Source organism: Pseudophryne corroboree, chromosome 10, assembly GCF_028390025.1.
Source record: "Pseudophryne corroboree isolate aPseCor3 chromosome 10, aPseCor3.hap2, whole genome shotgun sequence".
Lineage (NCBI taxonomy): Eukaryota > Metazoa > Chordata > Amphibia > Anura > Myobatrachidae > Pseudophryne > Pseudophryne corroboree.
Window position 1 is genome coordinate 30,584,510 of NC_086453.1, and position 144,179 is coordinate 30,728,688.

The window sequence follows — 144,179 nt, forward strand, 5'->3', positions numbered from 1 at the left end:
CATGCTATGTGCGGTACAAAGGACCTAATTCAGCATGGATAGCAAAAGCAAAGTCTTTCTCTAATGGGCAAAACCATGTGCAGTGCAGGTGGGGCAGATGTAACTTGTGCAGAGAGAGTTAGATTTGTGTGGGGTGTGTTCAAACTGAAATCTAAATTGCAGTGTACAAATGAAGCAGCCAGTATTTACCCTGCACAGAAACAATATAACCCACACAAATCTATTTCCAGCAACAAGGCTTATCTAAGCCATTGCTGTCTGTAAACCTTGGCTATGTGGCTGCCTCTAGGGGGCAGCACTGCATGGCACAGGTCCTGAATTCAGCCACCTGGTCTGTGGAGACAGACTACTGGAAGCTCATTGTATATTTAATGTCACTGATTGCCACACATGGTTTATTGTGTAAACTATGGGTGATTCGGCAATGTGCATCGTAACATCTACATAACTTCTTGGACTCTGAGTATCCTTCTTGTACTGGATCTTATTTATTGGGCCTCCCCACAGTCTACTCTTGTTGCTTTCCTGACCCCCCATATGTCTGCCATCGTATGTCACGGCTCTCTACTATCTCTTTTCTGTCTTGATCCTTATTCTGCGGTTGACTTATTACTCTTTGTTCTGATCACTATTCTGTTCTTTAACACACGTATTAAATATTTATTAATTCCATTTACCAGAGTATGATTTGCTGGTAGGGAAGCCTTTAGTGTACTGTGCTCAGTCATCGGATTCCTGTAACCTGTGGACATGCATTCTGCCCAACCAACTGTAGAGCTAGGACATCTAATTACGCAGCCGAGGCTCATGCCTAGTACCCAGTGGGGTACTATTATTTATTACCAGTTATTTATATAGGGGGTAATTCCAAGTTGATCGCAGCAGGAATTTAATTAGCAATTGGGCAAAACCAGGGGGGTCATTCCGAGTTGTTCGCTCGCAAGCTGTTTTTAGCAGCTTTACACACGCTAAGCCACCGCCTACTGGGAGTGAATCTTAGCATCTTAAAATTGCGAACGAAAGATTCTCAAAATTGCGATTACACACCTCTTAGCAGTTTCTGAGTAGCTCCAGACTTACTCGGCATCTGCGATCAGTTCAGTGCTTGTCGTTCCTGGTTTGACGTCACAAACACACCCAGCGTTCGCCCAGACACTCCTCCGTTACTCCGGCCACTCCTGCGTTTTTCCCAGAAACGGTAGCGTTTTTTCACACATTCCCATAAAACGGTCAGTTTCCGCCCAGAAACACCCACTTCCTGTCAATCACATTACGATCACCAGAACGATGAAAAAGCCGTGAGTAAAATTCCTAACTGCATAGCAAATTTACTTGGCGCAGTCGCAGTGCGAACATTGCGCATGCGCACTAAGCGGAAAAACGCTGCGATGCGAAGAATTTTACCGAGCGAACAACTCGGAATGACCCCCCATGTGCACTGCAGGGGAGGCAGATATAACATGTGCAGAGAGAGTTAGATTTGGGTGGGTTATATTGTTTCTGTGCAGGGTAAATACTGGCTGCTTTATTTTTACACTGCAAATTAGATTGCAGATTGAACTCACCACACCCAAATCTAACTCTCTCTGCACATGTTACACCTGCCCCACCTGCAGTGCACATGGTTTTGCCCAATTGCTAACTAAATTCCTGCTGCGATCATCTTGGAATTACCCCCATAGTACACACATATTCCGCAGCGCTTTACAGAGGATATTTGGCCATTCACATCAGTCCCTGCCCCAGTGGAGCTTACACTCTATGGGCCTAATTCAGACCTGATCACTAGGCTGCATTTTCGTACAGCCTGCGATCAGGTCTGAAATGCGCATGCACCGCAATGCTCAGGCGCGTCGGTCCTCAGCGTTGGGAACCGGCGGGCAGCGACGGGATGGTGCGAGAAAAGCGATCGCACGGGCGATCGCAAAGTGACCGACAGGAAGAGGCCGTTTGTGGGTGGCAACTGACCGTTTTTAAGGAATGTCCAGAGAAACGCAGGAGGGACCAGGCGTTTGGAGGGAGGGTTTCTGACGTCAGCTCCGGCCCCGATCATCGCACTGGAAGAGTAAGTCCTGAGCTGTGCAGAGACTGCACAAACTTCTGTTTCTGCAGCTCTCCTGCACATGCGATCGCACCCCTGTACAGCGATTTCCCCCTCCCCCTGTAGGCGGCGACTAACTGATCGCAGGGATGCAAAAAAAAGTACCCTAGTGATCAGGTCTGAAATAGGCCCTATATTCCCTACCACATGGGTCTTCAACCTGTGGCCCTCCAGCTGCCGTGAAACTACACATCCCAGCATGCCCTGCCACAGTTTTGCTATTAAGGTATGCTAAAACTGAGCCAGTGCATGCTGGTATGTGTAGTTCCACAGCAGCTGGAGGGCCGCAGGTTGAAGACCCATGCCCTACCATATGTACAGACATTCACGCTAGGGTTAATTTTGTTGGGAGCCAGTTACCCTATCAGTATATTTTTGGATTGTGGGAGGAAACCGGAGCACCCGGAGGAAACCCACGCAAGCACGGGGAGAATATACAAACTCCACACAGTTAGGGCCATGGTGGGAATCGAACCCATGACCTCAGTGCTGTGAGGCAGTAATGCTAACCATTACACCATCCGTACTGCCCAAGGAGCCTGGATCACGTTAACTCATCTTCATGTGGTTTTTTGGTTTGCAATATAGGGTTCAATTACGGTTAATTGCTTAGTTCACCATGGGGTCTTGAGCAGGACTGAATCATCGATTACAGGAGTTGGTGGGGGAATTGGGGGAGGGGATGTACCCCGAATGGCAGGTTTGACATTTTCAGGAATAGGTCCTATAGAAAATTATGTCTCCGGAGGCCTTTAGGGGATCTGCAGCAAATCGTGTCGTGAACATTGAAATTGCGCTAAATATCTTTATCATGGACAATTATTATGGCTAAACCTATTTATTTATGTGCAGAGCAGATGAAAAGGTGAGAAAAGTTTATTTGATGGTAAAAACTCTGATACAGGACAATTTCCAGGTGATTTTCTCAGAAAAAAAGGGTTAAATGATGTGGGACATGTATGTAGAACATGTATGTAGTGAAGTACATTATGTGGAACATGTATGTATTGGTGTATATGATGTGGGACATGTAAATAGAGGTTTATATGATGTGGTACATGTACTAAGAGGTGTACTTGATGTTGAACATGTATGTAGAGGTGTACATGATGTGGCACATGTATGTAGACATGTACATGATGTGGAACATGTATACAGAGGTATATATGATGTGGAACATGTATGTAGGGGTGTACATGATGTGGCACGTGTATATAGATGTGTAGATGATGTGGAACATGCATGTAGATGTGTACATGGATGATGCAGGCCATGTATTATTTAGAGGTGTATATGATGTGTAACATGTATGTAGATGTGTAAATGATGCAGGCAATGTGTTTAGAGGTGTATAATATGTGGAACATGTATGTAGATGTGTATATGATGTGGCACATGTATGAAAATGTGTAAATGATGTGGGACGTGTATGTAGAGGTGAACATGATGTGGAACATGTGTGTAGAGGTGTACATGATGTGGCACATGTATATAGATGCGTTCATGATGTGGAACATGTATGTAGATGTGTACATGATGCAGGCCATGTATGTAGAGGTGAACATGACGTGGAACATGTATTTAGAGGTGTACATGATGTGGCACATGTATGTAGAGGTGTACATGATGTGGTACATGTATGTAGAGATGAACATGATGTGGAACATGTGTGTAGAGGTGTACATGATGTGGCACATGTATATAGATGCGTTCATGATGTGGAACATGTATGTAGATGTGTACATGATGCAGGCCATGTATGTAGAGGTGAACATGACGTGGAACATGTATTTAGAGGTGTACATGATGTGGAACATGCATGTAGAGGTGTACATGGTGTGGCACATGCATGTAGAGGTGTACATGATGTGGAACATGTGTGTAGAGGTGTACATGATGTGGCACATGTATGTAGATGTGTAAATGATGCAGGCCATGTATTTAGAGGTGTGTATGATGTGGAACTTGTATTTAAATACAAAGCACCATTACATACATTTTTATATTTCCAAAATTACTGTAATGACTTTATTTTGCTGAAAAACACCTGCTAGCCACCATTATAGAAACAAAACCAAGTGACACCTTGTAAGACCGGATATGCTTTCCCTGTTACCACTAGCAGCCTCTTGTACGGGTCCTGCGATTGTATTTGTCATGTTGGGGGTAACATAGTAACATAGTATCTAAGGTTGAAAAAAGACAATTTGTCCATCGAGTTCAACCTATATGTGGTCTCCTATGCAGGATTATTTGGTATAAAATTTTGACTGATGCTGATGTCCCTCTTTTTTATCATAACTATAGTGCGTGACTACGCACCATAACCCTGGATATCCTTATCCATTAGGAATTTATCTAACCCATTCTTAAAGGTGTTGACTGAGTCCGCCATTACAACTCCCTCGGGCAGGGAATTCCAAACACGTATCGTCCTTACCGTGAAAAAGCCTTTACGTCGTATTGTGCGGAATCTCCTCTCCTCTAACCTGAGCGAGTGTCCACGAGTCCTCTGTGTTGATCTAACCAAAAACAGGTCCCGCGCAAGCTCTGTGTATTGTCCCCTTATATATTTGTAGATGTTGATCATGTCCCCTCTTAGTCTCCTCTTTTCCAATGTAAACATGCCTAGTCTTGCAAGCCTTTCCTCGTATTCCAGCGTCTCCATGCCCTTAATTAGTTTGGTCGTCCGCCTCTGAATCTTTTCTAGCTCCAGGATATCCTTTTTGTAGTATGGTGCCCAGAATTGTACACAGTATTCAAGGTGTGGCCTCACTAGTGATTTATACAACGGGAGTATAACACTCTCGTCCCTAGCATCAATTCCCCATTTTATGCATGCTAATATCTTATTAGCCTTTTTTGTTGCAATCCTACTTTGGGTACTACTGCTTAGTTTGCTATCTATGAGGACACCTAAGTCCTTTTCCAGTACAGAATCCCCTAATTTTACCCCATTTAGTATGTAGGTGTTATTTTTGTTCTTGCTACCACAGTGCATTACCTTACACATGGCTGTATTGAAGCGCATTCTCCATTTCGCTGCCCATGCTTCTAATTTAACTAAGTCGTTCTGAAGCGACTCAGCATCCCCCTCCGTATTTATAACTTTACACAATTTGGTATCATCTGCAAAAATTTACACCATGCTCTCTAGACCTTCTGTTAGGTCGTTAATGAAAATATTGAACAATAGCGGTCCTAATACTGAGCCTTGTGGCACACCACTTAACACTTGATTCCAATTTGAAAAGGATCCATTAACCACAACGCGCTGCTGCCTAATATCTAACCAATTTTTAATCGAAGCGCATATTGTGCTTCCTAGCCCTGTTTCTTGTAGCTTGTAGATAAGTCTCATGTGTTGAACAGCGTTGAAAGCTTTCGCAAAGTCTAAAAAGATTACATCCACCTCTTTACCCTGATCTAAGTTTGCACTTACTGTTTCATAAAAGCCAAGTAAGTTGGTCTGACATAATCTGTCCTTCACAAATCCATGTTGATTCCTTTTAATGACCTTATTGACTTCAAAGAACTTCTGAATACTATCTCTTAGAATACCTTCCAATACTTTCCCCACTACAGATGTAAGACTAACTGGTCTATAATTACCTGGTTCAGCTTTACTTCCCTTTTTGAATATAGGCACTACTTCCACTATAGTCTTTGGGAACCATACCTGATATTACGGAATCCATAGCGGTTTTGTAGGTTCAGAGTGAAGCTCCATTAGAACCCTTGGGTGAATTCCATCAGGACCCGGTGACTTATTAATCTTTAAATGTTTTAATCGGTCACAGACTACCTCCTCGCTTAAATAAGTACCTATCAGTGGGATATTCTCATTATTGGGATTATGTGTTAGTCCCTGAATTGGGTCCTCTCTAGTAAATACTGTTGAAAAAAACTAATTTAGTGTGTCTGCTATGTCATTATCAGTTTTGCTTAAGACTCCCAACTTGTCTTTTACAGGGCCTATACTCTCCTTCTTTAATCTCTTGCTATTAATGTATTTAAAGATTTTTTTGGGATTCGCTTTGCTTTCCTTTGCTACTAGTTTTTCAGTTTCTACTTTAGCCGCTCTTATTTCCTCTTTGCATATTTTGTAACATTCCTTATAGTGCTGAAATGACTCCGCTTCCCCATCAGATTTGTATTTTTTAAATGCTCGCCTTTTCTTGCCCATAAGTTTCTTTATCTTTTTGTTAAGCCACATCAGTTTATGATTTTTATTCCTTTTTTTGCTGCTCGTAGGAATACATTTGAGATATGGGGTATGGCTGGTGGTGCAGCAGCGGATCTAAAGGTCTGGTAAAATGGGACATTTAGAGATTGACTGAGTATCTGCAAAGCCAGGACATGGGTTGGAGGATGGCGGGAAACTAAATCTCAGAACCGCATGGTGCACCAATCCAATAACTGCTCCATAAACCAGGTGCCATTCGCCATGCCTACATCTGCTAATCAGGGAAGACCTGTGCTGCTGCATCAGTGACAGGAACGTATCATTGCACTTTGTTGAAATGAGTTTATAAGAGCAAGTGGCTGGCTGCTGCATGCGGCTGCCTCTTATTACGTGGAGTCACATTTCTGCCTAATCCCCAGCATTACCTAAAATGATGTCTAACGTGAAGATTGAGGCATCAAAACATGAGCTGCAGAAACGCTCTCTCATCTCCGACACAGCTCACTGGTCACCCCTAATCCGCCATGTGTGTGCTCAACGGATTTACAAAGGTTACATCAATTAGCTGTGTGTGTGTGCGCAACTGATACGTCTGCTCCATTAATGGATCACACACTGCAGCTCTTCACGCTTGTGCCACAGAGAAAGCAGCGGTCATAGATCTGTTTGCGCAGTCACTGACCGAGCGTACTCTACAAACCAAAAGGATTCAAAGGGATTTAGTGTATGACTTCAAAGGGGCAGAAAGTGAAAAATAAATAAAAATAATATTTAGTTACATTCACTTTTGCTACAGTTGTATTTTGTTTTCAGTAACATGTTGGGGTTTTCTTATGTTGCAGAAGGTTTTTAGTTATTTGAGTAAGTACATGGATTTTGGGCTGGGAATAAAGCATAAAAATAGGAGAAATTTTGCACCTGGACTAACCATGTTGCAATGCAAGGGGTTCACATACATTACACAGACGTGGACACTTTTGGTACCCTTACAGTTCATTGAAACAAAGCTTCATTCCTCCTGAAAAGTGATGAAATCAAAAGCTATTGTCGCATTCCTTTCCTACTTCATACAATAAACAAAGAAACTGTGAAAATAATATAAGCTATTGCTTATTCTCCAAACATATTCTAAATTGGCCTGCACAGATTTGTTGGTTGTTCTTATAAAAGATGCATATATAATTTGATTCTAGTGATAGTTAGAACTAATTGCTTTCTTGAAAAAAACATCACACATCTTCAATCGTCTAATCAGTCATTTATCTTATTTAAATGGAGAAATATAGTAATGCTATTTGGTATCATCGTGTGCACCACACTGAACATGGACCAGAGAAAGCAAAGGAGAGACTTGTCTGAGGAGATCAGAATGAAAATTATAGACAAGCACATTAAATGTAAAGGCTATAAGACCATGTCAAAGCAGCTTGACGTTTCTGTTGCAAATAATATTAAGAGGATTAAAGTGAATGGGACTGTAGTAGATGCAGCAGCAAGAGGAAAATCTACCCCAGATTAAACAGAAGGATAATGAAAATGGAAAAAAAAAGGAAAACTTCTAAAGAGATACAAGCTGAACTCTAAGGTCAAGATACGCCAGTGTCTGATAGCCCCAGCCAACACTTTTTGAGCTACAGTGAGCTCCATGGAAGAAGACTTTGAAGGTCTCCACTTTTGAAAAAACAACATAAAAAGACCAGACTGAGAATTTCTTAAATGCATACTGGCACAATTCTTGTGGGAGAATGTCCTTTAGACCAGTGGTCAGGGAACAGGGGTAAATTACCCCAAATGGGCTAAAAATTAAATTCCTGGGGGTAATGGACATCACACCGCGCTTCCTCCTGCCCGCCCTGCGCTGTGCTTCTGGCCATCCTGTGACGTGCTGACTTCACACCGCTCTCCCTCACGCCCACCAGTCCTGCACTGTCCTGTCCTCTCGCCCGCGGCCCGCCAACCCACACACAGAACTTGAAGTGTTCTGTGGCTGACCACTGACGGAGTTCCGCAGGATCAGACAGTGGCCACATAACAGTGGAAAATTCCCCCTGACATTACTGAGGTGAGGATGTGACCATCTGTCTCCTAAAAGTCGTGCCCCCCCTTCCCCCCTCATCCATCTTTCTTACATTAATTCTGGTGTTTTGGGGAGAAAGTGTTAATTAACCCATTCATTGCCAAAAAATTATTGGCAAAAATAATAATAATAATAAAAAAATAATAATAATAATTTTATATATCTATATCTATATATACACACAGTATCTCAGAAATGCCATGTAAACAGTGATAACCAGTATATATGCACAATAATATATGACTTCCTTCCTTTCTAATCAAGGGGGTAACGTCGGTGTATCTAAATATATTTTGGGGTAGAAGGTAAAAAAAGTTCCCTGACCCCTGCTTTTGACAGATGAGTCAAAACTGGAGCTTTTTGGAAAGCCACATTAGCTCTATGTACACAGAAGAGATCCCCATACTGTACCTACTGTCTCCTACTGACACATGAAGGAGGTTCAGCTATGTTCTGGTGCTGCTTTGCTACGTCTGGCACAGGGTGCCTTGAATCTGTGCAGGACACAATGAAATACTGTACCAGGGCTATCAAGGCATTGTTGAGTGATACATACTGCCCAGTGTCCAAAAACTCTGTCTCAGTCGCAGGTCATGGGTCCTACAGGATAATGCCCCAAACACACAGCGAACAGAACATAGAAATGGCCTTCTATGAGCCCTGATCTGAATCCTATTAAATATCTATGGAAAGAGCAGTCGGGAGAAGGCACCTATCAGACCTGAGACAGCCGGAGCCGTTTGCTCAGGAAGTTAATCGTTTAAAATATTCTGTTGAATTAAAAATCGGATGCAAATGATTTCTATTAAATATGGAATAAACAATAAACAGGGGTTCTTCTTTTTTCGTGGAAGGGTACCAGCAAAGTTGTTCACGTCCGTATATTTGTATTTTTTTACATGCAGGGTACATACTTACCTGCTTTTGCATGTAGTTCAGAAATGCCGGACTGCTTTATTTTTACACTGAAATTTTGAGTTCCGCCCCTTCCATCTCTAAAGACCTCTGCACATTTTAAAAATGTCCCACCTGCAGCACAACATGGTTTTACCAAGGCGCAAATGTTTTCCTCCAGACTCTGAATCAGCCTTTTATCTGGTCTTTGTTTTTACATTTATAGGGGTTGCTCACTCCCTCCGTTCGCCTGTACACGCCTGCGTTTTTCAAACCACTCCCCGAAAACGGCTGGAAACGGTGAGTATCCGCCCCGGAACGCGTCCGACTGCAGGGCTCCATCTGTACTTCCTTCCATGGGGATTGACACATACTAAATCGCTCACCTGTTGTTCACTATGGGGGTTATTCAGGTTGGATTGCAGATTCTGCTTTCCCTTTTTTTCGCATGCTGGGGGCTGCCCATCGCAGGGCAAGGCCACCCGGTATGCTAAACGACCCGCCCAGTGTCTGCGACTGCAATTTAATTGTGGTCGCAGCAACTGCAGTTAGGCTGCACATGCAGGCAGTCCGCCACCATTTTCTTGATCGGAGCGGCTGCGCGTGACGTCACGCATCCGCCCCAAAACCGCTGCCGACTCACCCCGGATTTCGACGCGACGCCCCGCGAACGCCTCTGCCTGTCAATCAGGCTGAGGCGTTTGTAGCCAATGCAATCAGATCTCATTGGCTGCTAGCGCACACGCAGGACGGGACCTAAGCACGCGCACTGCCAGGCTTATTGCGGTCGCACAGATTAGCCATGCGGCCTGAATAACCCCCTATGTACTCGCACACACAACAGGCAGCAACACTGAAAGTGTGTACAGTAATGGGTCCTAACCCTAACAGCGGCTCCATTGTCGGAGTTCGGTATTCCAGCGTGGGTCACATGACCTCCAGCATCTCAGCAGCCGGGATGCTAACCACATCCCGCACTGCCTGTAGCAACAGATTAGCCTAACCTGGAAGACCAAAAGCAGATGTTTGATGCTTTCCTTTCGTTCCCTACCCATACAGATGGAGCCAAACTCATCTTGGCTTCTCTGCTGCACCTAGGTGCACCAAGGCTTATTAGCATAAACTTTTCATCTATTGTTCTCAGATGCAATACAATACAGAGAGAACAATACATCACTGGATTAAGTCATTACAGCAGGGGATTAAGTCCGACAGCACTGGCTCAGTTAAAGGCAAAGATAAAGATGGCTCCATCTGTATATGTTGGTATAAGACTCGCTCATGCTCATCATTCTCTGATATATGATGCACAGCAGAATTGTGGACCAATTAACGGGGTACTTTGAGATAGACCTTTTTCTTTGTACCTAAAATAAGATTTTACTCACCGGTAAATCTATTTCTCGTAGTCCGTAGTGGATGCTGGGATTCCGTAAGGACCATGGGGAATAGCGGCTCCGCAGGAGACTGGGCACAACTAAAGAAAGCTTTAGGACTACCTGGTGTACACTGGCTCCTCCCACTATGACCCTCCTCCAGACCTCAGTTAGGATACTGTGCCCGGAAGAGCTGACACAATAGGAAAAGGATTTTGAATCCCGGGTAAGACTCATACCAGCCACACCAATCACACCGTATAACTCGTGATATTATACCCAGTTAACAGTATGAAATATAACTGAGCCTCACTACAGATGGCTCATAACAATAACCCTTTAGTTAGGCAATAACTATATACAAGTATTGCAGACAATCCGCACTTGGGATGGGCGCCCAGCATCCACTACGGACTACGAGAAATAGATTTACCGGTGAGTAAAATCTTATTTTCTCTGACGTCCTAAGTGGATGCTGGGACTCCGTAAGGACCATGGGGATTATACCAAAGCTCCCAAACGGGCGGGAGAGTGCGGATGACTCTGCAGCACCGAATGGGCAAACTCTAGGTCCTCCTCAGCCAGGGTGTCAAACTTGTAGAATTTAGCAAATGTGTTTGACCCCGACCAAGTAGCTGCTCGGCAAAGTTGTAAAGCCGAGACCCCTCGGGCAACCGCCCAAGAAGAGCCCCCTTCCTCGTGGAATGGGCTTTCACTGATTTAGGATGCGGCAGTCCAGCCGCAGAATGTGCAAGTTGAATCGTACTACAGATCCAGCGAGCAATAGTCTGCTTTGAAGCAGGAGCACCCAGCTTGTTGGGTGCATACAGGATAAATAGCGAGTCAGTTTTCCTGACTCCAGCCGTCCTGGAAACATATAGTTTCAGGGCCCTGACTACGTCCAGTAACTTGGAGTCCTCCAAGTCCCACGTAGCCGCAGGCACCACAATAGGTTGGTTCACATGAAAAGCTGATACCACCTTAGGAAGGAATTGGGAACGAGTCCTCAATTCCGCCCCATCCATATGAAAATCAGATAAGGGCTTTTGCATGACAAAGCCGCCAATTCTGATACACGCCTGGCCGACGCCAAGGCCAACAGCATGACCACTTTCCACGTGAGGGATTTTAGCTCTACGGATTTAAGTGGCTCAACCCAATGCGACTTCAGGAAATCCAACACCACGTTGAGATCCCACGGTGCCACTAGAGGCACAAACGGGGGCTGAATATGCAGCACTCCCTTAACAAAAGTCTGAACTTCAGGCAGTGAAGCCAGTTCTTTTTTGGAAGAAAATGTACAGAGCCGAAATCTGGACCTTAATGGAACCCAATTTTAGGCCCGTAGTCACTCCTGACTGTAGGAAGTGCAGAAATCGACCCAGTGGAAATTCCTCCGTTGGGGCCTTCCTGGCCTCACACTAAGCAACATATTTTCGCCAAATGCGGTGATAATGGTTTGCGGTTACTTCTTTCCTGGCTTTTATCAGCGTAGGAATGACTTCCTCCGGAATGCCCTTTTCCTTTAGGATCCGGAATTCAACCGCCATGCCGTCAAACGCAGCCGCGGTAAGTCTTGGAACAGAAAGGGCCCCTGCTGTAGCAGATCCTGTCTGAGCGGTAGAAGCCATGGGTCCTCTGAGATCATTTCTTGAAGTTCTGGGTACCAAGCTCTTCTTGGCCAATCCGGAACCACGAGTATAGTTCTTACTCCTCTCCTTCTTAGTATTCTCAGTACCTTGGGTATGAGAGGCAAAGGAAGGAACACATACACCGACTGGTACACCCACGGTGTTACCAGAGCGTCCACAGCTATCGCCTGAGGGTCCCTTGACCTGGCGCAATATCTTTTTAGCTTTTTGTTGAGGCGGGACGCCGTCATGTCCACCTGTGGCCTTTCCCAATGGTGTACAATCATTTTGAAGACTTCTGGATGAAGTCCCCACTCTCCCAGGTGGAGGTCGTGCTTGCTGAGAAAGTCTGCTTCCCAGTTGTCCACTCCGGGAATGAACACTGCTGACAGTGCTAACACATGATTTTCCGCCCATCGGAAAATCCTTGTGGCTTCTGCCATCACCATCCTGCTTCTTGTGCCGCCCTGCTGGTTTACATGGGCGACCGCCGTGATGTTGTCTGACTGGATCAGCACCGGCTGGTGTTGAAGCTAGGGTCTAGCCTGACTTAGGGCATTGTGAATGGCCCTTAGTCCTAGAATATCTATGTGTAGGGAAGTCTCGTGACTTGACCACAGTCCCTGGAAGTTTCTTCCCTGTGTGACTGCCCCCCAGCCTCGAAGGCTGGAATCCGTGGTCACCAGGACCCAGTCCTGTATGCCGAATCTGCGGCCCTCTAGAAGATGAGCACTCTGCAGCCACCACAACAGCGACACCCTTGCCCTTGGAGACAGGGTTATCAGCCAATGCATCTGAAGATGCGACCCGGACCACTTGTCCAACAGATCCCACTGTAAGATCCCTGCATGGAACCTGCCGAATGGAATTTCTTCGTAAGAAGCTACCATCTCTCCCAGGACTCGCGTGCATTGATGCACCGACACCTGTATTTGTATTAGGAGGTCTCTGACTAGAGATGACAACTCCTTGGCCTTCTCCTCCGGGAGAAACCCTTTTTCCTGTTCTGTGTCCAGAACCATACCCAGGAACAGTAGACGCGTCGTAGGAACCAGCTGCGACTTTGGACTATTCAGAATCCAGCCGTGCTGTTGTAGCACTTCCCGAGATAGTGCTACTCCGACGAACAACTGCTCCCTGGACCTCGCCTTTATAAGGAGATCGTCCAAGTACGGGATAATTATAACTCCCTTTTTTCGAAGGAGTATCATCATTTCGGCCATTACCTTGGTAAATACCCTCGGTGCCGGGGACAGACCAACGGCAACGTCTGGAATTGGTAATGACAGTCCTGTACCATAATTTTGAGGTACTCCTGGTGAGGAGGGTAAATGGGGACATGCAGGTAAGCATCCTTGATGTCCAGTGATACCATGTAATCCCCTTCGTCCAGGCTTGCAGTAACCGCCCTGAGCGATTCCATTTTGAACTTGAACCTTCGTATATAAGTGTTCAAGGATTTCAATTTTAGAATGGGTCTCACCGACCCGTCTGGTTTCGGTACCACAAACATTGTGGAATAGTAACCCCGGCCTTGTAGAAGGAGGGGTACCTTGATTTTCACCTGCTGGAAGTACAGCTTGTGAATAGCCGCCAGTACTACCTCTCCTCGAGGGTAGCAGGCAAGGCTGATTTGAGGTAACGGCGAGGGGGAGTAGCCTCGAACTCCAACTTGTATCCCTGTGATACTACTTGCAGAACCCAGGGATCCACCTGTGAGCGAGCCAACTGGTCGCTGAAGTTCCCGAGACGCGCCCCTACCGCATCTGGCTCCACCTGTGGAGCCCCCGCGTCCTGCGGTGGACTCAGAGGAAGCGGGGGAAGATTTTTGATCCTGGGAACTGGCTGTCTGGTGCAGCTTTTTCCCTCTTCCCTTGTCTCTGTGTAGAAAGGAAGCGCCTTTGACCCGCTTGCTTTTCTGAAGCCGAAAGGACTGTACCTTATAATACGGTGCTTTCTTAGGCTGTGAGGAAACTTGAGGTAAATTTTTTCCTTCCCAGCAGTTGCTGTGGATACAAGGTCCCAGAGACCATCCCCAAACAATTCCTCACCCTTATAAGGCAGAATCTTCATGTGCCTTCTAAAGTCAGCATCGCCTGTTCACTGCCGGGTCCCTAATACCCTCCTGGCAGAATGGACATTGCATTAATTCTGGATGCCAGCCGGCACATATCCCTCTGTGCATCCCTCATATATAAGACGACGTCTTTAATATGCACTATGGTTAGCAAATAGTATCCCTGTCCTGACAGGGTAATAGACCACGCTGCAGCAGCACTATTCATGCTGAGGCAATTTCAGGTCTCAGTATAGTACCTGAGTGTGTATATATAGACTTCAGGATAGCCTCCTGCTTTTTATCAGCAGGCTCCGTCAAAGTGGCCGTATCCTAAGACGGCAGTGCCACCTTTTTTGACAAACGTGTGAGCGCCTTATCCACCCTAAGGGATATTCTCCCAACGTGACCTATCCTCTGGCGGGAAAGGGTACGCCATAAGTAACTTTTTAGAAATTACCAGTTTCTTATCGGGAGAACCCACGCTTCTTCACACACTTCAAAACACTGTCTGCTTTTTCTCCCCAAACATAAAACCCCTTTTTTGTGGTATCTGGGTTAATGTCAGAAATGTGTAACACATTTTTCATTGCCGAGATCATGCAACGGATGTTCCTAGTGGATTGTGTATATGTCTCAACCTCGTCGACACTGGAGTCATACTCCGTGTCGACATCTGTGTCTGCCATCTGAGGTAGCGGGCGTTTTTGAGCCCCTGATGGCCTTTGAGACGCCTGGGCAGGCGCGGGCTGAGAAGCCGGCTGTCCCATAGCTGTTACGTCATCCAGCCTTTTATGTAAGGAGTTGACACTGTCGGTTAATACCTTCCACCTATCCATCCACTCTGGTGTCGGCCCCCCAGGGGGCGACATCACATTTATCGGCATCTGCTCCGCCTCCACATAACCTTCCTCCTCAAACATGTCGACACAGCCGTACCGACACACCGCACACACACAGGGAATGCTCTGACTGAGGACAGGACCCCACAAAGTCCTTTGGGGAGACAGAGAGAGAGTATGCCAGCACACACCAGAGCTATATATAATGCAGGGATTAACACTATAACTGAGTGATTTTTTCCCCAATAGCTGCTTGTATACACAATATTGCGCCTAAATTTAGTGCCCCCCCTCTCTTTTTAACCCTTTGAGCCTGAAAACTACAGGGGAGAGCCTGGGGAGCTGTCTTCCAGCTGCACTGTGAAGAAAAAATGGCGCCAGTGTGCTGAGGGAGATAGCCCCGCCCCTTTTTCGGCTGACTTTCTCCCGCTTTTTATGGATCTCTGGCAGGGGTATTTTACACATATATAGCTTATATGACTATATATTGTGTAGATTTGCCAGCCAAGGTGTTTAATATTGCTGCTCAGGGCGCCCCCCCCCAGCGCCCTGCACCAATCAGTGACCGGAGTGTGAGGTGTGCATGAGGAGCAATGGCGCACAGCTGCAGTGCTGTGCGCTACCTTGTTGAAGACCGAAGTCTTCTGCCGCCGATTTTCAGGACCATCTTCATGCTTCTGGCTCTGTAAGAGGGACGTCGGCGCGGCTCCGGGACCGAACGATCGAGGTCGGGCCCTGTGTTCGATCCCTCTGGAGCTAATGGTGTCCAGTAGCCTAAGAAGCCCAAACTATCTCCAGTCAGGTAGGTTCGCTTCTTCTCCCCTTAGTCCCTCGTAGCAGTGAGTCTGTTGCCAGCAGATCTCACTGAAAATAAAAAACCTAAAATATACTTTCTTTTCTAGGAGCTCAGGAGAGCCCCTAGTGTGCATCCAGCTCAGCCGGGCACAATTCTAACTGAGGTCTGGAGGAGGGTCATAGTGGGAGGAGCCAGTGCACACCAGGTAGTCCTAAAGCTTTCTTTAGTTGTGCCCAGTCTCCTGCGGAGCCGCTATTCCCCATGGTCCTTACGGAGTCCCAGCATCCACTTAGGACGTCAGAGAAATATAATTACCAAATTTGAAACTTTGCATTTGAATTTGTAACATTTTCAATACATTACAGTTGCTCGCTGCACCTTTCCTAATACTTGTACCCGTTATGAGATGTATGTGATTACAGTGCTGTTTACACGGTCATGGATTCCTTTCCTCAAACCATTTTTTTTTCTAATCTGCTGATTATTTATAATTGTCATCTAATTATGTTCATTCATTTATGACAACTGTCCACCATTACGAACATTTTACCAATCCAAATAATTTCCCTTTCCTCTTTTCTGTATAGATTTAAATCTCTGGGGAGCACCTCCACCTCTAGGATGCAGTCTCTGTAATGGCAGATTGTGACAGTGTCCAGTGCCTCCAAAGAGCTCCTTTGACAAAGCTTCCTGGAGCAGCGAAACGCGTCAAATTTTCCACTGAGACTGCAGCAGACCTGTGAAACCTTTGTTCCATCTGGAAGGAGCTCTTTGGAGCCACTGGACACTGTCACAATCGGCCATTACAGAGGCTATACCCTTCACCAATTGCGGATTGGGGACATCACCTATAGTGCATGGAGTCCTGTTGCATTTCCGTGGCGATGGCTCCTCAGTGGCAATGTTGAGGTTATACTTAAAACGCCAGCCGCGTATTTGGGACCCTACCGGTAGTGCATGGAATCCTATTGCTATCAAGGAGCCACTGCCACAGGACCCGACGCTTGGGACTATACAACTGGTAATAGCCTCCGTTACTGAATGCTTTTGGAATAAGCCGAACCATTATTGTGAATTGTCCATTACAAGTAAATGGGACATGGTAACAACAAATCTCCATTATTATTTACCCAGTCTCAAATTTCAACACCCCCATGAATTGTTGGTTTTATTGAAATTGTATGTTTAATTATTTTTTTTATAAAATTGTATATTATGTACCATTAGCGCTGTTTTTTCATTTACGTGCAGTGAAAATGCATTCATTTATTTTATTCTGGCAACTTGAATGTTCATATCAGTCTGGCCTGTCTTACGCCAAAAGGCATGCAAGTTGTACAGAACTGCATTCATTGATTTTTATTCTGCTTTAATAATTTTCCTGTATGTCCAGGGTTTATGCAACCCACACTTTTGCTAGATTGGGGGAATGAAGCGGACACCAAAACGACACTGAGATTGGAACTCTCCTCTCATCTAAATTAGTACTGAAGTTGTAAGAAACTAATATTCAGAATTATCTAATGCAGAAAATTTGCATAGCTTTATATTTTTCTTTAAATCGCACAATATAGTAATGACCTTTTAAGCACACACCTGAAAGTCCTTTTTTCTCAACTGTCCTCCTAAAAATCATTATCTCCTTTTCCAAATCTCTCTGGAGCACTAACAAATATGGCTGCCAGTAACACTCATGTAGTGAAATGACCGATCCCATGGCGCTGTAGTACAGAGTACATATAGAAAACAGCTAAATAAACTAGAGCATTAAAGACACATCCTGATAACTACCAATGACTTACAGTTAATTATAGCAATCACTAGCGAAAAGGATTTATATGGGAAAATGTTGGGAGTTAATTTTATTTATTTTTTTCAGCCAGGGGCAGATTCAATAAGTGGTGGGGCAACAGCAAACACCCAGCAATACTCAGCTGTGCATGTATCAGCAAATTACGGTATTTTCAACATAGGGGGTGCAAGAAAAAAGTACCAACATTGCTGGTCCAGAGTTTCCAATCCGGAACGGCGCTTGGTGCCCAGCAATGTTGCTACTTATTCACTCGCTTTTTAAATTCAGACATGTCCAGCACTGCTGCCCATGAGGTGCACCTCTGGGTCAGCACATGGGAGAGGCAGCTCTCCGATTCAGGTGACTGATAAATATAGGGTCTCTGAGGAACACTGCCCCATCTAGCTCCCCGGTTACCTGCTCCACTTGGGGCTTGGTTTGCACCTGGAACATTAAAGGTTTGCAATGTGCAGAGAAAGGAGTCATTCAAAAGGTAAAGTTCAGAGAAAACAGTTCAGATCCTGGGCGGGGCAGGAGCATCTCTCAGTCCTCTGGCTGCCCTGACCTCCTGTATTTGACAAGCACAGAGCATATCAGATGCCTGTAATATGCTTTATGAAGCATGGAGAGGACTGTCCCAGTGCCAGACGCTGCATCCTCCACAATACAAAAATAGGCGCAGCCTCAGCTAGGAATGACTCTACAGCTAAAGAAACATCCTTAAAAGCATTTCCTGCAACACAAACACGTGCGGCTTATGTGGTGTCTGGGGCAGTAACTACAGCTCTTCCCTGAACCCCGGTTGTGATGTCAGCCCCTCAGTGGAGACATTTATAGGGTGATTCGGAGTTAGGAGAGATGCAGAAAAAGAGCAACTAACTCTGCACCTGGCAAACCATGTTACAACACAAGTGGTGCATATGCACTTAGGGAACCAGTCTGAAGATCAACACTGTCTAGGTCGACAGTCACTAGGTCGACAGGGTTGGAAGGTCGACAGGGTTTCTAGGGCAAAAGGTTGACATGAGTTTCACATTTTTTTCTTTTTTTGAACTTTTTCATACTTAACGATCCACGTGGACTACGATTGGAACGTGTCCCTTCGCCTGGCGAGCAAAGAGAGCCATGTGAGGGGACACGGTGCATTAATTGGGCTTCCCAGTCACTGTACGTAGAAAACAACACCAACAAAAAAATGCATGTCGACCTGTCGACCTAGCACATGTCGACCTAGAAACCTTCCAACCCTGTCGACCTAGTGACTGTCGACCTATAGTGGTCGACCTAGACCCTGTTGATTTGATGATCCACACCCATGCACTTATACTTTTTGCATGCAGGGTAGATACCGGCTGCTTCTGCATGTAGCCCACAAATGCTGGACAGTTTTATTTTTTTAACACTGCAAATTAGATTTGAGTTTGGACACATCCTGCCTAAATCTACAAGTTACATCTGCCCCACCTGCAGGGCAACACGGGTTTGACCAGGTGCAAAAATTACTCTTTTCGCTTTATATCCAACTAAGAAGCAGCCCCTTAAAAGTACCAGGACCCCTCACCCCACCCCAATCCAGACTACACAGAATTTACAATTCCAATACAGATGTGCAAGACAAAACACTTAGCTTTAGTCTCTTTCCATACTTGTGAAGAGAGTCCTAAGGCTCTATAAATAAACCAAGACAACGTAATACAGCAAAACAGACATAAGGACGCAGACATTTTTTTTATTCGCAAGAACAAACATTGTGTAGACCAGTGTTTTCCAAACTTTTTTGAATCACGGCGCCCTAGAATATCAGAATTTTTTTCACGGCACCCTTCTTATTGAGAAATTTAGAAAGAAATATTACATTAAGTAGATCGCGTTTATATGTCATCCTTAGGGTCAGTTGTGTGGTGAGGGACAAGATTTGCTTCTGTTTGGCCACATATTTTATGACTGGCAGCCACCAGCACTGGTTTTGCCTATTATATTGACCATGAATAAGTTGAATTGGTCCTGGACCACCAACCTAGGGCACCCCTGCAAGCGTCCCGAGGCACCCCAGGGAGCCACAGCACACAGTTTGGGAACCTCTGGTGTAGACTATTTAAACTGTACCAGTCAGCTACACAATTGTGGCATTCAGTTTGTGAGCCGAACCAAGATGCAGCCCATCAATTTGCTAGGCAGCCCTGACATCACGGAGGTCCCGCATGACTAGACCCCACAATCGTTCCTGCGGGATGTGCAAGATTTATTTATTACCAGTTATTTAAATAGCGCACACGTATACCACAGCGATGTACAGAGAATATTTGCCCATTCACATCAGTCTCTGCCCCAGTGGAGCTTACAATCTATATTCCCTACCACATGCACACACACATTCACGTTAGGGTTAAATTTTGTTGGAAGCCAATTAACTTAGTATATTTTTGGATTGTGGGCGATAACCAGAGTACCCGGAGAAAACCCACACAAGTACGGGGAGAATATACAAACTCCACACAGTTGGGGCCATGCTGGGAATCGAACCCATAACCTCAGTGCTGGGAGGTAGTAATGCTAACCATTACACCATCCGTACTGCACGGCTATGCTTTAATGAAAATGATTAGCTGAGCACACGCAAGACGGCTGCATCTTTTGTGAGTAGGTGGAGTATTCAGTGTAATAACAGGTCGTAAGCCATACAAACCAGGTACTTTATTGCATTTCAGCACTCAGCGCATATCCAATTGGCTGCTTAGAGATATGGAACGTTAATCAACAGACAGTTGTGTTCTTTTATACATCAGCTATCCCTTTGTTTCCCTAACAATGCACGCTTTAAATGAAATGGATTAGGTGCTGCAGCCTCGTCAGACACTGTTCATCCAATGGAGTGAAACCGCCAACATGGCCTACATCAAATACCTTTTAGATTCAGGTGGATCATGTATTTTTTTTTTAAAAATAAAAAAATTGGAGATAGTTTACCTACTGTATATGTTAAAAAAAAATAAAAAAAATAACAATTGTTTCCTGTAACTCATTTTCATAAAGAAAATTGAAGAAACAGTTTTATGCAAACGTCCCGTCTTAATGTCACTGACATTTAAAGAAAATAATGCAACTTAAAAAGAAAAATATACATATCTGCTTTTCAAAATCAGGCAAGTTCTCCGCCATTTAGTATATTAAATATTTTTATTCTTAATATTAAGAAGAAAGAAAAAAAAAAAAAGTATATACATAAAATATTGCTTAAGTGGGAGGGGGGGGGGATCAATTTCTCCCCACACCTGTATCCCTATAGTTCACTGACCCTGACAATCAAAGAACAGATGTTGATTCTGATTTTCCTGGACTTAAAGATCTACCATGAAAAAATAAAAAAAAATGAAATTAAAATTTACAAAGATATTTTTGAAAATGACATATTTGCAGTAAAGTTACTAGCTTCATTTCATTTCCCCCCTGACAGATCTTGTGTAATAAGGCACAATAACAGCCAGAACATATCAAGCTGGATATTACAGGCAGGAAACAAAAGGAGAAAAAATTAAATTAAAATTGAAAATACAAGCAGTAAATATGAAAACAAATCTTGCTTTGGCGAATTGCCCTCTAATGTGTACGTGTGTCCGCAACACACGGGAAGGCCGTTATTTTATGCGCTGAGCCAATATGAGAATGCAGCCTATCAGTACATTAGGAGCCAGTGACCTCATTGAGGTACGAGACACTTAGCAACCCATGTCTCAGTGATGTCACTAGTTCCTAGCGGATATGGACTTAGCCCACAAATCCACTCATTCCAGCCACTGAAGGTGACCGTACAGTCACTATGAAGCCCTAAAGTATAAGCCGATGTGTGCAACACGGGGTGGTTCTTCTCTTTGGTCATCAGAAATCCACAGCCTTCAGCTTACGCGTTTCCGCGTCACTCAGCGGTTCCTGTGCCAGGAGCTTATGGTGAAGTTTATGGTGCTTGCCGATGCCCAGTTTGGGCAGGCCACGGTTCAGTCCCTCCAGGAGGACGCAAGCCTTGCAAAGCCCCTGGCTGGAAATGTACCCACAGCGGGTGCAGGTCCCCTGGACGGGCATCCGTACGTCCTCCTTCACCGACAGGTTCTCCCCCGAGTGGATGATGTCCATGATGGCGCTAGGCCGTAAAGCCTCTAGATCTTTTAGGAAAGCACGGGCGTGCCCTCGGTAAGCATTGGGTGAATATATGCACTCGGTGGAAAAATAGTCCAGCTTCTTGAAGTAAGCGTAAAGTACAATCTCCTTCTCGTAGGCGTATTTCAGGGGTTTGCATCTGGGGATGGCACCTTCGCTGCCGGTAGTGATGGCCGTGCAGCGCCGTAACCGCGCAATGTCCCCTCGGAGAAAATTCATCAGCACAGTCTCCGCTATGTCGTCCGCGTTATGGCCTGTGATGGCAGAAGAGGTGGAACGGTTACACACAGAGGAAGATTATGTATAGGTTTACCATACTATCCCTTTAAACCGGGACACTCATGGATTACACAGGTTCTGTGGCTGATGAAACCAGGTGAAAGGCAGGGTTGAAGTCAGCCAGCCACAGAACATGTATAATTCATTAGAGTCCTGGTTTAAAGGGGTAGTATGGTACGCCTAATTATGCAACACAACATATCACCCACTTTGGGCCACTGACAAAATTATGTAGTCTGATAACTTAAAGTGACTTTACAAACATGTAATCTTATCCACATATGTATAGAAAACAGTCTGTTCCTGGATGGTAATTTTGTATGGGTCAAAAGAATTGGGACTTAGCAAGATGTTATGGGAAGCCACCCTATTCGGGTATGCAAACACCCAGCTATAAATGTTGTATTGAAATGTTGCTCAGTCAGGTTACTTAACACATTGGAGAAAAACATTTTTTGATAGCACCTTTGCATTGGTGATGTATGGGACATAGGGGGTCATTCAGAGTTGATCGCTAGATGAATTTGTTCGCAGCGCAGCGATCAGGCTAAAAAACGGCAGTTCTGCACAAGCGTATGCAGCACAATGCGCACGCGCAACGTACGGGCACAACGAACGATGCAGTTTCGCACAGGGTCTAGCGATGCATTTCAGTCGCACTGGTTGCCGCAGAGTGATTGACATGAAGTGGGCGTTCCTGGGTGGCAACTGACCGTTTTCATGAAGTGTGCGGAAAAACGCAGGCGTGGCTGGGCAGGTTTGTGACGTCAAATCCGGAACTGAATAATCTGAAGTGATCGCAAGCGCTGAGTAGGTATTGAGCTACTCTGAAACTACACAAAAAATTTTTGCAGGCGCTCTGCGATACAACCGTTCACACTTCTGCTAAGCCAAAATACACTCCCAGTGGGCGGCGGCATAGCGTTTGCACGGCTGCTAAAACTAGCTAGCGAGCAACTCGGAATGACCCCCATAGACGCTGTAAGCAAGGTCTGTATATAGAGGGACACAGTGGAACCATACTTCCTGCAGCTAATAAGTGTGAAATGTAAACTATGGGACTGTGGACCTTGGCGATAGCCCAGGTACTGCCATTAGATTGTCACCAAATACATGTACAGATGTGTCCTCATACGCCATTAAGCTGCCCCAAACCGCCCTTCTCGGCATACTGATGCCAAGTCTTTATTCTGTTTGAATGTACGCCTTAGTCATAATGGAATGCATCAAAACCGCTTCAAGAGAATGCACTGATTAATGTGCGACTTTTGTACATCAGTGCGCACACGAGTCTGAACCCGTATACAAAGTGCTACGATGCAGCCGCCGTGACTTTTTTTTTCATGCCATCTTCCACTGTGCTTCATCTGCGAGTTTGTACATATTTAAAGCGAATTCCTGTGCTGTTAAAGTTGCAGCCCGGCGTCTCCAGTACAGATGGAGTGGTGTTTTGCTGCGTCTGCGGTGAAATTTAGATAAAAATGTAAAGAAAAAGTCGCTGCATTACACCGCTCGGGGCAAGGTGTCTCCCACATGGGTGTATTGAGGCTAGGGGTAAGAGGACACATCTGTAGGTCTACAGAAATATCCAAATACAAGAATCAGGGCACAAGGATTGATCCTGACCTCCGATTGCATATAGACATCCTGAAACCCAAACTGGGCTTCCTTTATGAGAACAAATCCTAAATTCCTTGGGCATCTCAGAACTAAAACCTACAATATTACAGCCTGTGTGTACGAAGTTTATGATAAACAGCTTTCCAAATCCACACCTGGTAAGCTAAAGCTTCTTGTGCCATGTTGCCAGATCTAGACAAGAAGTCTGTGGAGCACAAATAGTGAATGTACTTTGTCGCTTAGCCTTCAAAAGCTATTGAGATAAATTACCCAAACATCTGAACAGGCATCTTAACCCAACAGGGAGTCTGGCCACCTTATCTTCTCCCACAGAGCCCCAATTTCTGAGACAACCTACTCAAGTCACCTAAAAGTTCCACCTAGAATTTTTCAAAAAGTCTACAGAAAAAACCTAAAGGAAAGGCTGTATAAATATTCTAAGGATTGGACAGCTGTATGAGTTGTTCAACTTGAGAATCACGTACTATTAAGCCAGCACCTTATCTCCTCTACCAAGAAGTCTTTCATGGTGGGTTCTTCTCTAAAACGCTCACTACAACATGCAACTAGCCCAGTGATGGAAGTCATGTACCAGCCAAGAGCATGGCTGGACGGTATCCGGTCTTTAGGTCGACATGGTCTATAGGTCGACATGAGTTTTTTTACATTTATTTTTATTTTTTTTAGCTTTTTTTATACTTTACGATCCACGTGGACTACAATTGGGAACGGTAACCTGTCGCTCGCCATGTGAGGGGACACGTTGCACTAATTGGGGTTCCCGGTCACTTTAAGAAAAAAACTACACCAAAAAATAAGATTTTACTCACCGGTAAATCTATTTCTCGTAGTCCGTAGTGGATGCTGGGGACTCCGTAAGGACCATGGGGAATAGACGGGCCCCGCAGAAGACTGGGCACTCTAAGAAAGATTTAGTACTACTGGTGTGCACTGGCTCCTCCCTCTATGCCCCTCCTCCAGACCTCAGTTAAGGAAACTGTGCCTGGAAAAGCTGACATTACAAGGAAAGGATTTTGGAATCCAGGGTAAGACTCATACCAGCCACACCAATCACACCGTATAACTTGTGATAACATACCCAGTTAACAGTATGAACAACAACAGAGCATCAACCACGGATGCCAACATAACATAACCCTTTATTAGGCAATAACTATACTGTATACACGTATTGCAGAAAGTCCGCACTTGGGACGGGCGCCCAGCATCCACTACGGTAGTCTGCTTTGAAGCAGGAGCATCCAGCTTGTTGGATGCATACAGGATAAACAGCGAGTCAGTTTTCCTGACTCCAGCCGTTCTGGCTACATAAATCTTCAAAGCCCTGACTACCTCAAGCAACTTGGAATCCTCCAAGTCACGAGTAGCCGCAGGCACCACAATAGGTTGGTTCAAATGAAAAGATGACACCACCTTCGGCAGAAATTGCGGACGAGTCCGCAATTCTGCCCTGTCCATATGGAAAACCAGATAGGGGCTTTTACATGACAAAGCCGCCAATTCTGACACACGCCTAGCCGAAGCGAAGGCCAATAGCATGACAACTTTCCACGTGAGATACTTTAGCTCTACGGTCTTAAGTGGCTCAAACCAGTGAGATTTCAGGAAACTCAACACCACGTTAAGATCCCAAGGTGCCACTGGTGGCACAAAAGGGGGCTGAATATGCAGCACTCCCTTTACAAACGTCTGAACCTCAGGAAGTGAAGCCAGTTCCTTTTGAAAGAAAATGGATAGGGCCGAGATCTGGACCTTTATGGACCCTAATTTTAAGCCCATAGTCATTCCTGACTGTAGGAAGTGCAGGAACCGGCCCAGCTGGAATTCCTCTGTAGAGGCCTTCCTGGCCTCACACCAAGCAACATATTTCCGCCATATACAGTGATAATGTTTTGCCGTCACGTCCTTCGTAGCCTTAATCAGCGTAGGAATAACTTCATCCGGAATGCCTTTTTCCGCTAGGATCCGGCGTTCAACCGCCATGCCGTCAAACGCAGCCGCGGTAAGTCTTGGAACAGACAGGGCCCCTGTTGCAACAGGTCCTGTCTGAGAGGCAGAGGCCATGGGTCCTCTGTGAGCATTTCTTGCAGGTCCGGGTACCAAGTCCTTCTTGGCCAATCCAGAACAATGAGTATTGTTCTCGCTCCTCTTTTTCTTATGATTCTCAGCACCTTGGGTATGAGAGGAAGAGGAGGAAATACATAGACCGACTGGAACACCCACGGTGTCACTACTGCGTCCACAGCTCTTGCCTGAGGGTCCCTTGACCTGGCGCAATACCTTTTTAGCTTTTTGTTGAGGTGGGATGCCATCATGTCCACCTGTGGCAGTTCCCATCGATTTGTAATCTGCGTGAAGACTTCTTGATGAAGTCCCCACTCTCCCGGGTGGAGGTCGTGCCTGCTGAGGAAGTCTGCTTCCCAGTTGTCCACTCCCGGAATGAACACTGCCGACAGTGCTTGCACGTGATTCTCCGCCCAACGAAGAATCCTGGTGGCTTCCGCCATCGCCACCCTGCTTCTTGTGCCGCCCTGGCGGTTTACATGAGCCACCGCGGTGATGTTGTCTGACTGAATCAGCACCGGTTGGTTGCGAAGCAGAGGCTCCGCTTGACTCAGGGCGTTGTATATGGCCCTTAGTTCCAGGATATTTATGTGGAGACAAGCCTCCTGACTTAACCACAACCCTTGGAAGTTTCTTCCCTGAGTGACTGCCCCCCATCCTCGGAGGCTCGCATCCGTAGTCACCAGGACCCAGTCCTGTATGCCGAACCTGCGGCCCTCGAGAAGGTGAGCACTCTGCAGCCACCACAGAAGAGACACCCTGGCCCTGGGGGATAGGGTGATCAGTCGATGCATCTGAAGATGCGATCCGGACCACTTGTCCAACAGATCCCACTGAAAGATCCTCGCATGGAACCTGCCGAAGGGAATGGCTTCGTATGATGCCACCATCTTTCCCAGGACTCGCGTGCAGTGATGCACCGACACCTGTTTTGGTTTTAAGAGGTCTCTGACTAGAGTCACAAGCTCCTGAGCCTTCTCCGCCGGGAGAAACACCTTCTTCTGGTCTGTGTCCAGAATCATGCCCAGAAAGGGCAGACGCGTCGTAGGAATCAGCTGCGACTTTGGGATATTCAGAATCCAGCCGTGCTGTTGCAACACTTCCTGAGAGTGTGCTACGCTGATTAGCAACTGCTCTCTGGACCTCGCCTTTATGAGGAGATCGTCCAAGTATGGGATAATTGTGACTCCTTGCTTTCGAAGGAGCACCATCATTTCCGCCATTACCTTGGTAAATATTCTCGGTGCCGTGGACAGCCCAAACGGCAACGTCTGGAATTGGTAATGACAGTCCTGTTCCACAAATCTGAGGTACTCCTGATGAGGTGGATAAATGGGGACATGCAAGTAAGCATCCTTGATGTCCAGCGACACCATAAAATCCCCCTCTTCCAGGCTTGCAATGACCGCTCTGAGCGATTCCATTTTGAACTTGAATCTTTTCAGATAAATGTTCAGGGACTTTAAATTCAATATGAGTCGGACCGAACCGTCCGGTTTCGGTACCACAAACTTTGTGGAATAGTAACCACTTCCCTGTTGAAGGAGGGGAACCTTTACCACCACCTGCTGGAGATATAACTTGTGAATTGCTGCTAATACTACCTCCCTTTCCATGGGGGAAGCTGGCAGGGCCGATTTGAGGTAACGGTGAGGGGGCATCTCTTCAAAATCCAGCTTGTATCCCTGAGACACAATCTGTATAGCCCAGGGATCCACCTGTGAGCGAACCCACTGGTGGCTGAAATTTCGGAGACGCGCCCCCACCGCTCCTGGCTCCACCTGTGGAGCCCCAGCGTCATGCGGTGGATTTAGTGGAAGCCGGGGAGGACTTCTGTTCCTGGGAACTAGCTGTATGGTGCAGCTTTTTTCTTCTACCCCTGCCTCTGGCAAGAAAGGATGCACCTCTGACTTTCTTGCTTTTTTGTGATCGAAAGGACTGCATTTGGTAATACGGTGCTTTCTTAGGCTGTGAGGGAATATATGGCAAAAAATTTGACTTCCCAGCCGTAGCTGTGGAAACTAGGTCCGAGAGACCGTCCCCAAACAATTCCTCACCCTTGTAAGGTAAAACCTCCATGTACTTTTTAGAGTCGGCATCACCTGTCCATTGCCGAGTCCACAGGACCCTTCTGGCAGAAATTGACATTGCATTTATTCTACAGCCCAGTAGGCAAATGTCCCTCTGGGCATCCCTCATATATAGGACAGCGTCTTTAATATGCCCCAGGGTCAGTAAAATAGTATCCTTGTCCAAGGTATCCAGTTCCTCAGACAGATTATCTGTCCATGCTGCTACAGCACTACACATCCAGGCCGACGCAATTGCCGGCCTCAGTAGAGTACCTGAATGTGTATAAACAGACTTCAGTATATGTTCCTGCTTCCTATCCGCAGGATCCTTTAGGGAGGCCGTATCCTGTGACGGCAGGGCCACCTTCTTAGATAAGCGTGTCAGATCTTTGTCTACCCTAGGGGAGGATTCCCAGCGCATCCTGTCCGTTGGCGGGAAAGGGTACGCCATAAGTAACCTTTTGGAAATCAGCACTTTCCTATCAGGAGAATCCCACGCTTTTTCACATAACTCATTCAACTCATGTGAAGGGGGAAAGTCACCTCTTGCTTTTTCTCCCCAAACATATAAACCCTCTTGTCAGGGACAGGGTTTACCTCTGATATGTGCAATACATCCTTCATTGCTATAATCATGTAGCGGATGGCTTTAGCCATTTTAGGCTGCAATTTTGCATCATCGCCATCGACACAGGAGTCAGAATCCGTGTCGATATCTGTGTCAACAATTTGGGATAGTGGGCGCTTCTGAGACCCTGACGGCCTCTGCGCTGTAGGATCAGGCATGGGCTGAGACCCCGACTGTCCCAAGGTTTCAGCTTTATCCAACCTTTTATGTAAGGAGTTTACATTATCATTTAACACCTTCCACATATCCATCCAATCAGGTGTCGGCGCCGTCGGCGGAGACACGTCCTTTATCTGCACCTGCGCTGCCTCCACATAGCCCTCCTCGTCAAACATGTCGACACAAGCGTACCGACACACCACACATACACAGGGGATGCTCTATATGAGGACAGGACCCCCACAAGGCCTTTTGGAGAGACAGAGAGAGAGTATGCCAGCACACACCCCAGCGCTATATAACCCAGGAATTACACAGTAACTTAGTGTTTACCCAGTAGCTGCTGTATATATGATAAATGCACTAAATTTATTTGGCCCCCCCCCCTCTCTCTTTTTACCCTCTTTCTACCGTGAGTCTGCAGGGGAGAGCCTGGGGAGCTTCCTCTCAGCGGAGCTGTGGAGAGAAAATGGCGCTGGTGAGTGCTGAGGAATAAGCACCGCCCCCTCAGCGGTGGGCTTCTGTCCCGCGATTTTGTGTAAAAATAATGGCGGGGGCTCATGCATATTACAGTGCTCAGCTGTATATATGCTGCTTTTGCCAGGAGGTACTCAATTGCTGCCCAGGGCGCCCCCCCCCCCCCCTGCGCCCTGCACCCTACAGTGACCGGAGTGTGTGGGTTAGTGTGGGAGCAATGGCGCACAGCTGCAGTGCTGTGCGCTACCTCATATGAAGACAGGAGTCTTCTGCCGCCAATTTTGACGTCTTCTTGCTTCACCTGCCGGCTTCGGTCTTCTGGCTCTGCGAGGGGGACGGCGGCGCAGCTACGGGAACGGACGACCAAGGTTAAGTTCCTGTGTTCGATCCCTCTGGAGCTAATGGTGTCCAGTAGCCTAAGAAGCGCAACCTAGCCGCAGTTAGTAGGTTTGCTTCTCTCCCCTCAGTCCCACGTAGCAGAGAGTCTGTTGCCAGCAGAAGCTCTCTGAAAATAAAAAACCTAACAAATACTTTCTTAATAGCAAGCTCAGGAGAGCTCACTAAAATGCACCCAGCTCCTTCCGGGCACAGATTCTAACTGAGGTCTGGAGGAGGGGCATAGAGGGAGGAGCCAGTGCACACCAGTAGTACTATATCTTTCTTAGAGTGCCCAGTCTCCTGCGGAGCCCGTCTAATTCCCCATGGTCCTTACGGAGTCCCCAGCATCCACTAGAACGTTAGAGAAAAAGGTAAAAAACACATGTCGACCTTGTCCATGTCAACCTATTTCAGGTGTCAACCTAGTCACTGTCGACCAATAGTGGTCGACCTAGTTACGGTCTATGCAAAGATCCACACCTGGCTGGACTGGAAGCTGAAAGCAGTTCACAGTGGAGATCCAGCTAAGATTACAACCCCCATAAATTCATGGGGAAGGGGTTTAACAGTTTTTCGGGAGCCCATAGGTAGTAGGTAACCCGATGTGAGCTATTCAATACTTCCTGAAGTGGCAAGCAGAAATCTGTGAAAATTCAGGCTTTTGGGGGCCCGAACTGCTGTTTCGGTAATGCACCCAATAATTTGCATGGGATTAGCCATATTAAGTGTCTAAACCCTGTGGTGGGGAACGTCAGACCCGTGGGCCATATAAGGCCCGCATAGCCACTTCACCCGGGCCGGTGGCTCACCTAACCCAGGGAGATGCCAGTCGCCCGCTGATATTTTGTTACCAGCGAGTGCCCGGCTTCTGCCCCTCAGTGCCAGCTGGAGGCAGAAGCTCACTCCTGAGCTCCGGCTTCCGGCTCAGGCAGTGTGCGGCGCTATGGGAGAGACGTCATGACGTTTCTCCCATAGTTCCGAGGAGCGAGCGGCCAGGCGGAGGGCAGTTGTCCAGAAGCAGGAGTGGGGATGGTGAGTATTGTGGAGTTGGTTTTTTGTGTGTGTGTAAAGCGGCGCTAATAGGGGGCATTATCTACAGGGGGTATAACTACTGTGGGCATATCTACAGAGGGGAAAACCTACTGAGGGCATATCTCCAGGGGGCATATCTACAGAGGGGAAAACCTACTGGGAGGCATAATTACTGGGGGCACGGTAATTATTAAGTTGACCATTTTTGTATGGCCCCCGAAGGATTTTATAAATATCAAAATGGCCCTTGGTAGAAAAAAAAGGTTCCCCACCCCTGGTCTAAACCCTGGTGCATTTGAGCTTGACAAACGTGATAAGTAATGAAAATCCAAGGCACTCGCAGAATAACTCAATGTCGCCCATCAGGTGCCCATTACTTAAGATGCGCCAAAAAATAAATAAAATTCCTCCCATAAAAGTAAGGATAACCCTGTGGAGACCATGGACCTCGAAGAAGAAAGTAGAATAAAATTAAATGTTATAAACCTGTGCAGATTTTGTCGACTCCTAGCATCATAGCGCCCCGGTCCAGAGCTTGCCTTCTGAATACCCCGCAAAACGTGCAATTGTTCTTCAGTCCCACTTGCTTGACAATCTGGTCCATGGTCCACCCATACAGCTCTTGATAAGACACAATTTTCAGGGGCAGCTCGTACTGCTGCTGGTTCCTTTTTACCGTCTCCAAGGAATCATCTCGGTATCCCGAAATCCCTTCATCTACAGACACCAGGATGAGCTCCAGACCGTAGGAGTAGCGCTCATTCAGCACTTTTAAGACGTGAGCGAGCACGGTGGAGTCCTTTCCGCCCGAGGCTCCGATGCCCACCTTCTCGCCCGGCTGGAAGAGCTTGGCAGACACAATGGTATGGTGGACTTCCTCTTCAAAAGCTTGGAAGAAGCAAGCCTTGCATACGGAGTGACCGGTTTTGGGTCTCCGCAGGACTGCGCGCTGGGCATCACAGCTGGTGCAATTTACAGGCATGGCGGCAGATCTGTAATACAGAGGGAAGCACGTCAACAAGCTACCAATTAGAACGCCCAATGACACCAGTAGACATGGATATTATAAGCAGGGTTGAGGGGGGGGGAAGTAAAAACAAAATTTAACACCTTTTTTTCATTAATGTTTTAATGAGGAAAAAAATAAGATTTTACTCACCGGTAAATCTGTTTCTCATAGTCCGTAGTGTATGCTGGGAACTCCGTAAGGACCATGGGGAATAGCGGGCTCCGCAGGAGACTGGGCACTCTAAAGAAAGCTTTAGTACTATCTGGTGTGCACTGGCTCCTCCCTCTATGCCCCTCCTCCAGACCTCAGTTAAGGAAACTGTGCCCGGAAGAGCAGACATTATAAGGAAAGGATTTTGGAATCCTGGGTAAGACTCATACCAGCCACACCAATCACACCGTATAACTTGTGATACACTTATCCTGTCAACAGTATGAACAACAACAGGGCATCAACAATGGATGCCAACATAACATAACCCATTATTAAGCAATAACTATGTGCACGTATTGCAAAAAGTCTGCACTAGGGACGGGCGCCCAGCATCCACTACGGACTATGAGAAATAGATTTATCGGTGAGTAAAATCTTATTTTCTCTAACGTCCTAGTGGATGCTGGGAACTCCGTAAGGACCATGGGGATTATACCAAAGCTCCCAAACGGGCGGGAGAGTGCGGATGACTCTGCAACACCGAATGGGCAAACTCAAGGTCCTCCTCAGCCAGGGTATCAAACTTGTAGAATTTTGCAAATGTGTTTGAACCCGACCAAGTAGCAGCTCGGCAAAGCTGTAAAGCCGAGACCCCTCGGGCAGCCGCCCAAGAAGAGCCCACCTTCCTTGTGGAATGGGCTTTCACTGATTTTGGATGCGGCAATCCAGCCGCAGAATGAGCCTGCTGAATCATGTTACAGATCCAGCGGGCAACGGTTTGCTTTGAAGCAGGAGCCCCCAACTTGTTGGGGGCATATAGGATAAACAGCGAGTCAGTTTTCCTGACTCCAGCCGTTCTGGCTACATAAATCTTCAAAGCCCTGACTACATCTAGTAACCTGGAATCCTCCAAGTCACGAGTAGCCGCAGGCACCACAATAGGTTGGTTCAAATGAAAAGAGGACACCACCTTTGGCAGAAATTGGGGACGAGTCCGCAATTCTGCCCTGTCCATATGAAAAACCAGATAGGGGCTTTTACATGACAAAGCCGCCAATTCTGACACACGCCTAGCCGAAGCTAAGGCCAATAGCATGACCACCTTCCACGTGAAATACTTTAGCTCCACGGTCTTAAGTGGTTCAAACCAGTGGGATTTTAGGAAACCCAACACCACGTTGAGATCCCAAGGTGCCACTGGTGGCACAAAAGGGGGCTGAATATGCAGCACTCCCTTAACAAACGTCTGAACTTCAGGAAGAGACGCCAGTTCCTTTTGAAAGAAAATGGATAGGGCCGAAATCTGGACCTTTATGGATCCCAACTTCAAGCCCATAGTCACTCCAGACTGTAGAAAGTGCAGAAATCTGCCCAGTTGGAATTCCTCTGTAGGGGCCTTCCTGGCCTCCCACCAAGCAACATATTTTCGCCATATGCGGTGATAATGCTTTGCTGTCACGTCCTTCCTAGCCTTTATCAGCGTAGGAATAACTTTCTCCGGAATGCCTTTTTCCGCTAGGATCCGGCGTTCAACCGCCATGCCGTCAAACGCAGCCGCGGTAAGTCTTGGAACAGGCAGGGCCCCTGTTGCAACAGGTCCTGTCTGAGAGGCAGAGTCCATGGGTCCTCTGTGAGCATTTCTTGCAGTTCCGGGTACCAAGGCCTTCTTGGCCAATCCGGAACAATGAGTATTGTTCTCACTCCTCTTCTTCTTACGATTCTCAGCACCTTGGGTATGAGAGGAAGAGGAGGAAACACATAGACCGACTGGAACACCCACGGTGTTACCAGGACGTCCACAGCTATCGCCTGAGGGTCTCTTGACCTGGCGCAATACCGTTGTAGCTTTTTGTTGAGACGGGACGCCATCATGTCTACCTGTGGCAGTTCCCATCGATTTGTAATCTGAATGAAGACTTCGTGATGAAGTCCCCACTCTCCCGGGTGAAGGTCGTGCCTGCTGAGGAAGTCTGCTTCCCAGTTGTCCACCACCGGAATGAACACTGCTGACAGTGCTTGCACGTGATACTCCGCCCACCGAAGAATCCTGGTGGCTTCCGCCATCGTGACTCTGCTTCTTGTGCCGCCCTGGCAGTTTACATGAGCGACCGCGGTGATGTTGTCTGACTGAATCAGCACCGGTCGGTTGCGAAGCAGGGGCTCCGCTTGACTCAGGGCGTTGAATATGGCCCTTAGTTCCAGGATATTTATGTGCAGACAAGCCTCCTGACTTAACCACAACCCTTGGAAGTTTCTTCCCTGAGTGACTGCCCCCCATCCTCGGAGGCTCGCATCCGTAGTCACCAGGACCCAGTCCTGTATGCCGAACCTGCGGCCCTCGAGAAGGTGAGCACTCTGCAGCCACCACAGAAGAGACACCCTGGCCCTCGGGGACAGGGTGATCAGCCGATGCATCTGAAGATGCGATCCGGACCATTTGTCCAACAGATCCCATTGAAAGATCCTCGCATGGAACCTGCCGAAGGGAATGGCTTCGTACGATGCCACCATCTTTCCCAGGACTCGCGTGCAGTGATGCACCGACACCTGTTTCGGTTTTAAGAGGTCTCTGACTAGAGTCACAAGCTCTTGAGCCTTCTCCGTCGGGAGAAACACCTTCTTCTGGTCTGTGTCCAGAATCATGCCCAGAAAGGGCAGACGCGTCGTAGGAATCAGCTGCGACTTTGGGATATTCAGAATCCAGCCATGCTGTTGCAACACTTCCTGAGAGTGTGCTACGCTGATCTGCAACTGCTCCCTTGACCTCGCCTTTATGAGGAGATAGTCCAAGTATGGGATAACTGTGACTCCTTGTTTTCTCAGGATCACCATCATTTCTGCTATTACCTTGGTAAATATTCTCGGTGCCGTGGAGAGCCCAAACGGCAACGTCTGGAATTGGTAATGACAGTCCTGACCACAAATCTGAGGTACTCCCGATGAGGCGGATAAATGGGGACATGCAAGTAAGCATCCTTGATGTCCAGAGACACCATAAAATCCCCCTCTTCCAGGCTTGCAATGACCGCTCTGAGCGATTCCATTTTGAACTTGAATCTTTTCAGATAAATGTTCAGGGACTTTAAATTTAATATAGGTCTGACCGAACCGTCCGGTTTCGGTACCACAAACATTGTGGAATAGTATCCCTTTCCCTGTTGAAGAAGGGGAACCTTTACCACCACCTGCTGGAGAAATAGCTTGTGAATTGCCGCTACCACTACTTCCCTTTCTATGGGGGAAGCTGGCAGGGCCGATTTTTGGTAACGTTGAGGGGGCATCACCTCGAATTCCAGCTTGTATCCCTGAGACACAATCTGTATAGCCCAGGGATCCACCTGTGAGCGAACCCACTGGTGGCTGAAATGTCGGAGACGCGCCCCCACCGCTCCTGGCTCCTCCCGTGGAGCCCCAGCGTCATGCGGTGGATTTAGTGGAAGCCGGGGAGGACTTCTGTTCCTGGGAACTAGCTGTAAGGTGCAGCTTTTTTCCTCTACCCCTGCCTCTAGCAAGAAAGGAAGCACCTCTGACCTTCTTGCTTCTTTGTGCGCGAAAGGACTGCATTTGGTAATACGGTGCTTTCTTAGGTTGTGAGGAAATATATGGCAAAAAGTTTGACTTCCCAGCAGTAGCTGTGGAAACCAGGTCCGAGAGACCGTCCCCAAACAATTCCTCACCCTTGTAAGGTAACACCTCCATGTGTTTTTTGGAGTCGGCATCACCTGTCCACTGCCGAGTCCACAGAACCCTCCTGGCAGAAATTGACATTGCATTAATTCTAGAGCCCAGTAGGCAAATGTCCCTCTGGGCATCCCTCATATATAGGACAGTGTCTTTTATATGCCCCAGGGTCAGCATAATGGTATCCCTGTCCAAGGTATCCATTTCCTCAGACAGATTATCTGTCCACGCTGCTACAGCACTACACATCCACGCCGACGCAATTGCCGGCCTCAGTAGAGTCCCTAAATGTGTATAAACAGATTTCAGGATACTTTCCTGCTTTCTATCTGCAGGATCCTTTAGGGTGGCCGTATCCTGCGACGGCAGGGCCACCTTCTTAGATAAGCGTGTGAGAGCTTTATCTACCCTAGGGGAGGATTCCCAGCGTACACTGTCCTCTGGCGGGAAAGGGTACGCCATAAGTAACCTTTTGGAAATCAGGACTTTCTTATCGGGGGAATCCCACGCTCTTTCACATAACTCATGTGAAGGGGGAAAAGTCACCTCTTGCTTTTTCTCCCCATACATATAAACCCTCTTGTCAGGGACAGGGTTTACCTCTGATATGTGTAAAACATCCTTCATCGCTATAATCATGTAGCGTGTAGCTTTTGTCATTTTCGGTTGCAATTTTGCATCATTGTCGTCGACACTGGAGTCAGAATCCGTGTCGACATCTGTGTCAACCATTTTGGATAGTGGACGCTTTTGAGACCCTGAGGGCCTCTGCGCTGTAGGATCAGGCATGGGTTGAGACCCTGACTGGCCCGAGGTATCAGCTTTATCCAACCTTTTATGTAAGGAGTTTACATTATCATTTAACACCTTCCACATATCCATCCAATCAGGTGTCGGCACCGTCGGCGGCGACACGTCAGTCAACTGCACTTGCTCTGCCTCCACATAGCCCTCTTCGTCAAACATGTCGACACACGCGTACCGACACACCACACACACAGGGGAAGCTCTAAATGAGGACAGGACCCCCACAAGGCCTTTTGGAGAGACAGAGAGAGAGTATGCCAGCACACACCCCAGCGCTATATAACCCAGGGATTACACAGTACTTTAGTGTTTACCCAGTAGCTGCTGTATTATGATTAATGCGCCTAAATTTATGTGCCCCCCCTCTCTTTTTCACCCTTCTACCGTCATTCTGCAGGGGAGAGCCTGGGGAGCTTCCTCTCAGCAAAGCTGTGGCAGGAAAATGGCGCTGGTGAGTGCTGAGGACGAAGGCCCCGCCCCCTCAGCGGCGGGCTTCTGTCCCGCGATTTTCTCTAAAATAAATGGCGGGGGCTCATACATATAACAGTGTTCCACTGTCTATATGCAGTTTTCGCCAGGAGGTATCAATTGCTGCCCAGGGCGCCCCCCCCTGCGCCCTGCAGTGACCGGAGTGTGTGGGTTAGTGTGGGCGCAATGGCGCACAGCTGCAGTGCTGTGCGCTACCTCATGTGAAGACAGGAGTCTTCTGCCGCCGATTTCGATGTCTTCTCCGCTTCTGCCGGCTTCTGTCTTCTGGCTCTGCGAGGGGGACGGCGGCGCGGTTCCGGGAACGGACGACAAGGTCAGGTCCTGTGTTCGATCCCTCTGGAGCTAATGGTGTCCAGTAGCCTAAGAAGCGCAACCTAGCCGCAGTTAGTAGGTTTGCTTCTCTCCCCTCAGTCCCACGTAGCAGAGAGTCTGTTGCCAGCAGAAGCTCTCTGAAAATAAAAAAACCTAACTAAAATACTTTCTTATTAGCAAGCTCAGGAGAGCTCCCTAAAAGCACCCAGCTCTGTCCGGGCACAGATTCTAACTGAGGTCTGGAGGAGGGGCATAGAGGGAGGAGCCAGTGCACACCAGATAGTACTAAATCTTTCTTTAGAGTGCCCAGTCTCCTGCGGAGCCCGCTATTCCCCATGGTCCTTACGGAGTTCCCAGCATCCACTAGGACGTCAGAGAAAAATGAATCCTGCTTATTATATGAATATTGTGAAACATTGTTATATATTAGAGACCTTCATTAACCATGTTTTAAAGATTTCTTACATTAACAATCCAACGTTATCAGGCTTTGATATGATTTATTTTAAATCTTTCAATAGAACCATTTATCTGAATATATGTAGATAGACTAAACATATTAAAAACATACAAAGTACACTCATGACATCTCAATAGAACTGAAGGTTTTGGATTGAAATAAACATGAAGGATATTAAACCATGAGGTTTTCCTTTGTGGATCGACTATTTAATATGTTGGAGTTGTTTACCCTTTAAGATTGAGAATGTTAGCTGTGGTTTTCTCCTGTCCTATAGGATTGTTAGGGGAAGAGTTTGTAGAGTCTTAGCTGATGTTAGGCATATTTCATACATCTCTTTAGTACTTATCCACCCTCCCTATTTCTCTGTTGTGTGTGGTGTAAACCAGCCAACATTGATTATAAGTTGTATTACCAGTCCTATTCACCCCAATACAACTCATCCGGATACGAGCTGTGATGTTATGGACACACATTTCTGGAGCTATAGTTCAACTTTCAGAACTTTGATTTACATTATTTGTTGGTTTGATTTTTGTCCCTGAATCTAAAATACAAGATTCAAAATTCAGAAGTTTACAAGTGAAACAACAAATGGGAAGATGTTTGCCATGGTAAGAATTATCATTAACAGACTGAGTGTAAGTTATTGTCCTCTTTCCCCATTTTAGGCTCTGAATGGACTACAGACAGAAACACAAAAAAATCTGGTGTGCATGGAGAAAATCTCCCCCCATCACAGATGCATCTGGAGTATTCAGTTCTATGCACCACTGAAACGTCAGCATATGCTACTGGTAGCGGGGAAACATTACAACCTCAAGATTAAATTCTGTGCACTTGGGATGGAATTCTATTTACTGAGCTCACAAATACTGTGGGCGGACTGACGTAGGCTTCAGATGGCCAAGTGTAAGGTATCTTTAAGAAATAACTGGACCTGCTCCAAATCTCTTTGTGTAATGTGTTATCTGGAGTCAGGCCAGAAAGAGTTTATCTTACTTTTACCTGTCACCCAAGATGGCTCCCAATTTACAGCGTACTGCGCATTCTTCCCAATCAGTAACAGCCGCATCATTTTACTCTCAAATAGATATGGACAGACCCTAGTCACCAGCATGATCTTAAGAGAATTGTAATAATTTCTATATAGACATAGGGCACTACAGCTCCAACATGACCTGACCGTAATAAATCTATTACACCCCCAACATGACCCGACTGCTGGACATGACCATAATACATCTATTATACCCTATAAAGACACAGGACACTACAACCCCAACATGACCTGACCACTAACCATGACCATAATACATCTATTACACCCTATACAGACATAGGACACTACACCCCAACATGACCTGACCACGGGCCATGACCTTAATACATCTATTACACCCTATACAGACATAGGATACAACACCCCAACATGACCTGACCACTGGACATGACCATAATACATCTATTACACTCTATACAGACATTGGACACTACACCCCAACATGACCTGACCATAATAAATCTATTACACCCTATACATACATAAGATACAACACCCCAACATGACCTGACCACTGACCATGACTATAATACATCTATTACACCCTATGCAGACATAGGACACTACACCCCCAACATGACCTGACCACTGACCATGACCATAATACATCTATTACACCCTATACAGACATAGGACACTACACCCCCAACATGACCTGACCACTGGCCGTGACCATAATACATCTATTACACACTACACAGACATACTGGAGGACACTACACCCCCAACATGACCTGACCACTGGACATGACCATAATACATCTATTACACACTATACAGACATAGGACACTACACCCCCAACATGACCTGACCACTGACCATGACCATAATACATCTATTACACCCTATACAGACATAGGACACTACACCCCAACATGACCTGACCACTTTACATGACCATAAAACACAATTGATTCACATTATTATGACCACCAGTTAATAGCTAGTAACAGCTTCGGAGCCCCATGCGCAGCAGTCGCTTTAGACACACGTCTGGAAGCCTCCAGGCTCATTGTGATGGGGAGCAGCTCCACTGTAGCGCGTCGGTCAGCCCTCACGCACCTTCGTAGCAGACATTCACCTCTCACATCAATGGCATGTGATGCTCTCCAATTACCATGTTGGTTATCGGCAACGGTACCATTTGTCCAGTCACGATACACCTTCACCGCAGCAGCATGCGGACAGGTCACAAACTGCGCTGTGTCAGAAATACCGCCACCCTTGGTCCCAAAGCCGATAATCAGCTCTTTTTGCAACTCTGATAAAATCGCTTCCTTTAACCATGACTGCAACGAGTGATATGTGCGCAGACGGCCTATCACACACCTTATATACCCACGAAGCCAGCGGAACGTTCTTCATGGCCTATGTGCTGCAGATATCAGGTGGTCATAATAATGTGACTCGACCGTGTACATCTATTACACTCTGGGGGTAATTCAGAGTTTATCGCAGCAGCAAATTTGAAAGCAGTTGGGCAAAACCATGTGCAGTGCAGGGAAGGGGGGGGGGGGAGATGTAACATGTGCACTGAGAGTTAGATTTGGGTGGGTTATAGTGTTTTTGTGCAGGGTAAATACTGGCTGCTTTATTTTTACACTGCAATTTCGATTTCAGTTTGAACACACCCCACCCAAATCTAACTCTCTCTGCGCATGTTATATCTGCCCCACCTGCAGTGCACATGGTTTTGCCCAACTGCTAACAAATTTGCTGCTGCGATCAGGTCTGAATTACCCCCATTATACAGACATACAGTAGGATACCCAAACATGACCTGACCACTGACCATGACTATAATACATCTATTACACCCTATACAGACATAGGACACTACACCCCCAACATGACCTGACCACTGGCCATGACCATACTACATCTATTACACCCTATACAGACATAGGACACTACACCCCCAACATGACATGACCACTGGCCATGACCATACTACATTTATTACACCCTATACAGACATAGGACACTACACCCACAACATGACATGACTGCTGGACATGACCATAATACATCTATTACACCAGGGCAGGCCAAACCGGTCCTCGAGATCTACCAACAGTTCATGTTTTCCAGGCCTCCTGGAAATCTGTAGAATTATCAGTTAGGAATGAATGTAGCACATCTTAATTAGTAATGACTACACCTGTGCACTAGCTAGGTGGTCTGGAAAATGTGAACTGTTGGTAGGTCTCGAGGACTGGTTTGGACAGCTCTGTATTACACCCTATACAGACATAGGACACTACACCCCCAACATGACCTGACCACTGGCCCTGAACATAATACATCTATTACACCCTATACAGACATAGAACATTACACCCCAACATGACCTGACCACTGGGCATGACCATAATACATCTATTACACTCTATACAGACATAGGACACTACACCCTCAACATGACCTGACCACTGGACATGACCATAATACATCTATTACACCCTATACAGACATAGGGCATTACACCCCCAACATGACCTGACCACTGACCATGACCATAATTCCTCTTTTACATCCTATACAGACATAGGACACTACACCCCAACATGACCTGACCATTGGGCATGACCATAATACATCTATTACACTCTATACAGACATAGGACACTACACCCCAACATGACCTGACCACTGGCCATGACCTTAATACATCTATTACACTCTATACAGACATAGGACACTACACCCCCAACATGACCTGACCACTGGCCCTGACCATAATACATCTGTTACACCCTATACAGACATAGGACACTACACCCCCAACATGACCTGACCACTGGCCATGACCATAATACATCTATTACACTCTATACAGACATAGGACACTACACCCTCAACATGACCTGACCACTGGACATGACCATAATACATCTATTACACCCTATACAGACATAGGGCATTACACCCCCAACATGACCTGACCACTGACCATGACCATAATTCCTCTTTTACATCCTATACAGACATAGGACACTACACCCCAACATGACCTGACCATTGGGCATGACCATAATACATCTATTACACTCTATACAGACATAGGACACTACACCCCAACATGACCTGACCACTGGCCATGACCTTAATACATCTATTACACTCTATACAGACATAGGACACTACACCCCCAACATGACCTGACCACTGACCATGACCATAATACATCTATTACACCCTATACAGACATAGGACACTACACCCCCAACATGACCTGACCACTGGCCCTGACCATAATACATCTGTTACACCCTATACAGACATAGGACACTACACCCCCAACATGACCTGACCACTGGACATGACCATAATACATCTATTACACTCTATACAGACATAGGACACTACACCCCAACATGACCTGACCATAATAAATCTATTACACCCTATACATACATAAGATACAACACCCCAACATGACCTGACCACTGGCCATGACCATAATACATCTATTATACCCTATACAGACATAGGACACTACACCCCAACATGACCTGACCATAATAAATCTATTACACCCTATACATACATAAGATACAACACCCCAACATGACCTGACCACGGGCCATGACCTTAATACATCTATTACACTCTATACATACATAGGACACTACACCCCAACATGACCTGACCACTTTACATGACCATAATACATCTATTACACCCTATACAGACATAGGACACTACACCCACAACATGACATGACTGCTGGACATGACCATAATACATCTATTACACCAGGGCAGGCCAAACCGGTCCTCGAGATCTACCAACAGTTCATGTTTTCCAGGCCTCCTGGAAATCTGTAGAATTATCAGTTAGGAATGAATGTAGCACATCTTAATTAGTAATGACTACACCTGTGCACTAGCTAGGTGGTCTGGAAAATGTGAACTGTTGGTAGGTCTCGAGGACTGGTTTGGACAGCTCTGTATTACACCCTATACAGACATAGGACACTACACCCCCAACATGACCTGACCACTGGCCCTGAACATAATACATCTATTACACCCTATACAGACATAGAACATTACACCCCAACATGACCTGACCACTGGGCATGACCATAATACATCTATTACACTCTATACAGACATAGGACACTACACCCTCAACATGACCTGACCACTGGACATGACCATAATACATCTATTACACCCTATACAGACATAGGGCATTACACCCCCAACATGACCTGACCACTGACCATGACCATAATTCCTCTTTTACATCCTATACAGACATAGGACACTACACCCCAACATGACCTGACCATTGGGCATGACCATAATACATCTATTACACTCTATACAGACATAGGACACTACACCCTCAACATGACCTGACCACTGACCATGACCATAATACATCTATTACACCCTATACAGACATAGGGCACTACACCCCCAACATGACCTGACCACTGGACATGACCATAATACATCTATTACACCCTATACAGACATAGGGCACTACACCCCCAACATGACCTGACCGCTGGCCATGACTATAATACATCTATTACACTCTATACAGACATAGCACACTACACCCTCAACATGACCTGACCACTGGACATGACCATAATTCCTCTATTACATCCTATACATACATAGGAAACTACACCCCCAACATGACCTGACCGCTGGCCATGACCATAATACATCTTTCTCTAACGTCCTAGTGGATGCTGGGGACTCCGTAAGGACCATGGGGAATAGACGGGCTCCGCAGGAGACAGGGCACTTTAAGAAAGAAATTGGATACTGGTGTGCACTGGCTCCTCCCTCTATGTCCCTCCTCCAGACCTTAGTTTGAATCTGTGCCCGGACGAGCTGGGTGCTACTTAGTGAGCTCTCCTGAGCTTGCTAAAAAGAAAGTATTTTGTCAGGTTTTTTTATTTTCAGAGAGATCTGCTGGCAACAGACTCTCTGCTACGTGGGACTGAGGGTAGAGAAGCAGCCCTACTCACTGAAGATAGGTCCTGCTTCTTAGGCTACTGGACACCATTAGCTCCAGAGGGATCGTAAACAGGAACGCACCTTGGTCGTCCGATCCCGGAGCCGCGCCGCCGTCCCCCTCGCAGAGCCAGAAGACAGAAGCCGGCGTGAGAAGCAAGAAGACTTCAAAATCGGCAGCAGAAGACTCCAGTCTTCATATGAGGTAGCGCACAGCACTGCAGCTGTGCGCCATTGCTCCCACACTAAACCCACACACTCCGGTCACTGTAGGGTGCAGGGTGCAGGGGGGGGGGGGGGGGGGCCCTGGGCAGCATATATACAGTTGGGCACTGTATATATGCTGAGCCCCCGCCATTATTTTACACACAAAACGCGGGACAGAAGCCCGCCGCTGAGGGGGCGGGGCTTCTTCCTCAGCACTCACCAGCGCCATTTTCTCTCCACAGCTCCGCTGAGAGGAAGCTCCCCAGGCTCTCCCCTGCAGAATCACGGTAGAAAGAGGGTAAAAAGAGAGGGGGGGGGGGAACATAAATTTGGCGCAAAAACAATATATACAGCAGCTACTGGGTTAACACTAAGTTACTGTGTGATTCCTGGGTCATATAGCGCTGGGGTGTGTGCTGGCATACTCTCTGTCTCTCCAAAAGGCCTTGTGGGGGAACGGTCTTCAAATAGAGCATCCCCTGTGTGTGTCGGTACGCTTGTGTCGGCATGTTTGACGAGGAAGGCTATGTGGAAACAGAGCGGGTACAAATGAATGTGGGGTCGCCGCAGACACCCGATTGGATGGATATGTGGAAGGTTTTAAATGATAATGTTACTTCCTTGCATAAAAGGATGGATAAAGCTGAAGCCTTGGGACAGTCAGGGTCTCAACCCATGCCTGATCCTACATCGCAGAGGCCGTCAGGGTCTCAGAAGCGCCCACTATCCCAAATTGTTGACACAGATATCGACACAGATTCTGACTCCAGTGTCGATGGCGATGATGCAAAGTTGCAGCCTAAAATGGCTAAAGACATCCGTTACATGATTATAGCAATGAAAGATGTGTTGCACATCACAGAGGAAACCCCAGTCCCTGACAAGAGGGTTTATATGTATGGGGAGAAAAGGCAAGAGGTGACCTTTCCCCCTTCACAGAGTTAAATGAGTTATGTGAAAAAGCTTGGGAATCTCCAGATAGAAAACTGCAGATTTCCAAACGGATGCTTATGGCGTATCCTTTCCCGCCAACGGACAGGTTGCGCTGGGAATCCTCCCCGAGGGTAGATAAAGCTTTAACACGCTTATCCAAAAGGGTAGCCCTGCCGTCACAGGATACGGCCACCCTTAAAAATGCTGCGGATAGAAAGCAGAAGGGTATCCTGAAGTCCATTTATACACATTCAGGTACCTTACTACGGCCGGCGATTGCGTCGGCCTGGATGTGTAGTGCTGCAGCAGCGTGGACAGATACCTTATCTGAGGAACTTGATACCTTGGACAAGGATACTATATTACTAACCCTGGGGCATATAAAAGAAGCTGTCCTATATATGAGAGATGCTCAAAGAGACATTAGCCTACTGGGCTCTAGAATAAATGCAATGTCGATTTCTGCCAGAAGGGTCCTGTGGACTCGGCAATGGACAGGCGATGCCGACTCGAAAAGGCACATGGAGGTTTTACCTTACAAGGGTGAGGAATTGTTTGGGGACGGTCTCTCAGACCTGGTCTCCACAGCTACGGCTGGAAAGTCAAATTTTTTGCCATATGTTCCCGTTCCCTCACAACCTAAGAAAGCACCGTATTACCAAATGCAGTCCTTTCGATCACAAAAAGGCAAGAAAGTCCGAGGTGCGTCCTTTCTTGCCAGAGGCAGGGGTAGAGGGAAGAAGCTGCACAATACAGCTAGTTCCCAGGAACAGAAGTCCTCCCCGGCCTCCACTAAATCCACCGCATGACGCTGGGGCTCCACAGGCGGAGCCAGGCCTGGTGGGGGCGCGTCTCCGAAATTTCAGCCACAAGTGGGTTCACTCACAGGTGGATCCCTGGGCTATAGAGATTGTGTCTCAGGGATACAAGCTGGTGTCTCTGGACATAAAGGATGCGTACCTTCATGTCCCCATTTATCCACCTCATCAGGAGTACCTCAGATTTGTGGTACAGGATTGTCATTACCAATTCCAGACGTTGCCGTTTGGTCTCTCCACGGCACCGAGAATATTTACCAAGGTTATGGCGGAAATGATGGTGCTCCTGCGAAAGCAAGGAGTCACAATTATCCCATACTTGGACGATCTCCTCATAAAGGCGAGGTCCAGAGAGCAGTTGCTGATCAGCGTAACACGCTCTCGGGAAGTGTTACAACAGCACGGCTGGATTCTGAATATTCCAAAGTCGCAGCTGATTCCTACGACGCGTCTGCCCTACCTGGGCATGATTCTGGACACAGACCAGAAGAAGGTTTTTCTCCCGACGGAGAAGGCTCAGGAACTCATGACTCTGGTCAGAGACCTCTTAAAACAAAAACAGGTGTCGGTGCATCACTGCACTCGAGTCCTGGGAAAGATGGTGGCGTCATACGAGGCCATTCCCTTCGGCAGGTTCCATGCGAGGACCTTTCAATGGGATCTGTTGGACAAGTGGTCCGGATCGCATCTACAGATGCATCGGCTGATCACCCTATCCCCCAGGGCCAGGGTGTCTCTTCTGTGGTGGCTGCAGAGTGCTCACCTTCTCGAGGGCCGCAGATTCGGCATTCAGGACTGGGTCCTGGTGACCACGGATGCAAGCCTCCGAGGGTGGGGGGCAGTCACACAGGGAAGAAATTTCCAGGGTCTGTGGTCAAGTCAGGAGACTTGCCTTCACATCAATATCCTGGAACGAAGGGCCATATACAACGCCCTAAGTCAAGCGGAGACCCTGCTTCGCAACCAATCGGTGCTGATTCAATCAGACAACATCACCGCAGTGGCTCATGTAAACCGCCAAGGCGGCACAAGGAGCAGGGTGGCGATGGCGGAAGCCACCAGAATTCTTCGATGGGCGGAGAATCATGTACGAGCACTGTCAGCAGTGTTCATTCCGGGAGTGGACAACTGGGAAGCAGACTTCCTCAGCAGGCACGACCTCCACCCGGGAGAGTGGGGACTTCATCAAGAAGTCTTCGCGCAGATTGCAGGTCGGTGGGAACTGCCACAGGTGGACATGATGGCATCCCGCCTCAACAAAAAGCTACAGAGGTATTGCGCCAGGTCAAGAGACCCTCAGGCGATAGCTGTAGACGCACTAGTGACACAGTGGGTGTTCCAGTCGGTTTATGTGTTTCCTCCTCTTCCTCTCATACCCAAGGTGCTGAGAATCATAAGAAAAAGAGGAGTGAGAACAATACTCTTTGTTCCGGATTGGCCAAGAAGGACTTGGTATCCAGAGCTGCAAGAAATGCTCACAGAGGACCCATGGCCTCTGCCTCTAAGACAGGATCTGTTGCAACTGTCTGTTCCAAGACTTACCGCGGCTGCGTTTGACGGCATGGCGGTTGAACGCCGGATCCTAGCAGAAAAAGGCATTCCGGATGAGGTTATTCCTACGCTGATAAAGGCTAGGAAGGACGTGACGGCTAAACATTATCACCGTATATGGAGAAAAATAAGAATTTACTTACCGATAATTCTATTTCTCGTAGTCCGTAGTGGATGCTGGGACTCCGTCAGGACCATGGGGAATAGCGGCTCCGCAGGAGACAGGGCACAAAAGTAAAAGCTTTAGGATCAGGTGGTGTGCACTGGCTCCTCCCCCTATGACCCTCCTCCAAGCCTCAGTTAGGATACTGTGCCCGGACGAGCGTACACCATAAGGAAGGATTTTGAATCCCGGGTAAGACTCATACCAGCCACACCAATCACACTGTACAACCTGTGATCTGAACCCAGTTAACAGCATGATAACAGCGGAGCCTCTGAAAAGATGGCTCACAACAATAATAACCCGATTTTTGTAACAATAACTATGTACAAGTATTGCAGACAATCCGCACTTGGGATGGGCGCCCAGCATCCACTACGGACTACGAGAAATAGAATTATCGGTAAGTAAATTCTTATTTTCTCTGACGTCCTAGTGGATGCTGGGACTCCGTCAGGACCATGGGGATTATACCAAAGCTCCCAAACGGGCGGGAGAGTGCGGATGACTCTGCAGCACCGAATGAGAGAACTCCAGGTCCTCCTCAGCCAGGGTATCAAATTTGTAGAATTTTGCAAACGTGTTTGCTCCTGACCAAGTAGCAGCTCGGCAAAGTTGTAAAGCCGAGACCCCTCGGGCAGCCGCCCAAGATGAGCCCACCTTCCTTGTGAAATGGGCATTTACATATTTTGGCTGTGGCAGGCCTGCCACAGAATGTGCAAGCTGAATTGTACTACACATCCAACTAGCAATCGTCTGCTTAGAAGCAAGAGCACCCAGTTTGTTGGGTGCATACAGGATAACAGCAAGTCAGTTTTCCTGACTCCAGCCGTCCTGGAAACCTATATTTTCAGGGCCCTGACAACATCTATCAACTTGGAGTCCTCCAAGTCACTAATAACCGCAGGTACCACAATAAACTGGTTCAGGTGAAACGCTGACACCACCTTAGGGAGAAACTGGGGACGAGTCCGCAGCTCTGCCCTGTCCAAATGGACAATCAGATATGGGCTTTTGTGAGACAAAGCCACCAATTCTGACACTCGCCTGGCCGAGGCCAGGGCCAACCGCATGGTCACTTTTCATGTGAGATATTTCAAATCCACAGATTTGAGCGGTTTAAAATGTGATTTGAGGAATCCCAGAACTACGTTGAGATCCCACAGTGCCACTGGAGGCACAAAAGGGGGTTGTATATGCAGTACTCCCTTGACAAACTTCTGGACTTCAGGAAGTGAAGCCAATTCTTTCTGGAAGAAAATTGACAGGGCCGAAATTTGAACCTTAATGGACCCCAATTTGAGGCCCATAGACACTCCTGTTTGCAGGAAATGCAGGAATCGACCGAGTTGAAATTTCTTCGTGGGGCCTTCCTGGCCTCACACCACGCAACATATTTTCGCCACATGTGGTGATAATGTTGTGCGGTCACCTCCTTCCTGGCTTTGACCAGGGTAGGAATGACCTCTTCCGGAATGCCTTTTTCCCTTAGGATCCGGCGTTCCACCGCCATGCCGTCAAACGCAGCCGCGGTAAGTCTTGGAACAGACATGGTACTTGCTGAAGCAAGTCCCTTCTTAGCGGCAGAGGCCATGAGTCCTCTGTGAGCATTTCTTGAAGTTCCGGGTACCAAGTCCTTCTTGGCCAATCCGGAGCCACGAGTATAGTTCTTACTCCTCTACGTCTTATAATTCTCAGTACCTTGGGTATGAGAAGCAGAGGAGGGAACACATACACCGACTGGTACACCCACTGTGTTACCAGAACGTCCACAGCTATTGCCTGAGGGTCTCTTGACCTGGCGCAATACCTGTCCAGTTTTTTGTTCAGGCGGGACGCCATCATGTCCACCTTTGGTCTTTCCCAACGGTTCACAATCATGTGGAAGACTTCCCGATGAAGTCCCCACTCTCCCGGGTGGAGGTCTTGCCTGCTGAGGAAGTCTGCTTCCCAGTTGTCCACTCCCGGAATGAACACTGCTGACAGTGCTATCCCATGATTTTCCGCCCAGCGAAGAATCTTTGCAGTTTCTGCCATTTCCCTCCTGCTTCTTGTGCCGCCCTGTCTGTTTACGTGGGCGACTGCCGTGATGTTGTCCCACTGGATCAATACCGGCTGACCTTGAAGCAGAGGTCTTGCTAAGCTTAGAGCATTGTTTTATGTGGAGAGAAGTCTCCAGACTTGATCACACTCCCTGGAAATTTTTTCCCTGTGTGACTGCTCCCCAGCCTCTCCGGCTGGCATCCGTGGTCACCAGGACCCAGTCCTGAATGCCGAATCTGCGGCCCTTTAGTAGATGAGCACTCTGCAGCCACCGCAGAAGAAACACCCTTGTCCTTGGAGACAGGGTTATCCGCTGATGCATCTGAAGATGCGATCCGGACCATTTTTCCAGCAGATCCCACTGAAAAGTTCTTGCGTGAAATCTGCCGAATGGAATCGCTTCGTAAGAAGCCACCATTTTTCCCAGGACCCTTGTGCAATGATGCACTGACACTTTTCCTGGTTTTAGGAGGTTCCTGACTAGCTCGGATAACTCCCTTGCTTTCTTCTCCGGGAGAAACACCCTTTTCTGGACTGTGTCCAGAATCATCCCTAGGAACAGCAAATTGTCGTCGGAAACAGCTGCGGTTTTGGAATATTTAGAATCCACCCATGCTGTTGTAGAACTACTTGAGATAGTGCTACTCCGACCTCCAACTGTTCTCTGGACCTTGCCCTTATCAGGATATCGTCCATTTTCTTTGAAGAAGAATCATCATTTCGGCCATTACCTTGGTAAAGACCCGGGATGCCGTGGACAATCCAACCGGCATCGTCTGAAACTGATAGTGACAGTTCTGTACCACGAACCTGAGGTACCCTTGGTGAGAAGGGCAAATTGGGACATGGAGGAAGCATCCCTGATGTCCCGGGACACCATATAGTCCCCTTCTTCCTGGTTCGCTATCACTGCTCTGAGTGACTCCATCTTGATTTGAACCTTTGTATGTAAGTGTTCAAATATTTCAGATTTAGAATAGGTCTCACCGAGCCGTCTGGCTTCAGTACCACAATATAGTGTGGAATAATACCCCTTTCCTTGTTGTAGGAGGAGTACTTTGATTATCACCTGCTGGGAATACAGCTTGTGAATTGTTTCCAATACTGCCTCCCTGTCGGAGGGAGACGTTGGTAAAGCAGACTTCAGGAACCTGCGAGGGGGAGACGTCTCGAATTTCCAATCTGTACCCCTGGGATACTACTTGTAGGATCCAGGAGTCCTGTACGGCCCCAGCGTCATGCTGAGGACTTGGCAGAAGCGGTGGAGGGCTTCTGTTCCTGGGAATGGGCTGCCTGCTGCAGTCTTCTTCCCTTTCCTCTATCCCTGGGCAGATATGACTGGCCTTTTGCCCGCTTGCCCTTATGGGGACGAAAGGACTGAGGCTGAAAAGACGGTGTCTTTTTCTGCTGAGATGTGACTTAGGGTAAAAAAGGTGGATTTTCCAGCTGTTGCCGTAGCCACCAGGTCCGATGGACCGACCCCAAATAACTCCTCCCCTTTATACGGCAATACTTCCATGTGCCGTTTGGAATCTGCATCACCTGACCACTGTCGTGTCCATAAACATCTTCTGGCAGATATGGACATCGCACTTACTCTTGATGCCAGAGTGCAAATATCTCTCTGTGCTCTATAGTCAATAAAATACTGTCCCTGTCAAGGGTATCAATATTTTCAGTCAGGGAATCCGACCAAGCCACCCCAGCGCTGCACATCCAGGCTGAGGCGATAGCTGGTCGCAGTATAACACCAGTATGTGTGTATATACTTTTTAGGATATTTTCCAGCCTCCTATCAGCTGGCTCCTCGAGGGCGGCCGTATCTGGAGACGGTAACACCACTTGTTTTGATAAGCGTGTGAGCGCCTTATCCACCCTAAGGGGTGTTTCCCAACGCGCCCTAACTTCTGGCGGGAAAGGGTATACCACCAATAATTTTCTATCGGGGGAAACCCACGCATCATCACACACTTCATTTAATTTATCTGATTCAGGAAAAACTACATGTAGTTTTTTCACACCCACATAATACCCTTTTTTTTGTGGTACTTGTAGTATCAGAAATATGTAACACCTCCTTCATTGCCCTTAACATGTAACGTGTGGCCCTAAAGGAAAATACGTTTGTTTCTTCACCGTCGACACTGGAGTCAGTGTCCGTGTCTGTGTCTATGTCGACCGACTGAGGTAAATGGGCGTTTTAAAGCCCCTGACGGTGTTTGAGACGCCTGGACAGGTACTAATTTGTTTGCCGGCCGTCTCATGTCGTCAACCGACCTTGAAGCGTGTTGACATTATCACGTAATTCCTTAAATAAGCCATGCATTCCGGTGTCGACTCCCTAGAGAGTGACATCACCATTACAGGCAATTGCTCCGCCTCCTCACCAACATCGTCCTCATACATGTCGACACACACGTACCGACACACAGCACACACACAGGGAATGCTCTGATAGAGGACAGGACCCCACTAGCCCTTTGGGGAGACAGAGGGAGAGTTTGCCAGCACACACCAAAACGCTATAATTATACAGGGACAACCTTTATATAAGTGTTTTCCCTTATAGCATCTTAATATATAATCATATCGCCAAATAAGTGCCCCCCCTCTCTGTTTTAACCCTGTTTCTGTAGTGCAGTGCAGGGGAGAGCCTGGGAGCCTTCCCACCAGCAGTTCTGTGAGGGAAAATGGCGCTGTGTGCTGAGGAGATAGGCCCCGCCCCCTTTCCGGCGGGCTCTTCTCCCGGTTTTTCTGAGACCTGGCAGGGGTGAAATACATCCATATAGCCTCAGGGACTATATGTGATGTATTCTTTTTAGCCAGAAAAGGTATTAACATTGCTGCCCAGGGCGCCCCCCCCAGCGCCCTGCACCCTCAGTGACCGTTGGTGTGAAGTGTGCTGAGAGCAATGGCGCACAGCTGCAGTGCTGTGCGCTACCTCATGAAGACTGAAAAGCCTTCAGCCGCCGGTTTCTGGACCTCTTCTTACTTCGGCATCTGCAAGGGGGTCGGCGGCGCGGCTCCGGTGACCCATCCAGGCTGTACCTGTGATCGTCCCTCTGGAGCTAGTGTCCAGTAGCCTAAGAAGCAAATCCATCCTGCACGCAGGTGAGTTCACTTCTTCTCCCCTAAGTCCCTCGTTGCAGTGAGCCTGTTGCCAGCAGGACTCACTGAAAATAAGAAAACTATCAAAACTTTTACTCTAAGCAGCTCTTTATGAGAGCCACCTAGATTGCACCCTTCTCGGCCGGGCACAAAAACCTAACTGAGGCTTGGAGGAGGGTCATAGGGGGAGGAGCCAGTGCACACCACCTGATCCTAAAGCTTTTACTTTTGTGCCCTGTCTCCTGCGGAGCCGCTATTCCCCATGGTCCTGACGGAGTCCCAGCATCCACTAGGACGTCAGAGAAATATGTAGCTTGGTGTGAGGCCAGGAATGCCCCTACAGAGGAATTCCAGCTGGGCCGTTTCCTTCACTTCCTACAGTCGGGAGTGACTTTGGGCCTAAAATTAGGTTCCATTAAGGTCCAGATTTCGGCCCTATCCATTTTCTTTCAAAAAGAACTGGCTTCTCTTCCTGAAGTTCAGACGTTTGTAAAGGGAGTGCTGCATATTCAGCCCCCGTTTGTGCCTCCAGTGGCATCTTGGGATCTTAACGTGGTGTTGAGTTTCCTGAAATCACACTGGTTTGAGCCACTTAAAACCGTGGAGTTAAAATTTCTCACGTGGAAGGTGGTCATGCTATTAGCCTTGGCTTCGGCTAGGCGGGTGTCAGAGTTGGCGGCTTTGTCACATAAAAGTCCCTATCTGGTTTTCCATATGGACAGAGCGGAATTGCGGACCCGTCCGCAATTTCTGCCAAAAGTGGTGTCATCTTTTCATATGAACCAACCTATTGTGGTGCCTGTGGCTACTCGTGACTTGGAGGATTCCGAGTTACTAGATGTGGTCAGGGCTTTGAAGGTTTATGTAGCCAGAACGGCGAGAGTCAGGAAAACAGAGTCACTGTTTATCCTGTATGCATCCAACAAGCTGGGTGCTCCTGCTTCAAAGCAAACTATTGCTCGCTGGATCTGTAACTCAATTCAGCAGGCTCATTCTGCGGCTGGATTGCCGCTACCAAAATCAGTAAAAGCCCATTCCACAAGGAAGGTGGGCTCTTCTTGGGCGGCTGCCCGGGGGGTCTCGGCATTACAGGTTTGCCGAGCGGCTACTTGGTCGGGTTCAAACACTTTTGCAAAGTTCTACAAGTTTGATACCCTGGCTGAGGAGGACCTTGTGTTTGCTCATTCGGTGCTGCAGAGTCATCCGCACTCTCCCACCCGTTTGGGAGCTTTGGTATAATCCCCATGGTCCTTACGGAGTCCCCAGCATCCACTAGGACGTTAGAGAAAATAAGATTTTACTTACCGGTAAATCTATTTCTCGTAGTCCGTAGTGGATGCTGGGCGCCCGTCCCAAGTGCGGACTTCTTCTGCAATACTTGTATATAGTTATTGCTTGAATAAGGGTTATGTTATGGTTGCATCAGGGTTTATCTGATGCTCTGTTTTTGTTCATACTGTTAACTGGGTAAGTTTATCACGAGTTATACGGTGTGATTGGTGTGGCTGGTATGAGTCTTACCCTGGATTCCAAAATCCTTTCCTTGTACTGTAATCTCTTCCGGGCACAGTTTCTTTAACTGAGGTCTGGATGAGGGACATAGAGGGAGGAGCCAGAGCACACCAGTATCCAATTTCTTTCTTAAAGTGCCCTGTCTCCTGCGGAGCCCGTCTATTCCCCATGGTCCTTACGGAGTCCCCAGCATCCACTACGGACTACGAGAAATAGATTTACCGGTAAGTAAAATCTTATTATTACACCCTATACAGACATAGGACACTACACTCCCAACATGACCTGACCGCTGGCGAATGACCATAATACAATTATATTACACTCTATACAGACATAGCACACCACCCCATCCAGCACGTTACATCTGCCCCACCTGCAGTGCAGCATGGTTTGCCCAGGTACAAAGTTACTTGCTTTTTGTTTTGCTTTGCACAAAACTCTGATTCAGACCATTTGTCTCTACATTAAAAGACTACTATAAACTGCTCTAGTGTTCTTGTATCTGAGAGGACCAGGTCTTCATTTCAATACTGTTCTCACTTTTTAGGATAATTATCTGTTGATCGCTGATAATACATAATATAAATATAATAACACCTTCAGTTTTATGTGCTAGTAAAAGCCACCACAGCTGCCCATGGCAAAATTCCATATAGAGTAAACCAGGGCTCGACAAATCCCAGGGGCCATGGCCCCTAAATCCCGTGGCCCCTAAATTTTGCTGCCTGGCTACCAGATTATGCAGGGAGGGAGGAAGGAGATCTCCGTGAGCCCCAGCGGAAACTCATGGGTGTGCCTTATTGCAGCAGCCATTCCACACACAGAAGTGCATCCCGGACTGCGCTGAATGTTGTGCCTGTCCGTCCCTGCCTGCCGTCTCCAAACTCTGGCTAAAAATGAGCTCTCCGATAAGAGGGTCTCTGCATGGCCGAGGACTGCAGCTTCTGAGGGGGTAGTGATGCGGCCACAGGGTGGAGGGGATTGTGTGCCCGGGGGATACGCGGGAGGGCTGGTCTGCCTGGGAGTTCTCCCTTAGTTGTGTGGTCGTGGGGGTTGGTTTACTTGGGAGGTGGGGGGAAGGGGAGATGCAGCTCAGTAATGTAGCTGCGCTGGTGAAGGGAGGGGGGGGGGGGTAAGGGAGGTGGTCTGGCTCTTACACTATCATTCCAGCTCCTGGATTTTAGAAAAATTTGTCAAGCTCTGGAGTAAACTTGAATACAACTCCAAGGAAAAAAGTTTAAAATCTGCTCAGAATTCCATACAAATATACCTGTTCAACCAAGAGCGATAGGACACGACCGTGATATTACTAGACCCAAAGTCATCTTCATCTAGGACGAATTCTGGACAGGGCAATCTTGATTTCCTTTGGCAGCAACCCAAAAAATTGTGCCCTTTCCTCAAACCATAGAACAAGCTAATGACAGCTTAAGAAAATTGCAGTTCCTCTTCTGCTCATAAGTTGTGTCACCTGAAACTTCCACTGTGTTAATGTGGTCCAATGGCGGAGTACAGAGTATACATGACTTGCAGTAAACTGGTTATATGTTGCCGACTACACTACCAATGACCAACCTAGAACCAGATGTCTCAGTAGCTCTACAGTCCAGCCCTCATGGGCCTAAGGGAGGATAGACAAATATTCCACATGCAGACTTCTCAGTAATGCAGTAATCATCTACTCATAGGAATGGAGCAGGAATTTTGCGATTAATATATAGACAATCTCTAAGTTTGAAGTAGAAATCTGCCTTTCAGACACTAGAGGGAGCCATAGGACAAAATACAATCACATTGTTCACATATTGTATAACAAAACAATAAATAAATAAATAAATAGATATACATGGGAGGGGATTCAATTGGAGGGTCTCCAATTCAATTAAGAGGACTGAAAATTTAACTTTTTTCTCCATGTCTGATTTTTCCTAAAAATCGTTATTTTAGGAAAAATCACTGAGACTTGATCTGGAACGCTCCCAACTGTAAATAAAATAATTATAAACGTAATAAAACAAACACGGCATCTCCTAGAGCAACCACATATATATATATATAGCTTATCTGATATTCTTTACTGAGAATCCAAGCTAAAATGTAGTCAAATCCCGGAAATACTTAGCATCGGGTCTAGAACCTATTGCAAAGCCAGCCAAATAATAGTGGGCAATTCAATTAGCATCACAGGGATGTGCTTTCTCTGTGTGTGTTTTTTTTTTTTTACAGGTTTAGTACAGATGCTGTGCGATGCTTTTGCACTTGTGCGGGGGGGCAGGGACTGACATGCGGGGTGGACTAGCCCTGTGCTGGGCGTCCCCCCGCATGTCAGGGAAGATGATCGTAGCTGTGCTAAATTTAGAATCAACTCGGAATGATCCCCAAAGTGTAGACAGATACAGACTGATAAAGTACCAGCCAATCAGCTCCTGTCATGTTACAGGCTGTGTTTGAAAAATGACAGGAGCTGATTGGCTGGTACTTTATCTCTCTTTTAGCCATCTCCACTATCTCTTGTTAAGGCTTAATACATTTGGTCCTTGAAGTGGCTTTGATGTAGTAACGATAACTACGCATTATTTCAGGTCATTAGGAGATTTGCAGTTGATGGGCGAGCTACAAAAAAATAAGAATTTACTCACCGGTAATTCTATTTCTCGTAGTCCGTAGTGGATGCTGGGAACTCCGTAAGGACCATGGGGAATAGCGGGCTCCGAAGGAGGCTGGGCACTCTAGAAAGATCTTAGACTACCTGGTGTGCACTGGCTCCTCCCACTATGACCCTCCTCCAAGCCTCAGTTAGGTACTGTGCCCGGACGAGCGTACACAATAAGGAAGGATTTTGAATCCCGGGTAAGACTCATACCAGCCACACCAATCACACCGTACAACTCGTGATATGAAACACAGTTAACAGTATGAAACAATAGAGCCTCTCAACAGATGGCTCAACAATAACCCGATTTAGTTAACAATAACTATGTACAAGTATTGCAGATAAACCGCACTTGGGATGGGCGCCCAGCATCCACTACGGACTACGAGAAATAGAATTACCGGTGAGTAAATTCTTATTTTCTCTAACGTCCTAGTGGATGCTGGGAACTCCGTAAGGACCATGGGGATTATACCAAAGCTCCCAAACGGGCGGGAGAGTGCGGATGACTCTGCAGCACTGAATGAGAGAACTCCAGGTCCTCCTCAGCCAGGGTATCAAATTTGTAGAATTTTGCAAACGTGTTTGCCCCTGACCAAGTAGCTGCTCGGCAAAGTTGTAAAGCCGAGACCCCTCGGGCAGCCGCCCAAGATGAGCCCACCTTCCTTGTGGAATGGGCATTGACAGATTTTGGCTGTGGCAGGCCTGCCACAGTATGTGCAAGCTGAATTGTACTACAAATCCAACGAGCAATAGTCTGCTTAGAAGCAGGAGCACCCAGCTTGTTAGGTGCATATAGGATAAACAGCGAGTCAGATTTTCTGACTCTAGCCGTTCTGGAAACATATATTTTCAGTGCCCTGACAACGTCTAGCAACTTGGAGTCCTCCAAGTCCCTAGTAGCCTAGGCACCACAATAGGCTGGTTCAGGTGAAACGCTGACACCACCTTTGGGAGAAACTGGGGACGAGTCCTCAATTTTGCCCTATCCATATGGAAAATCAAATAAGGGCTTTTACAAGACAAAGCCGCCAACTTTGATACTCGCCTGGCAGAAGCCAAGGCCAATAACATAACCACCTTCCACGTGAGATATTTCAGATCCACGGTTTTTAGTGGTTCAAACCAATGTGATTTTAAGAAACTCAACACCACGTTGAGATCCCAAGGTGCCACAGGAGGCACAAACGGGGGCTGACTCTGCAGCACTCCTTTTATAAATGTCTGAACTTCAGGTACTGAAGCTAGTTCTTTTTGAAAGAAAATCGACAGAGCCGAGATCTGTACCTTAATGGAACCCAATTTAAGGCCCATAGTCACTCCTGCTTGCAGGAAATGCAGAAATCGACCTAGTTGAAATTCCTCTGTTGGGGCCCTTTCGGCCTCACACCATGCAACATATTTTCGCCATATGCGGTGATAATGAGTTGCTGTAACCTCTTTCCTGGCTTTAGTAAGCGTAGGAATGACTTCCTCCGGAATGCCCTTTTCCTTCAGGATCCGGCGTTCAACCGCCATGCCGACAAACGCAGCCGCGGTAAGTCCTGGAACAGACAGGGCCCCTGCTGCCGCAGGTCCTGTCTGAGTGGCAGAGGCCATGGGTCCTCTGATATAAATTCTTGAAGTTCTGGGTACCAAGCTCTTCTTGGCCATCCACGAGTATCGTTCTTACTCCTCGCCTTCTTATTATTCTCAGTACCTTTGGTATGAGAGGCAGAGGGGAGAACACATAAACCGACTGGTACACCCACGGTGTTACCAGAGCGTCCATAGCTATCGCCTGAGGGTCCCTTGACCCGGTGCAATATCTTTTATAGCTTTTTGTTGAGGCGGGACGCCATCATGTCCACCTGTGGCCTTTCCCAATGGTGTACAATCCTATTGGAAGACTTCTGGAGGAAGTCCCCATTCTCCCGGGTGGAGGTCGTGTCTGTTGAGAAGATCTGCTTCCCAGTTGTCCACTCCGGGAATGAACACTGCTGACAGTGCTAACACATGATTTTCCGCCTATCGGAGAATCCTTGTGGCTTCTGCCATCGCCATCCTGCTTCTTGTGCCGCCCTGTTGGTTTACATGGGCGACTGCCGTGATGTTGTCTGATTGGATCAGTACCGGCTGGTTTTGAAGCAGAGGCCTTGCCGGCCTCAGGGCATTGTAAATGGCCCTCAGGTCCAGAATATTTATGTGTAGGGAAATAACCTGACTTGACCAAAGTCCCTGGAAATTTCTTCCCTGTGTGACTGCCTCCCAGCCTCAAAGGCTGGAATCCATGGTCACTAGGACCTAGTCCTGTATGCCGAACCTGCGGCCCTCTTGAAGATGGGCACTCTGCAGCCACCACAGTAGAGATACCCTGGTCCTTGGAGACAGGGTTATCAGCCTATGCATCGGAAGATGCGATCCGGACCACTTGTCCAACAGGTCCCTCTGAAAAGTTCTTGTATGGAACCTGCCTAATGGGATTGCTTCGTAGGAAGCTACCATTTTTCCCAGGACTTGCGTGCAATGATGCACCGCTACCTATTTTGGCTTCAGGAGGTCTCTGACTAGAGATGACAACTCCTTGGCTTTCTCCTCCGGGAGAAACACTATTTCTGGTTTATGTCCAGAACCATCCCCAGGAACAGTAGACGTGTCATAGGAACCAGCTGTGACTTTGGACTGTTTAGAATCCAACCATGCTGTTGTAGCACTTTCCAAAATAGTGCTACCCCGACTACCAACTGCTCCTTGGACCTCGCCCTTATAACGAGATTGTCCAAGTACGGGATAATTACAACTCCCTTTTTTTGAAGGAGTATCAACATTTCGGCCATTACCTTGATAAAACACCCTCGGTGCCATGTACAGTCCAAACGGCAGTGTCTGGACTTGGTAATGGTAATCCTGTACCACAAATCTGAGGTACTCCTGGCGAGGATGGTAAATGGGGACATGCAGGTAAGCATCCTTGATGTCCCAGGATACCATGTAATCCCCCTCGTCCAGGCTTGGAATAACCGCCCTGAGCGATTCCATCTTGAACTTGAATTTTTGTGTTCAAGGATTTTAAATATAAAATGGGTCACACCGAACCATGCGGTTTCGGTACCCCAACCCGTGTGGAATAGTAACCCCGTCCTTGTTGAAGTAGGGGCACCTTGAGTATTACCTGCTGTGAATACCGCTTATTAATTGCCTCTAGCACAGCCTCCCTGCCTGAGGGAGTTGTCAGCAAGGCATATTTTAGGAAACGGCTGGGGGGAGACATCTCGAATTCCAGCTTGTACCCCTGAAATACTACTTGAAAGAAACAGGGATCCACCTGTGAGCGAGCCCACTAATTGCTGAAATTTTTGAGACGGCCCCCCACCGTACCTGGCTACACCTGTGGAGCACCCGCGTCATGGTGTGGCCTCACAGGAGGCGGGGGAAGAATCTTGATTCTGGGAACAGGCTGACTGGTGCAGCTTTTTTCCCTCTACCCTTGTCTCTGTACAGAAAGGAAGCGCCATTTGTTTCTGAAGCCGAAAGGACTGTACCTTTGTCTGTGAGGAAACCTGAGGTAAAATTATTTCTTCCCAGCAGTTGCTGTGGATACGAGGTCCCAGAGACCATCCCCAAATAATTCCTCACCCTTATAAGGCTCTCTATGCGCTTTTTAAGTCAGCATCACCTGTCCAGTGACAGGTCTCTAATACCCTCCTGACAGAATGGACATTACATTTATTTTGGATTCCAGCCGGCAAAATATCCCTCTGTGCATCCCCCATATATAAGACGACGTCTTTAATATGTTTTTATGTTTGCCAACTAGTATCCCTGTTTGACAGGGTCACCGACCACGCTGCAGCAGCACTATCTGCAGCTCTCAGTCTAGTACCTGAGTGTGTAAATACAGACTTCAGGATAGCCTCCTGTTTTTTATCAACAGGTACCTATTAAAGTGGCCGTATCCTAAGACGGCAGTGCCCCCTTTTTTGACAAACGTGTGAGCGCCTTATCCACCCTAGGGGATATCTCCCAGCGTAACTTATCCACCTGGCGGGAAAGGGTACGCCATCAGTAACTTTTTATAAATTACCAGTTTCTTAACGGGGGAACCCACGCTTTCACACACTTCATTTATTCATCTGATGGGGGAACAAAACACTGCCTGTTTTTTCTCCCCAAACCTAAAACCCATTTTTAGAGGTGCTTGGGTTAAAGTCAGAAATGTATAACACATTTTTTATTGCCGGGATCACGTCACGGATGTTCCTAGTGGATTGTGTATATGTCTCCACCTTGTCGACACTGGAGTCAGACTCCGTGTCGACATCTGTGTCTGCCATCTGAGAGAGCGGGCGTTTTTGAGCCCCTGATGGCCTTTGAGACGCCTGGGCAGGCGCGGGCTGCGAAGCCGGCTGTCCCACAGCTGTTACATCATCCACCCTTTTATGTAAGGAGTTGACACTGTCGGTTAATACCTTTCACCTATCCATCCACTCTGGTGTCGGCCCCACAGGGGGCGACATCACATATATCGGCCTCTGTTCTGTCACCATATAAGCCTCCTCATTCAACATGTCGACACAGCCGTACCGACACACCGCAGACACACAGGGAATGCTCTAAACGAGGACAGGACCCACAAAAGCCCTTTGGGGGGACAGAGTAAGAGTATGCCAGCACACACCAGAGCGCTATATATATACAGGGACTAACTGAGTTATGTCCCTAATAGCTGCTTTTTATATAATATACTGTATACAGTGCCAATTTTAATGCCCCCCCTCTCTTTTCCCTCTTACTGTACTGTAGAATTGCAGGGAAGAGCCAGGGAGCTTCCTTCCAGCCGAGCTGTGAGGGAAAAATGGCGCCAGTGTGCTGAGGAGATAGGCTCCGCCCCTTTTTCGCGGCCTATTCTCCCGTTTTTTATGGAATTCTGGCAGGGGTATTTACCTCATATATAGCCCCTGGGGCCATATATTGAGGTATTTTAGCCAGCCAAGGTGTTTTTATTGCTGCCTCAGGGCGCCCCCCCCAGCGCCCTGCACCCTCAGTGACCGGAGTGTGAAGTGTGTGAGAGGAGCAATGGCGCACAGCTGCAGTGCTGTGCGCTACCTTGGTGAAGACAGAGTCTTCATGCCGCCGATTTTCCGGACCATCTTCTTGCTTCTGGCTCTGTAAGGGGGACGGCGGCGCGGCTCCGGGACCGAACATCAAGGCTGGGCCTGCGGTCGATCCCTCTGGAGCTAATGGTGTCCAGTAGCCTAAGAAGCCCAATCCGGCTGCAAGCAGGCGAGTTCGCTTCTTCTCCTCTTAGTCCCTCGCTGCAGTGAGCCTGTTGCCAGCAGGTCTCACTGAAAATAACAAATTCTAAGACTATAACTTTCTAAGAGCTCAGGAGAGCCCCTAGTGTGCATCCAACCTCGGCCGGGCACGAAATCTAACTGAGGCTTGGAGGAGGGTCATAGTGGGAGGAGCCAGTGCACACCAGGTAGTCTAAGATCTTTCTAGAGTGCCCAGCCTCCTTCGGAGCCCGCTATTCCCCATGGTCCTTACGGAGTTCCCAGCATCCACTAGGACGTTAGAGAAAAAAGCCGCTGACCAGTTGAGTCACCATGGACAGGAGTCAGAGGGCATTATTAATGTAGCTTATTACGGGCACTTATAGAAGGAAGGGCGGGGATATCAGAGTAGAACCACACTATGTGGCCACTGTGAGATTAGTGTTTGTGTAGGTGACCATAGTGGTGCCAAATCTAAATGTTTATTAATGCCAGGAAGAAATTGACTATGAATTTTTTAAATCAGGCAAGATCTGGCCTTACTTCTCCTGACCTGCCCCATTTGAGGAAACCTAACGTTTGCCAACATCCAGTGAAGCTCCCACTCAATAGCTTGGTGATGCTGCAGGAGCAGGTGTGGGCAGAGGTGACCAAACCATGCCATTGTATTTACACATCCCAACTCTGGTGGACGAGCCATCGGGCAAGCCTGCAACCTTGCATTAAGTGGGAGAATAGTTTAGGGTACGCGCAAATGACCTCTCATACCAGTAGCAGTTATAGCCATTGGTAGGAAGAGGATAATGGCACCCGGAAATCTAACCACAGGGTAGGGAAAGGTGACGGTCACGGCTGCAGCGATTAGTACCTAATACCCATCCTGGGACAAGAAAACAATTTACATTTTGACAAGCAGGACTGAAGAAACCCACCACCACTAGCTACTCCAATAGCCACCACAGTAGACATCCTGAAATCTTGTGTGAAGCTCCCTAAGACTGTAAGCTTGAGAGCAGGGCCTTCCTCCCTCTATATCTGTCAGTTATTACCCAGTTTTGTTCCATTACTGTTGTTCCAATGTAAAGCGCAACGGAATATGGGAATATGCTGCGCTATGTAAGAAGCTGTTAATAAATAATAATTGTGCATGAAGCCTAAGCATCTCCCAAGAGAGCATGCTAACCTAGAACCAGTCCACAACACAATACAATACAGACTCTCTTGTGTCTGCTTGGCGACTTCCTGTTGGCATACGTCCCAGAGTAGCGCGGCCAGGTGTTCTCCAACAGGGCTAGAAGGAAGAATAATTACTGGACTCCCACATAGGGGTCTATTCAATTGAAGTCGGAACTGCCGTCTAGTCGGAAACAGGATTCGACCTATTCAATGCAGCTGACGTTTTTCCGACTTGTCGGAAAAAACACGTGGATCGGCGGATTAGCCCGTTTTCGACAATGCTGATCCAACTTCAAAAAAAGTCAGATCAGCATTGTCGGAAACTGGCAAAACCTTTCGGAATTGCCCGCTAATTGAATACTGCACTGTCAGATCCTCTCCGTCGGAGAGGATCCGACATGCATTGAATAACCCCGATAATATTGTTCTGCTCATAGAACGACTCAAAATCAGCTTTCCGGGGATGCTCAAATGAACCAGCCAATTAAACGGTTCCATAAATGAACTGTACATCCAACCACATCGCCCACTATTAACCAGGACAAACACAACAAATAAAACATGGCTGCGAGACAGACGAGAGACAGGGGAGCGCTACACACCGGATTCTCTTCTTCAGGCAGAGTACGACAGTAGAAGGAGAATAGCCACGGAGGCGGAGAGCTTCGTCTTCTCTGCACCAAAGGTCTCAGCGGTAGTTACAAAAGGAGGGAATGCGTAGCGAGGGCTTAGTAAATGTCTGAAGACTGCAATTAAATTATGACAACCAACAAATGTGAAAAAAGAAAAATGATGTTTTTAAAATACAAAACATATGACAAGAACCAGTGTTGCAGCCGGCAGTGGTCCAGTGACTTCCTGGGCTCATGGCAGACAATGCTGGCAGTCATGAAAAGGCCCGGGAAATTGGTATTGGGCCAGATGTGCAATACATAGAAGTAAAACTATAGTCAAGGTCAATGTGAGGCAGAAGAGGGTGACAAAGAGCCAGAAGGAAGAGCAGAGTAGGGGCCCAAGCCACCAATGCGCACGTCCCTGGCTGCCCCGCGCTTCAAGCGGTTGAACATGTGAGGATGCTTAGTGGAGAAGTGCGTCTCCAGCGCCAGGTCCCGCACGCTCTGGCTCCTCTCCCCTGACAGCACCAGGGCATGGCACACCTCACAAAACATGTGCACGCTGCCAAGCAGGCGGTCACGCAATGCTTGGCGGTAGGTAGAAGACCTGGACCCACTCTGGCTCTGCCTATCTGCCTGCTGACTAGGATTTGGGTGGCACGGTTGTGAGGAAGAACCAAGGATGATGGGAGGGTCAGAAGCAGTAGCGGGAGAAATAGTAGCCTGTTGCTTGGGCCCACGTCCGCCTTCACCTTCCTCCGAGGAGGAGGAAGCAGCTTGCCTCTTAGCAGGAACACGGGAGGATAGGTTTCCACCACTGCTGTATTCCCAAGTCGTAGCAACTATCGTACTGGGACCACAGTACCCGGAAGCCGCTGCTTGCTCGTACACCTCTTGCCGGGTCATGTTATGGCGCCTCTCAAGGTGAGTGAAGAGGCAGGTGGTCCCCACCTTGCCTGGGTTAGTTCCCCGACGCACCTGGGCTTGGCAGAGTATGCAGGTGACCACAAGCTCACGCTGCAGGTTGGAGGATCCACCTGGAACCCCGAAGAAGAACCAGGCAGGTGATCCAAACGCACAGGGGGCAGGGGTCACGCGATCCCTGTCTACTGTAACAATTGCGAGGGATTGACCGTCATAAGCAGGATGGCATCCACCTTGGCCAGAGCATGCCCCGGACATAGAAGTTGCAGTCTGCATGGTGACCTCAGCTGGTCGTGGGATGATGGCAGTGGTATCAGCATATCCATCTGTCAGATCTTCTTCCTTCACCTCACAAATGAGCAGGGACATAGCAGAGTCCAAAGCAACGAAGGCACCCAAACTACTTTCTCTTCTACCTCTGGGTTCTCCCTCACAAACGCCTCTTCTGCCACCAAGGAGTCAGTAGATGGATTGCCTGCCAGCACTGGTTCTGTCTGGGGACATCAGCAGGTATTCCCCCTGTAAGAAAAGCAGAAATAGCTTCAGTATTTCTCACTGCCTTCCACACCCACAACACGCGTGCACCTGTACTATACTAGGAACCATGGGGGAATGGGGAAGATGTGTCAAGCCTTCATTAGATATGTCTCCCACCATGGGAGGTGCATCTCCTACTTCACCCAATCCACAAATCAGGCATCGCTCTTTTAATTGCCGCTGCTGCACTAGAATGCTGTAACTGCCTGTCCTTCCCTATTTCTGCCATCCAATTAGATCAAGTCGGAGCATCAGGGATCAAAAAAAAAAAAAAACTATGCTAAAAAACTTACATCAGGTTTTCTCAAATCTCAGCGCTTTGGAAATACCGGGCTCCAAGATTTGCAAAGTAACCGGTTTCAGAACAGCATTCATGCATCAGATGGTGGTGGGGGGGGGGAAACTACCGGTACCCTAAATTAGAAGTTTGGTAAACTGGATTACACCATCCAAACATACATTACGGTATACTATATATCAAAACCAGGGTACACCGCCAACCACACTAGAACTAAGATTTTCCAGAGATTTCGGTGAACATAATAAATTTGGAACTTCAAGTATTTAAAAGTTATAAAGTGAAAGATTATCCTTTAGGCTACTTGACATATTGGGCCGGATTTAAGTCCGAGTGGGCCAGAGGTGCGGGTTCCCTGCCATACGTGGACGTTTTTTTTTTTTTAAAGCGGCAACCATTTAAAAGGCATGGTTTTGCTTTGTTCATGATTGCCACTTTTAAAAAAAATGTCAGAGTTCGACTAGGAACCCGCACCTCTGGACTGCATTACATCCGGCACACTTTTTGGCTTCAAAGGGATGATTTTTAAAGGAATCACTGTGTGGCTAAATCTTACACATGCATTTCATGCATCAGGGCCCAACGGGGGAATGCAGTCGTAGGGGCCCCATGCTTAGGGGTGTGGCCAGCCTCCATAAAGGTTTGGCTAACCATGGGGTCGATTCAATTCAGTGTCAGTTGAATAGCGCCGGGAGTTAGCTCCCGGCAGTATTCAATACAGTGCCAAGTGACACCAATTATCGGGAATTCTTCTCTCACCCCCGGGGGATGAGAGAGGAAATCCGACAAAAGTGCTGCCGCGCGGCCGGCGCGAGGCTGATTCTGTCGGGAATCAGCATCGTGAGGGGGAGTTAAGTCGGAGAATGCCTGTTCTCCCGACAATTCAACCTGTTTAGTCGGTGAAGGCCCGTTCTCACCGACTTAACGTGAGCTGAATTGAATAGCGACGGGAGCTAACTCCCGCTGCTATTCAACTGTCGCTGAATTGAACTGACCCCCATGAAATAATCCATGGTCTGGGCCCCTTGATAAATATAGAAATACTGCCAGACAGTGCATGCATGATAATGTACCAGATTAAAAACAGAATGCACTATAGTAAATACACCATAGTACTGTGCAGTCTACTGTAACATATGTATAATTAAAGTGCACAGTCTGGAACATGATTCCTAGGGGAGGGGGTGGGCTCTCAGGTAGTGCAGCCCACTGGGGGTTTCCCCTGTACACCACAGAATATAATAAAAACTAAGAATTGCAACCGCACAACAGAACACACAGCAACGGCCCATGCAAAACAAGATGCTGAAAATAACCCGGTACACACAGTACTGACCAGCGCACGTATGATATGGGATTTGTGCTATGAGGAGCAAGGGCCTTTCAAGATCTGAACCAATCAAGGTCTGCCCTCCCCTGCGCAATGCCATGTACTGCGCCATTACTGCGCAATGCCATGTACTGCACCATTACTGCGCAATGCCATGTACTGCGTCATTACTGCGCAATGCCATGTACTGCGTCATTACTGCGCAATGCCATGTACTGCGTCATTACTGCGCAATGCCATGTACTGCGTCATTACTGCGCAATGCCATGTACTGCGTCATTACTGCGCAATGCCATGTACTGCGTCATTACTGCGCAATGCCATGTACTGCGTCATTACTGCGCAGTGCCATGTACTGCGCCATTACTGCGCAATGCCATGTACTGCGTCATTACTGTGCAATGCCATGTACTGCGCCATTACTGCGCAATGCCATGTACTGCGTCACTACTGCGCAATGCCCCGGGCAATGCCATGTACTGCATCTACCGCGCAATGCCATGTACTGCACCATTACTGCGCAATGCCATGTACTGCACCATTACTGCGCAATGCCATGTACTGCGTCATTACTGCGCAATGCCATGTACTGCGTCATTACTGCGCAATGCCATGTACTGCGTCATTACTGCGCAGTGCCATGTACTGCGCCATTACTGCGCAGTGCCATGTACTGCGCCATTACTGCGCAGTGCCATGTACTGCGCCATTACTGCGCAGTGCCATGTACTGCGCCATTACTGCGCAATGCCATGTACTGCGTCATTACTGCGCAATGCCATGTACTGCGTCATTACTGTGCAATGCCATGTACTGCGCCATTACTGCGCAATGCCATGTACTGCGTCACTACTGCGCAATGCCCCGGGCAATGCCATGTACTGCATCTACCGCGCAATGCCATGTACTGCGTCATTACCGTGCAATGCCATGTACTACGTCGTTACAGCAGCACCACCCCCCCCGGCAATGCCATGCACTGCATCTACCGCGCAATGCCATGTACTGCGTCATTACCGCACCCTCCCCTGCACAATTCTATGTACTGCATCATTACCGTGCCCACCCGTGCAGTGCCATGTACTGCGTCATTACCACGCCCTCCCTGCGCAATGCCATGTACTGCGTCATTACTGCTCCCTCCCCCAGGCAATACCATGTACTGCATCATTACCACGCCCTCACCTGCGCAATGCCATGTACTGCGTCATAACTGCTCCCTCCCCCAGGCAATACCATGTACTGCATCATTACCACGCCCTCACCTGCGCAATGCCATGTACTGCATCATTACCATCCACTCCCTGCGCAATGCCATGTACAGCATCATTACCGCACCCTCCCCTGTGCAACCCTGGTTAGCCTCTCATAAGAAACACAATACAGGGAGGGTGTCCTAGTCTCCCAGAGGTCCGGATGGGTTCCCCAAAATGAGAGGGTCTCCCAAACATTCTGGTGAGCAGCAAGTACATATACACCCTGTGCAATCCCCACATGCCCACACAGCTAACCTACTGATCCCTCCCCTCCCCCCCAGGGACATGAGAAGTGGTACTGAGCAGTAACACCGCACACAGCAGGCTCCAGGCCTTGTCCCAGGCTGCAATGCAGATTATATAACATGCAGCCCTGTATGCCTCACACAGTACAACCAGGGAACATGAGCTCCGGCCCCTTTCCAGGCGAGACCGCCCTATGTAAGGCCACACAAGAACCCCTCACCTTGCTGGGATCCTCTCAGGTCGCCCCTGTCTACGTCACTCACCCGAAACATGAATACTCCCAGGCTCAGGCCTAAAAAAATCCGAGGGAAAACTACATCTCCCGGCATGCCTTGCGACAGCGCACTCAGCCTCCAAGCGCCGGCTGCCCGCCAGGGGCATGCCGGGAGATGTAGTTTTGCTGTGCCTGCCGCGTTCCGTCCTTCGGTCAGCCCGCAGTAGGTGCAGTTAGTTCGCGCCTGGTGACGCTCGCTCGTGCAGCAGAGGTCTCCGGTGTTACTCGAGGATGTAAGCGGCGGGAGCCGGTCTTTAGGTCGCCAAGACTTAGGTCGACAGTGTCTAGGTCGACCACTATTGGTCGACAGTAAGTAGGGTGACATGGTTTCTAGGTTGACAGGGACTCTAGGTCGACATGATAAAAGGTCGACATGAGTTTTTCCCCCATTTTTTTTTTACTTTATCATACTTTACGATCCACGTGGCCTACAATTGGGAATGGTCACCTGTGCCGAGCGCAGCGGTAGCGGAGCGAGGCACCTTGCCCGAAGCATGGGGAGCGAAGAGAGCATGCAAGGGGACACAGTGCACTAATTGGGGTTCCTGGTGACTCTACGAAGAAAACGACACCAAAAAAATGTAAAAAAACTCATGTCAACCTTTTTTCATGTCGACCTAGTACATGTCGACCTAGAAACCATATCGACCTACTTACTGTCGACCAATAGTGGTCGATCTAGACACTATCGACCTAAGTCTATTCTAGCTAGCTTACCACACCTGTAAGCGGCTGCGGCCATTTTGCAGACGGCCAGATTTGTTACTTGCTAAGCTTATACCTCTTTTCCACTAGCTTTTAAAACACGGGTAAATGCGCGGGGGCGTGCATTTACCCGTGTTTTTCCCTAGTGGAAAAGGGTCCCCCTGCATATTCCCGGATCAAGTGATCCGGGAATCCTACCCGGGTAGCTCGGTAAGCTGTGTAGTGTTAACGGGGGCCGTGTCGAGGCGACACGGCTCCCGTTCACAGTGTATGGGAGGGCGGCGCTGGGAGATCATGTGATCTCCCAGCGCCGCCCCTGCCGCGTCACTAGCAGCGTCACCAACCCGGCAATATGCCGGGTTGGTGAGCGCTGTGTGAAAGGGGGCTTTAGCACGACGGCTGCGACCCGTGCTACAGTGGAAAAGGGGTATAATAGGCACACGTAAAATGCCTCTCCTGGATGGATGGATGGATAGAGAGAGAGATTGATTGATTAGAGTCACAGACATATTTTGTGTGCGTATATATTTATTATTATTTATGTGGCGCCACAAGGGTTCCTAAGCGCCTAACAGTACATAAACAAATGAGCAAAACAAGAAAACCGCGACTTACATACAAGACAATGTAGGACAAGTGCATGCTTCAGAGGACAGGAAAACGTCAGAAACCGAGGGTTAGGTGCCATTATAGGGAGTCTTCAACCCAGAGGGTTCAACCCGGGACTCCATGCGCGGTGAGGCCTTGCGGTGCCCGAAAGGGGGCGTGGTCTGTTGAAAAGGGGACGTGGCTTTGTGCGAATGACGCGAACGCAGGCCACGCCTCCCATTTCCGTCACAGTGGGGGCACAACCAGCACTCTGTGAGCTGCTAGCCATGCCCCCAGTCCCTCTGGCTCACAGGAATAGACGTTGTGCGCATGTCACAGCCCCTACCCATGAGGTCACGCCCCCTACCTGCGAGTTAACGCCCCCTTCGGCGCGTGTCTCTGTCCCTCCTCCCAGCGTACTAAAGTTGGGAGGTATGCACATGCATATGACGTTCCAGGTCCGTACCAGGAAGTACAATGATAGATCAAGCTACCACTTCGTACTTCTCGCCAGTATGGGGTCCTATTGAAACGCACATCCGAAAAAGAGACATTTGTAAAATTCAGTACTAATATCACACATAATTACCACGGGATGCAGTTACCTTGTCGGCGCCCGGGATCCCGGCAGTCATCATACCGACGCCGGGATCGCGAACACTCACAATGCCGCCTGCTGGAAAGATACCAATTTGCGATTGTGTTTTCAAACAGCACTAAATACCCTGTTTACTAGGGTGGTTGCAAGACATAGGGGGAAATATTGTTTCTCTAACGTCCTAAGTTGATGCTGGGGACTCCGTAAGGACCATGGGGAATAGCGGCTCCGCAGGAGACTGGGCACATCTAAAGAAAGCTTTAGGACTATCTGGTGTGCACTGGCTCCTCCCCCTATGACCCTCCTCCAAGCCTCAGTTAGATCTCTGTGCCCGAACGAGAAGGGTGCACACTAGGGGCTCTCCTGAGCTTCTTAGTGAAAGTTTTAGATTAGGTTTTTTATTTTCAGTGAGACCTGCTGGCAACAGGCTCACTGCATCGAGGGACTAAGGGGAGAAGAAGCGAACTCACCTGCGTGCAGAGTGGATTGGGCTTCTTAGGCTACTGGACATTAGCTCCAGAGGGACGATCACAGGCCCAGCTTGGATGGGTCCCAGAGCCGCGCCGCCGGCCCCCTTACAGAGCCAGAAGGCAGAAGAGGTCCGGAAAATCGGCGGCAGAAGACGTCCTGTCTTCAACAAGGTAGCGCACAGCACTGCAGCTGTGCGCCATTGCTCTCAGCACACTTCGGTCACTGAGGGTGCAGGGCGCTGGGGGGGGGCGCCCTGAGACGCAATAAAAACACCTTGGATGGCAAAAAAATGCATCACATATAGCTCCTGGGCTATATGGATGCATTTAACCCCTGCCAGAATCCATAAAAAAGCAGGAGAAAAGTCCGCGAAAAAGGGGCGGAGCCTATCTCCTCAGCACACTGGCGCCATTTTCCCTCACAGCTCCGTTGGAGGGAAGCTCCCTGTCTCTCCCCTGCAGTCACTACACTACAGAAAGGGTTAAAAAAAGAGAGGGGGGCACTAATTAGGCGCAGTATTAACTATACAGCAGCTATAAGGGGAAAAACACTTATATAAGGTTATCCCTGTATATATATAGCGCTCTGGTGAGTGCTGGCAAACTCTCCCTCTGTCTCCCCAAAGGGCTAGTGGGGTCCTGTCCTCTATCAGAGCATTCCCTGTGTGTGTGCTGTATGTCGGTACTTTTGTGTCGACATGTATGAGGAGAAAAATGATGTGGAGACGGAGCAGATTGCCTGTAATAGTGATGTCACCCCCTAGGGGGTCGACACCTGAGTGGATGAACTGTTGGAAGGAATTACGTGACAGTGTCAGCTCTGTATAAAAGACAGTGGTTGACATGAGACAGCCGGCTACTCAGCTTGTGCCTGTCCAGACGTCTCATAGGCCGTCAGGGGCTCTAAAGCGCCCGTTACCTCAGATGGCAGATATAGACGCCGACACGGATACTGACTCCAGTGTCGACGGTGAAGAGACGAATGTGACTTCCAGTAGGGCCACACGTTACATGATTGAGGCAATGAAAAATGTTTTACACATTTCTGATAATACGAGTACCACCAAAAAAAGGGGTATTATGTTCGGTGAGGAAAAACTACCTGTAGTTTTCCTGAATCTGAGAAATTAAATGAGGTGTGTGATGATGCGTGGGTTTCCCCCGATAACAACGGATAATTTCTAAAATGTTATTGGCATTATATCCTTTCCCGCCAGAGGTTAGGGTGCGTTGGGAAACACCCCCTAGGGGGGATAAAGCGCTCACACGCTTGTAAGGGCTCTACCTTCACCTGAGATGGCCGCCCTTAAGGATCCTGCTGATAGAAAGCAGGAGGGTATCCTAAAATGTATTTACACACATACTGGTGTTATACTGCGACCAGCAATCGCCTCAGCCTGGATGTGCAGTGCTGGGTTGGCGTGGTCGGATTCCCTGACTGAAAATATTGATACCCTAGATAGGGACAGTATATTTTTGCCTATAGAGCATTTAAAAGATGCATTTTTATATATGCGTGATGCACAGCGGAATATTTGCCGACTGGCATCAAGTCTAAGCGCGTTGTCCATTTCTACCAGTAGAGGGTTATGGACACGTCAGTGGTCAGGTGATGCGTATTCCAAACGGCATTTGGAAGTATTGCTTTATTAAGGGAGGAGTTATTTGGGGTCGGTCTTTCAGACCTGGTGGCCACGGCAACAGCTGGGAATTCCACGTTTGTACCCCAGGTCGCCTCTCAACATGAGAAGACGCCGTATTATCAGGCGCAGTCTTTTCGTGGACAAGCGGGCAAAAGGTTCCTCATTTCTGCCCCGTGACAGAGGGAGAGGAAAAAGGCTGCAGAAATCAGCCAGTTCCCAGGAACAGAAACCCTCTCCCGCCTCTGCCAAGCCCTCAGTATACGCTGGGGCTTTACAAGCAGAATCAGGCACGGTGGGGGGCCCGTCTCAATGAATTTCAGCGCGCAGTGGGCTCACTCGCAAGTAGACCCCTGGATCCTTCAGGTGATATCTCAGGGGTACAAATTAGAATTCGAGACGTCTCCCCCTCGCCGTTTCCTAAAGTCGGCTTTACCGATGTCTCCTTCTGACAGGGAGACAGTTTTGGAAGCCATTCACAAGCTGTATTCCCAGCAGGTGATAATCAAGATACCCCTCCTGCAACAGGGAACGGGGTATTATTCCACACTGTTGTGGTACCGAAGCCGGACGGCTCGGTGATACCGATTCTAAATCTAAAATCTTTGAACACTTACGTACAGAGGTTCAAATTCAAGATTGAGTCACTCAGAGCAGTGATTGCGAACCTGGAAGAAGGGGACTACATGATGTCTCGGGACATCAAGGATGCTTACCTTCATGTCAAAATTTACCCTTCTCACCAAGGGTACCTCAGGTTTATGGTACAGAACTGTCACTATCAGTTCAGACGCTGCCGTATGGATGGTACACGGCACCCCGGGTCTTTACCAAGGTAATGGCCGAAATGATGATATTCCTTCGAAGGAAGTGAATTTTAGTTATCCCTTCCTTGGACAATTCCCTGATAAGGGTAAGATCCAGGGAACAGTTGGAGGTCGGTGTAGCACTATCTCAGGTAGTGTTGCGGCAGCACGATTGGATTCTCAATATTCCAAAATCGCACCTGGTTCCGACGACGTGTCTTCTGTTCCTAGGGATGATCCTGGACACAGTCCAGAAAAAGGTGTTTCTCCCGGAGGAGAAAGCCAGGGAGTTATCCGAGCTAGTCAGGAACCTCCTAAAACCGAGCCAAGTCTCAGTGCATCAATGCACAAGGGTTCTGGGTAAAATGGTGGCTTCCTACGAAGAAATCCCATTCGGCAGATTCCACGCAAGAACTTTCCAGTGGGACCTGCTGGACAAATGGTCCGGATCGCATCTTCAGATGCATCAGCGGATAACCCTGTCACCAAGGACAAGGGTGTCCCTCCTGTGGTGGTTGCAGAGTGCTCATCTTCTAGAGGGCCGCAGATTAGGCATTCAGGACTGGGTCCTTGTGACCACGGATGCCAGCCTGCGAGGCTGGGGAGCAGTCACACAGGGAAGGAATATCCAGGGCTTATGGTCAAGCCTGGAGACATCACTTCACATAAATATCCTGAAGCTAAGGGCCATTTACAATGCTCTAAGCTTAGCAAGACCTCTGCTTCAAGGTCAGCCGGTGTTGATCCAGTCGGACAACATCACGGCAGTCACCCACGTAAACAGACAGGGTGGCACAAGAAGCAGGAGGGCAATGGCAGAAGCTGCAAGGATTCTTCGCTGGGCGGAAAATCATGTGATAGCACTGTCAGCAGTATTCATTCCGGGAGTGGACAACTGGGAAGCAGACTTCCTCGGCACGACCTCCACCCGGGAGAGTGGGGACTTCACCCAGAAGTCTTCCACATGATTAAAAACTCGACAGGTATTGCGCCAGGTCCAGGGACCCTCAGGCAATAAGCTGTAGACGCTCTGGTAACACCGTGGGTGTACCAGTCAGGGTATGTGTTCCCTCCTCTGCCTCTCATACCCAAGGTACTGAGATTGATAAGATGGAGAGGAGTAAGCACTATATTCGTGGTTCCGGATTGGCCAAGAAGGACTTGGTAACCGGAACTTCAAGAGATGCTCACGGAGGATCCGTGGCCTCTACCTCTAAGAAGGGACCTGCTCCAGCAAGGACCCTGTCTGTTCCAAGACTTACCGCGGCTGCGTTTGACGGCATGGCGGTTGAACGCCGGATCCTGAAGAAAAAAAGGCATTCCGGATGAAGTCATCCCTATCCTGATCAAAGCCAGGAAGGATGTAACCGCAAAAACATTATCACCGCAATTGGCGAAAATATGTTGCGTGGTGCGAGGCCAGTAAGGCCCGACGGAGGAAATTCAACTGGGTCGATTCCTACATTTCCTGCAAACAGGAGTGTCTATGGGCCTGAAATTGGGGTCCATTAAGGTTCAAATTTCGGCCCTGTCAATTTTCTTCCAAAAAGAACTAGCTTCAGTCCCTGAAGTTCAGACGTTTGTAAAAGGGGTACTGCATATACAGCTTCCTTTTGTGCCTCCAGTGGCACTTTGGGATCTCAATGTAGTTTTGGGTTCCAAAAGTCACATTGGTTTGAACCACTTAAATCTGTGGAGTTAAAATATCTCACATGGAAAGTGGTCATGCTGTTGGCCCTGGCCTGGGCCAGGCGCGTGTCAGAATTGGCGGCTTTATCCTGAAAAAGCCCTTATCTGATTTTCCATTCGGACAGGGCGGAATTGAGGACTCGTCCTCAGTTTCTCCCCAAGGTGGTTTCAGCGTCTCACCTGAACCAACCTATTGGTGGTGCCTGCGGCTACTAGGGACTTGGAGGCCTCCAAGTTGCTAGACGTTGTCAGTGCCCTGAAAATATATGTTTCCAGGACGGCTGGAGTCAGGAAATCTGACTCGCTGTTTATCCTGTGTGCACCCAACAAGCTGGGTGCTCCTGCTTCTAAGCAGACTATTGCTCGTTGGATTTGTAGTACAATTCAGCTTGCACATTCTGTGGCAGGCCTGCCACAGCCAAAAATCTGTAAATGCCCACTCCACAAGGAAGGTGGGCTCATCTTGGGCGGCTGCCCGAGGGGTCTCGGCTTTACAACTTTGCCGAGCAGCTACTTGGTCAGGAGCAAATACGTTTGTAAAATTCTACAAAATTGATATCCTGGCTGAGGAGGACCTGGAGTTCTCTCATTTGGTGCTGCAGAGTCATCCACACTCTCCCGCCCGTTTGGGAGCTTTGGTATAATCCCCATGGTCCTTACGGAGTCCCCAGCATCCACTTAGGACGTTAGAGAAAATAAGAATTTACTTACCGATAATTCTATTTCTCATAGTCCGTAGTGGATGCTGGGCGCCCATCCCAAGTGCGGATTGTCTGCAATACTTGTACATAGTTATTGTTACAAAAATCGGGTTATTATTGTTGTGAGCCATCTTTCAGAGGCTCCTCTGTTATCATGCTGTTAACTGGTTTCAGATCACAGGTTATACGGTGTGATTGGTGTGGCTGGTATGAGTCTTACCCGGGATTCAAAATCCTTCCTTATTGTGTACGCTCGTCCGGGCACAGTATCCTAACTGAGGCTTGGAGGAGGGTCATAGGGGGAGGAGCCAGTGCACACCAGATAGTCCTAAAGCTTTCTTTAGATGTGCCCAGTCTCCTGCGGAGCCGCTATTCCCCATGGTCCTTACGGAGTCCCCAGCATCCACTACGGACTATGAGAAATAGAATTATCGGTAAGTAAATTCTTATTTTTTGTCGTATCTTCGACTGGAACCCCTAGAAAGTTGCCAATTGGTGTAAAAATGTCAACGTTTCAGCTCAATTGGATAACGTTAAGACCTGCCTCATCAGCCCCGAAGAATTAAAAACAGCTATTTTACTCAAAAATCATGGGTTTTTCCGCTATAAAATTAGAACGGTTTATCCTAGAAACGTGTTGTTTTTGTTTTAAATTTTGTAGAGAATGTTCCTGGCTTCAATTTCTGCAGCGGGGTACACTGGTATTCCACAGGGAATAACATCGGGGTGTAGAGTTGGATCTTGATCTGAGGCACCCAACAGGCTAATTCTAAAAAGGATTTTGAGGTGCCTCTGTGCGCTAATGGGGAGCAACCTGAGAGATATTTTAAACAGGAACCACAAACAATTCCAAAAAAACAGACAATATACAAAGAAATCAAAATATATAGCGCTCAGGCGCTCACACTTGAACACTTCCCTTAGAAAAATTTTTATATGAGATGCGTCTTGAAATTCTCTCTCTTCAATTTCTCACGAAATGTCCTTGTACATGCAAGAGAAAACAAATATGCACCGAGATCCTCGTGTATTACTTCCAGATGGTTAGTATAATCACTCTTCTTTCATATATTGTAAGTACTACAAAGGAGGGTCTCTCATATATTGGGGAACTCCCCCTTCCAGTATACTTACACAACTATGCAATGTAAAAACATCTCAAGAGACAATATTATGATGTCGTCCTAGGTAAGTTTTCAAAGGTGTATCAATTAACCGGGGACGGGACACTCCCCTTCCCCACACACTTACAACAATGCAGGAATTAAACAAGCATTTCACAGAAATAACTCAGTGAACAAGATGCTCCGTCACCAAGTGAAGAGAAGATATACCGGGGTTACCCCCTATATGAAACACTCAGTCAATGTGATGTATCATAAGCATGTAGGGTGGTTCTCTCTTATTATTATTATTATTATTATTATCCTTTATTTATATGGCGCCACAAGGGTTCCGCAGCGCCCGATTACAGAGTACAAATGCACATAAAAAATAGGAAAACAGTGACTTACAGTTGAATACAATATAGGACAAGTACAGGGCAGCTAAGCATAACTACACCAGTAAACATAGAGATAAGTTCCAGGTGGTCAAAAAACTGTGGGATCTGGGCGGTTGAGGATTATTAAAGTAAGAAAAGTATAAGCACATGAGGGAAGAGGGCCCTACTCGTGAGAGCTTACATTCTAAGGGGAGGGGTAGACAGACAGGGATGACACAGATGGGGTACATAGAGAGCGTGGAACAGAGGGTTATGTTGAGATTTGGCTACGTTTGGTAAAGAAATGGGTCTTAAGAGCCCGTTTGAAGTTTTGTAGAGAGGTGGAGAGTCTGAGGGGGAGAGGTAAAGAATTCCAGAGAAATGGAGCAGCACGTGAAAAATCTTGGAGATAGGAGTGGGAGGAAGTAATCAGAAGACAGGAGAGACGGCGTGCATTAGCAGAGCGAAGAGGACGGGTGGGAGAGTAAAGGGAGATAAGGTCAGAGATGTAGATGGGAGAGGAGTGGGTGAGTGCTTTGTAAGTGAGTGTGAGAAGTTTGAATTGGATTCTGAAAGGGAAGGGAAGCCAGTGGAGGGCCTGTAGGAGGGGGGAGGTAGACGTAGTGCGTTTGGTGAGGAAGATGAGCCGGGCAGCAGCATTGAGGATAGATTGGAGTGGAGAGAGGTGATTGTCAGGGAGGCCAGTTAAGAGGAGATTACAGTAGTCCAGTCTGGAAATAATCAGTGAGTGAATAATGATCTTAGTGGCATCCTGTGTGAGAAAAGGTCTGATTCTAGAAATGTTTTTGAGATGAAAATGACAGGTTTGTGAGAGGTGCTGAATGTGTGGTTTGAAGGAGAGGGAGGAGTCAAGGATTACGCCAAGACAGCGTACTTGGGGGCTAGGGGAGATAGTTGTGCCATCAATGGATAATGAGATTGTGGGAGGTGAGGCTGTGCGGGAGGGTGGGAAGATGATCAGCTCAGTCTTAGACATGTTGAGTTTAAGAAAGCGCTGAGACATCCAGGAAGAGATAGCAGAAAGACAGTTTGAGGTACGAGTGAGGAGAGCCGTGGAGAGATCAGGGGAGGAGAGGTAGATTTGAGTGTCATCAGCATAGAGGTGATATTGGAAGTTAAAAGAACTAATGAGTTCACCTAAAGAGGACGTATAGAGAGAGAAAAGGAGAGGACCAAGAACAGAGCCTTGGGGGACACCAACAGTTAGTGGAAGTGGGGGGGATGTAGCATCATGAGAGGAGACAGAGAAGGAACGATCAGAGAGGTAGGAGGACAGCCAGGAGAGGGCAGTATCACGCAGACCAAGAGAGTGAAGGATTTGCAGAAGGAGAGGATGGTCCACAGTGTCAAAAGCAGCAGAGAGGTCAAGAAGAATAAGCAGAGAGTAGTGGCCCTTAGATTTGGCTGCATGGAGGTCATTGCAGACTTTTGTGAGGGCAGTTTCAGTGGAGTGGAGAGAACGGAAACCAGACTGGAATGGGTCAAGCAGTGAGTGAGAGGAAAGAAAGGCAGTGAGGCGATTATAGACAATACGCTCAAGAAGTTTGGAGGCAAAGGGGAGGAGAGAGATGGGTCGATAGTTGGAGAGAGTGTTAGGATCAAGGGTAGGTTTTTTAAGAATAGGGGAGACAAGAGCATGCTTGAAGGCAGAGGGGACAGTGCCTGATGAAAGGGAGAGATTGAGAAGGTGGGCAAGATGGGAACAGGCAGAAGGGGAGAGGTAACGGAGGAGGTGGGAGGGGATAGGGTCGAGCGGGGAGGTTGTGGGGGGTGAGGAACGGATGAGGGCCATGACTTCCTCGCCAGATACATGGGAGAAAGATGTCAGAGTTGGTAAGAGGGAAGGGGAGGGGTGGCAAGGGATGGGTGGTGGCTGGTTGCTGGTCTGGTGGGAAGTGATATCCTGACGTATGGAGTCAATCTTGGATGTGAAATAAGTGGCAAAGTCAAGAGCAGACAATGAGGAAGGGAGAGGAGGTGGTGGTGGGCAGAGGAGGGAGTTAACAGTGGCAAAGAGGCGCCGGGGGTTGGAAGACTGTGTAGAAATGAGGATTTTGAAGTATGATTGTTTAGCAAGGGAAAGGGCAGTACTGAAGGATGAGAGCATGAATTTGAAATGGAGGAAGTCTGCTTTAGAGCGTGATTTCCTCCACTGTCGCTCGGCAGTACGTGAGCATTTTTGTAGGTATCTGGTGCATTTGGTGTGCCAGGGTTGAGGTGTTGATCTGCGAGGGTGAATAGTGGTTGGCGGAGCAACAGAGTCAAGGGCAGAAGTAAGAGATGCATTGTATAGGGATGTGGCTTGTTCAAGGCATGTGAGAGAGAGAAGAGGAGAGAGAAGGGAGTCAAACAGGGAGGACAGGGATGAGGTGTCAATAGCCTCAATGTTACGCTTCGTGATGGTAGCCTTAGGAGGGAGAGATGGGGAAGCAGAGATAGATAAGTTGAAAGAGAGCAAATGGTGGTCAGAGAGGGGAAAAGGGGAATTGGAGAAATCAGAAATATCACAGCGGTGAGTGAAAACCAGATCCAGTGAGCTCCCGTTCACATGGGAGGGTGAGGTGGTCCACTGGGAGAGACCAAGTGAAGAGGTGAGGTTAAGGAGTTTAGAGGCAGGTGATTTTGTGGGGTTATCGATAGGGATGTTGAAATCACCTAGAATAATGGAGGGAATGTCAGAAGAGAGGAAGTGAGGTAGCCAGGAAGCAAAGTTGTCAAGGAATTTGGAGGAAATGCCAGGTGGACGGTAAATTACAGCAACTCGAAGATTAGTTGGTTGGTAGAGGCGTAATGCATGGACCTCAAATGTAGAGAATGTAAGAGAAGGTTCTGGAGGTATAAGTTGGTATGTGTAGCTTGAGGGTAAAAGGATCCCAACACCACCCCCATGGCGACCCCCGGGTCGGGGTGTGTGTGAGAATGTGAGGCCCCCAGCAGAGAGAGCAGCAGGAGAAGTGGTGTCATGAGGAGTAATCCAGGTTTCTGTAATGGCCAGGAGGTGCAGGGAGTTGGAAATGAAAAGGTCATGAGTGGGGGTCAGTTTGTTGCAAATAGATCGGGCATTCCAGAGTCCACAAGATAGGGGGTATGAGTTTGTGGGAGAGATGTGAATGAGATTATCAGGATTGCTGTAGCGTTGAGGTAGGAGTAATTTGGAAGGAGAAGATAAAGAGGGTGTGATGATGGTGCTGGGGCCTTGGCTAGGAAGGGAGACTGCATGCGTGAAACAGGGAGGGAGTGCAGTTTGATACTGGTGGAGGAGAGGTGAGGAGACAGGCAGAGGAGGGAAAGAGTAGGGTTGAGCGGTGGGGTATAAGTGGTGTGAAGGGGCAGAAGTGAATTGCAATGGGGAAACAGAAGAGGGGTAGGGAGGCAGACAGAGGAGAGGAGGGAGGATGAGATGTAGGAGACTGTGAGAGAGGGATAGAGGTGGTAACAGGGGACAGAATAAAGGAATAGAAGGACAATGAGTAAGGGGGGTTGCCAGCCTGGCCATAGTGTGGATGGTGTGTAAACTGGTAGTGTAATGAGAATAGGGGGAGGAGTGGTGGCTGTATGAGAGAGCAGTGAAGTTTGCAGAAAGAAATACGATTTGCAAGTAATTAAAATGATGTTAATATCTACAGATTACCAGTAAATCAAATATTTGTTGATGTTAGATGGAAAATTATACAGTGTTGGCAAACCACAAGTCAGTGTTATTTCATCAAATATGCTTCTCAATTAAACATTTGTTTTCCAGGTATTTGCAGGGTCAGAGTAAAAGTTGTATTGCAGGTTTTTTGCAGAAAGTGAATGTTTAGTGTCCGGGTAAGTGAGGTTTGGAGAATAGGTGTGTACATACATTTGTAGCTGCAGTCCAAGGTTTGGTGGATTGTGTTGAATGGTGGAAGAGTGTTATTCACTCTTAAACTCCAACCTTGCGTTTATTTCCTCCCAGAATCATGCAAGAGAAAACACATATGCACCGAGATCCTCGTGTATTATTTCCAGATAATTTGTATAGTCACTCCCCCCTCTTGTATTGTTAATATCCCAGGGGAAGGTTTATCATGTGTTGGGGAAATCCCCCTTCCAATGCACTTACACAACTATGTGATTAAAAGCATCTCATAACACAATCTGTAGTATCGTCATAAACAAATCCCTCAGAATGGTACTCCGTCACCCAGTGATGAAAAAAGAAGAATTTGCCGGGGTTGCCCCCTGTGTATGGCACTCACAATTACTATGACGTATCACAAGCATGTAGGGTAGGTCTTTCCTATTCACTCTTAGTCTCCAGCCTTACACTTTTTCTCCCAAAATGAGAACCAAACAGGAGGTTGGAGTAAAAGACTTTTAATAAAACAAACAAACTCTAAGTAAAAACAGAGGTGGTCATACCCGGGAGAGTTGAAAGAGCAATGGATGGTATGCAGAAAAGACGGGGCCCCATTAATCTGATCTCCTGATCTCCCACGGGTAGATTCATCCAATGTAGGTCTCTCTGCATATTTGTTTTCTCTTGCATGTACAAGGACATTTCGTGAGAAATTGAAGAGAGAGAATTTCAAGACGCATCTCATATAAAAAACTTTCTAAGGGAAGTGTTCAAGTGTGAGCGCCTGAGCGCTATATATTTTGATTTCTTTGTATATTACCCAACAGGCTAAAGCTTTGACTGTTCCCAGGATGCACTGCACCGCCTGCTCTATATTCCCGCCTCCAGGCACTGGAGCTCAGTTTGTAAATTGGTGCCTGCAGTGCCGGCAGCTAACAGGGAGGGCTGCGTTAGGCAGCCCTGAAAAGAGCTTTTCTGACAAGAAAGAAGATTTCAAGGGCCGCAGCATACTGACATATCGTGCTGCGGCTCCCTCACCTCCCCCAGCGGCGCTGTATACTCCCGCGCCCTGGTTGCCGGGTACTTACAGCAGAGGCGCTCCGGTCTCATCAGGCACATATACCGCCGCTGCTCTCCTGGATCGCTTGGCCGCACGATAGGGAGGAGGTAAGAGGGTCCCCCAGGTGGGACCCGCCAAAATCGCGATACGGTCTCCAGAGAAGGACTACGCCGCTGGCGTGGACACTGTGACCATGCAGGGACCCCACTATATCCACCAGGGCAAGGAGCACAGGTCGCATTTACTAAAATCCGTTTAGTACAGGCTCCATAGTACCCGGTGGTGAAGTCCAGCAGAGGGGATAAGGCTCTTACCTGTTGCCCCTCCCCCAGGCGCCATCTACAGCAGATGTTCCCGCCCTGGAGCTGCATCTCTCTCTCTTCCTCACTCCCTGTCAGCGTTTGGGCGCCATTACACACAGCTGCGCTGATTCTCGGACTGCTGGGCACTGTCTCCTCTGTAAAGCCGCCTGCATCATCAGCGCTGTGCATTTACAGGACACTTAAGTATTCTACATGTCGTTTAGACAGTGTTAGCTAAGTACAAGTGGGGTCTGGGACTCCAGGTCGACAACAAAAAGGTCGACACACCTTAGGTTGACGCCAATTGGTCGACACGCCTTGGGTCGACATGGACAAAAGGTCAACAGGAACAAGGTCGACATGGAAAAAGGTCGACATGAGTTTTTCATGTTTTTTTTGTGTCATTTTCTTCGTAGAGTGACCGGGATCCCCAATTAGTGCACCGCGTCCCCTCGCATGGCTCGCTTCGCTCGCCATGCTTCGGGCATGGTGCCTTCGCTCAGCACAGATTACTGTTCCAATCGTAGTCCACGTGGATCGTTAGGTATGAAAAGGTTCCAAAAAAGAAAAAAATTGTGAAAAACTCATGTCGACCTTTTTCCATGTCGACCTTGTTCCTGTCGACCTTTTGTCCATGTCGACCTTTTGTCCATGGCGACCTAAGGTGTGTCGACCAATTGGTGTCGACCTAAGGTGTGTCGACCTTTTTGTTGTCGACCTGGAGTCCGGATACCGTACAAGTGCATAACTATGTGAATATGTAGTACAAGTACTCTGTGATATACATCCATTATTTACTGTGCATTGTTATATCTGTATACATACATTGTTTTACGTAGTATGTAGTCCATACCCTCCAACAATTTACACATAAAAATAGGTACAAATTCGAAAAAGGGGCGTGGCCACGGGTAAAGTGGCATGGTCATGCCCCTTTTCCTATACTTTCAATGGAAGTTTGGAGGGCCAAAAATCGGTACAGACCATAAAAAAAAGGTACTGTACCTGCCAAAAAGGTACAGCTGGAGGTATGGTAGTACAGTGCAGTTTTATTGTTGTTTGTAATAATTTCTGCATTGTACATGTGACTGTGTGTGCCAATAGCTGCTGTGTGGTTCCTATTCCGTGTATCTCACACATATTGCTATCCCTATATTCTGTACCCTGCCGGGGGCTAAGTGCATCAGGGTCCTATATATATAGTGTTTCACAGGATGTACTGTTCGGTATTTTTCTCTGTGTATTTCAGTCACCTTATGCCACTTAAATCCTCTGTGTGTGATCTGCATTACAATGACACTCCACAGGATTTTTTTGTCAGGTACTGTGTCTGGCTATATTGTACTGTTACGCCTTAGGGCAACATTCTCCAATAATGTCTGCACCACAGGGCGGGAGATCCGTGGATGATCCTGTGTCATGCAGTGCTGACACCGCGGATTTATCTGAGGAAAATATTCCAGCTGAGGGTCCAGGTATTGGGGGTTCTGTACCCCTTAGTCAGCCTGCAGCACCGGTGGCACACCAAGACCCACCTTGGGCTGCTTTTTCTAATCTACTGACTACGCTAGTAACGAGACTTGCACTCCCAGTGGGACCTCCTGTGCCATTACAGCCACATATTGGGGGTCATTCCGAGTTGATCGCTCGCTGCCATTTTTCGCAGCATAGCGATCAGGCTAAAAACAGTCTGTTATGCGTATGGGCCGCAGGGCACACGCGCCAAGTAATTTCACACAAAACTAAGCAATTTTACACAGGGGCGAGCAACGCTTTTCAGTCGCTCTGCTGATCGGTGAGTGATTGACAGGAAGTGGGTGTTTCTGGGCGGAAACTGACCGTTTTCCGGGAGTGTGCTAAAAAACGCAGGCGTGTCAGGCTAAAATGCAGGAGTGGCTGGGGAAACGGGGGAGTGGCTGGCCGAATGCAGGGCGTGTTTGTGACGTCAAACCAGGAACTAAACAGTCTGCAGTGATCGCAATCTAGGAGTAGGTCTGGAGCTACTCAGAAACTGCAGGAAAAGATTTTCGAGCAGTTCTGCTAATCTTTCGTTCGCTATTCTGCTAAGCGAAGATACACTCCCAGAGGGCGGCGGCCTAGCGTGTGTAATGCTGCTAAAAGCAGCTAGCGAGCGATCAACTCGCAATGAGGGCCATTGTCCCTGTAGCTAATCCGCCGTGGGCGGATACTCTTTCAACTCATGTACAGCAGTTAAATCAGTCTTTGATTAAACAAAAGCCTGACTCTCACTGTCCTAGGACTAAATGGTCATCTAAGCTGGCCATTTCTTCCTCACAATCCACGCATGTTTCATATACTTCATCCAATGAAGATGGCATATATACTGACCCATCAGACACTGATGCTGATGCTTCTGATGGGGAATCTACAACACAGGTGGATGTTCCTGACCTCTTGTAGGCTATCAAACTGATTCTTCAGATTGATGATGAACCTGAACTTCCAGATACATCTAAGAAACCTGATAAGTTCAAACGTCAGAAGGTTACTAAATTAGTTTTGCCACATTCTGACCATTTAGTTGACATACATCAGGAATCCTGGGAGTTTCCAGGAAAAAAATTCTCCCTGTCTAAAAAGATGCTAGCTCGTTATCCCCTCGCTGCAGAGTTAAGTAAAAATTGAGAAACACTGCCGCCGGTGGACTCGCATGTTGCACATCTGGTGGTGTCTTCTACTCTGCCTGTCACTACCGTTACCTCGCTGAAGGAACCGACGGATAAGCGTGTAGAGGGTTGCTTGAAGTCTATTTACACTCTTGCGGGTGCTGTACATAGACCTACTATAGGGGCTTCTTGGGCATAAAAGCTATTGAAGCCTGGGTTCAAGAAGTTGAAGCGGAGCTACCTCTGAATTTTTCTGATGCCGGTGTGCTAGCAGCCAAAGCATCTACTATGTCCATTCTGGCTAGCCGGAGTCTGTGGTTGCGGTCCTGGTCTGTGGATCTGGACTCCAAAAAGACCTTGGAGGTGATCCCTTTTAAGGGAAACATCCTTTTTGGGGAAGATCTGAACAAGATTGTTGCGGACTTAGCGGCTGCTAAAACTGCATGTGTGCCGAGTACTAATCTTTTGGCTCCGAAGGCTAAGCGTACCACCTTTTGTTCCTTTCGACCTCCAAGTAAAGCAAAGGGTCAGGCGTACCCAAAACAGGCTTGCACTTCCAAAACCTCTAAGCCCAAACCTAAATGTTCATGGGCTGCTTCCAAACCAGACAAGCCTGCTGCATGACGGGGCGGGCCTCCCCCTGGGGGACAAATATCCCTTTGGGTCCGTTGAAAGCAAAAACTCTACATTTGGTGGTACAATCCCTCCTGGACACAGGTGTGATAGTGCCGGTGCTTCTGTCTCAGAGAAGCAGGGGTACTATTCAATGCTGTTCCTAGTTCTGAAACTAAATGGATCTTCCCGGCCCATTCTCAACCTCAAGTCTTTCAACAAATTTGTGAAGGTTTCCAAAGTCCTTATGGAAACTCCTCACTCTATAGTTCTGGCCTTGGAGCCCAAGGACTATATAGTTTTCCTTGACATACAGGATGCTTACCTACAGATACCTATTGCCATGTCGCATCAGCAATATCTGCGGTTTGCTATTGGCAACCTACATTATCAATTCCAGGCCTTGCCTTTTGGACTGACCACGGCTCCGCGAATCTTCACCAAGGTCATGGCGGTCATGACGGCCCTTCTCCGCCGTCAGGGTATCAGGATTCTGCCATATCTAGACGACTTGTTGATCCAGGCGAACTCCCCAGAGGTTCTCCTCCGTCATCTGGAACTGACAGTCCAATTCCTGCAAGCCCACGGGTGGCTCATCAACTGGAAGAAACCCTCACTGGTCCCTGCTCAGAGCATGGTGCACCTGGGGGCGTTACTGGACACATACAACCAACGGTTGTTCTTGTCTCCGGAGAAGGTCCTGAAGCTTCAGGACAGGATAAGATGCTTCCTATCTCGCCCACGTGTGTCGATACACTCGGCGATGCAAGTACTAGGCCTCATGGTGTCGGCTTTCAACATGGTAAAGTACGCTCAATTTCATTCTCGCCCTCTGCAGTGGTTAATCCTTTTCAAGTTGAACGGCCTGCCTCACCGGAGCAGGTCTCACATGATTTCCTTGACTCCGGAGGTACGTCTGTCTCTGAGCTGGTGGCTCCAGGACCAACAATTGAGCAGGGGTCGTCCCTTCTGGATCTCCAACTGGGTCCTCCTAACGACGGACGTACACGCCAGAGAGTGGAGCCTTCATCCGGAAGTATTTCAACTCCAAGTGGACAAGTAGGGGCTACCAGATGTAGACCTGATGGCGTCTCGACACAATCACATTGTTCCGGTCTTCGGAGCAAGGACAAGGGATCCTCAAGCAGCGTTCATGGACGCGCTGGCAATTCCATGGAACTTTCAGCTGCCGTATGTGTTCCCTCCGGTGTCACTCCTGCCCAGGGTAATAAGGAAGTTCAAGCAAGAAGGAGGATTACTACTTCTAATCGCTCCAGCGTGGCCCAGACGGCATTAGTTCTCAGAACTGCACGGTCTCTCGATAGAGCGTCCTCTTCTACTTCCGCAATGCCCAGACCTCTTCATTCAGGGCCCTTGTGTCTACCAGAATCTGGCCTGACTGGCTTTGATAGCGTGGCTCTTGAAGCTTCAGTACTGAGGGCCAAAGGATTTTCTGAGGCGGTCATTCAAACTATGCTGAAAGCCCGTAAGACGGCTTTGGCTCGGATTTACTATAGGGTCTGGAATTCTTACTTCACCTGGTGTGCGGCTAAGAATTATGATGCATACAAGTTCAGTACTGCCAAACTTTTGGCTTTTCTGCAACAGGGCCTGGACTTATGCCTTCGTCTGGCCTCCCTCAAGGTTCATATTTCAGCCTTGACGGTATGGTTTCAGAGAAAAAAATTGCGATTTTGCCTGACGTTCATACTTTCACTCAGGGCGTTTTACATGATTCAACCTCCCTATGTCCCTCCTTTGGCTCCTTGGGATTTGTCGATTGTTCTGGATGCCCTACAAGAGTCTCTGTTTGAACCTCTTCAGTCTGTGTACCTTAAATGGCTTACACTTAAGGTCTTAATTTTGCTGGCTATTGCATCTGCTAGAAGGGTTTCAGACTTGGGTGCCTTATCCTGTCGGTCACCTTTTCTGATTTTTTCAACGTGACCGTGCGGTTCTTAGGACTCGCCCTGGTTATCTGCCTAAGGTGGTGTCGTCTTTCCACCTTAACCAAGAGATTGTGGTTCCAGCCTTTACCTCTCCTCGTTTGTCTTCCAAAGAACGGTCTTTGGATGTGGTACGGGCTCTCCGTATATATGTGAAGAGAACCGCCTCTCTTAGGAGATCTGATTCTCTCTTTGTCCTTTTTGGTTTTCACAAACGTGGCTGGCCTGCAAATAAGCAGACCTTGGCCAGATGGATTAGAATGGTGATTGCACAAGCTTATGTACAGGCTGGACTTCCAGCTCCTGCTAGTATCCAGGCCCATTCTACACGGTCTGTTGGACCTTCTTGGGCGTCCCGCCGTGGCGCGTCCCTGGAACAATTGTGCAAGGCGGCTGCGTGGTCCTCAATGAACACGTTCATCAGATTCTATGCCTTTGATACTTCTGCCTCCCAGGATGCTTCCTTTGGACGCCGGGTTCTTATGTCCGCGACAGTGCATCCTCTCCCATAAGGAACTGCTTTAGGACATCCCCGATGTTATTCCCTGTGGAATACCAGTGTACCCCGCTGTAGAAAAGGAGATTTATGGTAAGACTTATTATTGTAAAATCTCTTTCTGCGAGGTACACTGGATTCCACAGGGCGCCCACCTTGACGCACTTAGCTTCTTTGGGTTTGTATGGCATTAGCCGCTGGTTCCTTCTCCTGTCGTGAGAATGTGGTTATCTGTGGCTACTAACTACTGTCGTCTCTTTTACCTGCTACTGCATTGGACTGTTTAACAAAACTGAGCTCCAGTGCCTGGAGGCGGGGATATAGAGGAGGTGGTGCAGTGCATCCTGGGAACAGTCAAAGCTTTAGCCTGTTGGTGCCTCGGAGCAAGATCCAACTCTACACCCCGATGTTATTCCCTGTGGAATCCAGTGTACCTCGCAGAAAGAGATTTAACAATGATAAGTCTTACCATAAATCTCCTTTTTCACTCCCACAAACGTACAGATTGGAAGATACATGGGTTTTTCGTGGTCCTGACCTGGAAAATCGACTTTAAAAAAAAATGTAATTCGCTATAAACTTGATAAAATTACTTTTCTCTGACGTCCTAGTGGATGCTGGGAACTCCGAAAGGACCATGGGGAATAGCGGCTCCGCAGGAGACTGGGCACAAAAGTAAAAGCTTGAGGACTAGCTGGTGTGCACTGGCTCCTCCCCCTATGACCCTCCTCCAAGCCTCAGTTAGATTTTTGTGCCCAAACGAGAAGGGTGCAATCTAGGTGGCTCTCCTGAGCTGCTTAGAGTAAAAGTTTAAATTAGGTTTTTTATTTTCAGTGAGTCCTGCTGGCAACAGGCTCACTGCATCGAGGGACTAAGGGGAGAAGAAGCGAACTCACCTGCGTGCAGAGTGGATTGGGCTTCTTAGGCTACTGGACATTAGCTCCAGAGGGACGATCACAGGCCCAGCCATGGATGGGTCCCAGAACCGTGCCGCCGTCCCCCTTACAGAGCCAGAAGAGCAGAAGAGGTCCGGAAAATCGGCGGCAGAAGACGTCCTGTCTTCAATAAGGTAGCGCACAGCACCGCAGCTGTGCGCCATTGCTCTCAGCACACTTCACACTCCGGTCACTGAGGGTGCAGGGCGCTGGGGGGGGGCGCCCTGAGACGCAATAAAAATACCTTAGATGGCAAAAAATACATCACATATAGCTCCTGGGCTATATGGATGCATTTAACCCCTGCCAGAATACATAGAAAAACGGGAGATAAGGCCGCCGATAAGGGGGCGGAGCCTATCTCCTCAGCACACTGGCGCCATTTTCCCTCACAGCTCCGTTGGAGGGAAGCTCCCTGGCTCTCCCCTGCAGTCACTACACTACAGAAAGGGTTAAAAAAGAGAGGGGGGGCACTAATTACGCGCAGTATTAAAGATACAGCAGCTATAAGGGGAAAAACACTTATATAAGGTTATCCCTGTATATATATAGCGCTCTGGTGTGTGCTGGCAAACTCTCCCTCTGTCTCCCCAAAGGGCTAGTGGGGTCCTGTCCTCTATCAGAGCATTCCCTGTGTGTGTGCTGTATGTCGGTACGTTTGTGTCGACATGTATGAGGAGAAAAATGATGTGGAGACGGAGCAGATTGCCTGTAATAGTGATGTCACCCCCTAGGGGGTCGACACCTGAGTGGATGAACTGTTGGAAGGAATTACGTGACAGTGTCAGCTCTGTATAAAAGACAGTGGTTGACATGAGACAGCTGGCTACTCAGCTTGTGCCTGTCCAGACGTCTCATAGGCCGTCAGGGGCTCTAAAGCGCCTGTTACCTCAGATGGCAGATATAGACGCCGACACGGATACTGACTCCAGTGTCGACGGTGAAGAGACAAATGTGACTTCCAGTAGGGCCACACGTTACATGATTGAGGCAATGAAAAATGTTTTACACATTTCTGATAATACGAGTACCACCAAAAAGGGGTATTATGTTCAGTGAGGAAAAACTACCTGTAGTTTTCCTGAATCTGAGAAATTAAATGAGGTGTGTGATGATGCGTGGGTTTCCCCCGATAACAACTGATAATTTCTAAAATGTTATTGGCATTATATCCTTTCCCGCCAGAGGTTAGGGTGCGTTGGGAAACACCCCCTAGGGTGGATAAAGCGCTCACACGCTTGTAAGGGCTCTACCCTCTCCTGAGATGGCCGCCCTTAAGGATCCTGCTGATAGAAAGCAGGAGGGTATCCTAAAATGTATTTACACACATACCGGTGTTATACTGCGACCAGCAATCGCCTCAGCCTGGATGTGCAGTGCTGGGTTGGCGTGGTCGGATTCCCTGACTGAAAATATTGATACCCTAGATAGGGACAGTATATTTTTGCCTATAGAGCATTTAAAAGATGCATTTCTATATATGCGTGATGCACAGCGGAATATTTGCCGACTGGCATCAAGTCTAAGTGCGTTGTCCATTTCTACCAGTAGAGGGTTATGGACACGACAGTGGTCAGGTGATGCGTATTTCAAACGGCATTTGGAAGTATTGCCTTATTAAGGGGAGGAGTTATTTGGGGTCGGTCTTTCAGACCTGGTGGCCATGGCAACAGCTGGGAAATCCACGTTTGTACCCCAGGTCGCCTCTCAACATGAGAAGACGCCGTATTATCAGGCGCAGTCTTTTCGTGGACAAGCGGGCAAAAGGTTCCTCATTTCTGCCCCGTGACAGAGGGAGAGGAAAAAGGCTGCAGAAATCAGCCAGTTCCCAGGAACAGAAACCCTCTCCCGCCTCTGCCAAGCCCTCAGTATGACGCTGGGGCTTTACAAGCAGAATCAGGCACGGTGGGGGGCCCGTCTCAATGAATTTCAGCGCGCAGTGGGCTCACTCGCAAGTAGACCCCTGGATCCTTCAGGTGATATCTCAGGGGTACAAATTGGAATTCGAGACGTCTCCCCCTCGCCGTTTCCTAAAGTCGGCTTTACCGATGTCTCCTTCTGACAGGGAGACAGTTTTGGAAGCCATTCACAAGCTGTATTCCCAGCAGGTGATAATCAAGGTACCCCTCCTGCAACAGGGAACGGGGTATTATTCCACACTGTTGTGGTACCGAAGCCGGACGGCTCGGTGAGACCGATTCTAAATCTAAAATCTTTGAACACTTACATACAGAGGTTCAAATTCAAGATTGAGTCACTCAGAGCAGTGATTGCGAACCTGGAAGAAGGGGACTACATGATGTCTCGGGACATCAAGGATGCTTACCTTCATGTCCAAATTTACCCTTCTCACCAAGGGTACCTCAGGTTTATGGTACAGAACTGTCACTATCAGTTCAGACGCTGCCGTATGGATGGTCCACGGCACCCCGGGTCTTTACCAAGGTAATGGCCGAAATGATGATATTCCTTCGAAGGAAGGGAATTTTAGTTATCCCTTACTTGGACGATTCCCTGATAAGGGTAAGATCCAGGGAACAGTTGGAGGTTGGTGTAGCAAGGTAGTGTTGCGGCAGCACGATTGGATTCTCAATTTTCCAAAATCGCAGCTGGTTCCGACGACTCGTCTTCTGTTCCTAGGGATGATCCTGGACACAGTCCAGAAAAAGGTGTTTCTCCCGGAGGAGAAAGCCAGGGAGTTATCCGAGCTAGTCAGGAACCTCCTAAAACCGAGCCAAGTCTCAGTGCATCAATGCACAAGGGTTCTGGGTAAAATGGTGGCTTCCTACGAAGCAATCCCATTCGGCAGATTCCACGCAAGAACTTTCCAGTGGGACCTGCTGGACAAATGGTCCGGGTCGCATCTTCAGATGCATCAGCGGATAACCCTGTCACCAAGAACAAGGGTGTCCCTCCTGTGGTGGTTGCAGAGTGCTCATCTTCTAGAGGGCCGCAGATTCGGCATTCAGGACTGGGTCCTGGTGACCACGGATGCCAGCCTGCGAGGCTGGGGAGCAGTCACACAGGGAAGGAATTTCCAGGGCTTATGGTCAAGCCTGGAGACATCACTTCACATAAATATCCTGAAGCTAAGGGCCATTTACAATGCTCTAAGCTTAGCAAGACCTCTGCTTCAAGGTCAGCCGGTGTTGATCCAGTCGGACAACATCACGGCAGTCACCCACGTAAACAGACAGGGTGGCACAAGAAGCAGGAGGGCAATGGCAGAAGCTGCAAGGATTCTTCACTGGGCGGAAAATCATGTGATAGCACTGTCAGCAATTCCGGGAGTGGACAACTGGGAAGCAGACTTCCTCAGCAGACACGACCTCCACCCGGGAGAGTGGGGACTTCACCCAGAAGTCTTCCACATGATTATAAACCGTTGGGAAAAACTCGACAGGTATTGCGCCAGGTCAAGGGACCCTCAGGCAATAGCTGTAGACGCTCTGGTAACACCGTGGGTGTACCAGTCAGTGTATGTGTTCCCTCATCTGCCTCTCATACCCAAGGTACTGAGATTGATAAGATGGAGAGGAGTAAGCACTATATTCGTGGCTCCGGATTGGCCAAGAAGGACTTGGTAACCGGAACTTCAAAAGATGCTCACGGAGGATCCGTGGCCTCTACCTCTAAGAAGGGACCTGCTTCAGCAAGGACCCTGTCTGTTCCAAGACTTACCGCGACTGCGTTTGACGGCATGGCGGTTGAACGCCGGATCCTGAAGGAAAAAAGGCATTTCGGATGAGGTCATCCCTATCCTGATCAAAGCCAGGAAGGATGTAACCGCAAAACATTATCACCGCATTTGGCGAAAATATGTTGCGTGGTGCGAGGCCAGTAAGGCCCGACGGAGGAAATTCAACTGGGTCGATTCCTACATTTCCTGCAAACAGGAGTGTCTATGGGCCTGAAATTGGGGTCCATTAAGGTTCAAATTTCGGCCCTGTCAATTTTCTTCCAAAAAGAACTAGCTTCAGTCCCTGAAGTTCAGACGTTGTAAAAGGGGTACTGCATATACAGCCTCCTTTTGTGCCTCCAGTGGCACCTTGGGATCTCAATGTAGTTTTTGGGTTCCAAAAAGTCACATTGGTTTGAACCACTTAAATCTGAGGAGTTAAAATATCTCACATGGAAAGTGGTCATGCTGTTGGCCCTGGCCTGGGCCGGGCGCGTGTCAGAATTGGCGGCTTTATCCTGTAAAAGCCCTTATCTGATTTTCCATTCGGACAGGGCGGAATTGAGGACTCGTCCTCAGTTTCTCCCTAAGGTGGTTTCAGCGTTTCAGCTGAACCAACCTATTGTGGTGCCTGCGGCTACTAGGGACTTGGAGGACTCCAAGTTGCTAGACGTTGTCAGGGCCCTGAAAATATATGTTTCCAGGACGGCTGGAGTCAGAAAATCTGACTCGCTGTTTATCCTGTATGCACCCAACAAGCTGGGTGCTCCTGCTTCTAAGCAGACTATTGCTCGTTGGATTTGTAGTACAATTCAGCTTGCACATTCTGTGGCAGGCCTGCCACAGCCAAAAATCTGTAAATGCCCACTCCACAAGGAAGATGGGCTCATCTTGGGGGCTGCCCGAGGGGTCTCGGCTTTACAACTTTGCCGAGCAGCTACTTGGTCAGGAGCAAATACGTTTGTAAAATTCTACAAAATTGATACCCTGGCTGGGGAGGACCTGGAGTTCTCTCATTTGGTGCTGCAGAGTCATCCGCACTCTCCCGCCCGTTTGGGAGCTTTGGTATAATCCCCATGGTCCTTTCGGAGTTCCCAGCATCCACTAGGACGTCAGAGAAAATAAGAATTTACTTACCGATAATTCTATTTCTCATAGTCCGTAGTGGATGCTGGGCGCCCATCCCAAGTGCGGATTGTCTGCAATACTTGTACATAGTTACAAAAATCGGGTTATTATTGTTGTGAGCCATCTTTTCAGAGGCTCCTCTGTTATCATGCTGTTAACTGGGTTCAGATCACAGGTTGTACGGTGTGATTGGTGTGGCTGGTATGAGTCTTACCCGGGATTCAAAATCCTTCCTTATTGTGTACGCTCGTCCGGGCACAGTATCCTAACTGAGGCTAGGAGGAGAGTCATAGGGGGAGGAGCCAGTGCACACCAGCTAGTCCTCAAGCTTTTACTTTTGTGCCCAGTCTCCTGCGGAGCCGCTATTCCCCATGGTCCTTTCGGAGTTCCCAGCATCCACTACGGACTATGAGAAATAGAATTATCGGTAAGTAAATTCTTATTTTTAACAATGCTTTTGTTGTTCTTTGAATTATGTGCATACAAACCCATGAAAGCAATGTTTCAATATAAGTTTTTTAAGTGTGTATATTTTTTAAATATTATATTCTTGTTTTTCAGAGCTGTGAGTAATAATGGATTCAGAACCTCCGACTTCGTCCTCTACAGCTATAAGTGGTGTAAGTTCGAGGCAGAAAGACAAGATTTTTCTGATGGGATATATGTCCCATCAAATTACTGGCAGTAAGTTGCCATCCAATGGTCAAGTTTTCCGCAGTTTGTTTTACAATAAACGTCAAGTTAAACTAGAAACCAGAGATGTGGCATGGCTCACAATCCAGGAAGTTCTACTTTTTTAGCAGGGACCTAAGATACCTACCAAACATTTGAAAGATTGTATTGTGAAGCTTGAAAAACTTCACGAGGAGTGGAGAAAACTGCAAAAAAATGCAACCAGAAGCGTAAGTCAAGCTCCAAGTAAAAAAGTGGAAGCTTTTAAGTCAAGCCTTGATGACCTGTTTGATATTGCACTCCAGGACGCGCTGAAGAACACAAATGAAGAAAGATAGTTTTTGCTCCTTCAGAGACAAAAGGAACGTACTGGCTGCATGGGAGAAGTTGATATAAAATTCCTGCGAGCAGAAGAACGAAGAACACAGAGAAAAGCAGCTGAAACGGTCAGACTGGAATAATCAAAACTGAAACCTATAGATGAGCCTAGTTTATTATTATTATTATTATCATCCTTTATTTATATGGCGCCACAAGGGTTCTGCAGCGCCCAGTTACAGAATACATAAACAAATAATCAAACAGGAAAACAGCAACTTACAGTTGATGACAGTATAGGACAAGTATAGGGTAAATAAACATAGTTACATCAGCAGATGACACTGGAATAAGTATCAGGTGGCAGAAGACTGCTGGATGTGGTGCAGTTGAAGATTATTAAAGTAAGAAAAGGATACGCACATGAGGGAAGAGGGCCCTGCTCGTGAGAGCTTACATTCTAAAGGGGAGGGGTAGACAGACAGGGGTGACACAGATGAGGTACATAGAGAGCGGTTAGGATGAGATTTTTTTTGTCGTTTAAAGTTAGTAGCTAGTACCTATCTGGATATATTTTGTTGTACCTACTTAGCACCTTGGTACCTTTGTACCTAGATAAATATGTTCTCAAGTTACTGTTTTTCTTTTGTGTTTATAATAATTTCTTTCTGTCGTTTTCTAGAATACGAAGATGTAGAAATTGAATTTTTAAGCACAAGCAATGCCTCAGAAGAAGGCACTTATAGCTGTAGAGGACGAAGTCAAAGTTTCTGAATTCATTATTACAGCTCTGGAAAACAAGAAATATAATATTTAAAAAATATATACAATTAAAAAACTTTAAACATAAAAATTGAAACATTACTTTGATGGGTTTGAATACATCAAAAGCATCGTTTTTTATTACGTTTTAAGCGAATTTTCAAATTTTCTTGAAAAAGTAAAATTTCCAGGTCCGGTCCACGAAAAACCAACATATCTTCCGATCTGTATGTTTGTCAAACAAGTTGTGAGGTGAAAATTGAAGCCAGGAACATTCTCTACAAAAAAAACCAAAAAAAAAAACACATTCCTAGAATAAACGGTTTTTATTTTATAGCGGGAAACCCCCTGATTTTTTTTGAGAAAAGTAGCTGTTTTTTTAATATTTTAGAGCTGATAAGGCAGGTCTTAATGTTATCCGATCAAGCTGAAACTTTGACAATCTCATTTTACACCAATTGGCAACTTTTTAGGGGTTCCCGCCGAAGATCCGACAAAAAAAATATTTCCCCTTATGTCCGGTGCACGGTACTGTAGTATATCAAACAAAGGGACAGCCAGGAGAATAGTCAAGGGTAGCAAAGGGTAAAAACCAGGACGACACAATCACGGTACACAATCAGCAGGCAAGAGATACTGAGTAAAGATAAGCTGCGTCAAATACTAGAGCAGTGACGTGCGGTGTGGTGAGACAGGTGAGGCAGAGCTGTCAGCGTCCGGGGTCTTACCGGTACGCTGGGGCCACGGGGCTGGCTTTGTGGGCAGCGGCGGAGGAGTCCGTGGGCAGCGGTAGCGGCGGCGAGGGGGTCCACTCGTGGCGGCGGGACGCCGCTGCAGTGGGTCTCTCCTTGCCAGGGTGGTTGCTAGGAGACCAGGGGCAGTGCACTGTGTGGCCTTACAGGGAGGTCTGCATTACTGGGCGCCGCCATGTTGGAGACCAAAGTTTGAGGCATAGTTCTGGCTTTCTGTCCCTTCCAGCCAATCCAGGGAGAGTTCTCCTTATAAAAGGGGGCTGGTTTATGACAGGGAGACCAGTGCTTCAAGTTACAACCCTGTTGTAGGTGCTTTAGCCCTGTGCTCCCAGGATTCTTGCTGTATTCTGGTTACTCCTAATCCTGCTTAGCCGGTTCTCAGTTGCTGCTGCAGCCCTGCCGTTCCTAACCTACTGCTGCCTGTGGAAGCGCTCCTGGAAACCCCGGTCCAGTAAGACCCTTTGGGCACGGACGGCCCCGGCTTTCTGCCTCGTCTTTCAAGCCACAGTCCGCAGATCTTTGTCTCCAGCCACGTCTCTGAACCACCATCTACAGTCCGCAGTTCATTATCTACAGCCTCGTCTTTCAAGTCACAGTCCACAGTTCTTTGTCTCCAGCCACGTCTTTAACCACCACTCACAGTACCGCGGTTCATTATCTACAGCCTTGTCTTTCAAGCCACAAACCACAGTTCTTTGTCTTCAACTACGTCTTTAAGTCATCGTTCACAAGCCACAGTTCTCTACCTCAGCCTCATTCTCAAGAACTGCAGCTCACTGACTCTTAGCTCCACCTGCCTTCTTCATTGCCCCTTGTCCCATGAGAGGGAACTATATCCAACCCCCTCGTCTTATTCATCCGCAGACAACTACTTCCTTGGGCAAGCCTCAGCTGCCGGATCCTCAAACCTTGCTAGGCGTGACAAGAGCCTTTCCTGTCATACTAACGTTTGTGCCAGAGTTTTGACTGTATAAAATATATGAAAAATACAAAGAATATGTGTGAAATATCTTCTTTGCATTATTCTAATCATTTTTATAGCCAAAACTCTGGAGTATAAAATCTATGGCAGGTGAGGCAGTGCCTCACCTGGCTAACTTTTACGCACATCTCTGATCAAAACTCACCAAATTTCCATGAGTTTATACTGCTGCACCTGTGTATAATGCCCACATGTCTTTACTGCTGCACATGTGTATAATGCCCACATGCCTATACTGCTGCACCTGTGTATAATGCCCAGATGTACGCTTTGGCTCATATATTGCATGTAAATCTGGCTTTGATGCCAGCCAGTGTGTCACGATCTAGGTAATTCCTTATCAGTATTTACCTTCCAAATGCCTCCTGAGACTGTCCCAGTGTTCCAAGCCTGGATTCCATCTGCACTGTCTGTGTGCAGCACGCTGCATCTCATTGTCTCAAATCTCTTTACTGTGATTCTGGCAGCTTCATGGTTAAAGCTCACATTCAAGTTACAAACAATCTTTCCCTCCAAAAGCTAACATGGGCGCAGCCATGTTTTCCTAATCACATGTTACCTTTCAGCCTATCAGCTGCACTCTGCTCTCAGCCTGATTACACAGCAGCTGCACTCTGGTCTCTGGACAATCAGCCAGCCAATCCCTGCTTCCCAGCAGGTATAAATATCCTGTTCCTGGGGTGGAAAGATGTCAGTGCTTCAATTGTCTTCAGTGATTCCAGTGTGCAGTTCTCCCATGGACTTTCTCTGCAGTACAGCCTGACTCCCTGGTGATTATACTCTGCAGTGTAACCCGACACTCCAGTGATTAACCCTCTACAGTCTACCCTGATTCACCTGTGTCTGAACTCCGGCTTCCCAGCAGCCATTCCCAGCTTCTTCTCCAGCGATCCCCAGCATCACTTCATGCTTCACCTGTGCTTCTAAGTACAATAGTGCATTTCTATCTGCGAACCCCAGCTTCACTCAAAGCTTACCAACGATCCCAAAGTAATCAGCGGTGTTCCGTCATCGATCCCAAGTATTTCTCTGAACTGTGTTTCCTATTACCAGTACCAAGTCATCAGTATTCCTCTGAACTGTGTTTAATAAAACCTTTGAACTTTTCCTTGTTGTCGTGGTCACGCCTTCGGGCATTTGTTCTAAAGGTTCCCTGCATGTCCAAGAACCCTGTACTGCCTCCCAGGTACACATATACCTCAGCCCCTACAACTGAGGCTTCCCCCTGGTCAGCACCAGCCCTCAGTTGTGACAGTAAGCACTGACCTAATGGATCCGGCCGGAGACCAGGTCCAAGCGACCAGGCCGATGCAAGAACTTGCAGCCTGCCTTGAACGTCAGGAGACTGCACAGGGCCATGTGATCCGCTGTCTCTAGGACCTCTCCTCTCGGCTGGATGGAATACAAGTAACCCTCCGTGGTTCAGGGGCGTCCAGTGTGCCGACTGCAGTACCTTTGGTGGTATCCCCATCCACCATTCCGGTTTCTGCTCCTTGTCTCCATTTACCGACACCTGCCAAGTTTGATTGTTCCCCAAAAGCCTGTCGGGGTTTCCTAAATCAGTGTGAGATATATTTTGAGTTACAGCCTGGCAGTTTCCCAAATGACCGCACCAAGGTTGCTTACATCATCTCCCTCCTCAGTGGCTCCGCCCTCAATTGGGTATCACCTCTATGGGAGAAGTCTGATGCCCTGCTCTCTTCATATGCAGATTTTGTGGCAACCTTCAGGCGCATCTTTGATGAACCAGGTCGTGTGACCTCTGCCTCCTCTGATATTCTGCGGCTACGTCAGGGGACACGAACAGTCGGTAAATATCTGGTACAGTACCAGATCCTAGCGTCCGAACTTTCCTGGAATGATGATGCTCTTTACTCAGCCCAAGGAAGGGCGTCTGTGTCTACAGCCCAAGGAGGGGCGTCTGTGTCTACAGCCCTAGGAGGGGTATCCAATGTTCAAGCTCTAGTAGGGGCATATGAGTCTTCTCAAAAAGGAGTTTCTGATCTGTCAACCCCAGGAGGGGTGCTGGAGAAAACAACCCTGAGAGAGGTGTCTGATTCATCAACCCCAGGAGGGGTCACCAAAGTATCAGTCCCAAGGGAAGTATCCAGAGCCAAGTTCCCAGATGGAAATTTTTGTGCTACAGATGTAGTTATGAACTCCTGTTTGCCGTCTTCAGAGAGCACCACCCTGTTGGCATCCAGCATGGACCAGGTCCAGGATGGTCTAACTGAACACTCGGATACCACTCATTCCGGTTCTAACCGGATTCTGACTCCTTCAGTTCCAGCTGATTCAACTGTCTTTAGACTCAATCCGGTTCCATCTGTCTGTCTGAAGATTCCTTCGGTACCAGCCGATTCCGATATCTCTGGACCCAATCCGGTTCCATCCGTAGGTCCAAAGACTCCTTCAGTTCCAGCTGATTCAACCGTCAATCCGAAGACTCCTCCGGTCCCAGCCGGTTCAAGCTTTTCTGGACCCAATCCGGTCCCATCCGTCTGCCCGGATCAGCCTCCTTCGGTTCCAGCCGATTCCAATACCTTCGGATCTAATCCGGTCCTATCCGTTGGTCTAAAGTCTCCGCCGGTCTCAACCGGTTCAAGTTTGTCTGGACTTAATTTGGTCTCATCCATAGGTCCGGTACAGTCTCCTCTGGTCCCAGCCAGCTCAAGTTCATCAGGATTCAATCTAGATCCTTCCATTTGTTCAGGTAAAGAACTTATAAGAAGTGTCCTGGGGCCACTCCTAAAGGAGGGGGTGCTGTCACGATCTAGGTAATTCCTTATCAGTATTTACCTTCCAAATGCCTCCTGAGACTGTCCCAGTGTTCCAAGCCTGGATTCCATCTGCACTGTCTGTGTGCAGCACGCTGCATCTCATTGTCTCAAGTCTCTTTACTGTGATTCTGGCAGCTTCATGGTTAAAGCTCACATTCAAGTTACAAACAATCTTTCCCTCCAAAAGCTAACATGGGCGCAGCCATGTTTTCCTAATCACATGTTACCTTTCAGCCTATCAGCTGCACTCTGCTCTCAGCCTGATTACACAGCAGCTGCACTCTGGTCTCTGGTTAATCAGCCAGCCAATCCCTGCTTCCCAGCAGGTATAAATATCCTGTTCCAGGGGTGGAAAGATGTCAGTGCTTCAATTGTCTTCAGTGATTCCAGTGTGCAGTTCTCCCATGGACTTTCTCTGCAGTACAGCCTGACTCCCTGGTGATTATACTCTGCAGTGTAACCCGACACTCCAGTGATTAACCCTCTACAGTCTACCCTGATTCACCTGTGTCTGAACTCCGGCTTCCCAGCAGCCATTCCCAGCTTCTTCTCCAGCGATCCCCAGCATCACTTCATGCTTCACCTGTGCTTCTAAGTACAATAGTGCATTTCTATCTGCGAACCCCAGCTTCACTCAAAGCTTACCAACGATCCCAAAGTAATCAGCGGTGTTCCGTCATCGATCCCAAGTATTTCTCTGAACTGTGTTTCCTATTACCAGTACCAAGTCATCAGTATTCCTCTGAACTGTGCTTAATAAAACCTTTGAACTTTCCCTTGTTGTCGTGGTCACGCCTTCGGGCATTTGTTCTAAAGGTTCCCTGCATGTCCAAGAACCCTGTACTGCCTCCCAGGTACACATATACCTCAGCCCCTACAACTGAGGCTTCCCCCTGGTCAGCACCAGCCCTCAGTTGTGACAGTAAGCACTGACCTAATGGATCCGGCCGGAGACCAGGTCCAAGCGACCAGGCCGATGCAAGAACTTGCAGCCTGCCTTGAACGTCAGGAGACTGCACAGGGCCATGTGATCCGCTGTCTCTAGGACCTCTCCTCTCGGCTGGATGGAATACAAGTAACCCTCCGTGGTTCAGGGGCGTCCAGTGTGCCGACTGCAGTACCTTTGGTGGTATCCCCACCCACCATTCCGGTTTCTGCTCCTTGTCTCCATTTACCGACACCTGCCAAGTTTGATTGTTCCCCAAAAGCCTGTCGGGGTTTCCTAAATCAGTGTGAGATATATTTTGAGTTACAGCCTGGCAGTTTCCCAAATGACCGCACCAAGGTTGCTTACATCATCTCCCTCCTCAGTGGCTCCGCCCTCGATTGGGTATCACCTCTATGGGAGAAGTCTGATGCCCTGCTCTCTTCATATGCAGATTTCGTGGCAACCTTCAGGCGCATCTTTGATGAACCAGGTCGTGTGACCTCTGCCTCCTCTGATATCCTCCGGCTACGTCAGGGGACACGAACAGTCGGTAAATATCTGGTACAGTACCAGATCCTAGCGTCCGAACTTTCCTGGAATGATGATGCTCTTTACTCAGCCCAAGGAAGGGCGTCTGTGTCTACAGCCAAAGGAGGGGCGTCTGTGTCTACAGCCCTAGGAGGGGTATCCAATGTTCAAGCTCTAGTAGGGGCATATGAGTCTTCTCAAAAAGGAGTTTCTGATCTGTCAACCCCAGGAGGGGTGCTGGAGAAAACAACCCTGAGAGAGGTGTCTGATTTATAAACCCCAGGAGGGGTCACCAAAGTATCAGTCCCAAGGGAAGTATCCAGAGCCAAGTTCCCAGATGGAAATTTTTGTGCTACAGATGCAGTTATGAACTCCTGTTTGCCGTCTTCAGAGAGCACCACCCTGTTGGCATCCAGCATGGACCAGGTCCAGGATGGTCTAACTGAACACTCGGATACCACTCATTCCGGTTCTAACCGGATTCTGACTCCTTCAGTTCCAGCTGATTCAACTGTCTTTAGACTCAATCCGGTTCCATCTGTCTGTCTGAAGATTCCTTCGGTTCCAGCCGATTCCGATATCTCTGGACCCAATCCGGTTCCATCCGTAGGTCCAAAGACTCCTTCAGTTCCAGCTGATTCAACCGTCAATCCGAAGACTCCTCCGGTCCCAGCCGGTTCAAGCTTTTCTGGACCCAATCCGGTCCCATCCGTCTGTCCGGATCAGCCTCCTTCGGTTCCAGCCGATTCCAATACCTTCGGATCTAATCCGGTCCTATCCGTTGGTCTAAAGTCTCCGCCGGTCTCAACCGGTTCAAGTTTGTCTGGACTTAATTTGGTCTCGTCCATAGGTCCGGTACAGTCTCCTCTGGTCCCAGCCAGCTCAAGTTCATCAGGATTCAATCTAGATCCTTCCATTTGTTCAGGTAAAGAACTTATAAGAAGTGTCCTGGGGCCACTCCTAAAGGAGGGGGTGCTGTCACGATCTAGGTAATTCCTTATCAGTATTTACCTTCCAAATGCCTCCTGAGACTGTCCCAGTGTTCCAAGCCTGGATTCCATCTGCACTGTCTGTGTGCAGCACGCTGCATCTCATTGTCTCAAGTCTCTTTACTGTGATTCTGGCAGCTTCATGGTTAAAGCTCACATTCAAGTTACAAACAATCTTTCCCTCCAAAAGCTAACATGGGCGCAGCCATGTTTTCCTAATCACATGTTACCTTTCAGCCTATCAGCTGCACTCTGCTCTCAGCCTGATTACACAGCAGCTGCACTCTGGTCTCTGGTTAATCAGCCAGCCAATCCCTGCTTCCCAGCAGGTATAAATATCCTGTTCCTGGGGTGGAAAGATGTCAGTGCTTCAATTGTCTTCAGTGATTCCAGTGTGCAGTTCTCCCATGGACTTTCTCTGCAGTACAGCCTGACTCCCTGGTGATTATACTCTGCAGTGTAACCCGACACTCCAGTGATAAACCCTCTACAGTCTACCCTGATTCACCTGTGTCTGAACTCCGGCTTCCCAGCAGCCATTCCCAGCTTCTTCTCCAGCGATCCCCAGCATCACTTCATGCTTCACGTGTGCTTCTAAGTACAATAGTGCATTTCTATCTGCGAACCCCAGCTTCACTCAAAGCTTACCAACGATCCCAAAGTAATCAGCGGTGTTCCGTCATCGATCCCAAGTATTTCTCTGAACTGTGTTTCCTATTACCAGTACCAAGTCATCAGTATTCCTCTGAACTGTGTTTAATAAAACCTTTGAACTTTCCCTTGTTGTCGTGGTCACGCCTTCTGGGATTTGTTCTAAAGGTTCCCTGCATGTCCAAGAACCCTGTACTGCCTCCCAGGTACACATATACCTCAGCCCCTACAACTGAGGCTTCCCCCTGGTCAGCACCAGCCCTCAGTTGTGACACAGTGCCTCCTGAGCTATTTAGTTCACCGCACGTCCCTGCACTAGAGGGTCTGACAAATGTCAGGAGCATGGAAAGTACAGGAATCCTGGAGTCCAGGATGAGCTAATACAAGGTGTGAATGTCAGAGTCAAGTTTTCTATAAACTCAGCCATTGAATTTGGCACCAGCTGTGCCATGTGTGGTCACATGACCACAAGTACAAACTCTGGGGAAAGCCACGCGCCCACCCCTATACTGCACAGCGGGATGCCGGCTGAGAAGAGAAGGATGCTGTTGACTCTGCTAAGGACAAGCCTGGATCCGGATATAGAGTAGGCTATCTGTAGAAAACATGCTTTTTAGTCTTATTCTCTCTTGTCATCAATTGACTGTTTGATTCCTCATTCTAAAAATAGATTTAAACACATCTCTCATTCATAATATATATTGCAAGGACATGAATGAATCCTCACTGTACAAAATGTCTCTATATTAGCGCCCACATGACACTACCACTGAAATTTAGGTAGCTCCCTCCAAAACCACATTATTAACTGTCCTCTACTATGGGGGCTTCTCCCTCTCCTACTCCACCAGTCCTGATGGCTATCATGGTGGCAGTTCCTCCTTCTCCCTGCTGCACCTTCTGGGCCATTCCCCCAACAGCCGTCTTTCCTTCGTCTCCTTTGAGGTTACCTCTAACTGACCCGTTCATCCTGTCCACCTTCATTCAGCCATCATCCCCTAGTTCCATCTCCTTGAGTAGGTTGTACACAACCTTGACCACATCTTAATTCACAAAATGTTTCATCAGCAAAAATCAATTACCTATTCTCTGCCAAATCCAAGGATCATTTCTCTATACTGTTCTTATATAACCTCATGGCAGCATTTGACACTGTCGATGATCCTATCCTCCTAAAAGTGTTCTACTCTATAGATCTGCATGAAATGCTACTATAATGGTTCTCTTCCTATTTGTCCCACCTCTACTTTACCGTCTACACAACTCTCCTTTCCACCTGTACTCTCCTCCTCTTCAGCACCTAATATAACCTGTATGCCTAATATCACCTGTATACACCCAAATCTACCTGTCTTTACCTGACCTACCCCTCCTGCCTTTTCCTGTGTCACCTGCTATCTGTTGGTCATCTCCTCCTGGATATTCCACCACTTCCTAAAATCAAGCCTCTCTAAAGCTGAAATTAGGCTTCCTCCCCCAGGTTAGATGCCAACTGAACTCTGACTTTTTTTAAAGGGGCAATCACTTACATGGCAAAACAATGCCTTGTAAGTGATTGCTCCTTTAGAAAAAATGTCCAAGTTCAGCCGGCATCTCACAAGGCCACCGAACTTGGACATCATTACATGTTGGATGACATCCTTGACTCTCTTAATCCCTCCTCCAGTACTTTCCATCTCTGCAGTCTCTCTAGGATCTTGCCCTTTCCCGCTGTGGGTTTCCCTTGTACCCCTATAGGCCACAAAGATGTTCATGTACACCCTAATTATCTGTCGTCTTGATTAATGTAATCTTCACCGATCTCCCACTTCATCGTCCTTCAATCTATCCTTAACTTGCTTCACATTTGCTGGCCAACTCTGCCAGTAGCTCTGTCAACTCTCTATCCCTCGCAGGATCAACTTCTATCTTCTCTCACTGACCTTCAGAGCCCTCAACCTCTTCTCCACTCCCTACATCTACAGCCTTGCAACTCCCTCCTGCCCACTTTCCTCAGCTAATAACTGCTACCTCCCCCCTTATTACCCGCCTCCAGGATTACTCATTGCTGCAGCTTCTCCATTCCTATAGAATGCCCTCCCATGCTGTACCAGACCTTCACCCAGCCTTCAAACATGTCCACTGCACTCATTGTTCACTCAAGGCTACCATCCATGTAAAGTTGCTACCTTTCCTATACCTCTCTGACAGTGTTGGACTGGGGCATGAAGGACCAATTGGGAGATTGCATTTGTAGGGGCTCCAGTGGGGGTGAGGGCAGCCACCTCACCCCCTTGGGGCAACCATTAGATAGTGCATGGTCTAGTATATATTTCTCTGACGTCCTAGTGGATGCTGGGAACTCCGAAAGGACCATGGGGAATAGCGGGCTCCGAAGGAGGCTGGGCACTCTAGAAAGATTTAGGACTACCTGGTGTGCACTGGCTCCTCCCACTATGACCCTCCTCCAAGCCTCAGTTAGATTTTGTGCCCGGCCGAGGTTGGATGCACACTAGGGGCTCTCCTGAGCTCTTAGAAGAAAGATAGTCTCAGGTTTTTTATTTTCAGTGAGACCTGCTGGCAACAGGCTCACTGCAGCGAGGGACTAAGGGGAGAAGAAGCGAACTCGCCTGCTTGCAGCCGGATTGGGCTTCTTAGGCTACTGGACACCATTAGCTCCAGAGGGATCGACCGCAGGCCCAGCCTTGATGTTCGGTCCCGGAGCCGCGCCGCCGTCCCCCTTACAGAGCCAGTAGCAAGAAGATGGTCCGGAAAATCGGCGGCATGAAGACATCAGTCTTCACCAAGGTAGCGCATAGCACTGCAGCTGTGCGCCATTGCTCCTCTCACACTTCACACTCCGGTCACTGAGGGTGCAGGGCGCTGGGGGGGGGGGCGCCCTGAGGCAGCAATAAAAACACCTTGGCTGGCAAAAATACCTCAATATATAGCCCCAGGGGCTATATATGAGGTAAATACCCCTGCCAGATTCCATAAAAAAGCGGGAGAATAGGCCGCGGAAAAGGGGCGGAGCTATCTCCCTCAGCACACTGGCGCCATTTTTCCCGCACAGCTCCGCTGAAAGGAAGCTCCCTGGCTCTCCCCTGCAGACTACACTACAGAAAAGGGTAAAAAAGAGAGAGGGGGGGCATTTAATTTGGCGCAGTATATAGTTTATATTAAAAAGCAGCTATAAGGGACATAACTCAGTTAGTCCCTGCCTTATATAGCGCTCTGGTGTGTGCTGGCATACTCTTACTCTGTCCCCCCAAAGGGCTTTTGTGGGTCCTGTCCTCTATATAGAGCATTCCCTGTGTGTGTGGAGTGTGTCGGTACAGCTGTGTCGACATGTTTGACGAGGATAATGAGGTGGAGGCGGAGCAGATGCCTTTAGAAGGGATGTCACCCCCTGGGGGGCAGACACCTGAGTGGATGAGCTTATGGAAAGAAATGAGTGCACGTATAGACTCATTACATAAGAAATTTGACGACATGCCGACTGTGGGACAGCCGAGTTCTCAGCTCGTGCCTGTCCAGGTGTCTCAAAAGTCATCAGGGGCTCTGAAACGCCCGCTATCTCAGATGGCACAAGTAGATGTCGACACGGATACTGACACCAGTGTCGACGACGATGAGTCACATTTAATGCCCATTAAGGCCATTCACTGCATGATTGAGGCAATGAAAGAGGTGTTAAATATTTCTGATTTACATCCAGGTACCACAAAAAAGGGTATTATGTTTGGGGAGAAAAAACTACATGTAGTTTTTCCCCCGTCAGATGAATTAAATGAAGTGTGTGAAGAAGCGTGGGCTTCCCCTGATAAAAAAGTAGTAATTCCTAAGAAGATACTAATGGCGTTCCCTTTCCCGCCAGAGGATAGGTTACGTTGGGAAACACCTCCTAGGGTGGATAAAGCGCTCACACGTTTGTCTAAAAAGGTGGCACTACCGTCTCAGGCAGGGGCGGAACTACTGGCGGGGCAGGCAGTGCATTGCACTGGGGCCCCGCCGCACTCAAGGTCCCACAGCCGCCGGCCGGCATTACATGAATGAGTCACAATGACTCATTGTATGTCATGCCGCAGCCGCACACCAGCGCTCCCGTGACCCGCCCGTCATAAGGAACGATTCTGGCCACCCGCACATGAAGGAGGGAGGAGGGTCCGTCCGTCCCTCCCTCCCTCATATACAAACAGGTCACAGTCTCTCAGTGAAGGAGAGAGCCGCAGCAGCGCTTTGTTACTGGTGGAGGCGCTGCTGCTGCTGCTCCTCTGCTTCACTATAGGCTGTCTCTGAGAACAGCCTATAGGGAAGCAGAGGGGCAGCAGCAGCAGCGCCTCCACCAGTAACACAGCGCTGCTGCGGCTCCCTCCTTCACCTCCCTCCTCCTTCTTCTCTACTGCCCGGGAAGCTGCACCGAGGAGCCTGAGCCAACAGAGAGTAGAGATGAGCACCTGAAATTTTTCGGGTTTTGTGTTTTGGTTTTGGGTTCGGTTCCGCGGCCGTGTTTTGGGTTCGAACGCGTTTTGGCAAAACCTCACCGAATTTTTTTTGTCGGATTCGGGTGTGTTTTGGATTCGGGTGTTTTTTTCAAAAAACACTAAAAAACAGCTTAAATCATAGAATTTGGGGGTCATTTTGATCCCAAAGTATTATTAACCTCAAAAACCATAATTTACACTCATTTTCAGTCTATTCTGAATACCTCACACCTCACAATATTATTTTTAGTCCTAAAATTTGCACCGAGGTCGCTGTGTGAGTAAGATAAGCGACCCTAGTGGCCGACACAAACACCGGGCCCATCTAGGAGTGGCACTGCAGTGTCACGCAGGATGTCCCTTCCAAAAAACCCTCCCCAAACAGCACATGACGCAAAGAAAAAAAGAGGCGCAATGAGGTAGCTGTGTGAGTAAGATTAGCGACCCTAGTGGCCGACACAAACACCGGGCCCATCTAGGAGTGGCACTGCAGTGTCACGCAGGATGGCCCTTCCAAAAAACCCTCCCCAAACAGCACATGACGCAAAGAAAAAAAGAGGCGCAATGAGGTAGCTGTGTGAGTAAGATTAGCGACCCTAGTGGCCGACACAAACACCGGGCCCATCTAGGAGTGGCACTGCAGTGTCACGCAGGATGTCCCTTCCAAAAAACCCTCCCCAAACAGCACATGACGCAAAGAAAAAAAGAGGCGCAATGAGGTAGCTGTGTGAGTAAGATTAGCGACCCTAGTGGCCGACACAAACACCGGGCCCATCTAGGAGTGGCACTGCAGTGTCACGCAGGATGTCCCTTCCAAAAAACCCTCCCCAAACAGCACATGACGCAAAGAAAAAAAGAGGCGCAATGAGGTAGCTGACTGTGTGAGTAAGATTAGCGACCCTAGTGGCCGACACAAACACCGGGCCCATCTAGGAGTGGCACTGCAGTGTCACGCAGGATGTCCCTTCCAAAAAACCCTCCCCAATCAGCACATGATGCAAAGAAAAAGAAAAGAAAAAAGAGGTGCAAGATGGAATTGTCCTTGGGCCCTCCCACCCACCCTTATGTTGTATAAACAAAACAGGACATGCACACTTTAACCAACCCATCATTTCAGTGACAGGGTCTGCCACACGACTGTGACTGATATGACGGGTTGGTTTGGACCCCCCCCAAAAAAGAAGCAATTAATCTCTCCTTGCACAAACTGGCTCTACAGAGGCAAGATGTCCACCTCATCTTCACCCTCCGATATATCACCGTGTACATCCCCCTCCTCGCAGATTATCAATTCGTCCCCACTGGAATCCACCATCTCAGCTCCCTGTGTACTTTGTGGAGGCAATTGCTGCTGGTCAATGTCTCCGCGGAGGAATTGATTATAATTCATTTTAATGAACATCATCTTCTCCACATTTTCTGGATGTAACCTCGTACGCCGATTGCTGACAAGGTGAGCGGCGGCACTAAACACTCTTTCGGAGTACACACTTGTGGGAGGGCAACTTAGGTAGAATAAAGCCAGTTTGTGCAAGGGCCTCCAAATTGCCTCTTTTTCCTGCCAGTATAAGTACGGACTGTGTGACGTGCCTACTTGGATGCGGTCACTCATATAATCCTCCACCATTCTATCAATGTTGAGAGAATCATATGCAGTGACAGTAGACGACATGTCCGTAATCGTTGTCAGGTCCTTCAGTCCGGACCAGATGTCAGCATCAGCAGTCGCTCCAGACTGCCCTGCATCACCGCCAGCGGGTGGGCTCGGAATTCTGAGCCTTTTCCTCGCACCCCCAGTTGCGGGAGAATGTGAAGGAGGAGATGTTGACAGGTCGCGTTCCGCTTGACTTGACAATTTTGTCACCAGCAGGTCTTTCAACCCCAGCAGACTTGTGTCTGCCGGAAAGAGAGATCCAAGGTAGGCTTTAAATCTAGGATCGAGCACGGTGGCCAAAATGTAGTGCTCTGATTTCAACAGATTGACCACCCGTGAATCCTTGTTAAGCGAATTAAGGGCTGCATCCACAAGTCCCACATGCCTAGCGGAATCGCTCCCTTTTAGCTCCTTCTTCAATGCCTCCAGCTTCTTCTGCAAAAGCCTGATGAGGGGAATGACCTGACTCAGGCTGGCAGTGTCTGAACTGACTTCACGTGTGGCAAGTTCAAAGGGCATCAGAACCTTGCACAACGTTGAAATCATTCTCCACTGCACTTGAGACAGGTGCATTCCACCTCCTATATCGTGCTCAATTGTATAGGCTTGAATGGCCTTTTGCTGCTCCTCCAACCTCTGAAGCATATAGAGGGTTGAATTCCACCTCGTTACCACTTCTTGCTTCAGATGATGGCAGGGCAGGTTCAGTAGTTTTTGGTGGTGCTCCAGTCTTCTGTACGTGGTGCCTGTACGCCGAAAGTGTCCCGCAATTCTTCTGGCCACCGACAGCATCTCTTGCACGCCCCTGTCGTTTTTTAAAAAATTCTGCACCACCAAATTCAAGGTATGTGCAAAACATGGGACGTGCTGGAATTTGCCCATATTTAATGCACACACAATATTGCTGGCGTTGTCCGATGCCACAAATCCACAGGAGAGTCCAATTGGGGTAAGCCATTCCGCGATGATCTTCCTCAGTTGCCGTAAGAGGTTTTCAGCTGTGTGCGTATTCTGGAAAGCGGTGATACAAAGCGTAGCCTGCCTAGGAAAGAGTTGGCGTTTGCGAGATGCTGCTACTGGTGCCGCCGCTGCTGTTCTTGCGGCGGGAGTCCATACATCTACCCAGTGGGCTGTCACAGTCATATAGTCCTGACCCTGCCCTGCTCCACTTGTCCACATGTCCGTGGTTAAGTGGACATTGGGTACAACTGCATTTTTTAGGACACTGGTGAGTCTTTTTCTGACGTCCGTGTACATTCTCGGTATCGCCTGCCTAGAGAAGTGGAACCTAGATGGTATTTGGTAACGGGGGCACACTGCCTCAATAAATTGTCTAGTTCCCTGTGAACTAACGGCGGATACCGGACGCACGTCTAACACCAACATAGTTGTCAAGGCCTCAGTTATCCGCTTTGCAGTAGGATGACTGCTGTGATATTTCATCTTCCTCGCAAAGGACTGTTGAACAGTCAATTGCTTACTGGAAGTAGTACAAGTGGGCTTACGACTTCCCCTCTGGGATGACCATCGACTCCCAGCGGCAACAACAGCAGCGCCAGCAGCAGTAGGCGTTACACGCAAGGATGCATCGGAGGAATCCCAGGCAGGAGAGGACTCGTCAGAATTGCCAGTGACATGGCCTGCAGGACTATTGGCATTCCTGGGGAAGGAGGAAATTGACACTGAGGGAGTTGGTGGGGTGGTTTGCGTGAGCTTGGTTACAAGAGGAAGGGATTTACTGGTCAGTGGACTGCTTCCGCTGTCACCCAAAGTTTTTGAACTTGTCACTGACTTATTATGAATGCGCTGCAGGTGACGTATAAGGGAGGATGTTCCGAGGTGGTTAACGTCCTTACCCCTACTTATTACAGCTTGACAAAGGGAACACACGGCTTGACACCTGTTGTCCGCATTTCTGGTGAAATACCTCCACACCGAAGAGCTGATTTTTTTGGTATTTTCACCTGGCATGTCAACGGCCATATTCCTCCCACGGACAACAGGTGTCTCCCCGGGTGCCTGACTTAAACAAACCACCTCACCATCAGAATCCTCCTGGTCAATTTCCTCCCCAGCGCCAGCAACACCCATATCCTCCTCATCCTGGTGTACTTCAACACTGACATCTTCAATCTGACTATCAGGAACTGGACTGCGGGTGCTCCTTCCAGCACTTGCAGGGGGCGTGCAAATGGTGGAAGGCGCATGCTCTTCACGTCCAGTGTTGGGAAGGTCAGGCATCGCAACCGACACAATTGGACTCTCCTTGTGGATTTGGGATTTCGAAGAATGCACAGTTCTTTGCTGTGCTGCTTTTGCCAGCTTGAGTCTTTTCATTTTTCTAGCGAGAGGCTGAGTGCTTCCATCCTCATGTGAAGCTGAACCACTAGCCATGAACATAGGCCAGGGCCTCAGCCGTTCCTTGCCACTCCGTGTGGTAAATGGCATATTGGCAAGTTTACGCTTCTCCTCCGACAATTTTATTTTAGGTTTTGGAGTCCTTTTTTTTCTGATATTTGGTGTTTTGGATTTGACATGCTCTGTACTATGACATTGGGCATCGGCCTTGGCAGACGACGTTGCTGGCATTTCATCGTCTCGGCCATGACTAGTGGCAGCAGCTTCAGCACGAGGTGGAAGTGGATCTTGATCTTTCCCTAATTTTGGAACCTCAACATTTTTGTTCTCCATATTTTAATAGGCACAACTAAAAGGCACCTCAGGTAAACAATGGAGATGGATACTAGTATACAATTATGGACTGCCTGCCGACTGCAGACACAGAGGTAGCCACAGCCGTGAACTACCGTACTGTACTGTGTCTGCAGCTAATATAGACTGGTTGATAAAGAGAAGATGTCTATGTAACTATGTATGTATAAAGAAGACTGAAAAAAATCCACGGTTAGGTGGTATACAATTATGGACGGACTGCCTGCCGAGTGCAGACACAGAGGTAGCCACAGCCGTGAACTACCGTACTGTACTGTGTCTGCAGCTAATATAGACTGGTTGATAAAGAGAAGATGTCTATGTAACTATGTATGTATAAAGAAGAATGAAAAAAAACCACGGTTAGGTGGTATACAATTATGGACGGACTGCCTGCCGAGTGCAGACACAGAGGTAGCCACAGCCGTGAACTACCGTACTGTACTGTGTCTGCAGCTAATATAGACTGGTTGATAAAGAGAAGATGTCTATGTAACTATGTATGTATAAAGAAGAATGAAAAAAATCCACGGTTAGGTGGTATTACAATTATGGACGGACTGCCTGCCGAGTGCAGAGACACAGAGGTAGCCACAGCCGTGAACTACCGTACTGTGTCTGCTGCGACTGGATGATAAATGATATAAAAAATATATATATATCACTACTGCAGCCGGACAGGTATATATTATATATTATATAATGACGGACCTGCTGGACACTGTCTGTCAGCAGAATGAGTTTTATTTTTATAGAATAAAAAAAAAAAAACACACAAGTGAAGTCACACGACGAGTGTTTAACTTTTTCAGGCAATCACAATATAAGTATACTACTAACTATACTGGTGGTCAGTGTGGTCAGGTCACTGGTCAGTCACACTGGCAGTGGCACTCCTGCAGCAAAAGTGTGCACTGTTTAATTTTAATATAATATGTACTCCTGGCTCCTGCTATAACCTATAACTGGCACTGCAGTAGTGCTCCCCAGTCTCCCCCACAATTATAAGCTGTGTGAGCTGAGCAGTCAGACAGATATATAATATATATAGATGATGCAGCACACTGGCCTGAGCCTGAGCAGTGCACACAGATATGGTATGTGACTGACTGAGTCACTGTGTGTATCGCTTTTTTCAGGCAGAGAACGGATATATTAAATAAACTGCACTGTGTGTCTGGTGGTCACTCACTATATAATATATTATGTACTCCTGGCTCCTGCTATAACCTATAACTGGCACTGCAGTAGTGCTCCCCAGTCTCCCCCACAATTATAAGCTGTGTGAGCTGAGCAGTCAGACAGATATATATAATATTATATATAGATAATAGATGATGCAGCACACTGGCCTGAGCCTGAGCAGTGCACACAGATATGGTATGTGATAGAGATGAGCGGGTTCGGTTTCTCTGAAACCGAACCCGCACGAACTTCATGTTTTTTTTACGGGTCCGAGCAGACTCGGATCCTCCCGCCTTGCTCGGTTAACCCGAGCGCGCCCGAACGTCATCATGACGCTGTCGGATTCTCGCGAGACTCGGATTCTATATAAGGAGCCGCGCGTCGCCGCCATTTTCACACGTGCATTGAGATTGATAGGGAGAGGACGTGGCTGGCGTCCTCTCCATTAGAAATTAGATTAGAAGAGAGAGAGAGATTGTGCAGAGTCAGACAGAGTTTACCACAGTGACCAGTGCAGTTGTTGTTAGTTAACTTTTATTTATTTTAATATAATATATCCGTTCTCTGCTATATCCGTTCTCTGCCTGAAAAAAAACGATACACAGCAGCAGCCAGTCACACAGTGTGACTCAGTCTGTGTGCACTCAGCTCAGCCCAGTGTGCTGCACATCAATGTATAAAAGGCAAAGCTTATAATAATTGTGGGGGAGACTGGGGAGCACTGCAGGTTGTTATAGCAGGAGCCCCCAGGAGTACATAATATTATATTAATTTAAAATTAAACAGTGCACACTTTTGCTGCAGGAGTGCCACTGCCAGTGTGACTAGTGGTGACCAGTGCCTGACCACCAGTATAGTAGTATATTGTTGTATGTATTGTATACTATCTCTTTATCAACCAGTCTATATTAGCAGCAGACACAGTACAGTGCGGTAGTTCACGGCTGTGGCTACCTCTGTGTCGGCAGTCGGAACTCGGCAGGCAGTCCGTCCATCCATAATTGTATTACAATATATACCACCTAACCGTGGTATTTTTTTTTCTTTCTTTATACCGTCGTCATAGTGTCATACTAGTTGTTACGAGTATACTACTATCTCTTTATCAACCAGTGTACAGTGCGGTAGTTCACGGCTGTGGCTACCTCTGTGTCGGCAGTCGGCAGGCAGTCCGTCCATCCATAATTGTATTATTATTATAATATATACCACCTAACCGTGGTTTTTTTTTCATTCTTTATACCGTCATAGTGTCATACTAGTTGTTACGAGTATACTACTATCTCTTTATCAACCAGTGTACAGTGCGGTAGTTCACGGCTGTGGCTACCTCTGTGTCGGCAGTCGGCAGGCAGTCCGTCCATCCATAATTGTATTATTATTATAATATATACCACCTAACCGTGGTTTTTTTTTCATTCTTTATACCGTCGTCATAGTGTCATACTAGTTGTTACGAGTATACTACTATCTCTTTATCAACCAGTGTACAGTGCGGTAGTTCACGGCTGTGGCTACCTCTGTGTCGGCAGTCGGCAGGCAGTCCGTCCATCCATAATTGTATTATTATTATAATATATACCACCTAACCGTGGTTTTTTTTTCATTCTTTATACCGTCGTCATAGTGTCATACTAGTTGTTACGAGTATACTACTATCTCTTTATCAACCAGTGTACAGTGCGGTAGTTCACGGCTGTGGCTACCTCTGTGTCGGCAGTCGGCAGGCAGTCCGTCCATCCATAATTGTATTATTATTATAATATATACCACCTAACTGTGGTATTTTTTTTTCTTTCTTTATACCGTCGTCATAGTGTCATACTAGTTGTTACGAGTATACTACTATCTCTTTATCAACCAGTGTACAGTGCGGTAGTTCACGGCTGTGGCTACCTCTGTGTCGGCAGTCGGCAGGCAGTCCGTCCATCCATAATTGTATTATTATTATAATATATACCACCTAACTGTGGTATTTTTTTTTCTTTCTTTATACCGTCGTCATAGTGTCATACTAGTTGTTACGAGTATACTACTATCTCTTTATCAACCAGTGTACAGTGCGGTAGTTCACGGCTGTGGCTACCTCTGTGTCGGCAGTCGGCAGGCAGTCCGTCCATCCATAATTGTATTATTATTATAATATATACCACCTAACCGTGTTTTTTTTTCCATTCTTTATACCGTCGTCATAGTGTCATACTAGTTGTTACGAGTATACTACTATCTCTTTATCAACCAGTGTACAGTGCGGTAGTTCACGGCTGTGGCTACCTCTGTGTCGGCAGTCGGCAGGCAGTCCGTCCATCCATAATTGTATTATTATTATAATATATACCACCTAACTGTGGTATTTTTTTTTCTTTCTTTATACCGTCGTCATAGTGTCATACTAGTTGTTACGAGTATACTACTATCTCTTTATCAACCAGTGTACAGTGCGGTAGTTCACGGCTGTGGCTACCTCTGTGTCGGCAGTCGGCAGGCAGTCCGTCCATCCATAATTGTATTATTATTATAATATATACCACCTAACCGTGGTTTTTTTTTCATTCTTTATACCGTCATAGTGTCATACTAGTTGTTACGAGTATACTACTATCTCTTTATCAACCAGTGTACAGTGCGGTAGTTCACGGCTGTGGCTACCTCTGTGTCGGCAGTCGGCAGGCAGTCCGTCCATCCATAATTGTATTATTATTATAATATATACCACCTAACTGTGGTATTTTTTTTTCTTTCTTTATACCGTCGTCATAGTGTCATACTAGTTGTTACGAGTATACTACTATCTCTTTATCAACCAGTGTACAGTGCGGTAGTTCACGGCTGTGGCTACCTCTGTGTCGGCAGTCGGCAGGCAGTCCGTCCATCCATAATTGTATTATTATTATAATATATACCACCTAACCGTGGTTTTTTTTTCATTCTTTATACCGTCGTCATAGTGTCATACTAGTTGTTACGAGTATACTACTATCTCTTTATCAACCAGTGTACAGTGCGGTAGTTCACGGCTGTGGCTACCTCTGTGTCGGCAGTCGGCAGGCAGTCCGTCCATCCATAATTGTATTATTATTATAATATATACCACCTAACCGTGGTTTTTTTATACCACCTAACCGTGGCAGTCCGTCCATAATTGTATACTAGTATCCAATCCATCCATCTCCATTGTTTACCTGAGGTGCCTTTTAGTTCTGCCTATAAAATATGGAGAACAAAAAAGTTGAGGTTCCAAAATTAGGGAAAGATCAAGATCCACTTCCACCTCGTGCTGAAGCTGCTGCCACTAGTCATGGCCGAGACGATGAAATGCCAGCAACGTCGTCTGCCAAGGCCGATGCCCAATGTCATAGTACAGAGCATGTCAAATCCAAAACACCAAATATCAGAAAAAAAAGGACTCCAAAACCTAAAATAAAATTGTCGGAGGAGAAGCGTAAACTTGCCAATATGCCATTTACCACACGGAGTGGCAAGGAACGGCTGAGGCCCTGGCCTATGTTCATGGCTAGTGGTTCAGCTTCACATGAGGATGGAAGCACTCAGCCTCTCGCTAGAAAACTGAAAAGACTCAAGCTGGCAAAAGCACCGCAAAGAACTGTGCGTTCTTTGAAATCCCAAATCCACAAGGAGAGTCCAATTGTGTCGTTTGCGATGCCTGACCTTCCCAACACTGGACGTGAAGAGCATGCGCCTTCCACTATTTGCATGCCCCCTGCAAGTGCTGGAAGGAGCACCCGCAGTCCAGTTCCTGATAGTCAGATTGAAGATGTCAGTGTTGAAGTACACCAGGATGAGGAGGATATGGGTGTTGCTGGCGCTGGGGAGGAAATTGACCAGGAGGATTCTGATGGTGAGGTGGTTTGTTTAAGTCAGGCACCCGGGGAGACACCTGTTGTCCGTGGGAGGAATATGGCCGTTGACATGCCAGGTGAAAATACCAAAAAAATCAGCTCTTCGGTGTGGAGGTATTTCACCAGAAATGCGGACAACAGGTGTCAAGCCGTGTGTTCCCTTTGTCAAGCTGTAATAAGTAGGGGTAAGGACGTTAACCACCTCGGAACATCCTCCCTTATACGTCACCTGCAGCGCATTCATAATAAGTCAGTGACAAGTTCAAAAACTTTGGGTGACAGCGGAAGCAGTCCACTGACCAGTAAATCCCTTCCTCTTGTAACCAAGCTCACGCAAACCACCCCACCAACTCCCTCAGTGTCAATTTCCTCCTTCCCCAGGAATGCCAATAGTCCTGCAGGCCATGTCACTGGCAAGTCTGACGAGTCCTCTCCTGCCTGTGATTCCTCCGATGCATCCTTGCGTGTAACGCCTACTGCTGCTGGCGCTGCTGTTGTTGCCGCTGGGAGTCGATGGTCATCCCAGAGGGGAAGTCGTAAGCCCACTTGTACTACTTCCAGTAAGCAATTGACTGTTCAACAGTCCTTTGCGAGGAAGATGAAATATCACAGCAGTCATCCTACTGCAAAGCGGATAACTGAGTCCTTGACAACTATGTTGGTGTTAGACGTGCGTCCGGTATCCGCCGTTAGTTCACAGGGAACTAGACAATTTATTGAGGCAGTGTGCCCCCGTTACCAAATACCATCTAGGTTCCACTTCTCTAGGCAGGCGATACCGAGAATGTACACGGACGTCAGAAAAAGACTCACCAGTGTCCTAAAAAATGCAGTTGTACCCAATGTCCACTTAACCACGGACATGTGGACAAGTGGAGCAGGGCAGGGTCAGGACTATATGACTGTGACAGCCCACTGGGTAGATGTATGGACTCCCGCCGCAAGAACAGCAGCGGCGGCACCAGTAGCAGCATCTCGCAAACGCCAACTCTTTCCTAGGCAGGCTACGCTTTGTATCACCGCTTTCCAGAATACGCACACAGCTGAAAACCTCTTACGGCAACTGAGGAAGATCATCGCGGAATGGCTTACCCCAATTGGACTCTCCTGTGGATTTGTGGCATCGGACAACGCCAGCAATATTGTGTGTGCATTAAATATGGGCAAATTCCAGCACGTCCCATGTTTTGCACATACCTTGAATTTGGTGGTGCAGAATTTTTTAAAAAACGACAGGGGCGTGCAAGAGATGCTGTCGGTGGCCAGAAAAATTGCGGGACACTTTCGGCGTACAGGCACCACGTACAGAAGACTGGAGCACCACCAAAAACTACTGAACCTGCCCTGCCATCATCTGAAGCAAGAAGTGGTAACGAGGTGGAATTCAACCCTCTATATGCTTCAGAGGTTGGAGGAGCAGCAAAAGGCCATTCAAGCCTATACAATTGAGCACGATATAGGAGATGGAATGCACCTGTCTCAAGTGCAGTGGAGAATGATTTCAACGTTGTGCAAGGTTCTGATGCCCTTTGAACTTGCCACACGTGAAGTCAGTTCAGACACTGCCAGCCTGAGTCAGGTCATTCCCCTCATCAGGCTTTTGCAGAAGAAGCTGGAGGCATTGAAGAAGGAGCTAACACGGAGCGATTCCGCTAGGCATGTGGGACTTGTGGATGCAGCCCTTAATTCGCTTAACAAGGATTCACGGGTGGTCAATCTGTTGAAATCAGAGCACTACATTTTGGCCACCGTGCTCGATCCTAGATTTAAAGCCTACCTTGGATCTCTCTTTCCGGCAGACACAGGTCTGCTGGGGTTGAAAGACCTGCTGGTGACAAAATTGTCAAGTCAAGCGGAACGCGACCTGTCAACATCTCCTCCTTCACATTCTCCCGCAACTGGGGGTGCGAGGAAAAGGCTCAGAATTCCGAGCCCACCCGCTGGCGGTGATGCAGGGCAGTCTGGAGCGACTGCTGATGCTGACATCTGGTCCGGACTGAAGGACCTGACAACGATTACGGACATGTCGTCTACTGTCACTGCATATGATTCTCTCAACATTGATAGAATGGTGGAGGATTATATGAGTGACCGCATCCAAGTAGGCACGTCACACAGTCCGTACTTATACTGGCAGGAAAAAGAGGCAATTTGGAGGCCCTTGCACAAACTGGCTTTATTCTACCTAAGTTGCCCTCCCACAAGTGTGTACTCCGAAAGAGTGTTTAGTGCCGCCGCTCACCTTGTCAGCAATCGGCGTACGAGGTTACATCCAGAAAATGTGGAGAAGATGATGTTCATTAAAATGAATTATAATCAATTCCTCCGCGGAGACATTGACCAGCAGCAATTGCCTCCACAAAGTACACAGGGAGCTGAGATGGTGGATTCCAGTGGGGACGAATTGATAATCTGTGAGGAGGGGGATGTACACGGTGATATATCGGAGGGTGAAGATGAGGTGGACATCTTGCCTCTGTAGAGCCAGTTTGTGCAAGGAGAGATTAATTGCTTCTTTTTTGGGGGGGGTCCAAACCAACCCGTCATATCAGTCACAGTCGTGTGGCAGACCCTGTCACTGAAATGATGGGTTGGTTAAAGTGTGCATGTCCTGTTTTGTTTATACAACATAAGGGTGGGTGGGAGGGCCCAAGGATAATTCCATCTTGCACCTCTTTTTTCTTTTCTTTTTCTTTGCATCATGTGCTGATTGGGGAGGGTTTTTTGGAAGGGACATCCTGCGTGACACTGCAGTGCCACTCCTAGATGGGCCCGGTGTTTGTGTCGGCCACTAGGGTCGCTTATCTTTCTCACACAGTCAGCTACCTCATTGCGCCTCTTTTTTTCTTTGCGTCATGTGCTGTTTGGGGAGGGTTTTTTGGAAGGGACATCCTGCGTGACACTGCAGTGCCACTCCTAGATGGGCCCGGTGTTTGTGTCGGCCACTAGGGTCGCTTATCTTACTCACACAGCGACCTCGGTGCAAATTTTAGGACTAAAAATAATATTGTGAGGTGTGATGTGTTCAGAATAGGCTGAAAATGAGTGTAAATTATGTTTTTTGAGGTTAATAATACTTTGGGATCAAAATTACCCCCAAATTCTATGATTTAAGCTGTTTTTTAGGGTTTTTTGAAAAAAACACCCGAATCCAAAACACACCCGAATCCGACAAAAAAAATTCGGTGAGGTTTTGCCAAAACGCGGTCGAACCCAAAACACGGCCGCGGAACCGAACCCAAAACCAAAACACAAAACCCGAAAAATTTCAGGCGCTCATCTCTAGTATGTGACTGACTGAGTCACTGTGTGTATCGCTTTTTTCAGGCAGAGAACGGATATATTAAATAAACTGCACTGTGTGTCTGGTGGTCACTCACTATATAATATATTATGTACTCCTGGCTCCTGCTATAACCTATAACTGGCACTGCAGTAGTGCTCCCCAGTCTCCCCCACAATTATAAGCTGTGTGAGCTGAGCAGTCAGACAGATATATATAATATTATATATAGATAATAGATGATGCAGCACACTGGCCTGAGCCTGAGCAGTGCACACAGATATGGTATGTGACTGACTGAGTCACTGTGTGTATCGCTTTTTTCAGGCAGAGAACGGATATATTAAATAAACTGCACTGTGTGTCTGGTGGTCACTCACTATATAATATATTATGTACTCCTGGCTCCTGCTATAACCTATAACTGGCACTGCAGTAGTGCTCCCCAGTCTCCCCCACAATTATAAGCTGTGTGAGCTGAGCAGTCAGACAGATATATATAATATTATATATAGATAATAGATGATGCAGCACACTGGCCTGAGCCTGAGCAGTGCACACAGATATGGTATGTGACTGACTGAGTCACTGTGTGTATCGCTTTTTTCAGGCAGAGAACGGATATATTAAATAAACTGCACTGTGTGTCTGGTGGTCACTCACTATATAATATATTATGTACTCCTGGCTCCTGCTATAACCTATAACTGGCACTGCAGTAGTGCTCCCCATTCTCCCCCACAATTATAAGCTGTGTGAGCTGAGCAGTCAGACAGATATATATAATATTATATATAGATAATAGATGATGCAGCACACTGGCCTGAGCCTGAGCAGTGCACACAGATATGGTATGTGACTGACTGAGTCACTGTGTGTATCGCTTTTTTCAGGCAGAGAACGGATATATTAAATAAACTGCACTGTGTGTCTGGTGGTCACTCACTATATAATATATTATGTACTCCTGGCTCCTGCTATAACCTATAACTGGCACTGCAGTAGTGCTCCCCAGTCTCCCCCACAATTATAAGCTGTGTGAGCTGAGCAGTCAGACAGATATATATAATATTATATATAGATAATAGATGATGCAGCACACTGGCCTGAGCCTGAGCAGTGCACACAGATATGGTATGTGACTGACTGAGTCACTGTGTGTATCGCTTTTTTCAGGCAGAGAACGGATATATTAAATAAACTGCACTGTGTGTCTGGTGGTCACTCACTATATAATATATTATGTACTCCTGGCTCCTGCTATAACCTATAACTGGCACTGCAGTAGTGCTCCCCAGTCTCCCCCACAATTATAAGCTGTGTGAGCTGAGCAGTCAGACAGATATATATAATATTATATATAGATAATAGATGATGCAGCACACTGGCCTGAGCCTGAGCAGTGCACACAGATATGGTATGTGACTGACTGAGTCACTGTGTGTATCGCTTTTTTCAGGCAGAGAACGGATATATTAAATAAACTGCACTGTGTGTCTGGTGGTCACTCACTATATAATATATTATGTACTCCTGGCTCCTGCTATAACCTATAACTGGCACTGCAGTAGTGCTCCCCAGTCTCCCCCACAATTATAAGCTGTGTGAGCTGAGCAGTCAGACAGATATATATAATATTATATATAGATAATAGATGATGCAGCACACTGGCCTGAGCCTGAGCAGTGCACACAGATATGGTATGTGACTGAGTCACTGTGTGCTGTGTATCGCTTTTTTCAGGCAGAGAACGGATTATAAAGTAAACTGCACTGTCCTCACTAGTAAACTCTCTCCACTCAGTCTCTACACTTCTACAGTAACAGTACTCCTCCTAGTCAGCTCCAGTAAATCTCTCTCAGTCTCTTATAATCTAAATGGAGAGGACGCCAGCCACGTCCTCTCCCTATCAATCTCAATGCACGTGTGAAAATGTCGGCGACGCGCGGCTCCTTATATAGAATCCGAGTCTCGCGATAGAATCCGAGCCTCGCGAGAATCCGACAGCGTCATGATGACGTTCGGGCGCGCTCGGGTTAACCGAGCAAGGCGGGAAGATCCGAGTCGCTCGGACCCGTGAAAAAAAACATGAAGTTCTGGCGGGTTCGGATTCAGAGAAACCGAACCCGCTCATCTCTAACAGAGAGGGTAAGTATAATTCTTCTTTCTTTCTTTCTTTCTTTCTTTCTTTCTTTCTTTCTTTCTTTCTTTCTTTCTTTCTCTTTCTTTTTTTATTTGTTGGGACTGCCTGCCGCAATGTGTAAAAAGGGGGGACTGCCTGCCGCTATGTATAAAAATGGGGAATCTGCCTGCCGCAATGTAAAAATGGGGAATCTGCCTGCCGCTATGTATAAAAATGGGGAATCTGCCTGCCGCAATGTAAAAATGGGGAATCTGCCTGCCGCAATGTGTAAAAATGGGGAATCTGCCTGCCGCAATGTAAAAATGGGGAATCTGCCTGCCGCAATGTGTAAAAATGGGGAATCTGCCTGCCGCTATGTATAAAAATGGGGAATCTGCCTGCCGCTATGTATAAAAATGGGGAATCTGCCTGCCGCTATGTGTAAAAAGGTAGAATCTGCCTGCCGTAATGTGTAAAAAGGGCACGCTATCTGCCGTTATGTGTAAAAGTGTATGGTGTCTGCCGTAATGTGTAAAATGGGGACGCTGTCTGCCGTAATGTGTAAAATGGGGACGCTGTCTGCCGTAATGTGTAAAAAGTGCACGCTGTCTGCCGCTATGTGTAACGAGGGCACGCTGTCTGCCGCTATGTGTAACGAGGGCACGCTGTCTGCCGTTATGTGTAAAAAGTGCACACTGTCTGCCGTTATGTGTAAAAAGGGGAATCTGTTCGCTGTAAGGAGTGGTCTCTACCTGGTGTAGTGGTGCTACTGTGCGGCGTAATTTGAAGAATGGAGACTACTGTGCACCGTTTTATGAATTGGTATTATTTTGTGGACACACCCCTTCCCCACGAAGCCACGCCACTATGTATTTTTGCGCGCGCCTACGGCGCGTACTGCCCATGGGGTGGACTTGGATGGGATGGGGGGGGGGGCCCAAAGCATTTTGTTGCACCTGGGCCCACCGCTTGCTTGTTCCGCCACTGGTCTCAGGATACGGCCGCCCTTAAGGAACCTGCTGATAGAAAGCAGGAGGCAATCCTGAAGTCTGTATATACACACTCAGGCATTATACTTAGACAAGCTATTGCGTCAGCATGGATGTGCAGTGCTGCCGCTGCGTGGTCGGATAAACTGTCAGAAAATATTGACACATGGTCTCTCCGACCTAGTTTCCACAGCAACGTCTGGGAAGTCAGCATTTTTACCCCATGTCCCCTCACAGCCTAAGAAGGCGCCATTTTATCAGGTTCAGTCCTTTCGAACCCAGAAAAACAAGCGGGGAAAAGGAGGGTCTTTTCTGTCTAGAGGCAGAGGTAGGGGAAAAAGGCTGCAACAAACAGCAGGTTCCCAGGAGCAAAAGTCCTCCCCCGCTTCCTCTTCCAAGTCCGCCGCATGACGGTGGGGCTCCACAGGCGGAGCCAGGTACGGTGGGGGCCCGCCTCATGAATTTCAGCGATCAGTGGGCTCGCTCACAGGTGGATCCCTGGATCCTTCAAATAGTATCTCAGGGGTACAAGCTGGAATTCGAGGCGGCTCCACCCCACCGGTTCCTAAAATCTGCCTTGCCGATTGCTCCCTCAGACAGGGAGGCGGTGCTAACAGCGATTCACAAGCTGTATTCCCAGCAGGTGATAATCAAGGTACCCCTACTTCAACAAGGCCGGGGTTACTATTCCACACTATTTGTGGTGCCGAAACCGGACGGTTCGGTGAGACCCATTTTAAATTTGAAATCCTTGAACACATACATAAAAAAATTCAAGTTCAAGATGGAATCGCTCAGGGCGGTTATTGCAAGCCTGGAGGAGGGGGATTACATGGTATCCCTGGACATCAAGGATGCTTACCTGCATGTCCCCATTTACCATCCTCACCAGGAGTACCTCAGATTTGTGGTACAGGATTGCCATTACCAATTCCAGACGCTGCCGTTTGGACTCTCCACAGCACCGAGGGTATTTACCAAGGTTATGGCGGAAATGATGATACTCCTTCGAAAAAAGGGAGTTTTAATTATCCCATACTTGGACGATCTCCTAATAAAGGCACGATCCAAGGAACAGTTGTTAGTGGGAGTAGCACTATCTCAGGAAGTGCTGCGCCAGCACGGCTGGATTCTGAATATCCCAAAGTCACAGCTGGTCCCGACGACACGTCTAATGTTCCTGGGAATGATTCTGGACACAGTCCAGAAAAAAGTGTTTCTCCCGGAGGAGAAAGCCAGGGAGTTGTCTTCTCTAGTCAGAGACCTCCTAAAACCAAAACAGGTATCGGTGCATCACTGCACGCGGGTCCTGGGAAAGATGGTAGCTTCTTACGAAGCAATTCCATTCGGCAGGTTCCATGCCAGAATTTTTCAGTGGGACCTGTTGGACAAGTGGTCCGGATCGCATCTTCAGATGCATCGCTTGATAACCCTGTCCCCAAGAACCAGGGTGTCTCTTCTGTGGTGGCTGCAGAGTGCTCATCTTCTGGAGGGCCGCAGATTCGGCATACAGGACTGGGTCCTGGTGACCACGGATGCCAGCCTACGAGGCTGGGGGGCAGTCACAAAGGGAAGAAACTTCCAAGGACTATGGTCAAGTCAGGAGACTTCCCTTCACATAAATATTCTGGAACTAAGGGCCATTTACAATGCCCTAAGTCAAGCAAAATCCCTGCTCCTACACCAGCCGGTGCTGATCCAGTCAGACAACATCACGGCAGTCGCCCATGTGAATCGACAGGGCGGCACAAGAAGCAGGATGGCAATGGCAGAAGCCACAAGAATTCTCCGATGGGCGGAAAATCATGTACTAGCACTGTCAGCAGTGTTCATCCCGGGAGTGGACAACTGGGAAGCAGACTTTCTCAGCAGGCACGACCTCCACCCGGGAGAGTGGGGACTTCATCCAGAAGTCTTCCAAATGATTGTAAATCAGTGGGGTCGTCCACAGGTGGACATGATGGCGTCCCGCCTAAACAAAAAACTAGAGAGGTATTGCGCCAGGTCAAGAGACCCTCAGGCGATAGCTGTGGACGCTCTAGTGACACCGTGGGTGTACCAGTCAGTTTATGTGTTCCCTCCTCTACCTCTCATACCGAAGGTATTGAGAATAATAAGAAAGCGAGGAGTAAACACAATTCTCGTGGTTCCGGATTGGCCAAGAAGAGCGTGGTACCCGGAACTTCAAGAGATGATCTCAGAGGACCCGTGGTCTCTGCCGCTCAGACAAGACCTGCTACAGCAGGGGCCCTGTCTGTTCCAAGACTTACCGCGGCTGCGTTTGACGGCATGGCGGTTGAACGCCGGATCCTGAAGGAAAAGGGCATTCCGGAGGAAGTCATTCCTACGCTTATTAAAGCTAGGAAAGAGGTTACAGCAAATCATTATCACCGCATATGGCGGAAGTATGTTGCATGGTGTGAGGCCGAAAAGGCCCCAACAGAGGAATTTCAACTAGGTCGATTTCTGCATTTCCTGCAAGCAGGAGTTAATATGGGCCTAAAACTGGGCTCCATTAAGGTACAGATCTCGGCTCTGTCGATTTTCTTTCAAAAAGAACTAGCTTCAGTACCTGAAGTTCAGACATTTGTTAAAGGAGTGCTGCATATTCAGCCCCCGTTTGTGCCCCCTGTGGCACCTTGGGATCTCAACATGGTGTTGAGTTTCTTAAAATCACATTGGTTTGAGCCACTAAAAACCGTGGATCTGAAATATCTCACGTGGAAGGTGGTCATGTTATTGGCCTTGGCTTCTGCCAGGCGAGTATCAGAATTGGCGGCTTTGTCTTGTAAAAGCCCTTATCTGATTTTCCATATGGATAGGGCAGAATTGAGGACTCGTCCCCAGTTTCTCCCTAAGGTGGTGTCAGCGTTTCACCTGAACCAGCCTATTGTGGTGCCTGCGGCTACTAGGGACTTGGAGGACTCCAAGTTGCTAGACGTTGTCAGGGCCCTGAAAATATATGTTTCCAGGACGGCTGGAGTCAGAAAATCTGACTCGCTGTTTATCCTGTATGCACCCAACAAGCTGGGTGCTCCTGCTTCTAAGCAGTCTATTGCTCGCTGGATTTGTAGTACAATTCAGCTTGCACATTCTGTGGCAGGCCTGCCACAGCCAAAATCTGTAAATGCCCATTCCACAAGGAAGGTGGGCTCATCTTGGGCGGCTGCCCGAGGGGTCTCGGCTTTACAACTTTGCCGAGCAGCTACTTGGTCAGGGGCAAACACGTTTGCAAAATTCTACAAATTTGATACCCTGGCTGAGGAGGACCTGGAGTTCTCTCATTCGGTGCTGCAGAGTCATCCGCACTCTCCCGCCCGTTTGGGAGCTTTGGTATAATCCCCATGGTCCTTTCGGAGTTCCCAGCATCCACTAGGACGTCAGAGAAAATAAGAATTTACTCACCGGTAATTCTATTTCTCGTAGTCCGTAGTGGATGCTGGGCGCCCATCCCAAGTGCGGTTTATCTGCAATACTTGTACATAGTTATTGTTAACTAAATCGGGTTATTGTTGAGCCATCTGTTGAGAGGCTCAGTTGTTTCATACTGTTAACTGGGATTCATATCACGAGTTGTACGGTGTGATTGGTGTGGCTGGTATGAGTCTTACCCGGGATTCAAAATCCTTCCTTATTGTGTACGCTCGTCCGGGCACAGTGTCCTAACTGAGGCTTGGAGGAGGGTCATAGTGGGAGGAGCCAGTGCACACCAGGTAGTCCTAAATCTTTCTAGAGTGCCCAGCCTCCTTCGGAGCCCGCTATTCCCCATGGTCCTTTCGGAGTTCCCAGCATCCACTACGGACTACGAGAAATAGAATTACCGGTGAGTAAATTCTTATTTTATAGCATATACTACTAGTCAATGCATGATAATGTAGTAATTTATCAGATTAATAACAGCAATGCACTGTAGAAAATTCACCATAGTCCTGTGCAGTATAGTGTAACATATGTATAATGTGTAATTCACAGGGAGTCTTGAACCTGACCCTAAAGGAAGGGATACACCCTTGGGCAGTGGGGCCCAACAGTGGTGCACCCAGGGGGGGTTTCCGAGTACCCAGAAACCCCCCTCCACTAAAAAAAAAAAAAAAAAAAAAATTTTTTTTTTTTTCCGCTGCATGAGTATTATTAATGACTGTCTAGCCTGCTGTCTTCCTGGTGGCACTTGCAAGTGCAATAAAAGTTTACTTTATTTTAATTATAGTACATATATATCCATGTGCCTACATATATACACATGTATATACATACATACTTACATATAAACACACACACACACATATGATATATATATATATACATGTGTGTATATATGTGTACTGTATGTGTGTATATATATATATATATATATATATATATGTATGCATGTTTAATATGCTATGTATATGTGTATATGGGTTCACTACGATCTCCCGGCGGCCGGCCTCCCGGCGACCAGCATACCGGCGCCGGGAGGCCGGCCGCCAGCTTACCAACAGTGTGGCGAGCGCAAATGAGCCCCTTGCGGGCTCGCTGCGCTCGCCACGCTACGCGCGCCACACTATTATATTCTCCCTCCAGGGGGGTCGTGGACCCCCACGAGGGAGAATAAGTGTCGGTATGCCGGCGGTCAGACTCCCGGCGCCGGTATGCTGGTCGCCGGGAGCCCGACCGCCGGCATACTGAAGACCACCCGTGTATATGTATGTGTGTGTGTATGTATATATATATATATATATGTGTGTGTAGATATATGTATATATATATATATATATGTGTAGATATATATATATATACAAACACACACACACACACACACACACACAGACACACGAGTTTTACGGACCCAGCATATACTGGGTCACCTCAGTCCCCACCCCCGTGATTGGCTCCGCCCAGTTCTGGAAACCCCCCCATGCAAATCCTGCGTTTGCCACTGCCCAACGCGGGTTTCCCTTGTACCAGAGGCATAACTAGGGGGGTTCGAGCAGGGCATGTGCCCTGGGTGCCGTGGCAAGCCCAGCATAGGGGGCACCACCGGCCAGGGCTTTGTACCTGCCCGCCTCCGCTATAGCGCTGCTGCCTGCCATCCCGTCCGTTACCATTGTGCCACAGAGCTAGGCTCTTGGTGCTCGGTGGCGTTCCCACAGCATGCAGCTCCTTTCTCCCTCCCACTTTATTTGCTACTGCTGGGAGCGAGCGTGACTGCAATACCAGCGTCACAGTGATCCCCCTCCCCATACATCTGCTAGCACCAGGGGCATCATTTCTCAGTATGTGGTTTTTAGGGGGCGTGACCAAGCGTCAGTGATTAGGCCACACACCCTGAATTATTCATTCAGCCGCCCTCCCTGTGAAGTGACTCCTCCTAAACCTGCCTGCCACTAGAGGATCCATGTTGGCATCCATAGGGTGGAGATCAGTGTTTTGAGGTGAGAGGGGTGCTGTGATCAGAGGGGTGCTGTATTGTGAGGGGACTGGGTTGCTGCATTGTGCTATGAGGGGAGGGGGCACTGCATTATGCTGTGCTGAGAGGGGAGAGGTGCTGTGATGGGAGAGGGGTACTGTCATGGCCAGCCTGACGCATATGTGAGGTACGCGGACGCGTAGAGCGCAAGACTGTAGAGGGCGCTGCTGCAGACAGTAAATCACTGTCACTCTCTGCAGCGCCGCCGCCACCCGCCCTGGAACAGAGTCCTATCTCATAAATGCACAGCTGTGTGACCGCCCGCATCCTAGTGGGAGCTGACAGAGGTGGGAGGTATGTGCCTCTGCATGGCTGCCAGCTCTCCCTGTACAATGTGTTTGTGTATGTCAGTGTGCCCCTGGTCCTCTAAAATGTCCCTTGTCACTATCTCCCTGTCACCCACTATCTCCCTGCCACCCCTGCCTCAATCACCCACTATCTCCCTGTCACCCCTACCTCAGTAACCCACTATCTCCCTGTCACCCCTGACTCCCACTGTCTCCCTGTCACCCCTACCTCAGTTACCCACTATCACCCTGTCACCCTTGCCTCAGTCACCCACTATATCCCTCACCCCTGCTTCAGTCACCCACTATCTCCCTGTCACACCCGTCTCAGTCACCCACCATCTCCGTCACCCACTCTCTCCCTGTCACCCTTGCCTCAGTCACCCACTATCTCCCTGTCACCCTTGCCTCAGTCACCCACTATCTCCCTGTCACCCCTGCCTCAGTCACCCACTATCTCCCTGTCACACCCGCCTCAGTCACCCACCATCTCCGTCACCCCTGCCTCAGTCACCCACTCTCTCCCTGTCACCCTTGCCTCAGTCACCCACTATCTCCCTGTCACCCTTGCGTCAGCCACCCACTATCTCCCTGTCACCCTTGCGTCAGTCACCAACTATCTTCCTGTCACCCCTGCTTCAGTCACCCACTATCTCCCTGTCACCCTTGCCTCAGTCACCCACTATCTCCCTCACCCCTGCTTCAGTCATCCGCTATCTCCCTGTCACCCCTGCCTCAGTCACCCACTATCTCCCTGTCACCCTTGCCTCAGTCACCCACTATCTCCCTCACCCCTGCTTCAGTCATCCGCTATCTCCCTGGCACCCCTGCCTCAGTCACCCGCTATCTCCCTGTCACCCTTGCCTCAGTCACCCACTATCTCCCTCACCCCTGCTTCAGTCACCCACTATCTCCCTGTCACCCTTGCCTCAGTCACCCACTATCTCCCTCACCCCTGCTTCAGTCACCCACTTTCTCCCTGTCACACCCGCCTCAGTCACCCACCATCTCCGTCACCCCTGCCTCAGTCACCCACTCTCACCCTTTTACCCCTGCTACAGTCACCCACTATCTCAGTTACCCCTGCCTCAGTCACCCACTATCTCCCTGTCACCCCTGCCTCAGTCACCCATGCCCCTTCTCGTATGCCACCACACCCATTTTTTCAGTGCGGCTCAGGCGCGCGCACATGCTTTACCTTGTTGGTCTTTTTTATGGGGTGGAGGCTCCATTCTTAATTTTGCCCTGGGTTCTGAGAACCCCAGTTACGCCTCTGCCTTGTACCCATATAGGCCAGTCCGACACTGCTCTCTTGTCACCATTGTGTTAGGTGCTGTGTGTTCATTACATAGTGACACCACCTAAATGAAAGATCATTTTAAATTTGCCTTTTAGACACTAGAGGGAGCCATAGGACGGGTTACAATCAGATTGTGAGGCGTGTGTTTTTACTCCTAGTAACTATGGGGGTAATTCAGATCTGATCGCCCGCTGTGCGTTTTCGCACAGCGGGGGATCAGATCTGAGCTGCGCATGCGTATACACCGCACTGTGCCGGCGTGATGGATGGCTGCTACAGGGATCTGCGCCCTGCGACGGGATGGTGCGAAGGATCAATTTGCGCGGGCGATCGCAAGAAGATTGACAGGAAGAGGCTGTTTGTGGGTGTCAAGTCAACTGACCGTTTTCAGGGAGTGTCCGGAAAAACGCAGGCGGGCTCAAGCGTTTTGTGGGAGCGTGTGTGACATCATCTCCGGCCCCGATCAGCAGGATTCCATCACACTGGAAGAGTAAGTCCTGGGCTGCGCAGAGACTACACAAACTGATTTTTGTGCAGCTCTGCAACACAAGCGAACGCACACTTGCACAGCGATTAAACCCTCCCCTGTAGGCAGCGACTATTTGATCGCAGGACAGCAAAAAAGCAGCCCAGCAATCACATCTGAATTAGACCCCATGAGTCAGAGGTGTACACAGTTGCTTGCGCAGTTGCAATTTCATTCGCCGTGGACATGCAAGAATATACTAATGGCTCAGCCACCGTCTTGTGCGCAGAGACCCCCACTGCTGTCATCTCACATTGGGGCAGGAACGTGCAGTCAGAGGAGACAGTGTCTTCCCTGTCATTAATGATTAAAATAATACAAGGAAGATACTTATGACACAAATTCTATGCCATAAGTTTCTTCGTTATATTATTCTATTCATTTGAAGAGATTTAAATAGTTTAGGAGGCACTGATAACAGTGCCTCCCATTGAGACTGTGAATGGGACTAAAGTGTGGGGCGGGGCCAAGAAGTGGGCAGTAAAAGTCCATTGAAAAAAGACTAGAAAGCGGCACTAGTCTAAGTGCCTTGTTGACAGGGCTAGATGTGAATGGACAGCGGATCAGGGCTTGATCCGCTGGTCCAATCATGCATACACTGCGGCATCACAGTGCTTTCCTCCCGGTATGGTAAGCTCCTCCGTCACCCGAGGCGTTTGCTTCCTGGTCAGCCAAACCTGGTGCATGTTCCTCCTTCTCTCTCCCGCCTGAGAAGAGCCGCTGGCTGGAGGACGGAAGCTGCAGTGTAACCCGTGGTTCGTTCGTCTCTCTCTCTCTCTCTCTCTCTCTCTCTCTCTCTCTCTCTCTCTCTCTCCCCCTCCTTTTCCCCCTCCTGTGGATTACATCAGGAGCGAAGTTTGTAAGTATAATTTTCATTTCTCTAACGTCCTAGTGGATGCTGGGGACTCCGTCAGGACCATGGGGATTAGCGGCTCCGCAGGAGACAGGGCACAAAAATAAAGCTTTAGGATCAGGTGGTGTGCACTGGCTCCTCCCCCTATGACCCTCCTCCAAGCCTCAGTTAGGTTTTTGTGCCCGTCCGAGCAGGGTGCAATCTAGGTGGCTCTCCTAAAGAGCTGCTTAGAAAAAGTTTTTAGGTTTTTTATTTTCAGTGAGTCCTGCTGGCAACAGGCTCACTGCATCGAGGGACTTAGGGGAGAGAAGTCAACTCACCTGCGTGCAGGATGGATTGGCTTCTTAGGCTACTGGACACCATTAGCTCCAGAGGGATCGAACACAGGCCCAGCCATGGAGTCCGGTCCCGGAGCCGCGCCGCCGACCCCCCTTGCAGATGCCGAAGATGGAAGAGGTCCAGAAGCAGGCGGCAGAAGACTTTTCAGTCTTCCTGAGGTAGCGCACAGCACTGCAGCTGTGCGCCATTGTTGTCAGCACACTTCACACAGCGGTCACGGAGGGTGCAGGGCGCTGGGGGGGCGCCCTGGGCAGCAATGTATAATACCTTTTTATGGCTAAAAAAATACATCACATATAGCCCTTGAGGCTATATGGATGTATTTAACCCCTGCCAGATCTCACAAACTCCGGAGAAGAGCCCGCCGAAATAGGGGGCGGGGCTTATTCTCCTCAGCACACAGCGCCATTTTCCTGCTCAGCTCCGCTGTGAGGAAGGCTCCCAGGACTCTCCCCTGCACTGCACTACGGAAACAGGGTAAAACAGAGAGGGGGGGCACTTTTTTTGGCGATATTACTATATTTAAGCTGCTATAAGGATACAACACTTATATAGGGTTGTTCCCATATATATTATAGCGCTTGGGTGTGTGCTGGCAAACTCTCCCTCTGTCTCCCCAAAGGGCTAGTGGGGTCCTGTCTTCAATAGAGCATTCCCTGTGTGTCTGCTGTGTGTCGGTACGTGTGTGTCGACATGTATGAGGACGATGTTGGTGTGGAGGCAGAGCAATTGCCGGTAATGGTGATGTCACCCCCCAGGGAGTCGACACCGGAATGGATGGCTTTGTTTATGGAATTACGTGATAATGTCAGCACATTACAAAAATCAGTTGACGACATGAGACGGCCGGAAAACCAGTTAGTACCTGCCCAGGCGTCTCAGACACCGTCAGGGGCTGTAAAACGCCCTTTACCTCAGTCGGTCGACACAGACCCAGACACGGACACTGAATCTAGTGTCGACGGTGAAGAAACAAACGTATTTTCCAGTAGGGCCACACGTTATATGATCACGGCAATGAAGGAGGCTTTGCATATCTCTGATACTACAAGTACCACAAAAAGGGGTATTATGTGGGGGGTGAAAAAACTACCTGTAGTTTTTCCTGAATCAGAGGAATTGAATGATGTATGTGATGAAGCGTGGGTTAACCCAGATAGAAAAGTGCTAATTTCAAAAAAGTTATTGGCATTATACCCTTTCCCGCCAGAGGTTAGGGCGCGCTGGGAAACACCCCCTAAGGTGGATAAGGCGCTCACACGCTTATCAAAACAAGTGGCGTTACCGTCTCCTGATACGGCCGCCCTCAAGGATCCAGCTGATAGGAGGCTGGAAACTACCCTAAAAAGTATATACACACATACTGGTGTTATACTGCGACCAGCCATCGCCTCAGCCTGGATGTGCAGTGCTGGGGTGGTCTGGTCGGATTCCCTGACTGAAAATATTGATACCCTGGATAGGGACAGTATTTTACAGACTTTAGAGCAATTAAAGGATGCTTTTCTTTATATGCGAGATGCTCAGAGGGATATTTGCACTCTGGCATCGAGAGTAAGTGCGATGTCCATATCTGCCAGAAGAAGTTTATGGACACGACAGTGGTCAGGTGATGCGGATTCCAAACGGCATATGGAAGTATTGCCGTATAAAGGGGAGGAATTATTTGGCGTCGGTCTATCGGATTTGGTGGCCACGGCAACTGCCGGGAAATCCACCTTTTTACCTCAGACCCCCTCCCAACAGAAAAAGACACCGTCTTTTCAGCCGCAGTCCTTTCGGTCCTATAAGAAGCGGGCAAAAGGACAGTCATATCTGCCCCGAGGCAGAGGAAAGGGTAAGAGAGGGCAGTAAGCAGCTCCTTCCCAGGAACAGAAGCCCTCCGCGGGTTCTGCAAAGCCCTCAGCATGACGCTGGGGCTTTACAAGCGGACTCAGGAACGGTGGGGGGTCGACTCAAGAATTTCAGCGCGCAGTGGGATTGCTCACAGGTGGACCCCTGGATCCTGCAGGTAGTATCTCAGGGTTACAGGTTGGAATTCGAGAAGTCTCCCCCTCGCCGGTTCCTAAAGTCTGCTTTGCCAACGTCTCCCTCAGACAGGGCGACGGTATTGGAAGCCATTCACAAGCTGTTTTCTCAGCAGGTGATAGTCTAGGTACCCCTCCTACAACAGGAAAAGGGGTATTACTCCACGCTATTTGTGGTACCGAAGCCGGACGGCTCGGTAAGACCTATTCTAAATCTGAAATCTTTGAACCTGTACATACAAAAATTCAAGTTCAAGATGGAATCACTCAGAGCAGTGATAGCGAATCTGGAAGAAGGGGACTTTATGGTGTCCCTGGACATAAAAGATGCTTACCTGCATGTCCCAATTTGCCCTTCACATCAAGGGTACCTCAGGTTCGTGGTGCAAAACTTTCATTATCAGTTTCAGACGCTGCCGTTTGGATTGTCCACGGCACCTCGGGTCTTTACCAAGGTAATGGCCGAAATGATGATTCTTCTGCGAAGAAGAGGCGTATTAATTATCCCTTACTTGGACGATCTCCTGATAAGGGCAAGGTCCAGAGAACAGCTGGAGGACGGAGTAGCACTAACCCAAGTAGTGCTGCAACAACACGGGTGGATTCTGAATTTTCCAAAATCTCAGTTGACCCCGACAACACGTCTGCTGTTCCTGGGAATGATTCTGGACACGGTTCAGAAAAAGGTGTTTCTTCCGGAGGAGAAAGCCAAGGAGTTATCCGAACTTGTCAGGAACCTCCTAAAACCAGGAAAAGTGTCTGTGCATCAATGCACAAGAGTCCTGGGAAAGATGGTGGCTTCTTACGAAGCAATCCCATTCGGCAGATTCCACGCACAAACTTTTCAGTGGGATCTGCTGGACAAATGGTCCGGATCGCATCTGCAGATGCATCAGCGGATAACCTTTTCGCCACGGACAAGGGTGTCTCTTCTGTGGTGGTTGCAGAGTGCTCATCTGTTAGAAGGCCGCAGATTCGGCATACAGGACTGGGTCCTGGTGACCACGGATGCCAGTCTGAGAGGCTGGGGAGCGGTCACACAGGGAAGAAACTTCCAGGGAGTATGGTCAAGCCTGGAGATGTCTCTTCACATAAATATACTGGAGCTAAGAGCGATTTACAATGCTCTAAGCCTGGCAAAACCCCTGCTTCAGGGTCAGCCGGTGTTGATCCAGTCGGACAACATCACGGCAGTCGCCCACGTAAACAGACAGGGCGGCACAAGAAGCAGGAGAGCAATGGCAGAAGCTGCAAGGATTCTTCGCTGGGCGGAAGATCATGTGATAGCACTGTCAGCAGTGTTCATTCCGGGAGTGGACAACTGGGAAGCAGACTTCCTCAGCAGACACGATCTACACCTGGGAGAGTGGGGACTTCATCCAGAAGTCTTCCACATGATTGTGAACCGTTGGGAAAAACCAAAGGTGGATATGATGGCGTCTCGCCTCAACAAAAAACTGGACAGGTATTGCGCCAGGTCAAGAGACCCTCAGGCAATAGCTATGGACGCTCTGGTAACACCGTGGGTGTTCCAGTCAGTGTATGTGTTTCCTCCTCTGCCTCTCATACCCAAAGTACTGAGAATTATACGGAAAAGGGGAGTAAGAACGATACTCGTGGCTCCGGATTGGCCAAGAAGAACTTGGTACCCGGAACTTCAGGAGATGCTCACGGAAAATCCGTGGCCTCTACCTCTAAGACGGGACCTGATTCAGCAGGGACCGTGTCTATTCCAAGACTTACCGCGGCTGCGTTTGACGGCGTGGCGGTTGACAGCCGAATTCTAAGGGAAAAAGGCATTCCAGAAGAGGTCATTCCTACACTGGTTAAAGCCAGGAAGGAGGTGACTGCACAACATTATCACCGCATTTGGAGAAAATATGTTGCGTGGTGTGAGGCCAGGAAGGCCCCCACAGAGGAATTTCAATTGGGTCGATTCCTACATTTCCTGCAAACAGGATTGTCTATGGGCCTCAAGTTGGGGTCCATTAAGGTTCAAATTTCGGCCCTGTCGATTTTCTTCCAGAAAGAATTGGCTTCAGTTCCTGAAGTCCAGACTTTTGTAAAAGGAGTACTACATATACAGCCCCCGGTTGTGCCACCAGTGGCTCCGTGGGACCTTAATGTAGTTTTTGATTTTCTCAAATCCCATTGGTTTGAGCCACTCAAATCGGCGGATTTGAAATATCTTACATGGAAAGTAACCATGCTACTGGCCCTGGCTTCAGCCAGGAGAGTGTCAGAATTGGCGGCTTTATCGTATAAAAGCCCATATCTGATTTTCCATTCGGACAGGGCAGAACTGCGGACGCGTCCTCATTTTCTGCCTAAGGTGGTGTCAGCGTTTCACCTGAACCAGCCTATTCTGGTGCCTGCGGCTACTAGCGATTTGGAGGATTCCAAGTTGCTGGACGTTGTCAGGGCATTAAAAATATATATTTCAAGGACGGCTGGAGTCAGAAAATCTGACTCGCTGTTTATACTGTATGCACCCAACAAGCTGGGTGCTCCTGCTTCTAAGCAGACGATTGCTCGTTGGATTTGTAGCACAATTCAACTTGCACATTCTGTGGCAGGCCTGCCACAGCCTAAATCTGTCAAGGCCCATTCCACAAGGAAGGTGGGCTCATCCTGGGCGGCTGCCCGAGGGGTCTCGGCATTACAACTCTGCCGAGCAGCTACGTGGTCGGGGGAGAACACGTTTGTAAAATTCTACAAATTTGATACCCTGGCTAAAGAGGACCTGGAGTTCTCTCATTCGGTGCTGCAGAGTCATCCGCACTCTCCCGCCCGTTTGGGAGCTTTGGTATAATCCCCATGGTCCTGACGGAGTCCCCAGCATCCACTAGGACGTTAGAGAAAATAAGATTTTACTTACCGATAAATCTATTTCTCGTAGTCCGTAGTGGATGCTGGGCGCCCATCCCAAGTGCGGATTGTCTGCAATACTTGTACATAGTTATTGTTACAAAAAAATCGGGTTGTTCTTGTTGTGAGCCGTCTGTTCAGAGGCCCCTACGTTGTCATACTGTTAACTGGGTTCAGATCACAAGTTGTACGGTGTGATTGGTGTGGCTGGTATGAGTCTTTCCCGGGATTCAAAATCCTTCCTTATTGTGTACGCTCGTCCGGGCACAGTATCCTAACTGAGGCTTGGAGGAGGGTCATAGGGGGAGGAGCCAGTGCACACCACCTGATCCTAAAGCTTTATTTTTGTGCCCTGTCTCCTGCGGAGCCGCTAATCCCCATGGTCCTGACGGAGTCCCCAGCATCCACTACGGACTACGAGAAATAGATTTATCGGTAAGTAAAATCTTATTTTTTACAGGTACCCCTATTGGATTCTACATGGACAAGTGGACGTGATCGGCGTGGGATGTAGGTAAGTATGTGTGAGTGTGTAAGTGTGTTTTAATAAATTTTTACTTTCAAGGTGTGTGTGTTGTGTTTTTATTTGGGTATTTTTTGTTGTGGTAGAACTACAGTTACCAGCGGGTCCGTTATTTCCCCGCATGCTGGTACTTGAGATTCTCCAAGTACCAGCAAGCGTGGGAGGCTTGCTGGGCCTTGTAGTTCACAACAAAAATCAATATTCTTTTTTTTTTTACACACATGCCTATCAGCCCAACACCCACCGCCCAGGGGTGCTGGGGACAGCCTCGGGCTTCACCCCTGGCCCTTTGGTGCCTGGAGAGGGGTACCCCTTGATTTTAGGGGTCTCCACTCCTCCTGGGAACCCCAGCCAGGGGTGACTAGTTGGGGGGGGGGAGTAATGCCACACCCGCAGGGACCTACATAAATGTGTCCCCCGGCTGTGGCATTATCTCCCTGGCTAGTGGAGCCCAGTGCTGGTTTTAAAAATACGGGGGATACCTACATCTTTTGTCCCCCGTATTTTTGGAACCAGGACCGGACTAAGGTGGTCATTCCGAGTTGAACGCTAGCTGCATTCGTTCGCTGTGCAGTGATGAGGCAAAAAAAGGCACTTTTGCGCATGCGTATGTGGCGCAATGCGCACATGTGACGTACTACTACAATGAACGATGTAGTTTCACACAGGGTCTAGTGAAGATTTTCAGTCACACAGAGTGATTGACATGAAGTGGGCGTTTCTGGGTGTCAACTGACCGTTTTCAGGGAGTGATCGAAAAAACGCAGGCGTGCCAGGAAAAACGCAGGCGTGGCTGGGCGAATGCAGGCGTGTTTGTGACATCAAAACAGGAACTGAACAGTCTAAAGTCATCGCAAGCGCTGAGTAGGTATTGAGCTACTCTAAAACTGCACAAAAAAACGTTGCTGCCACTCTGCGATCCTTTCGTTCGCACTTCTGCTAAGCTAAAATACACTCCCAGTGGGCGGCGGCATAGCGTGTGCACGGCTGCTACAAATTGCTAGCGAGCGAACAACTCGGAATGACCATCAAAGAGCCTGGTGCTGGTTGTTTAAATACGGGGAACCCCTGTCCAATTTTTTCCCCAGTATTTAAACAACCAGCTCCGGCTCAAAGAGACCGAGGCTGGTTATACTGTACTTAGGAGGGGGACCTCATGCATTTTTTCTTACATTTTTTAACCCATTCAGACCCTTTTCCATTAAGTTAATGGAAGCCCTGGACAACAAAATTGCACTCATGTCCTCCTCCCACTCCCTTCCCAGTCCCAAACACAAATTATTATTTCTTTTCTATAAAAATGTACAATATATCACAAGTATGATGAGCAGGCAGGCAGCGGGCATTGGCGGCATCGGACTGAGATGCAAATTATTTGCAGAGGGCTGGGTCAGTTGATGGAGGGCGAGTTTGTAAGCCATTGGCGGTGGCAGCGGGCAGCGGCTCAGAGGCAGTAGCGGGCATTGGCTCGGCGGTGGTAGTGGTCATCGGCAGGATTCAGCGAACATTATGGCTGTAGTGCCTCACCAGCTACTGACCTCACCGCACACCACTACATTGGGGGTCATTTCGAGTTGATCGTAGCTCTGCAAAATTTTGCAGAGCTACAATCAGGAACTCAGACATGCGGGGGGACGCCCAGCACAGGGCTAGTCCACCCGGCATGTCAGGCCCGACCCCCCCCCCCCCTCCCTTCCCCGCAGAAGCATTGCACAGCGGCAATGCTTTTGCACTTCAGGAGTAGCTCCCGGCCAGCGCAGCTTTTGCGTGCTGGCCGGGAGCTACTCGTCGCTACCCGGCTCGCAGCGGCTGCGTGTGATGCCACGCAGCCGTTGCGGGCTGCCCCCCACACATTCCGGCCATGACTGCGTTGGCCGGACCACACCCACAAAATGGCGGCTGAACGCCGCTGTTCCGCCCCCTTCCGCCCAGCGACCGCCTCTGCCTGTCAATCAGGCAGATGCAATCACTATGGAATGACAGCCTTCTGCTGTCTTGTATGCGCCGGCGCACTGCGGCGCCGGCACATGCGCACTTCTTGCTTATTTTCTGCATTGCGATGAACAGCAGCGAGCGAACAGGTCAGAATCACCCCCATTGGTCAGACCATCAGACCTCAGAGCAACCCTATGCTGTCACAGACTGAGCGGCTCCCATAAGACACCAGCATACCCTCCAACATTTTACACATAAAGGGGGTCACGCGCGACGTGCGGGTACAAAGCTCTTTGTAGTTGTGCTCAAGAAGCCGCAAGAAGATTGACAGGAAGGGAAGGGGGCGTTTCTGGGTGTCAACTGACCGTTTTCAGGGAGTGATCGAAAAAACGCAGGCGTGCCAGGAAAAACGCAGGCGTGGCTGGGCGAATGCAGGCGTGTTTGTGACATCAAAACAGGAACTGAACAGTCTAAAGTCATCGCAAGCGCTGAGTAGGTATTGAGCTACTCTAAAACTGCACAAAAAAACGTTGCTGCCACTCTGCGATCCTTTCGTTCGCACTTCTGCTAAGCTAAAATACACTCCCAGTGGGCGGCGGCATAGCGTGTGCACGGCTGCTACAAATTGCTAGCGAGCGAACAACTCGGAATGACCATCAAAGAGCCTGGTGCTGGTTGTTTAAATACGGGGAACCCCTGTCCAATTTTTTCCCCAGTATTTAAACAACCAGCTCCGGCTCAAAGAGACCGAGGCTGGTTATACTGTACTTAGGAAGGGGGACCTCATGCATTTTTTCTTACATTTTTTAACCCATTCAGACCCTTTTCCATTAAGTTAATGGAAGCCCTGGACAACAAAATTGCACTCATGTCCTCCTCCCACTCCCTTCCCAGTCCCAAACACAAATTATTATTTCTTTTCTATAAAAATGTACAATATATCACAAGTATGATGAGCAGGCAGGCAGCGGGCATTGGCGGCATCGGACTGAGATGCAAATTATTTGCAGAGGGCTGGGTCAGTTGATGGAGGGCGAGTTTGTAAGCCATTGGCGGTGGCAGCGGGCAGCGGCTCAGAGGCAGTAGCGGGCATTGGCTCGGCGGTGGTAGTGGTCATCGGCAGGATTCAGCGAACATTATGGCTGTAGTGCCTCACCAGCTACTGACCTCACCGCACACCACTACATTGGGGGTCATTTCGAGTTGATCGTAGCTCTGCAAAATTTTGCAGAGCTACAATCAGGAACTCAGACATGCGGGGGGACGCCCAGCACAGGGCTAGTCCACCCGGCATGTCAGGCCCGACCCCCCCCCCCCCTCCCTTCCCCGCAGAAGCATTGCACAGCGGCAATGCTTTTGCACTTCAGGAGTAGCTCCCGGCCAGCGCAGCTTTTGCGTGCTGGCCGGGAGCTACTCGTCGCTACCCGGCTCGCAGCGGCTGCGTGTGATGCCACGCAGCCGTTGCGGGCTGCCCCCCACACATTCCGGCCATGACTGCGTTGGCCGGACCACACCCACAAAATGGCGGCTGAACACCGCTGTTCCGTCCCCTTCCGCCCAGCGACCGCCTCTGCCTGTCAATCAGGCAGATGCAATCACTATGGAATGACAGCCTTCTGCTGTCTTGTATGCGCCGGCGCACTGAGGCACCGGCGCATGCGCACTTCTTGCTTATTTTCTGCATTGCGATGAACAGCAGCGAGCGAACAGGTCAGAATCACCCCCATTGGTCAGACCATCAGACCTCAGAGCAACCCTATGCTGTCACAGACTGAGCGGCTCCCATAAGACACCAGGACCTCTCTAGCATACCCTCCAACATTTTACACATAAAGGGGGTCACGCGCGACGTGCGGGTACAAAGCTCTTTGTAGTTGTGCTCAAGAAGCCGCAAGAAGATTGACAGGAAGGGGGCGTTTCTGGGTGTCAACTGACCGTTTTCAGGGAGTGTTTGCAAAAACGCAGGCGTGGCTGAGCGTTCGCTGGGCGGGTGTATGATGTCAAATCCGGACACGAATAGGCTGAAGTGATCGTAAGCGCTGAGTAGGTTCAGATCTACTAAAACTGCACAAACTGTTTTTGCAGAGCTCGGCTGCACAAGCGTTCACACTTCTGCTAAGCTAAAATACACTCCCCAGTGGGCGGCGGCTTAGCGTTTGCACGACTGCTAAAAACTGCTAGCGAGCGATCAACTTGGAATGACCCCCAAAAAATCGGTACAAATTACACCCCCTTTCCTATACTTTCAGTGGCAGTTTGGAGAGTCAAAAATCGGTACAGACCATAAAAAAAAGGTACTGTACCTGCCAAAAAGGTACAGGTGGAGGGTATGCTCTAGCTGCAAACAAATTTGCAATTGCTGACTAGCGATTGCCCAGAAAACAGTCCTTACGCCTGCATTTTTCTAGAGACCCCGTCACCTCCCCCAAGCGCTGACTGCCTGTCACTCACTTTGCCAATAAATCCTCTGTGCACCCGCAATCCCTAATCATTCTCTGCGCTTGTGCAGTGTAGTGCGGTTTTGGAGCATTATGCAGCGGCCAAACAAAAACCCTCCGCTGCATCCCACATCAACATCGCGCACACCCCTAAATCATGCGTCATGCAATATACAACCTTGTTTCTTCAGGTTATAAAATTCATCCATGCACTTTTTCCAGTTTTGTTCAATTTTGCATGTATCTGATCACATTAAAAAAATACTTCCCTTAAAGCAACAGCCGCAATGATAATATTTCCAATGTTATTTTAATATTTTTCACCCATCTCCGCCCAGAGGCAGTTTCCCCCGCTCTGCAGATCTGGGGATCTAGTTCCAGTGCCGGAAGTGCAACCTGTCAGCTGACGATGGAACGTGACTTATATACACTCTCAGGAGTCATTGATTGTAGAGCCGCAGCATGTGACGGCTTTCACTCAGTCTGTGATGTATGTGTTTTGCCAATCTAGATTTCTACCAGTTGCAACTGACAATTGAAACAACCCAACAATGCTATGTGACTGGATCACAAAGGACCATAACTAGCAAGACCGTCTTTCACAAATATGCAGTTTCTGCATACTGTAGCTTTATGTGTCAGTAGCCAATCCAGCAAAAGGGCAACTAGCGCCACGGACTTCAGAGAGTCTAAGGGGGTCATTCCGAGTTGATCGCTCGCTGCGGATTTTCGCTGCGCAGCGATCAGGTAGAAAAAAATGGCAAAACTGCGCATGCGCACACGGCGCAATGCACACGCGCGTCTTACTGGTACAAAGAGCATCGTTGCTGTACAATGGATCTAGCGAAGAATCCATTCGCACGGGCGATCGCAAGGAGATTGACAGAAAGAGGGCGTTTGTGGGTGGCTACTGACCGTTTTCTGGGAGTGGTAGGGAAAACACAGGCGTGTCCGGGCGTTTGCAGGGCGGGTGTCTGACGTCAATTCCGGGACCAGACAGACTGAAGTGATCGCAGCGGCTGAGTAAGTCCAGAGCTACTCAGAAACTGTACGAACTGTTTTTGTAGAGCTCGGCTGCACAGGCGTTCACACACTTGTAAAGCTAAAATACACTCCCCCGTGGGCGGCGACTATGCGTTTGCACGGCTGTGAAAAGTAGCTAGCGAGCGACCAACTCGGAATGACACCATAAATGCGGACTGCAGTCTGTCCCCTATATGTTTTCATGTGGAGGCTCAGAGTTGTAGTCCTATCTGGTCTTGCATCCCCATCGCAAAGTTACAGGGGCGCAGGAATGGTTTGTGGTTGGGGGGGCATAGTAGAATATACATTTTGGCACTCCCCCCTGATTCAACCCCCCTTGATTCACCCACCCCAGGAGCGCTTACCTCAGGATCCCCGCGGAGACTCCTACTGTAAAAAGGCGTGGCCATGCTGGGACATCCCCGCCTCCTCCCAGTAATGCATCAGTGAAGAACCGGCTAGGACAGTACAGGGGACAGCACGCTGCGGCGCCGGCGGCAGACTCTTAAAGTAGGAGGCTCAGCGGGGATCCGGTGGTAAGCGCTCCCCCTTCCCAGCGCCTGCGCCTCTTTCATGTTTGGGGGGGTGGGCATGCTGCCCCCTTGCCCCCTCCCCCTCCGTTCCAACACCACTGCACAGGTATGTAATATAGGTGGGACAGTCTTAATTTCAGGGAGCTAGAAGCCATAGCATTTACCCCAAAAGTGTTTTTAAATGATCCTATATAATAAAAGGCTAACGTCTAATCTCTTTGGGGGGAAATTCAATTGTTTTGCGCACCGGCGGCCACTAGATGGCGCCCAACAGAGCAATTTACTGCCAGCAGTAAATTCGGAAGTGCCGCCAGTGCGTGCAGAACTTCAGTATATAGTTTCAGTATATGGGGCGGAGGCCACTCACCCCCATACTGACACCAGCAACTGTGTGGGCACCCATATTAGAAAGCAGGAATGATGTGGCCCACTAGCAGCTATTGTCAGACAATATTACCCTGCGCTATGTGAAATAGGCATTTGGGTGGGAGGACACAATGGGCCTGCTTCATTCATGCATCTGCCAAAGTGTACGCAGCGGCTGTGCGAAAATATGCTAATGTCATCACCGCCTAGATTTGTATTGAGACACCCACCAGCGCTGCGTACAAAGATCCAGCATTGGTCGCAGACCAGTCAATTATCAAAGAT

The 144,179-nt window shown here is 48.2% G+C and overlaps 1 protein-coding gene and 1 long non-coding RNA gene across 5 annotated transcripts; one reads left to right on the forward strand and one right to left on the reverse strand.

Annotated features, from left to right (window-relative positions):
* Positions 1-20,909: 20,909 nt before the first annotated feature.
* On the reverse strand, positions 20,910-68,543 carry CTU1 (cytosolic thiouridylase subunit 1). Of its 4 annotated transcripts, none has more exons than XM_063942262.1 (4): positions 68,478-68,543; positions 63,612-65,066; positions 31,120-31,625; positions 20,910-22,157 (listed from the first exon to the last, which is right to left on the reverse strand). In XM_063942262.1, the coding sequence occupies exons 3-4, from the start codon at positions 31,613-31,615 to the stop codon at positions 21,628-21,630; spliced, it is 1,026 nt and encodes a 341-aa protein (XP_063798332.1). In that variant the 5' UTR covers positions 31,616-31,625; positions 63,612-65,066; positions 68,478-68,543; the 3' UTR covers positions 20,910-21,627. The 4 variants fall into 4 exon arrangements, with proteins under 4 accessions (XP_063798332.1, XP_063798333.1, XP_063798331.1 ...); XM_063942263.1 differs by having other exon boundaries at positions 64,964-65,066; positions 68,435-68,527; XM_063942261.1 differs by having other exon boundaries at positions 68,435-68,527.
* Positions 68,036-95,584, forward strand: LOC134965878 (uncharacterized). Its single transcript, XR_010188536.1, has 3 exons — positions 68,036-68,167; positions 94,359-94,915; positions 95,470-95,584. It is a non-coding gene; the product is annotated as an uncharacterized LOC134965878 (long non-coding RNA).
* Positions 95,585-144,179: the final 48,595 nt, after the last annotated feature.

Excerpts from the sequence above, each read along its gene's own strand:
- CTU1 (XM_063942262.1), bottom strand. The coding sequence starts at position 31,615 with ATGCCTGTAAATTGCACCAGCTGTGATGCCCAGCGCGCAGTCCTGCGG. Across the intron at positions 22,158-31,119 it reads AGTCGACAAAATCTGCACAG|GCCATAACGCGGACGACATA; the intron begins GTTTATAACATT and ends CTGCCATCACAG.